The sequence below is a fragment of the Brienomyrus brachyistius genome, chromosome 2, assembly GCF_023856365.1.
Source record: "Brienomyrus brachyistius isolate T26 chromosome 2, BBRACH_0.4, whole genome shotgun sequence".
In the NCBI taxonomy this organism is placed as follows: domain Eukaryota; kingdom Metazoa; phylum Chordata; class Actinopteri; order Osteoglossiformes; family Mormyridae; genus Brienomyrus; species Brienomyrus brachyistius.
Genome location: NC_064534.1, coordinates 19,386,493 through 19,530,671, shown reverse-complemented (window position 1 = coordinate 19,530,671; position 144,179 = coordinate 19,386,493). Strand labels below are relative to the sequence as shown.

Genomic DNA, 144,179 nt, shown 5'->3' with positions numbered 1-144,179 from the left:
ATCGCAAACTAGGAGAAGAGACAGCCTGCGCTGCTCCTGCGGTGCTGCAGAGTATATCTATGCATGTCATTCCCGTTCGTTTACCGAGAAAGTAAGACAGTACGCAACGTCCTGTCTGACGCCAATTCACAACTCGATACAAAGATCACATGTGCCTATCATTATTGTAGGCCTAAAATATAAAGCAGAAAACGCGAAAATAGCAATACCTTTCATATACGTTCTGTTTCCAGATGTTTTTTCTATGATCAATACATGCACATACCAAAAATTTGCTTTTATATGCACAAATGTTTCGATATGCATTACATTTGCAAACTCTAACGACGCGTGTTTTGAAATAAATGGTAGTAATAATTCCATCTCCAGGAATCACCTGTGTAAAGTATAACGTGAGATTTCATTGACACAACGACATTGCTTTGTTCCACGATTTAAAACAAATACTCTAGCGCCACCTTGTAGCCATATGTGGTATTACAACTGCAGACGCACAGTAAATTGAGGGAACAATGCCCGACGCGACACCTTTCATAAACAGCTGAAACAGCGTGTTCAGTGTTTTGCCAAAATAAGCCACGTTGCTAAATAAGTCGCAAGGGCAAATACGACATTTAAAATGGTCACATTCCTTATTAAGCAAACCACATTGGTAATGAGAGTCAAGACGGATTGAATCCTTTTCACCAACTAGTACACAAAGATAATTTCTACATCGCTAGGTTTTAATAAATATGAAATACTGTTTTAATAAAGTGTGGTTTCTCACAATCTCATAAACAACAAACTATGCCTAATTTCAACAGTAACCGGAGAGATAGTAAGCTCAGGCAGAAACGTGCTGTTAAACGTGCCTCTGTTACAACAAAAATAGGTCACATGTATATAATCTGAAATTGGCTATTTTCTCCTGACGGAGAAAAGAGCAACCTTGTTAGATTCATCATCTATTTTACAAATGTATTGCTTTATTTATTGTTGCTAGGCGTATACATTTCCTATGGAATGCTGTAGTTATCATTCAATAGCAGCAAGTTTTTAAATTTGCATCATGGAAACCGTATACGTTTGTCTAATCGAGGTAACCGTAAAGCTTTTCTGATGGCTATGTGTCTTTTCATCAATATCCATTTAATAGTTTGTTTTCATTTAAAAACGACAATTAAGCCTGGCATGGCTTCTAGGGAGTGCCCCACCCATGTGACCTATGCTACGTGGGACAGACTCCAGGGCCTCCGCCCCCTGACCAGCATAGGCAGATAGAGGATGAATGGATCATGAAGATGTTACACGTAATCTGTAAAACCAGCGCCGTTATAATGTTAAAAGACGATACCTAATCATGAATTAAGCTGCGATGCTCATCAAGGTTTCATTGTAACTCGACGATCATTTGAAAACAAATGTATTGACTCGTATTGATTAATAAGAATTAGATTGCTAACGAATATTAATTTATTCGAAGTTAAATAATTGGTTGATAATTTGAATGCATTTTACGTTTACAAACGTACGTTTTCGGCAAGTTTCATCGGAGTCGTTTGCCTTCCATACTGACACAATAAGAAAACTTTAACTTCAATAATACAAGACAGAGATGGGAGGAGTAATCGTGAAATACTATAATAAGCCGAAATATGTCCCAGTTACATTGTCCTCCATAGAGTAGAAATATCTGGAACTCTAGGCTGTAAGTTTTAATATGACGCCCCCCGCCCAATGATGAACTGATACTGGAGAATATTTGCCTTCATCAAATGCCTTTTTGCTCTCGCTGCTATGGAAGCTATGTGCATGTAGTAAGAGTCCAAGTTCCCACCAAAGAGAGAATCATAAATTCATTCTTGGCCCATGTGATTTTATGTCAGTGGGATTGAATAGGTACAGTGTGTAATGTTTCATAGCACATGGGGCGTGTTACAGGTAAAGAATAGAATGGTAGTGAGTTGATTTGTATCAGCTACTGCATTACTGTGGTGTGCAATACGTCATGCATGTACCGTTCATTCAACATGCACTTTTTTTTAGTTCCTCGGTAAAGTACATTGTGGAGATACTGCAGTCAAACACTCCAGCCAGAAAATTTAAGCAAATAAACTATAAAGTGTCCGGGAGGATGTGCAAGTTGCTGCAGCGCCCATATTAACTGCTACCCTCATTTACAGTCAGTCATCGATAAATCTTATGTCTGTTCACCAATTAATATGTTTACTTGCAAATCACCTTGCAAACAGCAAATATGCCACATTTAATACCCGCAATGGAGAATGTAACATTGTATTATAATATTACAAATGCACATAAATAGTTCCATTGATTATCCAAAAGAAGAATGGCCATAAAAAAAAACAATGGATATCTTCCATTGTTCCTTGCGCTCTCTTAAAGGGAGAGATGTAAATTACATTTCCAGACTAAGATTATATTTTGCAGTTGCGTTAAAGGTTTTTAACGGATTGCACACTCCCAAATTGGAACATTATATGATTATGAATATCCATTCCGTGCTGGAAGAGTGCTGGTATTAATTTCCCTAGATAAATGATGAGTTCTGTTGCTGAGCACTTTGTGGAGAGATGGAAAAAAAAATAAAAACTCCACGGTACATGTTAATGTTCTTTTCTTTTGCCATTCACTTGATATATTCATTATGGCCAAAATAGATAATCTCAATCAATTCCCCTGGTGGGTCTTGCATTGTAATGAGGGAGATAATTGCTCAGCAGCCCACAGTACTTTCTGCTCTGTACTCAAGAAACCAGGGAAGAAGCGAAAGTGGAGCACACTATATATTTCTGCATGTCCACATGCACACACACACACACACACAGATACACACACATACACATGGACATATTTTTGGCTAAATCAGTATATCTAATAATCGATACAAATCTGTTTGATTTCTAAAAGAAAACATTACAACCACTAACAGTTTAGCTAAGTAATACATTTAAATGAGTACTATTTGTAAGCTATATCTTGTTTTAATCTGACGGGGAAAAAAGGAACACAGACCACGTTTATGCTTCATCTCCTCCGTTCACCGACAAACTAAAAACACTCTAATGTTTACCTGTAAAGCTTCACCACAAAAACAAACGGCATTCTAAAAATACACCTGAAGTTTTCTCTTTGTGCTCCAGCAGGCCGTTATGATTTAGGTGCAGTCATTAAGCTCCTTTTCCCTGAAGCTGCTTTTGCTGACCTTCTCCGTGAGGATAGGCAAACCGATTCAGACTGCATCGAACGTGACCTTCAACTGATTCATACAGTCCATCACAGCAGGGAAGTTTGCGCTGAACTGTGACACTCGATCAATCCGCCATCCCTGCCATACATTTTCCCTCAATACTTGTAATTTGAAACAATGAAGGATCACTAATACTATTATAATTGCCCTTTACTCCACGTGATTTAAACAGCTGTGTGTTGCTCAGCGGAGGCACAATATGTCGGCCTGATAATATAAGCAACACAAGTCAATTGTGGAGGCTGTGGATGTATGAAAACTAAGCGTATATGTAACATTCTTAGGCATTTAATCAGACCTGCAACTCATGTTTGTACATCTATAGGGCATTAAGGAATGCAGGGAAGCTATTTCACTGGAAAAGCAAGTGAAGAGCACACCTTTGAAATTATTACTGACAGTGGCTGCTTTGTGCGTATATGTGTGTGAGGAATGTCATGGCACATGGCATTAAATATTGAAGCGGTTTTCCCACAGACCCTAAGAAGCAGACAGCAGAGAGGTCCTTGGGTGATGCAACAAGATGCCTCTCATTTCTAGGACATGACAGAGTAAAATGTAAATGCATTCATGTACTGGGGCCGCATTTAACCAAGCTTATGATTGCATTTCCTGCCAGGAGTACAAGGGGCGTGTTCAGGCAGCAGAGGCAGGTAACAATGCAACCATGCTTCAAATACAAAACAACGGGCGTTCAATTACTTCAAAAATAAGAAATTGCAACAGATTCCCATCTAACCAACACAGATGCTAGAGTTTCAGCCCTTAACTCTATAGGAAATCGCATCATGAGTGCATGAATCTCCTTTATTGTAATAGGGCATTTTTTATTCCATTTATAAATCCCACTTGTGTACCTGCCAATCATTCGTCTCTTTGGAAAATCTATATATTCTGTTTGTAATTATCAATAATTACTAAGCACTTTTCTCCACTAGTACAACTAGCCCATCATTTAACCCATACAGAAGTGCATTTAAAAAAAAAAAACCTTCCTCACATTCATGAATGTTTCTTGAAGAGCATGAACTAATCTCACGTCGACCTGATCTGCTATATTATTTATTGCCACAATCAAAATGTGCACACAATGAAGAGTTTTTAAGAAGCAGAGAAATCATTATGTAATTAGTACTGTTAATGTTAATGATGCTTGATATTCAGATTTTTTTCCCGCAGTGTTTTAGTATAAAATATCTTTAACTGCAGTTCCTTGGATTTTAACCAAATTATACTGTAAACATTTTTATAATTAAAACAACCAAATATTTTTACATTACATATATTAAACTTGTAATGCTGAACTAATTTTTCTTATAAGATTTCATTCAGTTCTTATATAAAATAAAGGGGCGCATTAGAAAATAAATAATAAACAAGTACAAAAAACTTAACAGAATGGCAACTGGTTACTTCACAGATAACTAAAAGTACTACTAATGTAATCTGGCATTATAAACTGTTTCTTTCAACGTTAATAAATAATTACTTCAAGGTCGGCTTGCTGATTATTCCTTAAAATAAAAACGATTTACAAAAGCAAAAAGAGTCTTTTTTCCTATTTTAGAGATCCATATCTGAAATCCATGTTTGTCAGTTTTATTCACATAAAAATATATATTTTGACAAGAAAAGGTTACATTTTCCTTTATTTTTGTAATTTAAAAATGTATGATGTTTGACGATAGTAAAATTATGATACACAGATAGCATTTACATAGTAAGAATTTTTACATGCAGTCACACGATTAAAATACATGCCATCCATTAATTTATATCTGTTGCGCTTAAAATTCAAGTACATTAACTTGAATTTTAAGCGCAACAGATATAAATTAATGGATGGATGTAAAGTTGGATAAAATAATGGAAACCAAGCAGGCTGCGTTCAGTAAAATAAAGGAAAACTATTTAAAAATGAACGGATATACCTTAAGTTAGATGTCATGGCATTTGTCATCCATTGGAAACAAATTTCATATTAAGTTAATAAATGACTCGCATTTGAACTAGTCCAGCTATAGGTTATCATGATTTATTTATAACATAATAAGTAAACACGAGGTTTAATTACAACGTGTCTTTTACGGATGGTTAGTTTAAAACATTTTTTAGTTATATACCAAGTATTTCTCTGTCTTTATTAGTAAGTGAATATCGTACTTTTCATGCTCTGTAGATTGCAATAAAATATTAATGACAACAATTTTCAGTCAGTTACAGTGGCGAGACCTAAGGTGGTGTCTATAACTGTTGGTTTCAGAACACAAATTGCGTACCTTTAGCCTCAAATCAGTCATAATTATACTAGGTATTAGAACCACTATTATGAAATACAAAATGAACGTCAATTAATCCGTTTACAGTTTACAGAACTTAATGTGTAATTTCAGAAAATACGCGGTTATTCATTTCGTGTCGTCGATAGCAAATAACATAAAATGCCGCTTTACTGAACAAGTCTACTAAGTTAACAACATTTCCTTAAATTTACAATGTTCCAAATTTTACTGATTGCAATTAATGGTAACCTAGTATTAAATAAACGGTGCGATTCGCACCAACGTCAGGTGTTCTTTTAAAATCATGAGACCCAGCAAAATGATCATGCTGATCTATATTTCTGTACGTGTCAATGTGAGGAGTGCAGCTAAGCTACATCTGCTCCCCATTTCCTATTACCCGCTGTTATCTTTCTCATCTTATCCGGATTTATTAGTCACACTCAAAATCGTACTTCCCGGGATGGGTTAAACCGTGAAACATACCTATTACCCACACTTTCAAATTGCACAATGAAAACAAGGGTTTTAATGAAAGAAATGGACTACATGACAGCCTGCTGCCAATGAGGCCGATATTCTAAGATATCCAACACATAATACGTTAATACATTAATTCTTTGCAGGTTCTTTATATGCACACCGACTTAAACGGGTGTATCCATTTCTAAAACTTTGCCAAAAGAATGAAGGATTTTTTTTTCTCCAAAAACTGAAACATTACCACGATTGGTCTTCTCGTGAAGATCAAGTTTTGCCTTTTAATGATTAAGTTTCGCCGTAGCGCTGTCAGACAGGCTCGGGTGGCAGCGGAGCGCACGAGCCTGAGCGGAGCGCACGAGCCGGAGCGGAGCGCACGAGAGGTGCGCCGCGGCTGCACACTGCTGGCGCACCGCACACCGCAGACATGCACCTGCTTCTCAGACCTCCATCACTGCCTAAATTAACGCATATGGCTAATTATCAAACACCGTCCAAATTGCGACGGCGTGTCTTTCGCTTATCCTGTCAATCGGTGCAAATATGTTCTTAGATGAGGGGGAAAATGGCGTTTGTAAACCTACTTGGGTGAGTTCAGTGCCCATCAAGACGAGGAGGGTAAGACTCAGGAGCTTGCTTGCAGGCTGCATATCTCGCCTCCGATATGTGGACCAGCGCTGTCACATGCAGATCGGGGTTTCTTCCCTCCCTGTGGTCTTCTCTTCGTCGCAGACCCCCAGGTCTTTGTAGCAGTCCTTACCGCAGCCTTCAGTGCCCAGATAAAAGCGAGCAAGAAATCTGGCTTGCGGAGCTGTCACTTTGCATATTTATTGCATCCCAGTTTCCCGGTGTCAGAAAGCCGTCTCTTCCTCTCCCTAACAGGCGCTGTTTAGTTGGCCGAACATCTGCATGCGAGATCGACTGATCTAACCAAGGAATGATTATGATTTTGCCAGAAGTTTGCTTCTCGTCGAGGAAGAGACACACCAGCCAGAGGGAAATTTTGAGAAAGCAGGAGCTATGCACGGATCCGAAACAGGATGTGACATCAGCTAGGCGTGGGAAATTCAAGCATAAAAGAGAGGCGGAGAGATAAAAATGGGGGAGGGTGCAAACAAGGGGTTCGGGTTTGAATCTATCTTTTCAAATGACACATGACATATGACATATAATATGCAATACATCTCATATATGGAAAACCTCGTTGTTTATAAATATAGCTGATGCTCTTTACCAATGTTCCAGTGTGCGCAGCATCCATTGGTGTTGCTATGGAGACCAATTGCGTTTCTCTTCTGAAGCTGCGGCTTTGTTAAATGAAGAAATCAGCAGTGCTCCCGTAAACTTCACCTTAGTAAGGTAATATGTCAGGATATACCCATTAAATCTGGTCGCATTTCTAAGATACACCAGAATCTGTAAAAGATTTGTCAATGGAAGTGCAAGTTTATTTGGAATTAAAGTGATTAATACATAATCTGCTTTTGCGAATGTTTGTGAATGGTGTGCGACCCTGTGAGGGGTTGGCCGTGGCCCTCATCTCCTGGGTTATTTCCTGCCTTGTGCTGGAAGCTTCCACCTTAGGCTCCATAGCTGTGCGACCCCGATTAGGACAAGCAGTTATAAAAAATGCACGGATGAATAGATGGATAATCTAATTTCACAAAGGATATAATTTACAAACCGCTAATATATTACGTTTCTGAAACGAGTTTGTACTAGAAAGCAAATGTGTAGTTGAACCATCTCTAACCCATAACTATTGAGGACTGACTGACTGATTAATTTAATGGTTGAGTACTATCTTCTTTGTGTGTTCACTAATGCGCGTCTAATAATATACAACACATGAGACAAGAAACATTCTGGATCATACTCACAATCGCATGCTATGTGTAAATTATGTATAGAACATAAATAAAAAATAGTAAATAAAATTCAGCTTATGCTGCTTGCCAATGACAAGCCATCAATGTTCCCCCCCCACCTAACCTTACACTTCTCACCCGATCTGCCAATCCTTCCTACCGTTCATCTCCACAGAGAGAAACCTCAAGCTGATGCTTATCCGCCTTCGTCAAGCAGCTGCCACTTATCTGCCTCATCAAGGTCATGAAAAAACCTGTAGAGAGCCTCCAGAGCTCCAGCAGGTCAATCATGTATAGAACTTAAGCCCTAACCTCAACTTTTCTACCATCCCAGAAAACTCAAGTGACTGGAATGACTTAATGCCCTCTTCATCCCACTGGTGTACCTCACTACTAAATACGTGTGCACAAGTATGTACATATAAATATAAGTTGCTTAGTCTTCTTGATGTTTGGCACAAATTCCTCAAAAGCCTACCCTCAAGGAGTGTGCAGTGGAGGACAGTCTCAAAAAAGATGACAAGATAGAGTTGAGGTTGCCCCGATTTTTCAGACTGCTGCTATTACTCACAAGGTACAATACACGCTTAGCTTTGGGGCTTCAACCTGCTAATATTTTCTGAAAAGGCTTCAGACAGTCCTCGCCCCTAATGAGGCCACTGTTCTCTTATGGACGATTCAGGCAGTATAAGGATTTTTTAGCATTGGGACAGTCATCATTGTTGGCCTCGAAGAAGAATGTGGTTGGTGTGTATGTGTGGGGGGTTGGGGGTTTTCCTATTGGCTGATGTGGTTTCTGATCCTTGGACAGTAAATGACATTGGAATACCATAGATACTGTATGATGCTTCTGTCAAGTACCACAGACACCGGATCTGCACCACTGTTTATACTGACTTAGATGGATACCTTTCAGACAACGCTTGGTCAAGTTTACGATTCACGGATCAAGGAGGCACATCAATTCTTTCTCTTATTAATTTCTGCATTTTACATGCATTTTCGTTATCTGCAGTCATGCCTGGTGCATGTCTGCAGTACTTTCTAGTCCATAAATCCTTGGAGTAAAATTTGATGGTAATAAAGTACTTCTAACCCTAACCCTAGCAATGTACGATTTTTAAATACAACGATCTTAAATCCCATATGTATGGTAGTGTACATCATACACATGTTAAAATACAATGTACAGTCAATTCTGCACAGCGCAGCCCCCCCCAATGATAGCAATCCTATCCTATTGTTCAGTTTGTTTGTTTTTAATTTAATGGCAAATGGGTACGTGATATAAGGTGACAGCGGATGGATTAGTGCAGTGTTTTCCACTGGTCCTTGGGGGCCCACAGCCGGTCCACATTTTTACTCCCTCTGAGCTCCCTGCCAGGCAGTCCACAGTTTTGCTCCCTCCCAGCAAAAATGTGGAATATGCGAGGGTCCCGGAGGACCGGATTGGAAAACACTGGTTTAGTGAGCAGATAAATTCCTTGAGCTACATGCCACAGATGTCATTGTTGGGGATCCTCACAAGGCAAATTTCTGCTGAAGTGATACTCAGTGGAATCGACGAGGTTCAAAGTAAGTTAGGCAACAGTATCAGGAATGAGCCGACCGATTCCTTGAAGGCAGCGTGGTGTCCTTGCTGGCTCAACAATGAAACATGTGTGATGTCTTCTGGGACTCAGCATGTTCCTGCCTAGATGTTCTTGCCTGGGGATGCCTGCAGGGTGACTGTTTTGGTATGAAGATTTCTAAAGGAGAATGAGGCAGGTTGGTTTTTTAACATACGTGATTAAACAGAACATAAAAAATGGCGAGATAATTACCACAATAAGCATTCAATGTCTACTAATCATCTCGAATACTGACATTTTCCAATTTAAGCTTGAGATGCAAGGTAATCTGATAAACAAATACCACATGAGAAACATGTGCATTAATCCCAATTTCATGGCTTGGTTCCAATTATTGGGCTGTATCAGGTTTTTACGGTAACATTTCAACCAAAACCTTCTACTGAAACCCTTTTATTCTTCATCTGAAGTGGTTCAACTTCAATTAAAATTCATTAGAAATGTATAGCAAGGTAACAAAGTATGACATATTATTAAAATGCATTGTATTTTTGAAATCACGATAAAACAAATATATTATTGTTAATACGTGGTCATTTAGCCAACCCATCAGTGAAAAAGTCAACAATCATTTTACTGTTGCTCCATAAGAAAATTAGCACAGCTATGCACATTTATTAAATTCTCATTTATTCCATTGGCATAATGCATTTCAATAAAACTCAAATAACGAATAAATAGCATGCATAAATAAGAATAAATTTTAAATATGCTATGTTTCAAACTGGGTTTGTGACAGAAACATTTTCTCTATCCTATTTCTGCAGTTGCCGTAAGGCTAGCAATGTTTGTGGAAGTAGACCTTAGCTGTACAACTCTGGATTTCTGAAATTGCATTGCACCAATTAAATCTCCCTGTCTAAGCAGATATATGGTATAGTTTCATGTTTGGTAATTATTTCAGCAAACAACAGCATATCCAGGCAAAAACAAAGATCATAATTGTTTGGTCTTTTGAGTTACTGTTATTGCAAATATATAACAGTGGCAAATTTCTATAAAAAGTTACCCACAGGGCAACAAATATAATAAACCCAGCAGATAACAAGAATGTGGTCTGCTAAGGATTCTAACAGAAGGCAAATATCTGTAATATTTATAAAGGGAAAAGTTAAACATTTGAAGAAAGATTGCTTTTCGATACACAAATGTGCAAAGAAATTACATCTAATATGACTGAGAACAGAAATTTTGATTTAACTTTTAAGCTTGGCACTAATGTTTATATTTAGTATTTAATATGTGGTTTGTTTTCATAGTATTTTGTCCTGTTTAAACCAGTAAAATATGCACTGTATCTACTAAAGCATATGCTAGGTTCTACCAATGTAATATTAGATTGTTCATAAATATTTAGCATGGTGCAATAATCTATCTGTTGATAAAACAAGAGAGATGCAGGCACAAAATGAAACCAAAACACACACACACACACACACACACACACACACATATCTGAGATATTCATATTTTTGTGGATACTCTCTATTCATATCTATGGGAAAAACTCTAATCCTAACAATGACAACCTTAAACTCTACCCAGTCCTATATAATGGCATTTTTTAAATATATAAAACTGAGTGTCCCTTATGGGGACAGAAAAATTGTCTCACAACATCAAAGTAACCTGTTTTTATCACATTGTGATGAGACATTTGGTCCCCACAATGTAATATACACATGACATAACTTAACCCCCCCCCCGTCACAAACACACACACAAACACTTGTATTCCTGTCATAAAAATGACTGAAATGCACAGTTGCACATGGGAAGGTAAACACTTCAGCGCACAGTAATGGACCTTAGCTGAACCTTAAGCCCCCGACAGGCCCATTACAATGCTCTGTGTAACCAGAAAGTCAGAAAGATAAATTAATGTGAGAATTAAATTATATTCTGAACTTAATTTTACTTAGTCCTTTCAGCTGGAATTGCAATTTTCAGGGCAAAATAATTACACCCCGCAAAAGCCTGAATATAAAACTGAAGTTCTGACTTTGTAATTTGCATCGCAGATATAAAATGTTCCCCAATGAAGGCAAAGCGCCGACCTTATTTCATCCCAAACCATAAACTTCATATCTTACGTGATGCTTTCATTAATCTGCCCTTTTACAGTTGTAATTACTGCGCTTGCTACAGGGCGCTGCGTGGAAGAAAAATACTGTATGACCTTTCCTACATCTTCTTTCAGAGCTTGTTTTTAAAAAACCTATCGCAGATCAAAATTAATCAACTTCACTCTGTCAGTCTTTCATCTTCCTATTTCACTTTTTTTAAAATAAATGTCTCAGTAAAAATATTGATTCACTGAAATAGTCAGTGAGTACCTTCAGAAGTGTTCTTCTGGCAGGATTTGTGTGATTAAAAATAATAATTCCTGCTTATTTATGCGTCTGCATTAAGTATCCGGGATGATTTGGCCATGTTTTGATATTCCTGCCGTTTCCAGTTTAGTTGAAAAAAAAAATCTTGCAGCTTGCCTACAAGTAAATTGTGCTGTCGTGAGCACGGCATCCACAAATCAAAACATGCCTGGATCGTAACCAGACTGTAGCCATATGTGATATTCACCCTGAATGGCAAATGGGGCCCATTAGAATATGTGTGTAGCATACAGACTCAGACTGTTACCATTCTAAGGAAAATTTTCCTCAACAGAGGCAAAACCAGAGTGGCCGAACGGCTCCACACCTTTATGGCCTACAGAACACATCAAATTGTCTCTTTCTAAATGTTTCGTGAAGCAAAAATGTGTAGAAGGTGTATTAGGTTTGGACTAATTTACTGTCCCCTTTTCCTGTCCATCAATTTCCACCTGAAAACACACCAAAACCTGACTATAGCCTATGCAGGAGCTCTGGTTTTTTGCAGACTAGTGTGGTTTTCCTTCACTTCCATCCTTTCCCAGCTGGAGATGACAATTCTGTGTCCTCTGAGGCCGAAAAGGATTTTTCTAAATATAACTTCAAAACAGTCATTGTTCTGCTGCATGCTACAGTGCTGACCTAGACCGAAAGTAGAGTCATAACGAAGACCCATTTCATATGGGTGAAAATGTATAGTGCGATGTTGTGCCAGAGCTGAGCCCAGCTCCATCTTAATGAAAATCTATGCAGCGCGGAGACCCGTGGCTTCTCAGTGCGTCAGTAATGTGATCCATAGTGCCGGTACCCAATTCTGGAAGTCAGGTTTTTCTCCCATTCCTCACTCTGATATATTCTGCTCATTTTGGCAGAGAGCAGCACAGAATGACAGGAATAATCCTTGCTTGCCAACGACAACTCTATAAAGGCCTAATTTGAAGCGAGATGGCTCAGTCAGGAGAGTGCCAGTCCATCGAGTTGGTCCTAATGTGACGGTTATTTTCCTTTTATTTCTAAAGTAATGTAGTACCTCATTTCAGGGCTACCTTCAAAGGAAAGCATTTTCTGTCATCAGTGCTTTACACGCTTTTTTAGGATATCACTTTGTTTTCATGACGCTGCTTTCCCCTGACAAGAAAAAAATAAAGACTAATAGGAATGAAACAGCCATTGCTGAACCTCGATGTCTGGCAGAATAAAATCCAGGACCTCCTTTGACATAACTGGAGTTCCAGTCGCGATGCAAAATAATAGGTATGGCTTGTAATTGCAAAAGAGTCATACTGCCTGCCTGCAAATATTTATAAATTTATGCTAAGTTTCCGCCTGCAAGATCTCCATTAGCAGATTTCTGCTGCTTAAAGAGGATTGAGGATTCACCTTTGGGCACAGGCTCTCGACGCAGAGGAAGGTTGGGGATTAACCACCCAGATGCCAGAGAAGGCCGAGCAATACCCACCTCTGCAAGCACAGCCAGGCCTAATGACAACTTCAGCCTTAGGTGGGTCTCAGGTCCTGCATAAAGACAGAAAAGGGGGCTGCCACTTTGGAGGAAAAAATGCAAATGCGTTTGATGCGAGCTCCCTTTTCATGGGCATAGGCAGCCGCTTCACCAGCTATGGTCAAAATATAGGAGGTAAATAAGCAACAATTGTTTTCTTTTTAATGATATAGTTCATAAAAACCCAGTGATGTAATAACCCACCCTGATACAGTACTGCTGCATTTTCATTATTTTCTAGCTTAGAAAAAAGAGATCGTAATATTCCTAAAATACTGGCTTCTATTGCAATAGAAGAGTGTCACTGCTATTATTGTATTCCCCATCCCTCCTCCCCCGGGCTGCGCCTTACATTGCAGCTGTACCTGTGCCTTTCTGCGCTTGTCTCCATGTGTGAGGGCCGGTGCCACAGAACGAGACAGAGCCAAGGGCTGCAGGACAGGCAGCTACCAGTGGGCGCGCATGGGCGGGTGCGTGGGGCTGCTCGGCGCTTCGCTGACGCACGCCCCGTGTACCGCCAGCTGGTCAGCCACGGGGAGCAGCTTCCATATTTCTTCGAGTTCCTCTGAGCAACTTTTAAAATCTGGCAGTCGGCGAGCCTTCGGATATCCAAGAAAAACGTTCCCAAAAAAGGATGGAGTTAAAAGATGCCGCGCCCAATGGATCTACGCCAAGAACAAGGGATAGGCATATGGCTGGCTATTGTTCACTGGTACTGTTTGCTGATATCGTACATATGTGCGTTCAAAAGATAAAATTGGATTTAAAAGGTGTATTTCACAGGGACAGATATATGCATACTTAGGTACAGCATCAATTAAGTACCATGCATGGCTAGAGGGACAAAGGATGATTTGTTAAGATTAAGATTAAGATTAAAATGGACTTTATTGATTCCAGTGGTATATTCTGGTGCCTTCAGCAGCAAGAACACGGACGGAAATAGACTGCCAAACAGGCAAGGTGCAAAGACAGTGTATATAGTGCAAGGAAAGAAAATGTAGTGTAAATAAGTTTAAACAGTACACGGTACAATGTCCTAAGATTAGAAATATTCTGCTGCTACAGAAATAAGTTTCATGGAAGGCGAGAGCTACAGAAGCTGATAACAAATGTCGTTTTCTCGAGATAATGAGATAATTTTCACTGAATAGTTCCAAGGATAAACATGTTGTGATGCCACGGGGCAGTCATGCCTTACACAGCGCTGTCCTTATACACTATATTGCCGAAGGTATTGGGACACCCCTCCAAATCATTGAATTGAGGTGTTCCAATCACTTCCATAGCCGCAGGTCTATAAAATCAAGCACCTAGGTATGCAGGCTGCTTCTACAAACATTTGCGAAAGAGTGGGTCGCTCTCTGGATCTCATTCAAGCGTGGTACTATGAGAGGATGCTACCTGTGCAATAAGTCCATTTGTGAAATATCCTCACTACTAAATATTCCACGGTCAACTGTTAGTGGTATTATAAGAGAGTGGAAGCAATTGGGAACAACGGCAACTCAGCCACGAAGTGGATGGTCACGTAAAATCACAGAGTGGGTACAACGCATGCCCAAGTGTGCAGAAGGTGCCAACTGACCGCAGAGTCCATAGCTACAGACCTCTGAACTTCATGTGGCCTTCAGATTAACTCAAGAACAGTGTGTAGAGAACTTCATGAAATGGGTTTCCATGGCCGAGCAGCTGCATCCAAGCTGTACATCACCAAGTACAGTACAAAGCTTCAGATGCAGTGCCCGTAAAGCACAACGCAGTTTTGGGATGGCCCCTTCCTGTTCCAACATGTCTGCGCACCAGTGCACAAAGGAAGGTCCATAAGGACATTGATGAGCGAGTCTGGTGTGGAGGAACTTGACTGGCCTGCAGAGAGCTCTGACCTCATCCCGATAGAACATCTTTAGAATGAACTAGAGCGGAGACTGAGAGCCAGGCCTTCTTGTCCAACATCAGTGCCTGACCTCACAAATGCTCTCCTGGAAAAATGGTCAAAAATTCCAATAAACACACTCCTAAACCTTGTGGACAGCCTTTCCAGAAGAGTTGAAGATGTTATAGCTGCTTGAGGGTGGGCCAACTCCATATTAAAACATATATATTAAGAAGGGGATGTCATTAAAGGCAGGTGTCCCAATACTTTTCGCAATGTAGTGTATGTACTGTAACTGTGTAACGTAATGTGTGCATCTGTGTATTTAACATTGATATTAAGTCTTGGACCTTTATAGTGTTTTAGCATAAATTGCATGTCGAATCCTGTCTCTAACTATGGTCCTGGGAAATGCTATGTCATATCACTCTACACAACATGTGAAGATGATATTATAATGAAAACACTGAAATTTAATATAAACAAACTTTCACACCGACATTCAAGTCCTTTGGGATCGTTCCACTAAGCAAAATGTGCTGTATGCTTGACAGTGTTCCATCTATACAGTGGCAGACATCGAGAGCAACACTTAGATATCAGTGTAAACTGCAAATAAATTGCAAGTCATTTAATAGCACGTAGCTTACACTACCAGACTGCTAAATTAGCTCGTTATCTTGAGAAAATGAGCTTCGCTATCTCGAGATAATGAGATAAATTATATTGTTATCTTGAGATAGTGGCATTAAAAAAATAATTGTAAACACGGTTATTCTCGGCTTCCATAAAGGCAGTTCCAGAGCAGATGTTTTCTGTGCTAAAATTCGAAGCTTGATTGCCTCTCTCTGCATGACCAAACACAACTGACTTTCCACAACACTTCAGAACCTCACAGCGTTTCACAGATATGATGAAGTATATGTTTCAATTGTTTCCATAACATCAAAAATACATCTTTTTGACCACTGATTAATAGTAAATGTGTGGTTTTGAATTCCCCAGGGACCCCATCTGATTGCTTGAATCTCACATTGTCTGTTTACAAAGGGAAGGTGACAATCAGAGGTGAAGATTCCAGGTCCAGAGAGTACAAATCCAGACCACAATTTTATTTCAACCAACCAGTTCAGTACCATGTGACTATGACTCTTTATACTCAACTGGTTGGTAGAAACAAAATCTTGGTCTGAATTTGTACTCTCTGGAAATCGCCACCTCTGGTGACAATGGGCTTAAGTTCAAAGCTTAGGCAATAAATATCTTTCTGCAGTCGGTCTTAGACTCTAGGTGATAAGCATGAGCGAGAAGTTCTGATTTTTGTGTAAAATATTTCCCAAGGCTTTCGGGAAGAAAGGTCAGCGCTCTTTGATGTGCACCAGGGTACAGTCAAGTCCTTTGCTCTTAAAAGCACTGACAGAATTTCCACGCAGCCTGGCTGTTCAGTGTGGGAGGGCCCCGCAGCCACGGCGAGTGGGAAACACTGAGCAGCAGTGCTCGGTCTTGGAATCGAGCTTAATGATTCGGGTTTAATCATTTCCACCGCCTCTCAAGGCCATATCAATAAACTATCAGATCTTTGCCCTGTTTATTTCTCTCTCCCAGTTGGACTCCACAGGGCTGGGAAGAAGGAAGAAAAGCCGAAGGGCATGTGAGGAAAATAACACCCCTCTGGCAGCACATGCACACAAACTTATATGGTAACTTCAACACCGCCTGTCCGTTTGATGGATACCTTTTAGCTCGTTGGATATCCAGCAACATACATCACACACCAATGAGAAGCCTTAAAATGTTACCAAAATCTTTAAGCCTACCATGATGAATTAGTTCAAAGAAAGTCAGTCCAGTTTCCTGCCTCAGTCTGCTGAAAGGGTCAATAATTTGTTCTCCTGTAGTTGACTGAATCCTGTCAGAAAATTAATTGCTCTCTATAAACAAAATGTATAGCATATAAATGACTGAGCTCAGATGAATACCTTCCAACCAACTAATTTTAGAAGACTCTGTAATTATGTGTATGTGTGTACTGTATATATATATATATATATATATATATATATATATATATATATATATATATATATATATATATATATATATATATATATATATATATATATATATGGAACTTCAGAGTGAAAACAATTCTCCTTTCAAAGCCATTTGCCAAATAAAATTGTTGTATTTCTGTGTTTTATTCCACACACACAACAGAAATGACTATTTTCATCTTCATCGTGCCTTGGAATGACTCATTTGCATGAAACCCGTAATGACAAAGCCATCCTTTCAGATGATGCTAAAGAACTTTCCCACTACATGAAACTGTGCCATTCCGGGAGTGGGGGGGGGGGTGGGGGGGGGGGGTGGGGGTGGGGGGGGGGGACAAAACATCCGACATGCAAATTTCATCCAAAAGGCAGAGGAAATCATAAAGAGACCGCTTTCAATCAAGCAGATTTTTGTCTTGCGTTGGCTGTAATGTTCCTCTGTGAATACCTCATTACCTCATCATTAGACCTTGATTTCCAGGTTATTGTGCTGCATAAACCCATATGGTGCTGCTGTGCCTTTTCATGATGTGCTTTGCAGAGAATTGCTTTGCTCTCTCTTCCATGCCCTACAAACGGTAATCTTCCAGCAAACTCTTCTTTCTAAGTCCTTAGTATGGAACGTCACTCTTATGGGCGCTTTTATGTGGGCGGACTTTCTGCATTCTGTCAGGTCTTGATGGGCTGCCTGCGATGTTGGAGGATGTGATGTCTGTGGTAAATCAAATGTTAGTGCAGTTACTGGAACAATTTTCAAATAACAAAAATATTGCAATATATCAGCTGTATCTGAAACCCCCGCCTGATATTTGAAATAGCCTTATTTGCATATTTTATTACTTTGATTGTATCACTTACCTAAGATTCAGCGGAATAACTAGCTGAGCTTTTCTCTTCCTATGTACATTCTGGTATATATGATGTCTGTGTCCAGCTACCCTTAAAGGGAATTAATTATTAATTATCTAAATTATAACAATTGACTATCCATCCTTTTTCCAACTGTTTATGGAGGTATTTCAATCCCTTTGAAAATCGGTACAGTGGTCAATTTCTCAGTATAAAACTTATTTGAAAGCAGGTGGTATTTTCAACATTTTGGAATTTATACAATTTGGAAGCTTTCTGTAAATCATTAACATGGTTTAACCAAGTGGGGGCGGCATGGTTGTGCAGTGGTTAGCACTGTTCCTCCGGGTACTCCAGTTTCCCCCTACAGCTGATGCTAATTGGAGTTACTAAATTGCCCATATGAGTGCATGTGAGAGTGAATGGTGTGTGAGTGTGCCCTGTGATGGGCTGGCCCCCCATCCTGGGTTGTTCCCTGCCTCATGCCCATTGCTTCCGGGATAGGCTCCTGACCCCTTGTAACCCAGAAGGATAAGCGGTTTGGAAAATGGATGAATGGTTTAACCACATCTCTGTGGCTTCCCAAGGACTACTAGCCTCTATCCCATGCCAACATCCTGTTTACATTCCCAAAGTCAAATATTGTCGCTGTCTGTCGTAATCCATGGGTCCATTTTTTGATAACTGTGAATTTTTATTATAGACAGATTATGACACTCATTCCCCTCTGTCAACTAAAAGCATTTGAGATTTAATTGACCAAATAAATAAGTGAGGTCATCTATTGATGTTTGTACTAGTTAGCATTTGCCTTCATGATGCTTGTTTTTGTGGATTGCTTTATATTGATAATTTTAACAACTTAACATTCAACTAGCTAGATATCTAGATATCTAACATCATTAAATAATGTATACAATGCATACAAAAAACTATATAACAGCTGTCAGCAGTATAGAATTGTCATGGATGAATCTGATTTTCAGACTGTACTCACGTGAAATGAATTCATAGGTAGACTAGGCAGCATCTCTCTTCTGTAAAGCTAAAAATTCATCTTCGAAGCAGTAGTAGAATGAGGGAGTCTCCAGAAATGGAGAACAGAATCGCGCAGCACTTTAACACTTGCGCTGGGAACATTCAGGCCTGCTTTCTCCCATTACAATAATTGTTTGGTTTTTGACGTTGTGTTGAAAGGAAGGCTTCTGAATCACAGTGGGATAGGATGCCATCTGTGCGATGGTGGCGCAGGCGTGAGCTGGAGATCGAACAAGAAAGTGAAAAAAGTGTCGCAAGCTGAATCATATAGCCCACACATTGAATATCTTTGAAACAAAAGAGACCTGACGTCAGGGCAGGGAAATGCAGACGGACCAACTGCAGGGGCGCTGCTGGGCTCCAGGATTCATTAGTAACTCTCCACAATTAGGACGCTCCTTATCTAACCAGATCTGTTAACTGAATGGGCATGAAATAAATAAGCACCCCCCCACCAACACAGCTGTGTTGCACTTTTGCACAATTTGAGGTACATAAACATCAGTTTTACACTGTTAGACATTTGTATTAATTTATTGCTATATGATTTAAAATGTATTCAGTGACACTTGAATCTGTCATCTCTAATGCATTATAGATACCTTCAAAATCTATTATAATGGTTGGTATAAGAATCAAGGATGCTCTGCACGGAATTATGAAGGTGACATTAGCGCATCATGGACGAGCGCTTCATAAGGCAGTCATAATGCATAATAAACATGGCTATAATGTGTTATGCCTTTTTGTAAATAGTTATAACCATGTTTATAAGACTGATGAATGCTTATTATGAATGCTTTATAATGTGCTACTGTATGTTCATTGATTATTATAGACATGGAATTCATAGAAAGTGTTACCATCTATTCTTAATGATTGAATATAGTTAATAGCAATATAATGTTTACTGTCATGTGTATGCAAGTGTGTATGTGTGTACATGCACCAGGTGATGGACTGGCATCTGGTACCAGCTTTGTGTCCTATGCTGCCTGGGATGGGCTCCAGGCCCCCGTGACCCTGACCAGGATAAGTAGTTATAACCCTCCTATCTCCTCCCTAATGTGGCCCTTATGAGCCGCGCCCGTTGTTTGTTAAGCCCTCGTTAGCCTTTAGTTAGTTTAAGTACCTGTTTGTCTCGTCAGCCCTAGTACGGTAATTTATGTCACACTGTCCACTTGTCTGTGCCCTTCCTTGTACCAGTCTTCCTGTTTTTGACCCCTTGCAGTCTTGTTTGTTTTCCAGCCCTTGTTTAGTATCGATTTAACAAAGGCCCCTTTGTTCTACTTATTCCTGCTAGACGACTTATCCTGCTAGATGTCAATATTCACCCCCATAATGGACAGTGACCATAATGGATGTGAAATTATAACATAATGTAATATTTAGTATAACATACTACTACATTTTGTAGGTTTTAACTTAGTTTTGCTATATCATAGAGAGCATAATGTCTATATGAGCTCCGGCTCATTGTGACCCTACTTTGGATTTGCAAAATTGATTGGAATGTGTGAAAAAACAAATGATACATGCATCAAATCATTCATGAGCTCTATCTTAGAACATATCTCAGTTTAACAAGGTATTTTGTACACCTATGTGTTGAGAAAAATTAAGAAAAAATATATGAAGTGCCAGCGACCCAGTAGGATGAGCGGTTTGGAAAATGGATGGATGGATATATGAAGTGTATCTTTTGTGCAACTGTGAAAATGTCATTTACATGATGTCTGACATTGAGAAACTCTTCCAGATGCACATTTACTGATCGACATCCTCTGTGCGTTGATAACACAACCCACGAAATTTTACTTACATAATTACACACACACCGAATCCCACATCATCTACTCTCATCTGTTCTAATAGCAACCATTCTCCAAAGACACATTTCAAATTGTAGAATTGAGCATATATTAATATATTTAGCTATTCATATAGCTTCATTGGCTTTTCGTGCATACCTTCATCACGCCAATGAATGGTGCCAAAAATCTGCAGGCCAGGAAAAATATCCGGCATGGTCAGTTAAGCAAGTGATCACGACTTGCACTTTATTGGGACATATGCTGAAAGTTAGCTTTCTATTGGCCTGTAAAGAATCACTCTTATAGTATATTTGAATCCGTCAACAGCATGAATTATGTATTTACTAGGCAACCATAGCTAAAGCGTTAAAAGAGGCCTCTTAGAAGTATGTGCTAAGTGCATTAATCACACTGAGTATTACCATTTGTAATACACCCACACTTCTTATACAATTGTTTAAAGAAAAAAGGGAAGGAGTAAGCCTAACAGAAAATGGCTAGGACTGATAATCTTGGAAGTACTGAACACGCCGAAAATCAGCAATTGTATTCTGGTGTTGGGAGAAATTTACTACCTGGGTCATGAGGTGGATGCCATCTACATTCATGTCTTCGCTCGTCTGCCTCGCACAAATGCCTCAGATCGGAAGCCTTGCTTGAGCTCGCTGAACAATCATTACACATTCCTTTTAAGCCCAGCCACCCTGCTTGCTCCATCGCATAAATGTTTAAGAAGGCATGACTCTGACGGTTGTGTGCAAAGACAGGGGTGAGCAGAGTCTGCAAGAATGCTTCAGTCCCCATGAGGAGAGGTATTCAACGTAACTGAGAGCAATTTGATGACCAGGAGCTCTGCTAGTCAAACACTGCAATTAACCTATTCCCCTTTAAGAAGTCTTAAACGCTAACAGAAGGTGGTTGCTCTCAGAAGTGAATAAGCAGAGCTGCTAATCTCTCTTGCCGTTTTATTTTTGCCAAATCAGAGCCAAGGAGATATATTGGCTTTGGTGACCAAGGCCTCAGTCTCTGCGGCTCTTCCAAAAGCTATTAGATTGCTTTCAGTAGTTAGAGTGTCAACAGCTATTCTGTCCATTACTCTTCTCTGGAATACCCTGTCATCTCTTACCCTCAGTCAATCAGTGTGATGTCGCCAAGATGTCCAAGTTGATGTGGATAAATCTCAAGCGGACTGTCAGCTTTGTATCATAGCAACATATCTCTCCCCTGGCCGTCCCTGTTTCAGTGATTTTTTTTTTCTTCTTATGATTGCATTGTGCCACAACTGCCACAGGGTAATATACGCTGAGAAGGCAATCGCCAGGGCAACAGAAGGCCGTGTTTCAAAAGCCAACATACACATAACCTGAATATTCTATAATACGGCTCTTCTTTTAATGATAATGGGGGAAACGCATACAATGTCTGAAGTCTACACAAAACCATGAGGTTGTGATGCAATTTTTACACCAATGTGTCAATGTTTGAATAACTACAGCGTCGCACATAATTACAATTTATTGGGAGTCATGAGGAGTGGCATGGTGGTGCAGTGGTTAGCACTGTCGCATCACACCTCTGGGACCCGGGTTCGAATATCTGCCTGGGTCACGTGTGTGGAGTTTGCATGTTCTCCCCATGTCGTCGTTGGGTTTCCTCCGGGTACTCCAGTTTCCCCCCACGGTCCAAAAAACATGCTGAGGCTAATTGGAGTTACTAAATTGCCCATAGGTGTGCATGTGTGAGTGAATGGTGTGTGAGTGTGCCCTGCGATGGGCTGGCCCCCCATCCTGGGTTGTTCCCTGCCTCGTGCCCATTGCTTCCGGGATAGGCTCCGGACCCCCCGCGACCCAGTAGGATTGAGTTTGGAGGATGGATGGATGGATGGATGGGAGTCGTGAAGGTTCAACATTAATGGCTACCAGCTTTTGGCAAGGCCTCACAAATCGAACAACAGGCTGGAACCGCCATCGTGGGCTCACATCCCACAAGTCTTTGCTTCTCTTGTGAAGGAGTCATGCAACAATGGCATATCAATCAGCCTGGAGTCACTCCCACATGCACATGAGTTTAATGTCCCTCAAAACGCAGGGGTTAGGCATCCATCAGAAAACTCATTCGTGCCTTTCACTAGACTCTGATCAAGTTACAGGTAGCAGAGTTGCTGAGAGACCTCTTTATATACACTGAAATTTCATCAGAATTCATAAATTGCAAGGTATATGGAACACTGTTCTCTTTCTTTGAATTTAGTTTCATTTCATATTTTGCTCACTATTATCAAGTGCATTGTACATGCTGAAAAATGTCCAGTGAACTGAAAGTGGTGCAAGGACTCAAGAGAGGTGTTGTATTGTTCAGATTTAACAGAGCAGTAAATAGAGATAGCATTAAATTGCCAAACCAGCAAATTGCCACATCTTAAATTTGGGACTGTGCTAATTCTGAGGATGAGGATCTGATTTATGTTCAGATCTGATTTAAATTGTTTAAAGATATATTCACTACCGGTGCTTGGGAATGGAGCACACAATTCTGAATGAATATGTATTTTTCCATTGATGCTCTTTGTCCCGCTTGAATATCTTGTCGAGAAATCATCAAGCAGACTTTGGATGCTGACTGCCTGCTAATCCCAGCCACGTGCACGACATCTGAGACCCTGTTCCTCTGCACTCACTGCCTACTTTGGTACCCCGCCTGTTTTCTCACTGGGCCCATTCTATCAGCGGTCTTGGCTGTGAAGCACCAGTGACCAGTGTGCTCGCTAACACATTAACCAGTATTTCTCAAACCAGTCCTTAGGGATCCCAAGACTGTCCATGTTTTTGCTCCCTCCAGCTCCCAGAAGGAGCAGAAATGTGGGCTGTCTGGCAGGGAGCTGGGAGGGAACAAAAACATGGACCATTTGGGGTCCCTAAAGACCGGGTTGAGAAATACTGCACTAAAGGAACCTGGAATTAGATAAACAAAAAGGAGGGGAACTTTAACAGCATAAAAGAAAGGGAGAAGTCGTGTCATTTACTATGCAGGGGTCCCTGGCAGACTTCACCAAATCCCCGAAATACACAATAAAATGTGAAAGATTAAAATGCTGAGAGAATGTGACAGTAAAATAATGCAAACTCAAGACACTGTATATAGAAACAGCAGTAAAAGGAGAGAAGGAAAGTTTAGGAATGAAGATTAAAGATGATGTGGGCCGTTCTTCATCTGCCACTAGCAGTTGCTATGTAAACAACAAGCTTTAATTTTACTGTTACTATAGTACATATCAGGGATGTTTCTACTGTAGCTATTGAGAAAAACCTGGGTCTAAAGTCAAGTTTACCTGGAGTGTGACTTTTTGTGTTTGAAGAAAAATTGGCATCTGGGTTAAAATACTAGGGGCTTGGCTTAAAATACTCAGCGCTATATATCCGGGCTATGTACCTGGGCTATGTACCTGGGCTATGTATCCGGGCTATGTACCCGGGCTATGTAAATGGGCTAAGTACCTGGGCCATCAGACCTACTGTAACAACGCCCATGGTACTGATGGTATCAAAGAAATACGCTATTTCTACTTTTAAGAGTATTGAGATTATTGAATATTATCTTTGATTAAACCATAATTAAATTAACTGACATATAAAGGCTAAACCTGTGCTCAGGAGAATCCTTTTCTACGAATGCTTAGTAGGTGCAGCTGCCAACCAAAATTGCTGAAATAGCTACCAGCGTCAGGAAGTGCACTCAAATAAAAAACCCTATTTAGAGGAAAATGATTCTGTTGATAAGAAACAAATGAAAAAGGGTCAGACTGTTACATTTTCTCTTTTAATTATTCCAAAAGCCAATAGACAGACGTTTTGACAATATGTCTATATAATTGCTATCTGCTTTTGTAATAATTAAAAGAAAAAATATATTGGTCTGACCCTTTCTTTTTTGCTTCCTATATTAAAAGAAAGTTAATACTCTAAATAGTTTTCTTTGAGTGCGCACCCTGACACTGGTAGCTATTCCTTGGGAACTTGATACCTGTTGCTTGCATGTGTTCATACAGTCGAACTTCGTTACTACGTACAAGACGGGATATCAAAAACATGTGTTATAAGCATAGAACGTTTTAACCACTTAGTGCAAGATGGATGAAAGAACTCACGAAATATCCATGTAAATGATAAAACTTTAATAGAACATACCCTTAAATTTACTACAAAACAAACGAACACATTATTACTTGTTAAATAATTCGACAAAGCTCATTTGGATCCTTGAAATTTTCCTTAATTTACTCACAATTACTTTGTGCCGGCCGGCGATAAACGGCAACGAAAATACACAACGGCTGGTCAAAATGGATTTTTAAAATAAACATTCGTATCCAAATTGGCATTTGGCCTGAAAATATTAAGGAAATATTGGTCAAATTAAATCATAAAATCCTTTACTTACATTATTATTCTGAATTCACAATTACCGGCATTACCGGTATTTCACAAGGTTTAATAAACAAAGAATACGCACACAACACTTAACAAACCATTACTACGCAGTCCAGTAACGATCGGTCAAGGCAACTCATTTAACGCCAAGCAAGACAATAGACAAATGTGCATTGTCGGGCGAAGATCAGGTAGATACAGGTAGATGTAGCGACACAAGTTGTGGTGGGCGGGGAGAGCGCCTTACGTTGTAACGATGGTTAGTTTTCGTATTTTCACTAGAAATTTGGATGTTGAATCGAAGTTTACGCTGTAGGGTGTACGCTGTAAACAATGGCTGCTATTGGAATAATACATAGGCTAAAAACGGGAATTAGAAACCTGTACGTTGAAAAGGTGAAAACGTTGTATCCGGGGTACGTAGTAACGAGGTTCGACTGTACTAAGAAAAGCACAATCACAAGTATTCTAATTGGTCACATTGCCCTAACCTCGTCGTTTCCATAAAATACATCAATGGATGCAAATAGATTTTCACTAGGTCTCTTCTCCAGGGTACAATCAGCCCCATTCTGGAGTCTGTTACCTGGTTCTTGGTAACTTTGATTAGAAGGATATGTAGAAGGGCAGCAGTCTACGAAAAGGTAGAAATAAATCGTAGCTTGTAGCCCATCATCAGGCTAAATTATGGCTGTGATTATGAATCAGCATTGGGGATGACATAGGGGCATACGTAGTCACCTTCTCCTCCACAAGATGAATGTTTGTTGTACAGATAGCCTGTAGTCCTGTCTTTCAGTCTGAGAACAAGCCGCACCAGTCTTCTTCGGGTTCTGTAGATGAGAATCTAGATGAATTATTTCACATATTGAAATTGGCATAATATAAGTCTTTCTTGTAGTAAGGCAGACTTCCATCAGTCTTTGAAACAGGTCGGGGTAATTCCAGAGACCAAAAGACATTCTATAAAACCTGAATGACATGATTTTTGGGGTAACCGGATATGCTGGATGTACTTTAATTTCATTATTTAACTTTCAGCATTGGGGTTTCTTTAGCTCTTTTTGGGGATGTCTAGCTATATTTGTATAAATCAGCCTCTCCAGCATCTCTTCCGTTTCCACATTTGTCAGTTGTTCTTGCAAATGTCTTTTGGAAGCAAACTGCTAAATTTGTGATACGCTACTCGAGTATTGTGTTCTACTTTAAAAAATTAAGTTTAGGGTAATACTGTTTATATCCAAGCTTGGTGCTGATGTACTAAGCAATTTCCTTGCTCCAAAACTCTAAGGCACTGTATCCATATCATGACTCTATGGAACTGATTAGAACTAAATTCTATGCATCAAAAATATGCTTAAGATATTCCCCAAGGTTTAAATGAGTCTTTTTTTTTTCATTTTCGGTGTCTTGATATACATAAAACACTATTCCTGTTTCTCCTGATTTGATCTCTGTATCATTTTCCTTCAATAGTGAATTATAACTCAAATTATAAAACTAAACAGAACGGTTTAATTAACAAATTAATGCTTTTGGCTGTAGGCGAAAAAAAAAGAATCAACATACTGTGATGTACTATTTCGGAAAACATGGCTGTAAGTAGTTTGCATATTAAGCATAGTCTTCCCTTGTGGCACCCTTTCCTCTGCCAAGACGTTACCTCAGAAACTCGACCAATATTCTCATTTAACATTTCTTCCCAGTATCTATACTCTCTGTCACTTGCCCAGACACAACATAATCCAGTAGCGAATGGTTGGCCTGTCACTCATTGATTACTGGGTTCTTCACATCTGCCATAGTACATTTTCTCAGATGCCAGGAAAGATTTGAGTCAGCGTCTGGCCCAGAAGGAGCAGAATCCCTTTAATCCGGCGAGATGTGGCTTTTATCCTGTATTCATCTCTGGGAATAGGGAGCTGATTTCAGAAAGGTTAGCCTGATAGCTGGGCATTAAAAGCGTGCTTTGAAAGAGTTCCATCAAGTTTCCCTTGTTTGCTAGGCATCAGGTGGTGCTCCAGATTGGTTAGTGCTCCATAAATCCCACAATGCCTTTTCTTTAAGCCCTCTTCATTTACATATGGGGAAGCCCAGGGATGGTATAAGGGAGAAGATAAATGGCATTAGACACATCAGTAAAAATATGGCAAGAAGAGACCGCTCGGGTTTGTCTTTTGAACAATATTTATAAGCTATAATTTATTCTATAAGTGGGCTTTTTAACATTTAATTTCACACATTCTGTTTGCTGCCAGTTACACAGAATGTGTAACGCAGTGAGTGCTAACTGCACAGATACAGTGTGTGCAGGTTTTCCAGCATTCTGCAGAGCTGCAGCAACCCCTGCAGTGGGGAAGAAGGCTAAATCTGTTCAATTATGGGAAATAATTAGTTCAGTCAAGTCCTTAGACGGTTAGGGAGAAGTAAATCCTGCGCATACACAGTTCTATCATGGTGAGGATTGAGGACGCTTGTTCTACAACAAATGAATTAGCGATTGGGATTTAAAACAGGAAGCAGGATTCGGCTGACTGTGTTGGATGTAAACAATGAAATGTAAATGCAGTGGTTTTTTTCATGATTATTTTCTTAGAAATGGATGCAGTGAGAATGATGTGTGATGCATTTCCCTTATCCTCATCAGTCCATCAGTCGCACAACAATCCTCAAGGACTTTGAAAGTGCTGAAATGGCGCTTAAATGGCAAACACATGCATGCATTTTGCATGTGTTTGTGCAAACAGATTTTTTATATCCACATATTGAAGGGACATTCCCACAAAACAAACTCTTTTAGTCCAACTCATTATTTGTTTGCCAGTTTTGATTTGATTGAGTTTGATTGGTTTGGGGCTGCTTAAGGAAAGTAAAATTATAGCCAGTGGCAAGTTCTCACATATGCAAGCCTTTAGATATGTACAGTAAAGGTGTGTTTGTGTGTAATTAGCATGTGGTTTGCTTTAGATGTAGCTCTTGTTTCTTGTCGTCTTTTGTATGAATGAGATTTTTCGAAGGGGCTGATCTCATTATGATGTAAACAGACAGATCCCCACTTTTTATTGGCTTGTCTTTAAATAAGACATTTCCCATTTATTTTACCAATTACAGTAGATCAGTTTCAGTAATGTGATTATCCTTTTCCAAAAGTATGGAATCGAAGTCTTTTTCTACAATTAACAGAGAAGAATAATAGATTCAGTGTTTGCCAAGGATGTAATTATTCTTATGACACGGTTCATAATTACTTGCAGTGGTGGATTTCACAAAGTAAAGGAGTCCTTCAGGCCTCCAATGCACAACCATAGTCATACAATCAATGCATGAACTTATGACCAATCATATATTTTATATGAATGTGTGTAAGTGTGTGTGACTGTGTAAGATTACCAGACCATCTGGTTGTAGCAAACCACATATTTCATGAGTAAGATGTGCTCCATAAAAGTCACAGAATTTATCACAAATAATGGCAGAATTTGATAATCTATACCCAGAGAAAACATAGATGTGCCAAGTATGAAGTTTGTTTTTGGTTATACTCCTCTACTGGAGACCACTAGAGAATTGGTGAAATATTTACTGACGGAAAAAGTCCACAAGAGGATTATGAAAATCGAGATATACTCTTAAATTACTCTCGAGTCAGTGAACAGCGTCAAAACCAACAGAAATTCTTTGGAAACAAGCTAAGCAAAAGAATTTGACAACCATTCTTTTGGCATCAAAAAGGCTGTCAAGGCAAAAACAGGTTGCAAAATGGATGATGATGATGATGATGATGATGATGAGGATGAGCAGCCCTGAGGCCTCTATATTGCTACTGTACAACTCAAAAATCGATTTTTACAATCAGCCTGCAAAGTTCAGCGAATTAGGTGTTGTTTGTATAGACAGCTTCATTATGGTAGAAACAGAAATGAAAATGTATTTAGTGTAGTAAATGAATAAAATGTTAATAAGAACATAAGAAATTATTAAAAAAATGTCAGTTGCCCAAACATCCATCCATCCATCCATCCATCCATCCATCCATTTTCCAAACCGCTTATCCTACTGGGTCGCGGGGTTGCTCAGACACATTATTACACGTTACACATTAATTAAATTTCAAGGTGAGTTTAATAGCTTTTTTAAAATGTGCATTCATCTGGGCAGTGCAGGCAACACACTAAGTTTGCATGTAAGTCTCGAGATAAGCAAATGAATGTGTTGACATATAAAACTCCCTACCTTGCACCTGTAGCCTTCAGGATAGACTCTGGGCCCCCCATCGACCCTGAATGGGATAAGCAGTAACAGAAAATAGGTGGATGGATGGATGGATGGATGGATGGATAGATATATAAAACTATATAAAATTAAACTATATCAAATAAAATATCTGCAATGAGTTTCATGCCGTTTTTATGAGCCTTGCTATCATAAAAGTAGTTCTACAGTAAAGCTGTAGCTACATCTTTAAAAGTGGTACAGCTTCAACGGTAAAGCTGTACCTGTGTCTTTAAAGGTCCTGACAAAATGAAACGTTTTGCTCAGAAATCACTAAGCATAAAAAGCATTCGGCAGAAATGGAAGAGACATTATGCACAGTGTAAATAGCCTTTATATACGAGCCCGCTGGTAACATTCAAGCAGATAGCTTTAGAGGATCATAAAACATTCATTCCTAATTTCACCGCTCTTCTATCTCCAGAACCTATTACAGACCGTTATTTAATTCAGGACATCATAGCATGTCATCCGGGTATTTAAAAATGGGTTTTGACTCTCCAATCCCAAGTAATGGGTTTTAGGAGTACTGCTCAAACCAGTACTTTTACTGAGCATATGCTCAGCTATTTCATGCTGACTTTTGACAGCAAAAGCTTGTATGAATTAATTAGGCGTGCCAGAGTGTCACAGGAGTTATGTCTCTGTTCAGACTTCTCATTCAGTATGCGGGTGCTGGGGGGTGGGTTTTACAGTGTGGTGTGTGTGTCTCTGCTCAAACTCACACTGCTCACATTTATTGGTGCCCTAAAAATGTAACAGTTTTATTAATGTGGTGACATGACGTCAGTATATATGTAAGTATCCAATGTGCTCTCATGCTTCTGAGTGGAACATGTGTCTGAGGTACTTGCTCAATAATTAGAAAAAAGGATACTAACCTATTGCCCTTGTCACTTACTCTCTTAGGCCACACTGTGGGAGCATAAGCAAGTCTGATCAGTCCCAGTCTTATACAGGAACTGCTAAATTCTGCATGGTACAGTTCATCTGAACTGTGAGCCACAGACCCATTGGTGAGCTGCTGTTTTCTACATATTACATGTCATATGAACCATCAGTTATGGTCATTTACGTGAAATGCTAAATTCTATATAAACCGGCAGTCACTGTTATTTTCAACATATTACCGTTTATCTCAACCATATCCTAAACCACCATACTATCTATTATAACCAGGATGTATTTCACTGCTGCTGGAGTCTTATGAGTTAATGCATTAGAGATGCACACAATTTGCAGCTTCCTCTCATACCTAAGCTAAATTCAAGGTTGATAAAACTTTCATGTCATCATTGGTGCACCTGAGATTAATTACACTTTACAAAAAATAATTACAAGCATAATCCAGGATGTAAAGGTTTTTTGGCTTCTACATTATCTAAATAATTAGTATATTGTAATCCCAACCAGATTAAAAAATCTGCTCAATAAAGTTTGTTGAAATAGAATTGCATGAATATAGTGCATTGCATAGCTGTTCTAAATAACACATAAGTTATGCAACACAAAGATACCTTTCCACACAGGGAACCTATTATTTTACCAGAACATTAATTCAGATTGATCTAATGCTTTCTTATGTTATTTTTATTGACTATTGAATAGGTACATGCTATTAGGCTACTCACCTCAGATTGACTATATTTTTGTGCAAGCATAGTTATATAAGTAGAATTATGATATTAGTTTTATTGTTTATTAATATCATGTTACGATGAGTAGCTCACATGATAGTTGATCCTCAGATTTTGCCGCAGAAATGGCAGAATTTCTTTCTGATCCCTTTATGCACAAACACACATTGTTACAATGTCACAGTGTTCCGGACACCTCCCACCTCTCAGATGTGGGCATTGAGACCCACCCACCCCACAATCATGTCTGAGGTATTATTAGACCAAGACACTGCGAGTCCCACAAGCTCCCAGGTAGCGGCACATGGGCTTGATTTATTTTCATCTCTGTAAAATTAAATGAATGTCCTATTTTCAGAGGCACCGTTAGCCTGTGAAATCAGTGCTGCAGCGGCTGCAGGTAAAACGCCGCACATACTGTAGGATTCAGGCTTCTTTCTGCACTTTGGGGAAAAATCTGTTTCCTTATGCAGTGTTTTTTCTAAAAACATTTTTTAGTCATGTAACCTCTTCTGCAATGGAAGCATATTATTATATGTCACCTTGGGACCCCATCCTCACTACATTAGATGTATACATGCACTCTCTCTCTATCTCACCCATACACACACACACACACACACACACACACGCACACACAATAATGTGCAAGTCTTAAAACTTAAAGCTATAACATCATGTCTGTCGAAGTGTGTTTGAGGTTGCATTTCAAAACTTTGCAGCATTGATCGAATACATACATGTTTTTTTTTTTTACTCAAATAGCACCCCACCATATTTGGCTAATCAATACCTCATTGGGTTATCTTACTAATTAATTAATTGAGCTGGTCATGAAATGTTTGTCTCTGCCTGGGTCACATGTGTGCGGAGTTTGCATGTTCTCCCCATGTCCTCGTGGGGTTTCCTCCGGGTACTCCGGTTTCCCCCCACAGTCCAAAGACATGCTGAGGCTAATTGGAGTTACTAAATTGCCCATAGGTGTGTACAGTATGTGTGAGAGAATGGTGTGTGAGTGTGCCCTGCGATGGGCTGGCTCCCCATCCTGGGTTGTTCCCGGCCTGGTACGCATTGCCTCCGGGACAGGCTCAGTAGGATAAGCGGTTTGGAAGATGGATGGATGGATGAAATGTTTGTGCTCCTCTGTGATCCTAGGAGCTATGTTGTTGCGGGCAGTTGCCCTTGGTTAAGATATCCGAAGGCAAATTGGTCCTAGGCGAGCGGCCAGAGTAAGTGTGATTCAGAAAACCCCCGCGATGAACAATATAATGGACCATGTTATTCTGTCCAGATTGAGGAGACCGGAACCTCACCCTGAGCTGAAGCCTGGGCCGGGAGCTTAAAGGCGAGCGCCTGGAGCCTGGGCCTCCACCCAAGGGACCCAGTAAGGTATAACCTGAACAAGTAGCATGGGTCCACCCTCCTGGGTCAGGTGTTATGTAGATCGGGTGGCATTTGAAGGCAGGAGCCTCAACAGACCAATCGTCAGCTACAAAAACTGGCTCTTTGCACATGGAACATAACCTCCCTGGCAGGAAAGGAGCCTGAGCTGGTGTAGGAGAAAAGTGGTTTGTAAATGACCATAAATGTTAGTTGTGCCTTGTGCTTTACGCTTTGCATTAAATCATTAAATAGAGCCAATAGTGAGGGACTCTTGGGCACAACCTGGAAAAGGCCCCTGTCTGGGAGATCTTAGACTCACATCTCCAGCAGAACTATTCTTGCATCTCAAGGGAGTCAGGGGACATTGAGCCTAAATGGGCCATTTTCTGGGACTCCTTTGCTGAGGCAACTGTGTGCAGCTGTGGCTGCAGGGTGACTTGTGCTTGTTACGGTGGTAATCCCTGAACTTGTTGAAAGACTGTTACGCTGATGAAGGAGGCCTTTCAAGCTTGATTAGCTTGTGGGACTCCTGAAGCAGCTAACAGGTACCGGCAGGTCAAGCGGAAAGCGGCTTTGGCAGCTGCTGAAGCAAAAACTCAAGTGAGTCCGTGAGGCTATGGAGAAGGACTTTCGGTTAGCCACGAAAAGATTCTGTCAAAGCGTCAGGTGACTCAGGAAGGGGAAGCAGGGCTTCACTTATGTTCTTTACAGCAGGGAGGGGGAAGCAGGGCTTCACTTATGTTCTTTACAGCAGGGAGGGGGAAGCAGGGCTTCACTTATGTTCTTTACAGCAGGGAGGGGGAAGCAGGGCTTCACTTATGTTCTTTACAGCAGGGAGGGGGAAGCAGGGCTTCACTTATGTTCTTTACAGCAGGGAGGGGGAAGCAGGGCTTCACTTATGTTCTTTACAGCAGGGAGGGGGAAGCAGGGCTTCACTTATGTGCTTTACAGCAGGGAGGGGGAAGCAGGGCTTCACTTATGTTCTTTACAGCAGGGAGGGGGAAGCAGGGCTTCACTTATGTGCTTTACAGCAGGGAGGGGGAAGCAGGGCTTCACTTATGTGCTTTACAGCAGGGAGGGGGAAGCAGGGCTTCACTTATGTTCTTTACAGCAGGGAGGGGGAAGCAGGGCTTCACTTATGTTCTTTACAGCAGGGAGGGGGAAGCAGGGCTTCACTTATGTTCTTTACAGCAAGGATGGAAAGCTATTGAGCTGAAATAGGGATATACTGTAGTCAGGTGGTGGAAAGAATATGATGAGGACCTCCTGAATCCCACCAATCTGCCTTCCTTGGATGAAGTAGCGCTGGAAGACTGAGAGGGGAACTTGAGTAGTCAAAAATCTTTTCAGAAGTAAGTCTCCGGAGATGGATGAGATTCGCTGTGAGCTCCTGAAGGCTCTTAATGTTGTTAGTCTGTCATGGCTGACATGCTACTTCAACATTAAGTGGAGGTGGGAGACAGTGCCTTTGGATCGGCAGACTGGGATGGTGGTCCCAATCTGTAAGAAAGGGGACCGGAGGATGTGTTCCAACATGAGAGGGATCACACTCCTCAGTCTGCCAGGGAAGGTATTGGATAAGAGGGTCTGCCTGTTGGTCGTACCTTGGGTCCAGTAGGAACAATGTTAGTTTCATCCGGCTCTTCACCAGTGCCTAACCTCACAAATTCTCCTCTGAATGAATGGGCAGAAATTCCCACAGACATACTCCATAAACTTGTAGAAAGCTTTTCCAGAAGATTGGCAGCTGTGTTAGCTGCAAATGGGGGGATCATCTCCATATTCATACTTATGCATTTAGAATGGGATGTCATAATTTTCTGTAGGTATAATGGCCAGGTGTCCCAATACTTTTGTTCATATAGCATATGTAATTAATTTATTAATAAATGTCGTACCATCCGTCAACCCATCCAACAATCCATCTTCTATCTACTTGTCCTGGTCAGTGTTGCGGAGTATATTGCACCAGCATATTAAAAACACAAAAAACAAACGACTGCAGAATTCAGCAACTCAGTTTACACAGGCATCCATAGCCCTCATATTCCATAAAATGAATGGAAGAATAATTAAATCAATGCTTTAACAGGGTTAATTATTTGAGCAGAATATCTATGGTATTTCACATCATGATCAGATGTTGTGCTGTCGGACAGAGAATTCGCAGGATGTTCCGTGTTCTTATCCTCGTGAATGAAGTGCACAATTTGAACAGTCATTCGTTTTAAGTACATTGGTTTCAGTATAAGGCAGTATTACAGCATATTAGACTAGACAAATAAATATGAAAGACACGTCACTCAAATCAGTTATGCACTGGCCAGAAGCTGGTGTAATTAATGTAGCAATTAATGTATTTAAAAGTTATGTTTCTGAGCAACACGATCAAGAGTGGAAAGAAAGGGCAAATGATCACAAAAGTGTTTTTTTTCATTCATGCATTAAAGATTAAAAAGAGTAAAGATTGAAGCCTGGCACTACTTCTTAAACAGATCGTAACTAAACATCTGTTGAAACTAATCATTTAACACTGACAGATCGCTGAAATGTCCTGTTTTGTTTCCTCACTCAGCCTTGTACATAAAGGCAGGAGGGTAAATAAGCCAATTTGAAAGAAAAAAAACTGATTTTGATTTGGCTGGACATAAATAGCAGAGTCATGAGAGACATGAATGTAGACAAAGACAGGGAACAGTTCCCTGGCCTGCTGTCAGAATTGTGATCCATTTGAAATGTAATCAGAGAGCAGGTCTGGACTGTTGTTAAGGAGCCATAGTTGGGGCAACAGTGATAAATCTGGCGAGCTATAATTTATTGGAAATATCTCAGGTGGTTCTGTGAGGGATCAATGGATGGGACAGAGTGTCTGACATTGTTGGGGTGGGGGGGGCGGTTGATGTATATTGTGACATCGCAATGAGCACATATACAATAGTCACATCGTACAAGGGTGCGATTTAAGACAGATATTTCAAAAAATTTTAAATAATGAAGATTTAATCTTTTAAAATAAGACTAACATTGTTTAGGGTGCAGTTTCACAACTAAGCATGAGAAAGCATACGTCTCGCCCTCGGGATCTGCATGCTCAGCGACCTCAGTTACGTGACGATTCATAATGAAAGATATAGAAGGCGTTCTTCATTTGTCTTATTTGTTTCCAGTGTAGGATTATCATGACAGAGACAAGTCAAAGAGCAAAAGGGAAGGGGATGAGGGTCTGCTGATCATCCCCCCCCCATTTCCGACATCGGATGCCAGGACAGCCAGGGCTGGTCCTTACCAAGGGTACACCCATAATAATAATAATAATAATAATTATAATAATAATAATAATAATAATAATAATAATAACTTAGTTTAACTGCCACACACAAAGTTTAAATTTTTAGAATGACAATGCACATTTCAACATTTATAACTGTATATATGGGAATGCGGTACTGTAACATTGTAAGAGCTGTTCTCTGTCGCTGTTCTCTGTTTCTAGCTGTGAATTTTTATTTTTTTTTTTAACAAAAATTTTAACCCTTGAGTACCCGGAAAATTGTAATTCCATGTTGCAGTCATGGTCAATAGGGTCTTAATTTCAGAAGAAAAAAAAAAAAGCAAGTTGCCGATGGATGTTGCAGAGGTGATTTTTAGCAGAAGCTGTCCTGGCATCATCATTTCCAGGCTGTGACCTCAGCCTCTAAAAGAATGAGTGCGGTTAAGCTGAAGGTTAAAGAGCCTGATCTTCATTTATACACGTTTACAGTAACCCGAATTACACTGCAGCACCGCCTCGTACCGTCTGAGGTCATTATTATTTAAAGCCTCCCATCATTTGGCACGATTTTATTCACGGCGATTCCTCCTGAAGCTTTCGGCCATCTGGTGTGGGGGGCGGCGGGGACTCGAGAGGCAGCCGAGCGAGAGATCACACCTTGCTCACTCAAAGCAATCTCAGGTGACAGGAGTGCCGCCGTCACCGCGCCCGCCGTGAACGCAAATAAAGAAAGCAAGTCCAGAAATATTTAGGATCTGTACTCAAGATAAACAGCCCATTACTGCCACAAATACTCTGCCTTCGGATTTCAATCATGGTCTCTTGCCTCCACTTTGCCACCAATTCCCAAATTACTTTGCATTTAACACCCTGCATAGAAAAACCGTCATAATGTAAAGAAACGACGTCTATAGCCAAGCATTAATATTTGATACAAAGTGTAGCATAGGAAAACTGAATTATTTACACAGAGATATTGGATTAGGGTTTTCAAAAGAGAGTTGTTTTTCTGAGTTATAGTATTTAACCTTTGTAATGGGGGAGGAAGGGATTTATGGGAGGCATTTCCCACCTCCACCTGCCGCCCAGAGAACACGTCAACTACGGAAATTGATTTAGTGTCTCTGCTGTGCTGTCATATTCTCTGATGGCTCTTTTGTAACTTGCATTGCATACAATATGGTGAAAAGAAACATCAATAGTCAGAAACACTGTATATTTGCGCTGTACCAATTTAACCATATATTACTGTTAGCTAATAAATTGCTATATCTAAAAATATTAAAGTTTATTCATTTACGGGGTGTGTCTGGAGCCTATGCCAGGATGCACAGGGCATCATGCAGGGGGCATCCTGAATGGGATGGCGTCACACGGCACACAGCCACACTCTGTGGGTGATTTTGAGGCACCAGTCCACCTAACTGCATGTTCGTGGACTGCGAGAGGAAGACCACGCAGACTTAGGGAGCGCATGCCGCCTGCAGACACACAGCGCTGGCCCCCACATTTCGATATTCACTTTCAGCGCAATTCAACAGCAGTACAGCATCCTGATCTTCTAAAAGCATGTTGCCTCTAATTTAAAGCTATGGAGCTTTGGGGCTCTTTTGCATACACAAGACGAGGAGGGCATGTTAAAACAAAGAAATTTACTGCACAGAATTACAAAAAGCACTTGCAGCCTTGTCCCACTCGCAATCTGGAAGTCTGCATGCTTCCTTCATTATATGACATGTTGTTATCATTTATTTGGTTCTCACATGTCGTCACCCATTACAATTTACAAGATTTTTGTGTGAGGGAGGAAGCTTATTTTGTTTTGCTATATTTGACAGCAGTTTTGGGAGCCTGTTTTCTCTAGATTAAATGTAAATTTTCTAGATTAAATGTATTTTCGGGCAAAATGAGTTTCAGCGTATCATTTTATTTCATGCTGTAGCTCTATCCAAAGGCACAGTACAGAATATATTCAATGAACGATCTCTGTGGGCTAAAAACACATTTGTTTGTTTGCCGTCATTCTGAATTCCTGCCTCACACGCAATATTGATGGTGACATTTCTTGCTGTAGAAGTCTTTAAATGTGACGTTAGAAATGAAGAAAATATTAAGTGTATTAAAATCAGCATTAGCAAACATTATGTATGTCTCGTATACCCTAGTTTATACATAAGCCTCTTTTCCAGTGGTGACGTGTCAAATAAAATCAGTGTGATGAAAACACATCTCTACTCTGCCCTCGCTGTTGGATTAAGACAGTATCAGTGAAACGTTGTATGTCTTTGCTGCTAGTGTTGTCCTTACTATCTGCTTCTTGTGTGGCTTGTCATTTTACCCACAAAGAAACGTCCCAGACATCTTTGCTATTTAGCGTTTAGAGGGTCTCTGTGTAGAGGGTTTATGGGGACCTGCTGTGAAGTGGAAAAGCATTTCCTCACCTTGCGATTTAAACCGTCAGGGAATATACACAAAACTGAAGGTTTGATTAGGAAGAAATTAGCTGGAGCCCTTTGTGCAAAGGTGTTGGTTCCAAGAGGCCATGAGAGTCAGGTCACAGGTTTTTTCATCCTATGCCAAGCTTTGTCAGGCCACCAGTGGCCAGCGCCCTGCTGCGTGAACCATCTGGCCTATTCACGGGCAGGACAGTGGATGGGCTAACGCCTAGGTTTACCCCAAACCACCCATATTGCTGCCAGCGCTAAGCTCTGATGAAAGTGCTAGCTTCAGGGAGTAGTCTTCTCTACACCCATGGTGCAGGCAGCACAATGAGGGATATCTTGGGGGAAAACAAATGAAAGAACAAACAAACAAACAAATGAAGTGGGTTCATCATTCATTCATTCAAATAAAACTGAAATTAGGACAAATGGAGATCAATCAATCTATAAATTACTATAAATTACAAATTAGGATGAGCTGAACTAAAAAGGAGCAGAGCTAAACACCATCGGAGAAGGTGCAGCCTACAGGAGGAGAAGTGCAGATCTGCATCAAATGGAGTGGCTGCTGTTCTCTGTTACTAACAATAACGAGCGAGAAGTCAGCATGTCTCCATCTGTCACCAGTGGGATGAAGAACAGGAGGAGCAGAAGAGGGGTGAGAGAGAGAGAGAGCGAGAGAGAGAGAGAGAATAAGATGGGCACCCGATAGATGGCCAGTGAGAGGCAGTGTGAAATGAAAGCTGCATCGCCTTCAGACTGACTGCTTTCTGCATATTTGCAATAAGGAGTAGAGCAGGTAGAGGAAGCCTTTCGAGCCTCCAAGGAGGACCTGCAGAAACCAGGTGACTTGTCGACAATTCAGCTTGCATATCATAGATATATGATTTACATGCTACTATGGCTTGATATTAATGTAATCCCTGTACAGTATGGGCACTTGCCTTGTATGGGAGCCTTTTATGGAAATGGTGTCAGGAAAGGCACAATGTAAATAAGAATATAATTGAATATTGTAGTATAATGTACTGACCTACTTTTCTGCCCTTCTGCATTATACTAGGAAACAGGCCACATCCAGAAGCCTTATGCTTGCATATATCCTGTATTTATCACAGAAAAAAAACAATAATAACATCTGATGTACTTTCACATCAGTATATTGGAGCTTGTTGAGTCCTCCATACAATCCCTTGCCTTTATATCATTTTTAAGTGTAACTGAGATGTCAGTACCTAATGTACAGCAGGAGTTTGGCAGAAAAACAGCAATTGTAGAGGATAAGACCAGCCCCAATGAAGCAACAAATAAACGTTAAAAATTGTGCGAGGTTTTTATTTCCATCAGGTGCTCTAGGGGGCAGTGTAAGTCCAACGACGATACGTAAGCCAGCCTGGGGTTAAAGTGTGTACAGATTATGGGACACCATTACTTATCCACAGCTAGCAGCGAAGTTGTTGTGTTCACCAAACGTCTACTGTAGTGTGCACAGAATTATTCTGCATTTCCAGTCATAAATTAAATGGGCTTCACATTCCACCATGACCGAAACTTTGTAACGAGCGCTATGGGTAAAATCGTAAATGTGCGTATCTCCTGCCTAGCGTGGTCGCCCAGTGGGGAGTGCCGTTGTGTCCCCAAGCTTCATTCTGTGAGTGTGCAGTTAGGATGCTCTGTTTGTGTTGTGTGGGTCTGCTTTGGAAGCTCTGAGCCAGACACAGCCAGTACAGCGAATCTCCAAATTGCCCCAGAATGTCCGGTGCTGCCCGGAATGGGTCTCTTAGCCCCCAACCTAGTAATGGATGGACGGATGTTTTGTTCTGCTTTTAGTAGCAATTTTACTGGATTTATGACCTGTTATCTCAACTCGCACTACACAGGGCAATGCCTATAGGTTCTTTAACTTTTGCTTATTTTTTTGATATTTCCATTTGTGCAGTATTAGCCTGACAGTACCACCCCATAATCTTTAAGAAAATCTTTAAAAAAAGAAATGTATACATAAACTGGTCAACCATAAAATTATCCACCTGCCTAAATGTTGTGTAGGTCCCCTTCATGCTGCCAGAACAGCTAAATCCTGTCGTGACATGGACTCCATAAAACCTCCGAAGGTGTCCTGTGACATCTGGTACCAAGACATTAGCAGCATATCTTTATGAGTCCTGAAAATTGCATGTTTGTCTAGCACTGATGTTTGATTGGACTGTGATCTGGAGAATGTAGGCCGAGTCAATACCTTGAACTCTTTTTCATGTTCCTAAAAGCATTCCTGGACATTTTTTGTAATGTGAATGTGGCAGGGTACATTATCCTGCTAAAAGAGGAATCCATCGGGGAATACCGCTGACACGAAGGGGTGTACTTGGTCTGCAACAATGTTTAGGTGGGTGGTACAGTACATTTCAATGTAACATCCACGTGAATGCCAGGACCCAAGGATTCCTACTGTAGCAGAACATTGACCAAAGCATCAGTGTCTTAACCAGTGCATCATGGCGCCATCTCTTCTACAGGTAAACCACGCAGACGCACCCGCCCATCCACATGATGTAACAGAAAACACATTTCAGTAGACTAAGCCACCTTCTTTCATTGCTCCGTGGTCTAGTTCTGATAGTCACATGCCCACTGTAGAGGCTTTCAGCAGTGGACAGCGATCAGCATGGGTATTCTGACTGGTCTGCAGTTACGCAGTCCCAAACAGAGCAATTTGAGCTGGTCTCAGTCGGCGTGTCTCACTTGTATAGTCAAAATTTAGTAGAAAAGCACCACCCGAATAAGGGTGTAGCAGTGCGAGCGATGAATCTGTTTAACGACAATGCAATGTCCACATTTCCGCGAATTCAAAAAGGAGGCAAAACAGGCTGTCATTGGATAGGTTCCTTGTTAAACTCACACAAAAATAAAAAGATTCCAGTGAGCCAACAGATAGCAGTGATTCCGTTAGTTATAGTGAAAGTCGTCCTACAAAATAACCCTCCTCTTCTCCTCTCTCACGTGTCCCTCATACCATCCACGATTCTTTTCAAAGGTAAAGTGCAGGTTAATTTGTTTCATGTATTTTTACTTTATATCTTGTATTAATAATTTTTAAATTAATATTTTTGGGTTGTGGAACGAATCATTTGAGTTTCCATTATTTGTAATGTAGTGCGTACGTGGTTCACCACCCCAACATTCTCACATTTTTCAGAATGAAACTGCAAATACATACTGTATAAAGCTAATATACAACATTATAAATGTTCATGAAGTCAGCAATGTGTGGATGTACAGTATGTGACATAACAACAAGAGGAAATGTTATGGATTCATGCATGCATATAAAATTTAATGCTTTAAAAGACATACAAGATGCACACCTTGAAGGAGTAGAAGGAATTTAAAGTAAACTGAAATTTATTGACAGAAAAACAATATATCTATCCTTTCTTACACAGGTTTGACAGGATTCAAAAACACACATTCAAGGAAAACAAGAAAACCTTTATTGGCTAGACAGGTGTTTCTGATGGTTCAAAAAAAAATTACAAAAATTAACTTTATGCTAAAAGAGACCCATTGCACCAACAATTCATATTTAATTTATGTTTGCATTTATTTGATCAAAAATGGTTCAAGTCAAATTATTTTAAAAAGCAAAACAGTTATTCAAACTGCAAGAAAAGCGTGTGTGTGTTTGTGTGTGGTAAATCCTTGAAAGTAAAAAAGCAATACAGAGAGGAATATTTGATTTAGAAAGGCACTATGGCAGGGAAAGGTAATGGCAGGAGTATTGTAATATACGAGATGCAGCATGTACAGTCCTATCTCTGTGAGCACGCTTTTATTTGACAGGAGAATCCAGTCATGTGAACACGATGCTGTTTTAGCCTAAAAAATAAATAAAATGTAAAAAGAAACCTTCTTGTTTAAACATCTTTTGTGTCTTTTGATTGTCCCTGTTGAATTCAAGTTTCTTAAATGGAAAGAATGCAAAGCCAGAGAAAGACAAAGTGCGGGTTTCCTATTGCTTGCCCTACTGTTAACGTTTTTGGCATAGTCTGATTGCCTCAAAGCACAGAATCTTACAAACTGGGAAAGAAAGCTACACAGGTCACTGTAAATCATTGTACACATCGTGCCCAATGAAATCCCCAAAGACCATCAACCAATATAACCAATCCTAGTAATTCCCCCAATGTGAAGCACATTCTACAATCAATCTGTAATTATTACAATGAAATATCCCCGTTATTACAGATTTATCATCATTTTGGGGGGTTCTCATATATGATAAAAAGACAGGAATCATTCTGGTTCTGCACAGCAACGTGAGGGTATGCACAGAAAAGCAACCTCAAACAGAAAAATTATTTTTACTGAGGAAACCACAAGTTATTAACTGGGAGATTAATGGTAGACATCATCAGTGTTGTCCTGTATGTACACAATTATAAAATACACAGCACCAGAAATGGCAATAAAATAGCACCTATGGTATTGTTTATTGTAATAATGCGATTTTTCTCCCATTTATCATTACCAGTATTGTTGTGTATGTTTAAGGAGTCAAACAGGAAAAAAATAACCTTACCTTAAGCCTAACCTGAAAAGTACACAGCTCTACCAAAGTCTGCAATAGGCATTTTACAACAGAGCAGCGGAGACAAAGAGGGCTGTCATGGTAACCATTCTGCTTGTAAGTCAACACTCAGGTGATAGCACTGTGTTCAATTCCAACCTTTATTATAATTTAAATTACAAAAAGATGTGCTTCACTCCTGCATCAAGATGTCAGTGCTGGTTTCTTCCACTTCCAAATGCTCCCCTGTCCGAGTTGGTCTTTTGTTCAACAATTATCTCCATCCTTACCATATAAAGGTCACATGCATGTTTTGAAGCCATAATTATTAAACATTAACAAGGAAAAAATATACAAAACTTACAAATGCACACACACATACACATATACAAATGCACACACACACACAAACACACGCACAAAAATATATATTTATATTTATATATGTATAAGCACCATTCGGAGGAATGGGTAAACAATACGCACAAAATAAAGCTTCAAGGTTTAAAGAAAGGAAAGGAGAAAGCACGCTCAATGGCCATTGGAGCTGGCCATAGCAAGTCCCGCCTTCCCACAGGTGTAAGGTTTCTGATAGGGTGCTTCAGGGAAACGTGAAGAATATAATTGGAGCTACTCAGAGGTGTGCTGGGATCGGCACTGGGAAACTGGGAAAGTTTTATGGTTTAGGGAAGCGGGGGGTGTGGGGGGGTATGGACGAGGGGCAGGGTGACAGAAAAGGGAGTGACTCATCCGTGTTTTCAAAACCTGCATATGATGACAAAGCTACACTGAGGTTACGAGGTTGCTCTTTACGTTTAAATCTTATTTCCCTTGTTCTGAATCTTTACATTTTGGAGAAAGAATGGTGTGAACTGCGGTTTTACTTGTTTTTTTCTTCCTTTTTTTTTTGCTGCGTTCAGAAAGTCAGTACCTTGCTGCAGTGTTTCTGGAAACACCGTCTCAGCCCAGGAAGCAAACTGGTCCCACTTCAAATCCAAATTTCTGTGCGGCTTCACCGAAATCATTGAACATGATGTCGACGTACGGCAACTGCTCTACCTTGGGCGTGTCGATCTCAAGAACTGTTTTCTCATAGCCCTTCTTCAGCTGAAAAATAAGCATTAAAAAGAGAAGAACGGGGGGTAAATCTCTACAGTACGTCACTCTGTGCTACAGAAAGGTGCTGTCCATCTCAGCTATTATCGTGCATTATGGACATTCCAAAACAAGCCCCAAATAAATGCTCACTCATTCTTAGTTTCCCCTAGCTCACCTGACACACAGAGGACACAAATCTAACAAAACAGATCGCATGCTATCATTAGAGAACGTTTTGTCCTCTAACACAAATAAGGATAATTATACAGAGGAATATGCATTCATGAGCACATTGTAACAAAGAGACAGTGCTCATATATTAACTCATATCTCATACATTTTCATTCATTTATACAGAATATTTCAGCCATAAATGGTAAAGGAGGAGGGAAGTAGCATTGAAACCACTGTGAGTGGGCGATCTCAGGATCTCGCATGTCTTCCATGACATGGAATGCGTACCGCACAGCCGTCCAGCAGAGCGCGGATGTACGGGTTGTTGTCGTGTGACATCTCCTCGTCGTTGGAGCCCAGGAAGCGGACAGCCTTGTCGTAGCTGTCCTGCTCTGAGTCATGCCAGGCCACCGACTGGTAGCAGCTGTACGTGAGGTTCTGCCGGACCGAGGCACTGAGGAGCCGCAGGAAGGTCATCTGGACCACGCCAACGGGGCTGCCCTCGGAGTCCACGTAGGAGAGCTGCTCGGTGACATACAAGACAAGCGGTCTAGACAGGGCCTGGTCACCTTGCGTGCCTTTAGGGTACACAGATTCATATGACAACCTCCATCGGCGGTTATGGCAGCACAGAGTGGTTTTCCTTAGAATGACATCGTTATTCAACACATTTTGTATTATGTTAGTCAGGGTCTTCAGTCGTTACTGATGTTCGGTATTAATGCGTCTGTCCGCTAAAAGACACATTGCCAAGACACCACAAGGTGATATGGAAGGTGGCACTGACCCTCCTCTTCAAAGCAGCAGAGATGAATTACACTTATACTATAACTTACGTAAGTATAATCATGTACATTTCCACACCATCGCTATAAACTGTTAGGCAGTCTGGAGTACTGTGTTTAAAATGTATGTATATTGAATAATCAGGAGATGTAATGCATCCTCCAGCAAATTTATGGCTTCAAAGCAGACACCCAAACACACACACACACACACACACACACACACACACACACACACACACACACACACACACACACACACACACATATATATATATAGGGAGTATATACAAACACAAGTCATACAGCTGAAAGCACTATCAGTGTCTCCCCCAGAGTCTCTGTCTACCAGGAAGAGCAGCTAATAGAATAAAGGACCAGACCCTTTGACATCCTTTGTTAGGTGAGATGATTGGACCAGAGATGATTTTACTGACAATCACATGATCTCCAATGAGTGCCGAGGACATTCCTTCAGCTTCATCACGTTATCCTCCATTTAGTCTTGGGGAAAACCGTAATACGCTCGTGATGAAATTGACAGCCATACCAACCCATCAGTGCTCCATCAGTTCCACACGTTTGCTCTGCAGACAAACAGGACTGACTTGGTTTAAAGCGCATGCCATGTAGCGCAGGAAAGTATGAACTGAATAGGAAACCATAGCAGCCAAACGTGAGAGAACTGGACAGGCCTAGGACCGGCTAATGGCACAGTTCCACTTCAGTGAAAAATGCATTGTCAGAATTAATTACTAATATTACGAAAAGATTCAGCTAATCAATCGCATAATATAAATTTACCTATCCATCCATAAACCATCCATCTTCATACCTCTTCTTCTAATGAGGGTTACTGTGATACATTTTAATGGTAAAGTTACATAAATATAAGATGTTATATGGTAGGCTATATGCCTATTAAATAAATGGAATTGTGCACTGCATCTTTCAAAATGCTTCACAGAAAACCGTCTGCTGATTGGGATTGCAAAATTCTAGGAATTTTTTATAAATTCCCATATGTTCTTGGTAATTCCCATGGAACTTGGAATATTTCCAAAATTCCGCAGCTTAACTTCCCACGGAATGGAAAGTTTCTGGAAATTCACCGCCCCTTTGCAACCCCGCTACAGACAGCGGCCTGTCCAGCCTACCCAAGGTAAGCGTCTATAGGGCTCTGTCACCATTCATCCCCCATCCAGCCACCTCCACCATGGGCGACGTTACCTGTGGGTCTCAGGGACGGCTGAAGTGTGGCTGAAGACCGCGCAGCCCTTGCACTGTGGCTGAGTGCAGCTCCTACCATGCTATACCATGCATGCATTTCTCTGTTTACACTGCAGTTAAAACTTCAGGTTGTGTTTCATTACTGTAGTTTTCCGTCAACTTTGGACGAAGCGTTCAGGCATTCAGTCACCTTCAGGTGATCACCTTAACACTGACGAGAGGAAAGGCGTATATCCCACCTACAAGCAGAACTTTCCCAAAACGTTATATGGAAAAAAACAGACTCCCCATATCTGCATATGGATTTAACTGTCGCTGGGCATTTTTATAACAAACCTAAAGTCAATATTAGATGTGGGGTTTGGGAAATTGATTGATAATGTGAAGTGTTATAAAGCCAGGGACTCAATAGTCATTAAAACAACAAAGTAAGTCAGCCTCCAGGGCTTCGTGAACTACTAAAGTCTGTTCATGACCGTCAAGATCAATCTCTACCATTCTTTTTTCTTAATATTTTAAACGAATGAGGGATATCCTTGAACAAATGCTCAGTGCAAACTAATTTAACTGACAGGGAATAGGCAGCCATTTTGGTATATGCCATAATTACCACCCTAAGCCAAAAAATACAAATATCTCTCAAAGACAGGATTGGTCTTATAGGGAAGTAGCTTTGCTTGTTGGGTACACACCTTCCCCGTCAGTAACAGTGATACACCTCAGCTGCTGGGCTGCACGTGAGGCATCGCAGTGCATGGGCTTCCCGAACATGCGGGGTGTAGCCCCCGGGCAAGGCAGGCATGCGACTTACCAGGGACCCTCGCTTGTAACGACTATACCAGGTGCCTGGCGTGTCTTTGGGCCAACGGGCCATTTTACTCTGTAAAATATGAGAGCTGGTAAAAGATGGGAAGCAGGGGGGCTTACCAGTTTACCGCGTTTGAATTCACTGAACCAGGTGCCTGGATTCTCCTTTGGCCATGAAGTGAGTCTTGTCTATTGCATAGGGCAGGATAGAGAGGGAGAAAGATACATTAAAATCAACAGGAGGCCGGGTGCTGGGAGATGCAAGAAAAAAAAAAAAAAATATATATATCAGAACCATTTCTGAAGAATAACTGAGTCAGCACTAATCTGCAGAACAACCTACTTGTGTAAGAATCAAACAGAAACTCTCATCCATCTCATTGCAGTCGATGAATCAAAGCTTGTTTTTTAACCTAAGCTGATAATTCCGTCATACTTCAAAAGCTAAGATTTTCACCAACCAAATTACTTCTTGACACAGATACACTGCACACAGGTTCATCATAAGTGCACAGTGGATTATTCTCCACAAGCAACACCTGAAGGTCAGCCTGCATACCGCAATGGCCTTGTTCTGAAAGTTCATCCATTATTCAGACATACAAGTGTACAGTATCTTCCAACAGGCTGAATGACACCCACTCAAAAATGTCACAACAGACCTCATTATAGACCAAGATTCTGCGTTCTGTGTGCTAATGCTTCATGGCTATATGTAATTAAATGCTACAGCCTTCCTAGACAATCCCAATATCAAAATTCATTAATTGTACTGCCACTATGTCTTTTGTTAATGTCTTTACCTACTGGACATGGCCAAAGAAAATTAGTAATAGGTATTCACTAATATATTCCTTAGGCACCTTCATCCCTTTAATAGGTGAGTAACAATGTTCCGAAGTTGTAATGGTATTTTGGAGAAGAGAAAAATAACATCCTTGGATGCCTGCAGGGCTGAGGAGGATCAATACTGACTCTAATTGGTATTTTTTTTCCAACTCATAAACTCGTGTCGGAGAAGTGAGTGCTACAACAACTGATTTGAAACAATCACTATTGATGTACATGCTAGACGATATTTAATCATTGTAAGAATCAATGTAACTATTAAGTAATACAAACTTAAAAAATAAATAAATAAGAATCAATGAAGAACAAGAGCATAGTGCAGTACTTCCCAATCCGCTCCCTGAGGACTGGACTGGGAAACTGGTATAGTGAAATGCAGCTATGCCTGGCCCAGGCTAACTTACTCCTTCAGACTTCTTGTCTGGGTAGATGCAGCTCTCTCCCCCAGCAGTGAAGTTACAATACACCTTAAAGGAATCCCGTGAGCATCCTTGATTGGGGTCAATCCAGTATTCACCTGCAAGGACAAGAAACAACCAAGTTGCTTTACCTGGGTGCAGAAAGATAGAAGTACTGGTGGGGAAGTTCTCACACGTCCATGCAAAAGACAATATAGTGGTGAACAATTAGTAGAAAAAAAGTTTCTAAACAGATATTTACATATTTACTGGAAAATTGTGACTAAACAGACCCAGCTCAAACTTTTTCTTGGAACACCTGGGTCACTATGGAAACAGCTAGATGCTCACCATCAGAGAAATCAGGGTGACACAAGTGCAAATCCTTGCAGGTTCGGGCAGGGTTGTTCTGAGTGCCCAGTGGGTGTTTCATCTGCTCGATCTCCAGCTTTAGAGAATTCAGTGAGCCGAAGATCTCCTCCATGCCATCGTCATAGTCCTTGTAATTGGCATCGGAGTCCGGGTCATCCATGAGCTGGCTGGCATCAATGTTCCTCCTGCTCCTCTTGGGGCTAGAGTGGATTGGCAGCGGGTGGATGACATCACCAGGGGGACCCTGTGGAAAACAAACCACAACAATGTGCACTTACAACACCTTTCTTCATTTGTTTCTTTCAGAAAATCAAAATCACCTAGAATTTAAATCATACCACAACAGAAACACTGGCTTCCATACAGTACCAGTTAAGCAAGTGCCCCAAACATCCATTCACAGTCTGAACTGTTTTAGACTTACTGGAAGGCCTGGGGGTCCTGGGACACCTGTCTCACCCTTTGGACCAGTTTGACCCTGGGACAAGCAGAACAAGAAATGCTGTTACACCTGGTACTTTATAACACATTAAAGTTCATCAGAAGGGGCCTGTAAAATGAAGCTGGATTTACAGGTTAATTAGATAACTTGTTGGATTTAAGGTACCCTAGATTAAACTGCCTTTATCTTCACTCACTTACATTTAGCCCATATTACCTTAAATGCAGAGAAGCTATCCGTCTAAGCAAGAAATCCTGCTTTGTGATACCCACCCAAGATCTACTCCCCAAAGAATCTTCACAAACGACAGATTTAAGACGGAATTTAAGTACTTACAGACGAGCCCTTAGCACCTTTCGGACCAGGAGGACCCTATAAAGAAAAGAATCCCAGTGTAAGTGTGAGGAGTTCACCGACCAGGATTAGTATCGACCGTAACACAGGATTCATTATTACAGATGTCAAACCACCAATTGAATGAGATTTTGCTTCTGACACATTGTAAATGGGGAAGGAAATAACCAAACACACAAAGAAAAAACTAGTAAGTATCTCAAAAAGTAACTCAGGTCAGTACAAGTGTTTTCTCTCACAGGTATGTAGAGAATTCATGGGAATGAATGAAGACTTCTGCCACATCCTGTTATATCTCCACTTACTGGTATCCCTGGGGGTCCAGGGGGGCCGATGGGACCGGCGGGGCCCGCAATACCCTGATGAGGACACAATCACACGGTTTCAACAGGTTGCACATCTACCCACCCTAATTTTGTTATTTTAGTCTATACCAAGACAAATACATACAACACAGCTTTCATATGGAAGGCGATTTTGTTGCAGCATGTTCCTTACATTGTCGCCTTTGGGACCAGATGATCCTTGTGGTCCCGGATGCCCTCTGTCACCCTTTTCTCCCTGTTCTCCAGGAGGTCCAATCAGCCCTATCAGCCCAGGGTGTCCCTGAAGAAGAAAGCCCACATATGATGAGGTTCATCCACAAAAAATAACCAACAAACAAAAAAGCAGGGAAATAAAAGATAGTAGAATCATCTATCTCATCATTATGAAGATTTCTCAGCTAGGTAGTTAATTATGGGAGGTCTGTGAAGCACGTATGTTCTGTCCGATTTTGTGTGGCTTTCCTCCATGTACTACAATTTCCTTTCGCAGCAAATATTTGCAGATAGATGACTCGATGTCTGAAAATTGCCCATGGTGTGTGTGTGTGTTGGGTATATATCTGCCCTGTGCCCTATATTGCCTGGGATAGGTTCCAGCCCCCCTGTGACTCTGTGCTGTATTAGTAGTTGGAAGATGGATGGATTTCTTGATTTTTCTGATTCTGTCAACACTGGCTTAATGGCTTTGAAATTGGCACCAATCCTGGCTCATGTTGTACCCTTACCTTTTCTCCCTTAACACCAGTGTCACCCTTCAGGCCAGGTAATCCAGGTGGACCCTGAAAAAAGGCAGACAGGCAAAAAATCCTTCATTTGTACTCGCCATCTAATTATGTGCTACCAGGGAAAACGGACTTAGAATTCTCTGTACCATTGGTCCAGGGGGTCCATCTGGGCCAGGGGAACCCGGGAGGCCCTGTTCACCCTAGAGAAGTAAAAGAGAGACGTACGGTGACTGAAAATGCTGACAAAATATTGTGACACATTGTCCTATTATAAAGAAGTACCATCACCATATACAGAGAAATAAATGTTGATGTTGTGCTTACAACTGGGCCAGGGATTCCCCTAAGACCTTCTGAGCCGGGCTTGCCAGGTGCTCCTTGAGGCCCGACTGGGCCCGTCTTCCCTGGAGGACCTTCCAGACCAGACTCACCCTGTAAAGTGTACTTACATTAATACTTGCACATACATTACACTATATATACTGATAGGGGTCCTGACACTATGACCTCACCTTAGCTCCCCTTTCGCCCTGTCTTCCTTCAGGTCCAATAGGACCCGGTGGACCCTAAAGAGTAGCACAGAAATACAGTATAACATAGTAAAAATATAACAAGAAGAGACAGAAGGGAAATAGAGAATAGGAAGTACATAGTGCATTAGTTCACAACTCCAGGCTACGAAATTTGCAAGAGGGAGCCAATAAGAATATATCTAAGCACTTAACCTCTAAATAACTTACTCTCTTCCCAGGTGGGCCAGAAGGACCAGGCTCTCCAGTGGGCCCAGGAGATCCCTAAGACAGCAGAGAAAGACTAATCAGGCAACTGTAAACAGCATATAGGGCTAGTACATTACTCACAATTATTATGTTATAAACTAATGGGAGATCTTGAGGGAAGCTTACAGGTTGACCAGCTTCCCCATCATCTCCCTTGTCACCAGGTGGACCATCCAGACCCTGAAAATGGAAGTAGAAACGGTTGAGAAACCTACTATGATAAACATGGCCTTCTGCATTTCATAGATACAACTCTGCTAGACAGAGTAAAATTGGATTTTTCTGGAAATAACTTACAGCCTGGCCGGGCTCCCCGGGGGGACCTGGATCCCCAGGAATACCACTTGGACCCTAAAAGGGAAATTATGCAGTTGATTTAATTAGGCAACAACCTGACATTAGTGCTAGATTCAGTTTTAATTGATTTTTGTCCTTGACAGGATATTAAACATAAAGATGCAATCTCAATACATTTTAATGAAAGTTATTCATTATGTTAATTTTGTATTTATTCTTTGATATTGGTAACCCCAAAAACAATAAAATAAACATATGATGACAATAAAGCTAGTTATTTGGTTTATATATGCAGCGCATATGATATACGAGATGATATATGATATGATAATCTGATAGCTGGCTTATTTAGCATTGATGTCGGTCTGTACACACCGGGCTGCCCTTGGGACCGTCATCTCCAGGAGGACCTTTGGGACCAGGGGGCCCAGCAGCACCAGGAGGGCCAGATTCGCCCTTTTCACCTCGTTCACCTCTGGGACCCTGAGGAAATTCACAATTCAACATCGCAAAACTGACGAACACAGCTGCGATACACATAGGGCCACAACCTTCTCAGAAATATGCATATGTGATGATGCTTATGAGTAAAAATATGATATGTCATACATCTGGACACTACGGGAATGATCATTAACAGTTATTATTAGCATTAGCATTATTATCAGCATTATGTCAGAAGCTTTCAAAAGTACTGGTTATGTGTATGACCATGGTATCTGCTGCACAATGCTAGAGAACTCTAGCTAGTTAGTGACACGGGGTCTCGTTTCACGTACTGGTCCACCGAGATCTCCTGGAAGTCCTGGTTCTCCAGTTTCACCAGATTCACCCTAAATAAATTTGGACAAGGACAAAAACATATGTGATCACTACTAAACATTAACAAGATGACATTTTAAAAACTGCAGTTTAACAGCCATACAGTTAAATATAGCTCACGGGGATATGGTGGCCTCTTGAGATCCTTCTCACTTGCACACCAGCAGTGACCAGACTGTATGGAAATTAAGCTCCTTTTCCATACACGGTCAGTAATCCTCACACGTGTATGAAACCTGAGCTAGTTGGTTCCACATTTCAATTGAGCCCAAATTTTGGTTGTGTAAGCGCTGAGTGTTTGCATGTATAACATAATGAATCCCCTTCCACCCATACAATTGCAAAATTTAGCTTTCAGCAATTCTGAACAAATAATACAGTTAACTGGCCTTCTAAAAATTCTAACCCCTGCAATACAGCTGTGCAGATGTCTGAGGCTGCATGCATGCTGACTTTAAAATTAGGCCATAGCTTCAATTGCTGTAATAAGTGCTCTAAAGAAGTTGTGGACCCTGCGAGATCAGTTGCACTCAGCAAAATGACTAGATTTATGCAATAAAACAGAGATGTGTGGTGGGAGGAATTCCACTGGGAGAAGCTGATCTAATCAACCACCATACATTCACACATGAGAGCATACTGATAAGGGCAGACAGCAGGTAGAAATCAATACCCACTGTCCAATGCAGCCAAGTTGGTGCCACCTTTGTTACATTATTCATCTTAATATTTTTCATAATCTGCCAATTGGGCTTTATGCATCAGCGTTCCTTGACGAGTTTAGAGGATGTTGATTGGGTAAAAAAAAAAAAAGTGGGAATTCGTAAACAGGAAGTCAAGACTAATTAATTCAGTGCAACTCTGACTTAGGTGAATCCGCATTAAACTCATTTCACCGGCTGCATCTATTGCTGTTTGTCATACTGTTGTACATTTACTGTAATAAATAACCTTCTTTTTTTTTATTTGAACCCACTACAGACAGTCCCCACGTTACAAACAAGATCTGTTCCTTAAGTCTGGCTTTAAGTCGAATTTGTAGGTAAGGCAAAGGCAACAATAATACAGTACATAATAGTAACAATGCAGTAAGAATAAAAGTAACTATACTGTATAGTACTGTGCTGTACCTCGAGATAATGAATTGCTGAAGCTGAACAATGGTATCAGGAGCATGACAAAGTAGTACATGCGTTTGTTATTACATTGTATTTAACTGAAATATTTATGGGCTTTATGGCAGTCCGTTCGTAAGTATGAGTTGTCTGTAAGTCGTATGTTCTTAACCCAGGGGCCGCCTGTACTTACATATGAGAAAAGGATGGTTTGCCAACACCAGTACGCCTTATGTTTTTAAGAAGTAGACTGGTGAAATTCCGCAGACTACAACAGGAACCTGTGCTTCAGGGTTGTACTGTCCATTAATTATTAATATATGTTAAACCACTAAAAGCAGAAATATGCCCTTTTCAGTCATGTATTATGCTACGATGGTTTGGAGAAAGTAAAACTGCACCACATAACAGCACATGTGCAGTGCGACAAAAGACATGTTTTATTAAAGAGAGTACAGAGAAAAGAGCAAACCTTTTCTCCCACGGCGCCGGGGTTGCCAATGCCACCAGGTGGCCCCTGGGAGCCGTCTGCGCCGGGGGGTCCATGGGGGCCTCTGGGGCCAGGGGGGCCGGGGGGACCCTGAGGGAGAAAAGCAGGAGATCAAGTGTGAAGATAAGGACACACAAAACGGCATGATAAACCAACCCAAAGTAGAGGCTTTACCATCTGGCCAACGTCTCCGGTTTCACCCTTTTCACCAGTAGAACCAGGACGTCCCTGCATTTAAAATGTAGGGGAAGAAATCAGCAGTGGTGCCATGGAGTTATACAGTTATCCCTCCGCATCAACGGGAGATTGGTTCCAGTGCACCCCGCAGATACCAAAGTGGTGTATTTGCATATGCACAGCAGTCCCTATACTTTAAATCATCTCTAGATTACTTATAACACCTAATACATTATACATACTGTATAAATAGTGGTTATACTATTTTTGTGGGAATAATGACAAGAAAAAAAGCTATTTGACATTGGAACTCTGGATATTTTATTTTTTTGAATTTTTTCAATCTGCAGTTCGTTGAATCCGCAGATGCGGAACCAACTGTACATTTATATCTGCTTTGATACTGCCCCAGTATTTAGCATTAATACATTCTATTATAACTGGGTGTAAGAAATGCTAATTCTCTCTAATCCAGTCTGGATAATTTGGGCTAATCTCATCCCAATCTCACCTCCAGTCTGACACCTTAGCTTTACTGTACCTGGAGGCCGATTGGCCCAGGAGGTCCGTTGAACCCTCTGGGTCCTTCATCGCCTTTTTGCCCAAAGAGTCCCTGCTGTCCTCTGGGTCCAGGCTCCCCATCAGCTCCCTTTCACAACACAGTTGAGTTTGCATGGTGAAAAGGCTCTGAAGACCTTCTCAGTGGAAACATATGGCACCAAACCACCAAAATACACTCGTTTTCCTGTACTTTTATCAGCTATACAAATATAGCATGAGGAAGGCGCACTGATGATGCAGTATCTCTGATAACTAGCAGGAATGATATTTTAACATTAGTGTGGTTTTACTTAACTTTCCCATGAACATACTGGAAATCAATTCCACAAATATCAGCAATTCACTGTTACTGACATATATAGTAATGTTAAGGTCCAAGGATACAGCATAAGCAATACTTACAGCAGGACCAGGTTGTCCAATTGGACCTTGTGGACCGGTGGGACCAGGAGGACCCTGCAAGAAAAAACAAAATTTATGAATGCTCACTAGATTATGTTCAAAAACCTTCACTATACTTATATAGTGCTATGATCCAACAACAATGCTTATAAGGGCACTTTTCCACAGCACCAAGTACCATACTTTTGGTACAGTACTTTTGGTATGGTACTTTTGGTACAGTACTTTTGGTATGGTACTTTTGGTACAGTACTTTTGGTATGGTACTTTTGGTATGGTACTTTTGGTACAGTACTTTTGGTATGGTACTTTTGGTACAGTACTTTTGGTATGGTACTTTCTGTACTTTTTCTCTTCCATTGACTTCCAGTCGAGTGCCAGTACCAAAAGTTGCAGTACCAAAAGTGCCAAACCAGCTGGGGTACTTCTTTGGTACTTTAAAGTGGAACTTGAAACACTTTCTTGTCTCTGAAACGCAATACAATCACAATCTTGAAAAAAGATATGAGCTCGGAAAATGACTAATGAAGTAAAAAAAAAAAAAAACGTAAATAATCTGCTCAGAAGAATGGATATAAAAAAAAAGATCAGAATGGCATGACAAGAAATTTCAAGTTTTTCGTTTAATATACGAGGACAAAATGCATATAGCATGCCATCCTAACGATATAAATTTGTAAATATAGCAATGTGATTTCGTTGTAAAAACTATGGGGGTATTGATAAAGCAAAAAGGAGTTCATAAATTTCTCACAAACCCATCCAGGAGGAATATAAACAGCAAAGATGAAAATGATTATGAATGTCTTGGAGAATGTTGGATGTTGGTATTAATACGGCACATTCTCCAGTCCTATAATACACTACAGCCATTTTTCAAACTCAGTACAAAATTCCCTACTTCGTTTTGTGATGTCATTCAGCTGCGGTACCAGTTTTTAAGGCAGTGGAAAACCAACACCTTGAAGTACCGTACTTTTGGTAGTTTCTCAAAGTACCAAAAGTACGGTACCTGGTGTGATGGAAAAGCACCTGAATAGCTAATTTTAAAGAACATGGAGGGGAGGACAGCAAGGGGTAACATGACATGACTCACGTGTTCCCCTTTATCGCCTTTGCTGCCCTTCTGTCCTGGCTCACCAACCTCACCCTGAAGGAGTGAGAAACACAAAAATCTGTAAATCACATTAATTATAGACACCATCCTTCCAATTTAGGGCTTCAGTTACCAGATGTTCTCAATGGGTTTTGGTATTCAAGAGCCATAAAATCAGCAAGGAAATTTCTCCGTATGGGGTAAACTCTGTAGGGACTTGGCACATGTGTCAGCTATCCTGCCTCATCCTGTCTTCATCTTTTTGAAGTTTTTACACGTCTTCTGTGTAGTTTCTGCAGCTGTGATTTACATAACTGTCTGTTGCCATTAGGCTTTCAGAAGATCTCACACTAATACGATCACGGTTTTCAAGATACCTGTCCTCTTCAACAACATTAGCTACATGATGCCATTTTAAATGTGGTACTCTTCCCCAACATTAGCTACACTATTCTGAATGCAATACTCTTCCCGAATATTAGCTACAAGATTACTACTTTGAAGGCAGTTGTCTTCCACAACATTAGCTACAAGTTTACTATTTTAATTGTAGAATCTTCCCCATAGGCGAATAGGCTAAAATGTTCATTATATCAAAAAGTTTTATACAGGTAAATTTGTATAAGTAAACGAACAAATATACAAGCAAACAGCATGTACATATACAATTATTACAAATTATTTTTACACATTGAAATTGTGGCTTGTATTAGTCATATCAAATATAACTACAAAATAATATAATTTTATAAAAATTTACATGTTCAAATGACATTTTATTCTGACCAGTAGGGGGTGAAATTGCACCCTGTGAACTACTCTTCCCAAAATTCCCAAGTATATAGGAAATACACAAAGTTGCAAACTGCATCTACTGAGCAACATTTCTGGAATGCACGGTGATTTGTTTCTTATGACAAATGGCTGTATTAAAGGTCATATTAGCATATACATTGTTTACACAGTATTATGAGTGTCTCTCTTTTATAGAGTGGATCTCTTAGCCAGAGAAATGGGTTAGCCTATTTATATCTTACCTTATCGCCATCCTCTCCAGGAGGCCCCAGGGGGCCTGCAGGACCTGGAAGTCCAACCGGTCCTTGAATCCCATCTCTTCCAGCTGGTCCTTGAGGACCCTTCTCACCCTGTAACATGTATTGTAAAAGGAGGACACTGCTGTGGCTGACAGAAAGAGTATCTGGACGATCCTTTACAGAAAGCACAGCTGAATTTTAAGGCAATTTTAGATCGGACAGTCGTACCGGGGTACCCTTCTCTCCAGCTGGACCTGGGGGACCTTGAGGTCCTGGACGTCCTGGAAGGCCAGTGGGTCCGGCTGCACCAGCAGGCCCTCTTTCTCCAGGGGAGCCCTGTGGACAAACGAATGAGAACAGGTCCATAAAACACCGAAAGGACTCAATAAGCTATGTATTCCTCAGCAGGCACCAAGGCAAGCAGGCACAGTAAACATGCTTCTAGATGATTTGAATAAGGCTGACATTTTATGTAGGGCATGGCTTTTGTGATTATTAATTAATGCATACATAACCTGTGCATAATAATTAAAAAACACACTACAGATTATGCACATTTCAACATGATTTTACATATGAATAACTTTCACTGTTGACTGATACGTATTTCTGAGAATGTGTTGTTTTCCATCTAAACTACGCAAAGTTAATTAAACTGATAAGATATGTGAAGAAGAGAAATTTGCGTTTCAACGGTGCAAGCCGTTCAAACAATAGCAGGAATGAGATGCTTAAAGCAGATTGTTATAATCCAATAAACATCTCTTTAATATTCTGCATGTGATTAGAAATAGCTGGCAGTCTTTTTAAACACCGTTGGACTCAAATAAAACTTTATTTTAATTCAATCTGTTTCATAAAACTGCCCTTTGTAATACGATAATAACAACAGGCTTCCAGCAGTAACCTTCAAAAACCCCCTTGAGTAAGATTTATTTTCATCGCTGACTACAGCATAATAAACATGCTCTGTGCGAGAATAATTATTCTCCTGCTCTTATAATGTATCACCAAGCTTCTTAAATATTCTCTTTAAATATAAGGGCTGAAAAATTATATTAATAAAACCCAGAAGAATGAATATGTTTAGACCAATCTATTTCTGCATTGGTAAAATGGTAATAAGTAAATGAATAAATAAATAAAAACAATTAAATAAATAAATAAATAAAAATAATGATTTACAGGTTTTACAAAAGCCGTGTCTAAAAGAGAATCACTTCCATTCCCAGTGAAGGCCTGACCATTAGTTTCTGTGAAAAGCTTTAATTGGCTCTTACGGCTGGTCCCGGTGGTCCGTTGGGGCCCTCGTTCCCTTTCAAACCAGGAGATCCCTGCAAAAAGCAACACATTCGTGAAGAACCCATGCAGCACCAATTGATGCTTCATAGACATAATTATTTTAGGAAGCTGTCAAATGTTCCTCAATTTTTAATATAATATCATGCTATCCTATGGATCAGAGACTGAGTATTGCCAGAGTTTTACTTTTAATATCTTATTTTCTGGAATCTTAATGAAGGCATCAATGACAGCACGGATGCTTACCGTGGGCCCGGGTAGGCCTCGTTCTCCAGGGAAACCTCTCAAACCTGGGGGGCCGTCTTTCCCTGCTGGGCCAGCAGGACCTGGGTCACCCTGTAATGGCAAAGGTGCTTCTGTCTGTAAGCTCTGTGTACTGCTATATATGTTCAGGAAATGTGAAATATCCAAGAGAAAGTGCATGTAGAAATGTGTATGTAGGAAAGTGTGTCCCAAGGAGTAATGCTGGCGGATGAACTCGGGTGGATATGTGTAATAAGGACTGTTAGCGTAGGGCTAACACTTCAGCGTAATGAATGTCTTCACCTTGGCTCCCTCTTTTCCACCAGCTCCTGGAAGGCCTTGTTCTCCTGGGGGTCCAGGTGGTCCTGGGTGTCCTCGCTCCCCCATTGGCCCAGTCTCACCTGTGGGGCCCTGGGGGAAATAATATAAAATATCACAAGAATTCTTGCATGATGTCATTTTTCTCCCACTTAGCAGGTTGACTATTGTTTTGCAGGCAAGAAGCTTGTCACCTACTGTGTGTTAAAATCAAACAAGGTTTCATAACTACATGAACTACATACCCAAATATAAAGGCATTCTTAAAGATGTCAAGCTGTAATATGGCGCACAATGGCCGCATTAGCAGGTGCTCCATTCATTGAATGAGTGCTGCAGATCGTTTACAAATCAAGGGGACACCATTGGGCTGATTCCCCCTGTCTGTAGACCTGTCTGGCCTGGGAGATTGGTTTAGAAGAAGGTGTAGCCTTTCGACAACTCAGTGTGACTGCCCAGCCTAATGCACCACATCCTGGACACAGTGTAAGGCACAGCATGCCCTCTGGGTGTTTTTTTCCCCAGTAATATAGGACAAAGAGTCCTGCTTGGGTCTTTGCCTCTAAATTAACAGCTTATCCTCGAGTACATTTCTGTAATGATGTTTACTTAATAATTCTTCTTCATCCGACAGCAGTATAATGGCGACTATCAAGGGAATGTTGGATGCTGCCCCTTCCACCTTGGTCTGTGTGCCTGGCAACCAGAATCAAGGTGGCGCACTTGTCTGTGCGTAATGACCTGGATTAGCATTTGCAAAAGCTCTCCTGTGGAAGAGGTTGCTGACTGGGCATACATAATGTATGAAGTGTGGAGCGGTAATATATGTGAGGGTAATGTACCAGGCTTTCCACCGGCCATGCCGGAAGGCAAAGGACTTTATGCAGAGGCCTCCTGACGGCAGTACAAACAGTACCCAACTGCCTAATGGCTGCTGCCACCACCCAGGAAATAAAAACACCTCTGAAATATTTAAACGCAGTCCACAGCAACTGGTAAAACTGCACGCAGTGAAAACAAATGTTTAGCGTCTTTTAAGTCACTAATCTGTATGCAGCAAAGTCGACATGCTGTATAGCGCAAACAAAAACGATGCACATATTTTTTGCTCTGTTTGGACACTCCTGCTAATACTTATCATTCTAGAATACTCAACGTTAAGGAACAATTTTTAATTTAGGTTTAAACCTGGGGTGTTTATTGTATGTGGATTAACAAACGCCAAACAGGGGGTGTGCTTGCTGGGTGGAGATTGCAGAATGGCTGCTGCTGATATCTTGGACATTATTTTGTCATCCAACCAAGTCTGATAGTGTTCAAAAGATGGTAACGCACCTGTGGTCCCACAACACCTGGAGGTCCTGGAGGCCCCGTCTTGCCTTGGAAACCCTGTTGAGAAGATAACCAACGCTTACTATATATACAGTTATACACAGACTGCAGCCTTTGCATCATGCATCAGGCCAGAATATGGCAGATTAGGCAGTATTTGGTGTGTAACAGTACACAAGCACAGCGATCCCTCGACTAACAGTGATTCGGTTTAGGCTTTTCCACCACAATGGGCTTTGAGTTTCGATTTATAGGCTGATTTTTTCAACGTAACGATTTTTCAGTCAATGAATATACTTTGCTACATGACATGATTTTTTTTGACAGTACAGTTTCAAAAACCTACGTGCAGGATCATGGACCAATTCTCTTGGTTCAAAAGTTTCCAGCCAAAGAAACTGAATAAATCTGACAGGTGCACCATTTGTTAGCAAAACACACATTGGCTGCATGTAAATGCAGAGTGTAGGATGAACGTGTCTTCAAGCATTCAGTCCTTGTTCTACACTTGCATTGTCTTTACACATCTTGTTTCAGCCTTTGTCATTCATTTCAGTTTGTTGTTTATTACTTATATATATATTGTTTTTGCCTTCCTAAATGCTACTATACGTTTTCCCATTTCAAATAATGGAAACAGGTTATCAGACTGCGTTTTTTCGATTTATGGTGTTTCTTTCTGAAACTAATTAGTACCATAAATCGAGGGAAGGTGGTATTGGGAAAAAAGCCCCGGCACTCACTGTTTCGCCTCTCTGTCCAGGATGTCCTGGCAGTCCATCTTTTCCAGCTGGCCCCTACAGAGAACATTTGATGAGTAATATTGCTTACTGAACTAAATGCAAGAAAAACATGATATAACTCAAATCGAAGTACAGTCAAATCAACATGTCAAAAAAAAAATACATTTCTTCTTCAAGCTAGAAAATGGATTTCCCACTTACCGGGGGACCCTTTGGTCCTGGAAATCCTGTTGGACCTTGAGGTCCTGGCAGACCCTGGAAGATAAATCCCGGTCAGTGCTGAAAAGACATCACCAGCTCTACACTGATGCCTCTTTAGCATACAGTCAGACCTCGGACATTCGCGAGGTTTGGTTCCAGATTCCGTGGCAAATGAGGAGGATTCACGGATGTTTTGTAAAGTCACTAAAAATGGTAATATGTGCTTATTTCTATAGTTTAAACCCTAAATATGACCACAGTCATGCTCCCAAAGCATTTTAATTTCATGTAAAAGTTAGCTTATTACATTACCTTTAAAAAAAAAACAAATGTTTGATGTAACAATAGAGTACAGTATCTCCTAATGGATATTTGTCACACTAGCACATTTACAGTACAGTATACTAATGTTACCCCTACTAATTCATAGAAGACGGCATTGGCTGCCATTTTCTTTTGCATTCACAGTAAGGTCAAACGAGTACATGAACGGGACTGTAAACTTATTGACTGAAGTCATAAATGTAACCAAGGTACAATTCAATAAAATAAATAAAGGAAACATGTACTGTACGCACAGGGTACAGGTATTCAATCAATTAATAGTTACTTAAAGACGTACAGAAATAATAAGTTGTGTATGTGTGTGCTAACCACGAAAAAGCGAGAGAACAAACATACATACACACATTAATAATGTTTAATAAAAAACAGTAGAATGAGATTTTCGCGGATCTGTGAATTTGTGACTCCGGAAGCGCGAATGAACGAGGGCTGACTGTAATCAGAACCACCACTTCCCTTCATTCACATACCCTTTCACCTGGGGGGCCAGGAGGCCCGTCGGTTCCTGAGGTTCCCTGTCGAATAAAGTAGATATGAAGAAATGAATCAGTGAGAGAAGCATTAAAAGGGTGAGTCTGAAAGGTAGGGAAGAAGGTCACCTTTGGTCCAGGTTTTCCAGTTGGGCCCCTTGGGCCCCTTTCTCCACGTGGACCCTATGGCAGGCACATGGTCAGCGAGGTTCAAAGACATCACATTCTATAAGCTGCACACCATCTATGATACATTTCCAATAGAAAAGTAAAAGGAAACTCACAGTTGGCCCCCTCTGGCCACGGGGGCCTGGCTTTCCAGCTGTTCCCTGAGGGACGAAGCAGGAGAATTAGAAAGGGCACACGTCCCTCAGCTGTGACCGATGCCCAGGCAGATTAAAGTCTGACAAATCTGACAGAGCCATATGTCCAGCACAGGCGTGACTCAGCAGCAGAATTAAACTGGTGACAGACAGGTCATCAAATCCTGGCCACGCTATGGATCAGAGCACCCCCAATAAATCCTGGCTGACACTACGGTGACCTGTTCAAACTCACTACCCCCTTAATGTTTACAAAGACACCTCAGCCACCCTTCTGTTTAGCAAAGAAGCCAGTAAATATGAGGGAAAACAGGAATGAAGGACTTCCTAATGGAAAAGTCAGCTAAAATTCTGCTCTCTGAAAACAATTAAGCAGTCAGACCAAGGAATTAATACCACATTGTACCAATATAAATATTTTTTAGCATTTTTGACTGTGAATATCGTTAAAGCAGCCCATATGTAAAACTACAAATCATTTTTATGAATAAATTAATAGGGACTTTTTTTTTGTTTTTGACTATAATATACAGCATGGATCTATTTAAAAAAAGTGATTAACTGCATAAATCAATTAACTGATCAATTACAGCATTAACCAATAATGTAGTTGGAGGCAGGATTGATGTAATAATTGCTGAATTAGAATACAGACGTTCTGAAAAGGAAGGCATTGGGCAATGCATGGCGTAAACAGTGCTCCGGTCAGATATAGCTAAAGACTCAGGGCAAATGAACAGCATGGCTGTAGCCCCAAGCTATATTTGGTAGATGCTAAGGATTTTCTGTCTCACTTGCTTTGATTGTGCTATTTGGAATGACAGCTAATGAAGAAAGAAGTGCACTGCATTGAATTCAGATCTATTTCATATTGTCAGCACCTCCAATCTCAGTCTTCAAGTTTGATTTACTAAAGTGGGGCTCACTTTCATCAAGCCTTACAGCAAAGGATCTCTGATTTTTACAGTGGGAAGAAACACCCACAACATACCCGTGTTCCCTTTTCTCCATTGGCTCCTGCAAATCCTTGAAATCCTTGAGAGCCCTGATAATGACAAAAAAGAAGAGAAGATTTAATCCAAAGTTCATCAAAGTGGGATAGCGGATGAGTCTTGTGCAATGTGCTGTGCTTGAACGTGAGGCGGCCACCAAACTGCCTGAGAAAATCAGATCACTTTGATCAGGACAGTTCAAACAAGCCTTGTGCTGTTCAAAGACAGGCTCGATGAAGAAACACCAGAAGATTCTTCAAGGTTCCCCCGCCATGTTTAATCAAGATCTTTCAAAGTCCCGTGTCCCTTGTGGGACATGGAAGTTCAACACCAGGTTATTTTTACAGGAAAGTCAACCGGTAAGAGTTTAATAACTTACCTTTGAACCTTGTCTCCCCTGGTAACCTGGCAATCCTGGAATGCCAAGCTTTCCCTAAGAAGTGTTAAGGGAAAGTTAAGGGTAAGCAGAAAACCCATTTGCAGTTCTAATGCCTCAATATTCACATCTCTCTGTGTCTCTTAAGGTATTTAATTCAGTGCACGTTTCATTAAAAATCTACTCTAAAGTCAAAATCAGCACTGATGAGATATAAATTGTTAAGACTCATGTTTTTTAAGACTTATTTTTCATCACTTGAAGTGCTTTTAGGGTGGAGCCCCTAGCCATCACTTGAGGCTGAGTCAGATGCCCCCCGTTTGCTGAACGGGGTTATTTGCTATTTGGGAAGTCCCAAAAATCTCCCTTGAATATTATACCCCCCCCCCCCCCCCCCCAAAAAAAAAAAAAGAGACAGTGTAATACAAACTCAATTTTTTAAAAGGTTCTGTTTTTTGAAATGCTAAGCCTCCCCCATGCATATGTCAAACCAGCCATTCATTCTATACCCAGTCACTATACATCCAAGACGTACATCTTTATCCTTATTTGTGCTGGATTTTAGACAAGACAGCTTTTCTGGTGAATGAGACCCACTTATTTTAGAAGGTCTCTATATACGCCAGTCCCTAAGACGATGCAGCGCCTCGTCTTTTCTCCTTAAACATCATTTTCCCTTTTACTACGTTGTAGTAGATCCAGAATATGAAATATTCACATGCCTTCTCCCCAGACAGGCCGATGGGGCCAGCATCCCCAGGAAGACCAGAACGCCCTTTAGGACCCTCTGGACCATCCTCGCCTCTAGGTCCAGCAGCTCCTATCTCCCCCTGTTTGGAGAAACCCACGATAACTGCATAAGAAATACAGTATCAAATGAAAAGCAAATGACGCACTGCATCAGCAAGCGGCCCTGAATGCCTACTTACAGTACATGGGCGTTTCCTACCTCGGATTTACGTACAGCAGGAGAAAACGTTACTTTTCCTCCGTGAAATATACTTTCATATTCTAATTCACTCACCGTAAGTATCATATTTACTGCCATTCACAGTGTCTCAGAAATAAATTGGATAAAGCAATTTCCAGACCTGCCAGACACCACTGGATGAGTTACAACACACTTTATTGTCTCTGTTTTAAAATTCATTAATACTCTTCTTATTTTACTATCCAGTGCAAGGAACAGTCTTGTAAACCTGAATTAAAGTCACTCCATCACTGCATAGTCACTATGGCGACAGTATAAACTGCACCACTGACACCACCCCCCCATTTTAAGAGTTAAAATTGTCACAGAATATGTCATTGTCACTCCAGTGACAAGAACCTATACACTAGATAACTGCACAATAAAGGGATTTTTTCCACTCATAAATAAGCAAATTATTATATAAATGCGTGTGCTTACTTTAAGGGGAGGCTACAGAACGCCGCTTTAACATATTCACACTGACTTTCCCTTCTTCAGTTGTATAAAAGAGATCGCAGGTGTCTTGATTAAAGCCATCAGCACGAGTGGCCTTGTAAGGCAGCGCTGAATGATCTCCGATTTTACTGCTAATTGAATTCCTAATGAAGCCTGGCTAATGCTGGGTTTTGCCTCTCGCTTCCCTCCACTGAGTTACAATATTGTGATCTTCTGCACGCAGGGTTTGACTTTGAAAGCGGGGCTTGTCAGCAGTAATTGGAAAAGAGGGGACAATGCAGACAGTATGTTTTGAAGTGAAACGCGCCGGGACGGCCTGCGGAAGCTTGTGAAGTGCGATCACACGATGGCTCGGGGCGTCCCAAGACAGCCGGGGATTCCCGGCGTAGCCCTGCATGTCCTGCTAATCGTGTAGCGCGGGGCAAGCAAAATAAAGCATTTATGAAGTGAATTATTTTCAGCTCATCTCCACATTCTTTTGTTAATAAATTGAATATCTTACTCGGTCACCCTTGATGCCCATATCTCCTTTAAATCCAGGGAATCCTTCTTCTCCCTGAGACAAGAATCAGCCAACATATAAAACAGCCAAACGAGAACAGCCAAGAACTGAATCTGGCAGAGGAATGTATGTATATCCATACATCCTCAATGGAGATTCATTCTATCAGTATCAACATCTGGCAGTAAAAACTGAGAAATTATACTGATGTGCCTTAAAATAAAACAACTCAAAACTGAAATCAGTAGTTTATCAAAAATCAATCAAAAACTGAATTACTCGTAGTACACATCTAAAACGATGTTTTTTAAACTGTATTTATGTGCTATTGCTAAGTTCTTCTGGGGAATAGAACTCATAAGTCTTTAAAATAAAATTATAAAAACAAAAGTAGCCACCTTTTCTCCTTTAGTTCCCTTTAATCCACGAACACCATCAGCTCCCTAAAAGAGAAGAACTTGATCAAAGTAATTGTAAGATCGTTTAAACGGACCGCCGCATACATATCAAGTTATGAAATCCAACACGTGGAAAGTATTATATTACTGCCATCTAGTGGTACGTAAAAACATCACAAATATTTTATAATTGTTACTCAGATCTGTAGCGATAACAGCAAGGCATTCAGCCAAACATTACAGGTAGACACTTTCAGTAGAAGATTGTTTTTCTTTACATTTCTTATCTCTAAACCAGAACAAGTAGCAGACATGAGTGGTAGAGAAGTGTTTTGTTGCTTAAGGAGAAACAGTATTAGCAGAAGAGTATTAGCAGAACAGAGCACAGTGAAACCACCTTATTGTCCGGAAACCCTGAAATCTACACTAGGAATATTTTAAATTGCTACTGTGCTCGACTGTATTGAAACAACCACTGTACTGAAACAGTCAGAAAATCCATGTTGAAATTACGGCTCAGGTAGGCAATGTTATGTGTAGCAATTAGTGCAGATGCAGGGCTGGATGAAGAGGCCTACAACATACACGATCATTAACTAGTCAATACAACAAATACTCCACGATATGGCAGGCGGTCATGGTCATAGCAAAGTGACCCACAGCCTGTTTTTAGCTTTCTAAAAACAAACAGGCCAAGATAATGCTGCATCGAAAGGCATGTGCTATTAGCACGCTGTTGACAAGACAGAAAGCTGATCCCATCTCTCAAACATAATCTGACACCTGACCTTGTAGGATCACAGATACAGGCTCAATCGGAAACCTTGCATGGGCCTGCTAACTTTGTCTCTGCGATCGGGGTTGGAAGTGACTGATTACCCATAATCCAATGCAAACAATTCCCTGCGACTACCCTGAAGCGGAACTCACCTTTACACCTCTGGGTCCGGGATAGCCAATCGGACCTTGTGCACCATTGGGACCCTAGCATTGCAAGACAGAAAATGAGAAAATGTAAAACACACTGAACAGTTTTACAAGATAATATTACTATAATTCATAAAATATGAAAAGGACGAGTTACCATGTTTCCCTTTTCGCCATTTGGTCCTTCCTTTCCTGGATGACCCTGTTATTAAAGGATAGCATGATATAATATTATAATAGCTTTCTCTGACATACGGCACCCTGTAAGAGCAATCAATGCTGTGTACAAATGAGCAATTAAAATAAAGTGTCCCCCCTCCCCCAGACAACCGTGAGGGATGCGATGACCCACATGTGTGTGCACATTTAAAGGTGTTTTCAAAACATAGCGTATGTCGAGTGGGATCATCTGTCATGCTGGGCACACAGACTGGCACAAAGTATGAGTGGAGATGGCTGTGGTTAGGGGTGGCCATATTGCCCTCCGAACAGATGGAACCCAGGCCCTTTGAGCAATTTCGATGATGAACTTACTGGAGGGCCGTCCGCTCCTGGAACTCCCGGTAGGCCCGACTTGCCAGTGGGACCCTGCATAAGGAAGACATTGGCCATCACGCTTTTATCAGGGACAGGCAAACAAGTACCTCTGAAGGGAGTTAAAAACCGGGACCTACAGCAAAGTGGCCTCTGGTACACATATGAAAAGTGCCACCTGCTGGATGGAAATTCACGCTGGGGTGCAAAAAATGAACGAGATCCATTATATATTTTAAGCCCTGAAAATGTAAATACCAACCCCAAAGATCAAGGGTTGCAAAATATTGCCACACACCACGGCTGAGTATGTAAGTACATGTCATCTCAGAATAAGTCATAAAATCAATCCTCTTCATCCCATACTGTACATCAATATTTGTATACTTGTACTGCCCTATTACAGCAGTTACTATAAGCTTAACATCCTCAGAAACTACGTGTAATATTCTAAAGTAATAATACTGTAACACACTTTAATACTGTTATCTTAAAAAAAAAAACAAAATGAACTGCTAGAATTCCAGCATTTATGTAATACATAACTTATTTTTTATTGACAATCAGTCACTTTACTGATTTTACACAGGCCTCTGGGGGGGACGGGGGGGGGGGTAAATGTCACATTTTATGGCCCATTTACGAGTTCCTCAGATCTTGGAGCAGCTCGTTGGGACTGAGTGGTGATCCTGAGAGGCACCCGCTTGCCCTTTGCCCTGAGGACACTGGGGACACATGGTGGGACCAAGAAGGCCGGACTTGGTCTGGGCAAAGCCCTCGCACCCACCAGTGAAGCACAGGGACCTGCCACTGCTGTTAAATAATGTTATCACTCTGGGAAACATGTGACCATCCTATTGAATTAATTCACATCCTCCAGGCAGCAAATTCACACTTCCTGTTATGTTTAATGAACTTGTGAAATAATAACAACGCTGGTGCCCCAGCAATATGTCCGTGGGCAAAGACGTGGGTAACACCTCAGCCCCGATGCTGCCTTTTCCAACCAACATGGAGTAACAGAGTCACACCAATTTTAACTGCTAGCTCTTCCATGGCCCAGTGTTTCCTAGCACACTGCAGATCTATTATGGTGACTGCATCTTTGGTAGTGCAGAATTATCACAGGAGTGTGTCAGAATGGGTTCTTTGCGGAACGGATTTGCAAACACCTTTCAACTATCTGGATCGATATCATAGCAGTGAGAAAACACACTTGGCTGTGAGCTTGAGTATATGATCGATAGGCTTGGTGGCCAGGACCTTCTCCAGGCTGTGACATTTCCACAGTCAGACTATAATGAGCACTCTATTGAAGACAAAAGTGACTGTGGTGTATAATGTGAGACGTGTAGGACTACCTTATCTCCAGGAGCTCCAATGGGTCCTTGAGGTCCTGGAAGACCCTGTAAACAACATAAAGTTGACTTTCAAAGTCATGTCAGGGGTAAATGCTGCCAGCAGTTGAGACATGATACAAGCACAACTGTGCCTTTATGAACTCATAATAACAGGGTATTTTAAATAGCAAGGATTTTAGTTAGTTAGTTATATGAATGAATTGATCTAAGTATATTGGTTTGGTGCCCCACATTCATTGTTTACACAGGTTGGTACTGGAGGGTAAAACACCGGTGGCTACAAGGATCAAGATTGCAAAGGACATAGATTTACAAATGTCACGTTCTGTTTTAGTTCAAAGGGAAGGGTTATGGTTAGAGCTGGAGTTCATCCATCCCAACTTTTCAAAACTCGGCAGAAACATTCAAAAGCACTAATTTTCTTCATGGGGCAATGCCCCAAACACCATGGGCCCCCATCAGCCCCACACTCTTCCTTTCATTAGCTGAGACCTCCTAGTAAATCCAGATTGGTCGTGTCCTTTTTTCCCAGCTCGTCATTTAGCAGTCTGTCTGCAACCCACCTGAGCTCCTGGATTTCCCTGCTGTCCTGGGGGACCAGGTTCACCTTGTGGCCCCTGCAGAGATGCACAGAAAAAGTCACGCACACCAGTTTCGCGCGCTGAATGTGAATTTCTGCCCTTTCCCTTGTACATCCTCACAATAGCCACCTGCTGTCAATAACAAAATGCACCAAGACCCACAGGTCTCAGCTGTCTAAAGCACAGCCACTGGTTTTGCACATTAACTGAATGGCCCTACACTGATTTATATCAGATTTCCAAATTGTATAATCATGGGCAAATGAGCTGTGTCTGCCTGCTACTTGGCAGCACACACTCCACTCTTAGGAAATAAAAATCCACTAACAGCCGCTGGAGTTTGTAGGGAGATGAGGCGCGAACTCAGGCCAATAGCAATTTAAATGTGTGCCTTTTGGACTGAGAGAGATACCAAGGACCATCGCTGGGATAATTGTTCCTTCTTGTGGAAAACATTCCCATCAGCATGGACACAAGCGGGAGGAGCCTAAGTGTCTAAAGATAACTGAAAATCAATCGCTTGGCAATTTAGGAGGAGAATTGCTGAGGAGATACGCCTCCCCCAATCCGTCCTAGCAGGGAAAAGCCTCCAGCACGCAGACAGCATCATTAAATCAGAAAGGCTGTCATTAGGACCATGGGCTCTTTGGGAAGAACTGATGGCATTACAGAAGGAAGGCCTATGAAATGTGATTTGAAGAAACACATATATCACTCTCCGAATTCCTAAAGGAGACATTTTCAGGGTTTTACCAATGGAAAGGCTTAGTGCCATACTTAAGGGCAACATGATGAGCTTCACAGGCAGCCACTGATTGATCACTTGCCTAGAGAACTATTGAGATTGTGGTTAGAGGTAAAGGCAGTTTTCGAAGTGGAAATAAGGTAGGTTAATAAGTGATGTAACATAGCGATGTACAATATCTGGACTGTGCAGTGAACTGTGAGGGGTTTTTTGGGTTTTGCTTGAGCCAATGACGTGTGACTGGTACTCACCATGCCCCCTTTGGGTCCGGGTTGGCCGTCCATTCCAGTCACACCCTGAAACAGAACACGGGGTGTGAGGTATCACTAAATTACTGGAACATTACCATTATGATTAGAGAGGCATCTACCAGTAAGCTCTACGGTAATAATCAACAGATCAAGCAGTAACTGGGTGTGGCATGTACGTTCCAGACTGAGCCTATGCATGAAAGAGTGCAAGCTTGACACTTACAGTAGAACCAGGAGCTCCCTGGGGTCCTTTTGGGCCCAGCAATCCACGGGGTCCCTACAGAGAAGAGGGCAGGAAGGATGACAGGAAATGATGTATTATATCTAAGTCACCTTTTACTAAATGAATCGACTTATGATCATTGTTATTGCTGACCATGTTATAGTGGAGTAACAACAATAGGTCGTATATTATATAATACAGATTATATAGTGAGACTTAATTTCTGTACTCTCTTGTTCTTTTGTTAGAGATAAGGTAGCAAGTTTGAATAACGGTACAACGCCTGACTAGATTAATTCATAGATATGAACTAATATTATAAAGTAAATTCAGCAACATTTCCTGGTCTTGGTGGTAAATATAGGGTAGCAACATTAAATCTGTATAAATCTCAAGCAATGGTGACAGAAGTTTCAGACATAGAAATTCAGACATAGACGACAAAGATAAGGTCCCTGTGTATCACTTCAGCCTTAGTATTGTTTTAAAAATGAGGCAAGAGATATGAATTTATCATATTTCATTTATGTTGTTTATATCAGAACAAAGAAAAGAGAAATGCTTCATTGTCGTTTTGGGACCTTTTAACTGTAAGTCATCACTAGAAAAAAAATCCTACCAAGTCTGCGAGTTCCCAAACCTGAAAAAACAAACTAAATTGCCTTGAATTTCCGAGATGTCTGGGCGGAAGCGGCGATGCCCTTCCCCAGTTTGTCGCTGGGCCTCCGGGGGAAATGCTGACCGTCGCAATGTCAGCTTTCATTTACAGAAAGCAGATGAAGTTCCAGAAGCTTCTCACACATGAAAACGATAAGCGAAAGCCCCAATCGAACTGCAATCCCTACTGCCAGGCCCCAGCGGAACAAAAACCTTTGTGGATGCTCCATTTGTAAGCAAATCTCTTCCTGCTTGAACAGCTGCAACAAATGCTAACAGTCCATCGTGCTTCTATATTATTATACTATTAAAGTAATAAATGGAATGACCTACTGTCAACGAGAGTTATTCACAAAGCACAACCAGTCATCAGTCTGCATGACTGCAGCATTTTTGTATCTCTTTTTACGTTTTCACCAGCCTTTAAGTGAGTACTGAAAAGTACATCTTTTTTATTACCTAAAATTAATTAAAAACTCTGTTTCATTCCAAGTCATTTCATTATAGACCTTTTGCTGATTTCAGATTACGGCCACTGCATTCAGTCACTGTCTTGCTGTTCTATATTGCTGTCGCATCCAACCAGAAAGCTGTCCCTAAAACAGTGTGGCATTTAGAGAATGACACTTACTGGTTCACCGGGCAGCCCCCTGAGTCCGATCTCTCCATCGTCGCCCTATTAGCACATAACAAACAAAAAAGTCAGGCAACACTTGACCTTAAAGGCCGAAAGGCATAAAATGTACTAGGGCCAGTTCAAAGACGCCATATTCTACAGGACGTAGGACAGAAAGTGCACATCGGTTTTCTTCCCGGATGATTCAGCCCAATCCTGCATCGAGCTTGATTGTGGATAAAGGTCTCCCCATGTTCAATGATGCAATCATATAAGGGTTTATGGGTAAAAAAAAAATGTGTGCTACTGCTGGTAGTAGTAAACTTGTATGTTGGGGATGCTACAGAGTAAGCAGATGAGGAACCACGGCTGACCCAAGCTCTGTGCCCTATCAACAGTAATAAAGAATCAGGGAAAACAATGGTTGTGGCAGGTAGGACTGAGCCAGGAGTTAAAGGAGAAGATTATTAGTGAGTCATATCCAAAAACATGCAGGGTCATGAAGCCAGGAGGGAAAATGTACTCTTACCCTCTCACCGTCTTCTCCTGATGGACCAGGAGGCCCCGATGGTCCTGAATCACCCTACAGGGTCAAACAGAGACATGGGAGGGAAGGACAGGTCACTCATGCACAGAGTCACATGCACACAAACACACACGCACACACACAAGTTTGTATCCATATCTTTGTGTGGAATATCCATTAATTTCTGTGGTGAAATCCCTGATCCCAACTATTACAAGCCTGCCCAACCCTAACTAAAAGTAAAACAAACCTTTTTTTAGGTTTTTGACTGCAGTCAAATATTTTTTACCAAATCGAGTGTCCCCTTGTTAAGGTCCCCATAACATCTAAATAACAGATGACATTTGGTCCCCACAAGGCAAAAAAAAAAAAAAAAAAAAAATATATATATATATATATATAAACCCACACACATGCACACACACCAGGGCTACATCTTACACCACAAAGAAAGACCCAACTGTTAACTGGAGTAAAATACAGGGCTGGGGTAGCTGGACAAAACCAGGGCACTGAAGTCACGCCCAGACCAGGCTTTTCCTTCCCACGAACTTAGCACCACGTGGCTGTGTTTAGGCCGTGGCTGCGATCCACATGGCCGGTGCCCGCCGAGAGAGCGCCAAGGCCCCACGGTGCTAACACTCAAAGCTGACGTCGACACCGGCAGCCTGAGCTCGCTCCTCGCGGCAGGCACCCTCGCGCTCCTGCCAGCTGACGACCGCGGCGGGACCTCCAGAAGCTGAGCTCAGGCCCTGGATCCCACCCCGCTGGAAACACCAGAACTCTCAGCGAACGGGTCCGAAAGCAGCCGGCCAGTGGCGTGGCGGCTGGGAGCAACGACTAACACCTAGTCAACTTTTCCATTTAAACTGAAGACCAAACAGAAACACAGTGAGGAAAGACACCCGGACTGTTGTTAAAGTGCTATATAAATAAAGCTCACTTGACTTGCCTTTTGTGTGAATTTCAGCAAACGGATGGCAAGTTGTCAGTAGGCAGGGGCATGATGGATAAATCATAAACACATGCTAACAAGTATCAGTCATCATTTCCCCTTTAATATCCTACTTAACAGTGTCAGTCACCTTCTGCCATTATGTGACGTTCGGAGCAGACCGACATAGCACACTTACTCTGTGTCCCTTTTCCCCAGGAAGTCCAGCCAATCCGTCAAAGCCTCTCTCACCCTGTCATAAAAAGGGAAAGGGGGAATTTCAGGTGTGGTGACCAGACTGGAGAGCTGCGAGAAGGTCTCTGCACCGCAGGGAACGATGTCCTCAGAGGGAACGCAGGAGTGTGCGTCTGAGTTAACTGTGAGACGTCAAGATGTCGTTTTCTGGCTGGGTTAGATGCTGGTCCTGTTGGCTCCCAGAGACTCATATTTGTCTGTAAATCTGTGAGAGGCATGAGTGTCCATGCAGGGACCAAGGGCTACCGTGCTGCTTTGTAGACATTTGAGATTCCTGGAGGTTTAAGCACCTTTGGTCCTGTTTGTCCGGGCATGCCCCTGGCTCCATCCGCTCCAGAACGTCCCTGAGTTCACAAAGTAACAAAGAAGCCCACGTCAAACTCACAAACACAAGACAGACGCATGCCCATAGCCAGAAATACAGCTCTACAGACAGGTCCCTCTCAGGAGACAAACCTGTAATTCTACTGTGTTGGGCATCCACAGACCAGTACTGGGTTGTCTGCATAATGCATGGAAAACAATAATACTATGAGGAAAATGGAAAACTCTTTTCAAAGCCGCTAAAGTGTCGGGCTCCTTAACAGTCAGTGCCACCAAGTCCCTGTTTCCCATTTCACACCAGATGTTCCAATCTCAAGGTACTTTCAGAGCTTTTACAGCATTAATACTCCTATCCAAGTCTCCGTAGTGCATTGACTTTGGAAAATGAATATATCAACGTATTATGTAGAAACTCCAAAACTTTTTAATGCTATGGAGTAAAAGGAAGAAGCCGACACTGTGTTTACAGCTCCCCGAAGGAGAAGGAACTGCTATCGATTTCCACACACAACTGGTCATTATGATGTCCTTGGACATGTCCTGTTGCTTTCCCAATCAATTTCTAACTAAAAACTAAGGACTGGGCTTTGTGCCGATTCAGTGAAGGAAACGAGTCATGTGAAAGTGACGTCCTTTGGAGCAATTGTGCATTGCATTGTTTAGCAAGGTAAATGAACACATCTTATACACTAGCAACTTACATGGCTTTAAATAATAAATACCATGCAGACCTTCATGCTACATTCCCATTGCCGTTCACTTTTCTCCTACATGCTGTATATCAGTGTCTATCAACCCAGTCCTCAGAGACACCCAGATGGTCCACGTATTTGTTCCCTCCCACCTCCCAGCCAATCAGAGTCACCAAACACCTGGAACAGGCGAGTTGGAGGCTGGGAGGAAGTGAAAATATGGACTGTCTGGGGTTCACCAAGGACTGTGTAGAGAAAGACTACTGTGCAGATGTACACTGAAAACATTTTGCTCTATAGCTTATCGCTGCCTAGTATTTAACAAAATACGACGTCGTATTGCTGTTAGTGACCCCCAAACAGAGTCTCTCTCGTTTATATTCAGCTTCTCCTCCGGTTATTACAGGGTTATGTTCCTTAGACCTGTCTTAAAGTGAAAATACTGCAGAAATGCATTTGAATACAGTACGCCTAATTTAACAAACATAAGAGCCTAGCCCAGCCTACCTTAACAACATTAGAACACTTATACTGACAATTAAAAGTTTTTGTGCAGCAGATTTTTTTACATTTTCCAATTTGTTTCATAAACTGCAGATTCTTGTTAAGCATTAGAAAGTAAATGAAAACATTAGTCAAATAAAACAAATTTTCTTTCATAACATGGAAAGAGTATGTAACAGTGCATGTCTGACATCCTACTATCAGCTTCTGTGGTGATGGCGTAGTCAAGTTCTAGGCTGTCCTTAAACTTTAAATGCACTGTTTCATTCCAGGAAAAAGAGCGGCATTTAATGTCCCTTGTAGAAAGAATGCCGCTCGAACGTTTGCAGCTGTTATAACTGCTTGTGGAGGTTACCTTAATGAATCAACAGTGTTACATTTTCTCGATATTAAAGGTATTCAGATAGTGAACTTACTGAAAATTTGTTTGTTAGCAAACTACGTTGAGTATATTTTTAGAAAATGTTAAGTAATATGCAAAAGTAGGAAATCTCAGTGTGTGTGAAAACCTTTGACTGGTAGTATACTGTACATTAGCCTACAGTTGGGCAAATCCATTAACACAAAGCGTGTTGTGTAATAAAATGTTGAATATCTCGTGTAAATTATTGAATACTGTCCTGAAAATGAAAACCATTTTCCCATCAATAAATCAAAATATCGTAAGCCGAGGGGGTGTCTGCAGCTATATCCTTCATCCTCCCCCACATTATCACACCCGCGACATTTCCATCATTGACGTCCTTACTCACCCGCCGGCCTGGCTTCCCTGTGGGGCCCATAGACCCATGTGGGCCACGATGTCCCTGGAGCAAAAAGCAGAGAAATTCCAGGGATAAGAAAAGCACGTGCGCATTATTAATGCCGCATTAATACAGACTGGAGTTACAGAGCACTCAAGATACATTAACGCACTGCAAAAACATCGCCACAGGACTAACGAGGGTTTTCCTGGCGGCATTGCTGCCATTTTATTCTTTTCAACCGAACAGCAGAAACTTCTAAGTGGCATAAATAAGAAAGATTGCACATGGCGGCCTATGAGATGGGCTATAAAAGAAACAGACGGCGAGTGAAATCACAGAGAACCGACATGCAACATGATGCCATAGTTTACCTGCGGGCCGGAATCACCAGGGTCTCCTTTATGACCGTTAACGCCGGGGGGACCCTGAAAAAGCCAATAGAAACAGCACTAATTAACCACATACAGCCGAGATCTACAGCTTATAGATACAGCCAACATCTACGTTTGGGAGGTGCTTAAGAATGACCAAGGCATAAACTTCTCGGCTGCTTCATTAGTTAACGATCAGACAGATATATGAATAAGGACTCATGTAATTTTATTTTGGCAAACAAACCAAGGCCTCCCAATAGGTGTGTCAGTAAACAAGTGCACATGTACGATTCAGACACAGTATCACGTACCAGAGGTCCTGGTCTTCCAGTCAGACCCATTGGGCCGGTAGGACCCCGCATAGCCAGCTGGGAAGCAGAACAAGCCAGTTAGAGGGCGGCGACTCACAGTAGAGCATCTGATTCCCTTACAGACTGACTGGATGCTTTGGGTCCAAAGGAGTGTACGTGCATGATCGCAATGATGGAAATCTACTCCTCTGTCCATGTGAGCGTTCATCTCTGATTGGGCAGCTAGCTGTCTATGGAGTACTGCGTCCAAAAAAAACATGTTTTTATGACTAATGCATATTTCGATTCTTATGTGGGGATGCGTACACCTGCGTCTAGCGCGTGTGTGTGTGTGTGTGTCCATGGGACATGAGTGCTCCATATGGCTCTGTCTGGCCCTCCAAACTCACCCTGGCCTGCTGCATAATGGCTTGCATCTGAGATTCCTGTGCTGACATGGCAGGTCCCTTCTGACCAGCGTCCCCGCCAGCGCTGAAGCGGAACTGCGGAGGAGGAGGAGGAGGAGGAGGAGGAGGAGGGAGAGGAAGAGGGAGAGGAGCTCAGGGACGTGACCAAGACTGAAGCAACGACAGAACAGAAGAACACACAACTGCTCATTAGGGATAAGAACTCCCACATATATCTCTCGTGTTCTTCTGTGTCCCTCCAGTTGTAAAAACAAAAGCCAACGCAGACACGCCTCTGTAGTCTCCTTCTTTCTCACAGGTTGGGATCCAGCTGTATCGATTCCGCTCGTCAGCTTGCCACTGCCCATCTTATCTCAGTTAGCTTCATGGGCAGATAAGCTTCAGAGAGTGAAGGACACATGCCAGGGAAGGGGACCACCCCCGCGACGTGGACCATGCCGCCCCTTTTTGGCCTTTTTCACAAATCACAAATGGAAGAAGGCAGTTTTTCGGAATGATACTGGAGTAGAGCAACAACTGATCTGCTGTCAAAAGTCACTTCTTAGATGATAAAGGGTATCATGTATAGCTTAGAAGAACACTGTGGTAGTCCTTCCATTTAAAGCAGGCAGAAATGATTCCTCACACTTTTTAGACTGACATATTTCCATGCAACTTATCTTCAAGGTGTTCAGTGCCACCTGCTGGCTACAATAAAATACTGCATCAAATGTATTTTCCATGAAATTTTGGCTAACATAAAGCTCAAAAAGCCCATTATGGGTCCACCCCGACCCCCTTGGGACCTGCACAGCTTCATTCATACTCTTGGGCAGAGGCGTAGGGACAGGACAGGTAAGGCAATCATTGACTTGGGGCCCCAAGCTGGGACGGGGCCCCCGAGGACTAACGATTATAACTACAAATCTGCTTTATTTGTGCTTTCACAGTAAAATTAAAATAAAGGAATTGTGTTAAACAAATTCTCTATTATTAATTTAGACTTCACGCTAAAATAACGGTCATAAATTTTACCATGCTGGGCGGGATGCACTGGAGGAACCCATGGAGTGTTTCGCCCCCCCAGTGTCCCTAGGATCGCCTCTTCTCTTGGTGTCGCACTTACTGAGGAGCACCTAGCCACCGGCAGACAGGAACACCTGCACAGCTCTGCTCCAGAAACGCATTCCTGCATGCTTATTCGAACCCCGCACAGGGGACATGCCACGCTATAAAGCTGACCCCATGCTGTAAACCTTTGCTTTCCAGGGTAAAACGTCTCGGGCTGGAGCCTGTGTTGCGTCTCACCACAGCTTGTTCTTCATGAATCTCATATCTGATCGGCCCAAAGCAAGCCACAGGAAACTACTGACATTTTCTCAGCGGGAAAGTCGTAGACTTCCCCGAATGTCCATTCATCCTGAGCAACTTGAACAAATGTTCCCTAAGTCAGGTCACATGGGAAAGGCCACAGGCGGAGAGAAAGTGGGAAACGCCTCTCAGGCTCCACACACTTTATGTGGCCAATTGGGAGAGAGACAGGAAATGTGATGTTACCGTCTGTGATTGATTAAATGCTTAGTAACCATTCTGTATTGATATACAATAATGTCATGTACAAATATTCCTCTTTCAGTAAAAATTCCAAATGCAGGATACTTTTCATGTAGATTTGGGTAGGGAGATCTACAGCCTCAAATGGGAAGCATTTACATTAATATTTTAATATTATCAGGTTCCAAGATCCTGCATAGCTATAAGCTTGTGAAATTAAACATCTGGTTAAACTTAGAAATTACCATACATTTTTTTACTATTATACATTTTTTTTTTCTTGTAAACCCAGCCTGACGTGTTGTTTCTGCTTCCAAAATAATGGAAATATGCCAGTACATAAGAATTGTTTTTCTCACTCTTTTTTACTGTTCATTACCACTGAGTGGCAGCATTTTGCAGAAATATTTTGAATTTCACATGACATCGGGGTTATAAAATCGTACTAGAAAAACATTTGTTTCAGTGATGTAACATGTACAGCATTAAGGACCCGCCAGCCTTGATACACATATGGGGATCAGTAACAGGACATCAGAGGAGAAACACACACTGGCGGGTTATCCAAAGATGAGGCATGCACTGAGGGCAAAACATATTTTTGCTTAATTATTTGCAGCTTTAGAACAAAGCAAAAAAAAAGTGAGATAGTATAACAAGCCAAATATTCATGTTAGAAATCATTATCTTCTTTCCGAAGTTTCACAGAAAGATAAAAGGCAATTGTTCTCATGTACTTACAGGCAGCATCAGGACAGTCCCTGGGGGTCCTGGCAGGCCATCAGCTCCAGGAATCCCTGGGCGGCCGAGGGGGCCCTGTGAGCGAGCAAAATTATCACGTCAACACTGCGGAATGAAGCTCAGAGAGTCATAAATGGCATAATCACGCGGTCAGCATGGACACAATCACAAAACATTCTGCTTCCTGAAATCCATGTAAGCTGATTGCTTAATTGTTGTAAGAAAGAGAAGCAGAGATGATCTTTAATAATAATAATAATAATAATAATAATAACTTATCCCCTTGGGGGAATTGTCTTTATGCCTCCCTGAACTTGCTCTTTGCAGAGTAAGCTGTCTGTGAAGGGCAGTCACCTGTTTGGGCACCCAGGTAGCTGGGCATTAAGGGTCTTATTCAAGGACCCACAGATGTGCTGAGGCTGGGTTTGAACCAGCAGCTTTATGATTACAGGCACACAGGCGTAGCCCACTAAGCCACATGCTGCCTTTTAGTGCAATAATTTGCTCATGAAAAAAAGAGGATGTTCCTAGACTAGATATGACTGAACATTGTGAATGTACAGCTCCTCCCACTCTGAAGATCGCCAGTGATTAGAATATTCTGTTTGATCAGTGACACATCAAGAACAACTATGATTCCTCATGTCGTCAACTAATCTCTCTCCTTGTGGGACTGATTGACCATTGAACTTTTTTCACGTAATGATTCCTGACACTCTAAGATCCCCCCCAGTGATCAGTGGCGCTGAAAATGAGCTACATCATCTTTCATGATCTCTGACAGAGTGTGGGGTCAATCTAATTTTAACAATCAGCAATGCTGTAAGTACTGAGCAAACCTTCTTTTAATGAGCGCAGATGATTAATATGAGATCAGATATTTCTAATGTTCTGTGACAGTAAGAAGCTTTTCCTTCCCTAATGATTAACTACACCAAGTTCTCTAATTATCCCTGACAATTAGACTGTCCTTCCCTTGATTTGGTGATAACTACCACTTAGAGTGAGCTAAAGACTAACATAGGAAGCGAAATCTTCACTGACACAGTCAATGAAGAAATCAGTAACACATTTAATGTTCGCTAACACGGTAAAAGAACAGAACACAACACAGAGAATATACTCACTTGCGCATCATAAATCAATGAAAAGACCCTGGGCAGATCAGTGGCTGCTTTAGGCCCAGAGAAATGTAGGCTAATTATATTAAACAAAAGACCAGGATGCAATAAAGAGCAAGGGAGGAACCAGGGTCCTCAGCGAGGACTGTCTCCAGCTTAAGACTGGGTTCCGGTCCAACAGGTCGTATGCTGAAATGGACGTTGGTCGGAATGGGATAATCACATTGAATTTTAGGTGTGAGAGTGAGACTTGGAGATACGTGTGAGGCTGGGATGGTCGTGCTGTGGTACAGTAACTGATAACTATCATAAGGCATGCAGTATCTACTATGTAGAGTAGTGCTGCCCGGCATACAGCCTCCAAAAATTTAATTTAATATACATTTATTTTTAAAAAGTTGCAGGCAGTCAGTCTGGCCCTGTTTACCAAATGAGTCTCATCTAAAGATGCGACTCACGTCACAAGCTGGCAGGACACAGATTACAGTCTGGACGCAATCTTCTCATTCCCACAGTCCAGGACGAGCAGGAAGAGCTAAGTAATGGAAGGGGTGATGACGCGGGCTGAGCAAGCGAGATGTCCTGTGACCTGTGACTAACGGGCCCTTCATGTGGGCTGTGGGGCCGATCTAACCCTCTCTTTCTGGGCATTCCATTCAGGCTGTTCACACAGCCTGCAGGAAGCTCACAGGCTCCCAGTACTCAAGGAACAATGAGATAGCACACTGAGGGCTCTGGCTTAGACGGACTATGAGGACTGTCCGCGGCTGTACGTACCCTCTCTCCGGAGTCTCCGGCAGGGCCAGGGGGGCCAGGTAGTCCTGGGTGGCCAGGCAAACCCTGCGGATGACATCACACGGCATCACTAACGAATGACACATCACATGGGGAGGGGCCCATCACACATTTGAGGAACACAAGGGGGCGTCGGCTCCAGGCGGGACACTCCCACCCTCCATCAGAGCTTCAGTATCAGTATAGTATCAGTATAGTATCAGTATAGCTCTCTCTACTCTCTACTGTTCTGTGTAGATCTTGGCAAAGGTGATCGACTTCTTATTTTTTTCATTACAAGTATTATAGAGATAGATAACTGCACGAGAAAGAGTATGTCACTCTGCAAGGGCTTGAAAAAGTCGCTCTCGCATCCTGACATGACATCTCGGCCGTTCCTCTGACTTAATAAAAGTCGACGCCAAATAATTCAGGGCTACGTCTTACAAAGTACATTCAAATATTTATGTAAGCGAAAAAATAAACAGAGCATGCATTAGGGCCCTGTCCGGTTTGCACAGTCATGTTGCGAACTGCATCCAATAATGGTCTGGGCTGAAGACAGCAAGTCTAAGAAAACCAGGGGAGGGGGCTGATGTGTGGAGACTAGCCAGACTGAGCTGTTAAGTGGACAAGAAAAAGTGAGTGGGAGAAAGAAAGAGAGAGTGAAAGGGATGGAGGCGGATACTTACAGTGGGGCCTTCGGGACCAGCTGGGCCTTCGAGCAGCATTCCCTGCAACGCATCCAAACAGATGCCATTCAGGCCCATAATGAGAGCGACTCATGTGACCCACAAGAAGGACCAGCCAGAGCACAGGATCACATTACAGGCTCTGGCAGCAGAAAGGAGCGCCCACAAGCAGCAGGGGCCAGCGGCGTGGCCTTGGGGCCTCTTCGGGGGGCCCGACGATCCGTTCGCGCGATTTAACCTGAAGCTTTATTCCCCTTGGCAGGAATTCCGGTTCTGTTCATCGCATCTTTGTGGAGACGAAATTCTAAACCGCATGGTGAGGCGTCCCTGAAAGCCAGAGTGAACGTGTGTCTGCGCCGCTCTCACACTGTGCTGTCCGGGGCGGCTGTGCGATCGCAGGAGTGAATGCGCGTCTGCGCAGGGCGGATGTGGCTGGGAGCAGGGTCTCTCTCGCCATGGCTGCCATGGCCACTCCGCTGGTCCCGCCATATTTGCAAGGACAGCCGAACAGGGAATCCCTCAGGAGCTCTGACACCCATGTAATCAGCCTTTCTTTACCCATCCATCCATCCATACATCCATTTTCTGTACCCACTTGTCCTATTCAGGGTTTCAGGGGGGTCCGGAGCCTATCCCAGAAGCTATACGCACAAGGTAGGCAATAACGCAGGATGGGGTGCCATCTCATCGCAAGGCACACTGATCTTTCACCACATACAAGAAAATATTACCTGTTCCCTGGGGAATGTTGTTTTCTGGAACAAGCAGCCACGCTTGCCAGGATGCTTTTTGCTTATGGGCTGTGAGCATTAACTTCTGAACTGCAGAGTTACAGGCTCATTAAGTTCAGTCTGCTATATTACTGGCTGTGTTCACACTTAATGTTCGTTTCACTGCCCTTTGGTTGTGTTTCGTTACAGCTAATTTGGGACGACACATTTAATTTCCTGGTGAAATCTCTATGGAAAAAAAAGACGATTCTTTTCCTGTTAACAGTCGTCCTCACAAAGAGACAAATATGCAAATAATACATAAGTAATAATTCTTTTACTCAGACCAGATGAGGTGAACATCCAGTTTTGCTGGCCTATTGCAGGCGGGACACGAGAGGCTGGACACAGCAGTGAGCAGGACGTAATGGAGGACTTCTGAAGGTTAGGACAGTGGTCCGTCAGCACAGTTATGCACATTCAGTCATCGCCTACTGTGTAATTACATGCCCCCTTAGCATGCACTCCTCTTACTCCACGGTGATCTTCTGACCCTCGAGGGACAAGAGACTTGTCTAGTCGTCCATAACAGATACTGTCAGTCTGCAGCCCTCTGCTAATGGGCTCCGCAGATCTGAAACGCATCCATGAACAAGCCACTTCTGCGTTTTCAAAGTCCCGCATTGTTTCGGTCTACATGAAGTATGTTTCAAAGTCCTTCAGCCAAGAACTCTGACAGATATTTCCGTTCCGCACCACATGGGGCAGCAGCTGTGAACTATGTGGCCGTGTTGCCATACATATGCGGGTACTGGGGGGGGGGGGTGAGGCCCCTGATGGCAGCCTCATAATAGCATGGAAATCAATACTCACGGGCTCAATGATGGCTGGCTCTCCTTTCTGCCCCTTCTCGCCCCTGGCGCCGTCGACCTGCAGGAAAAGAAACCCAGCCTTATGTCGCCATCGTACTGACTGTCCACACGCCCCGGGCCCCCCGGCTGCCAGTCCACCGTGTTGGGGGGCTGGTTAGGCCCAGCACCACCTCCACTGCAGCAGAATGGTAGCAGACGGTAGATGTATTATGGTTCTTTAATGATAATAGAGAGCAGAGCCCCGTCCCGGGATTAAAACGCCTTACCACTTCATAGAACTCATCCTTTTCTGCAGGCAGCTGCTTCTCCGTGTCAGTGTCAGCATCCGTGTAATGCCCGTAATAGCTGTAGTCCTCCTCCTTGAAATTATCTACGTTGTACGTGTACTCTGTCTCTTCAGTGCCACCCTGACCACCCGCTGCACCAGCAGAGCTGCCTCCAGTTCCAGCTGCGCCGCCCGCTGCACCAGCAGAGCTGCCTCCAGTTCCAGCTGCGCCGCCCGCTGCACCAGCAGAGCTGCCTCCAGTTCCAGCTGCTCCGCCCGCTGCACCAGCAGAGCTGCCTCCCGTTCCAGCTGCTCCGCCCGCTGCACCAGCAGAGCTGCCTCCAGTTCCAGCTGCTCCGCCCGCTGCACCAGCTGCCCCGCCACCTATTTGGGATCCTCCTGCTCCAGCTCCTGCTCCTGTTCCAGCTCCTGATCCTGCTCCAGTCGATACACCCACACCACTTGCAGATCCGCTAGAAACGACCGTGGACCCGCTGGACACGACCGTGGACCCGCTGGACACAACCGTGGACCCGCTGGACACGACCGTGGATCCACCCGCTGTACCAGCCGACCCCCCCGCGGAGCTGGATGAGCTGCTCCCAGTGCCTGTGGAGCTGTGATCCATACCGGTGTGCCCATCAGTGTATTCCTCTGAGCCGTACTGATATCCGTAATCCAGAGTGCCATATTCCTCAGTGTCATGGTCCTCATAATTTACAACCTTAAAGAAGAAATAAAACCCCATGGATGAACAAAGACATACTTGGATGCAGCCTGTTATCACAGTTTATGTCACAATAACTACAGTGGCTGGAACGCATTATGTTCACTGTGTCATCAATGCCAGTGAGAGGACCACCCAAGAAGCCAGTTCCATCTAATAACCCAAATATATTAACAATACTTTTCATATTTATGAAGTTACAACAATCTGGAAGCAAAATAGGCATTAAAAATGCACAAGATATGCAAAACCACACTTACCTCGGTCATGTTATGTGTGACAACTGTTTCAATTTTGTCCAGGCTTGGCACAGGACTCAGATCGACCTCTCTTCTGAATCCCAGCCCCAGGTCGACGTCTGTCCGTGTCTCGGTGCCCGGCCCGCCACTGACCACATGTGCATGGGATCCAGGGACCAAATCAGTTTCCTCATAGGTCTCATAATTATATGCAGCCCCGTCGTAACTGTCTGTGGGATAGACTTTCGTGGTGATGTCCTCCACCGTCTCCGTCCTCGCCGTAGACATCACCTGACCATGGAAAGGAAGTTCTCGGCATTTCACTAGTGTGACGTTTACATAACTCTTTCAGTATGATAATATGTTAATCTCTAGATGCAAAACTCAAAACATTTAAATGAACAGAGGAAGTGTATTATAATAATAATAATAACAACAATAATAATAATAATGATAATAATAATTATTATTATTATAGAATTTATCCTCGCAAATAATAAAGTATATTTGGCCATCCATATATGCATATGTCTATCAATGACTGTTTTTATTAAAGTAAAGTAAAGTTGAGTAATGAATATTTCATTCTGGTTCAGTGACAAAGTTACCTGGTCTTGATCGGTGTCATAGTAAGAGTACCCATAGTCATAGTTGTCTTCCCCAAGAGGCTGAGCATAGATAAAGGGCAAACAATCAGTTGTAGCCCAGCACTTGCTGGCCAGTTTAACTCAGTTGTAAGAGAAAGTTTAACGGTTCATTCATAATGCATTAACAAAAACATACATGCTGCTTATGAATGTTCTATGAATGCATTGTAAACATTATGAAGTTGCACTGACTGTATACCTTAACCTTAACATCTATAATTATATATTATTGTATGACTATACCGTTATAATGTTTGTCATTTTCATATATTATATGATTATATGGTTATAATGTTTGTCATTATCATATAATATTTGTTAGTAATGTATATTAAAGCTGTTAAGGTATGTTAGGATGTTAAGGTATACAGTACTTTTATGTTGCTTATGAATGTTCTTTGAATGTATTATAAATGCGTTGTGACGTTGCACTGAATGTTCTATGAATGCATTAGGAATGCAGTATGAAGCTGAGTTTAATGTAAAGAATTACCTTAAATGGTTATAAAGAAATCCTGTAATATAATACACACTATTACGTTAAAATGAACAGTATATTTTTAAAATATAATCGATTTATAATCGGTATTCCAGGTGGATTTTCAATGTGATTCTCTGAAATTTATCCCAGACCAGACAGCAACGAGCTTTAAGGAATTTTGCGGCAATGAAAAGCAAGCGAGGAGCGCATTTGGATGTTGTTTATCTTTTGGTCATGCAGATGTCTTCTCTCGAAGCGTCTTCGCTCTACTATGACCCTGACTGCTTGCAGAAAGAGAATATCCTGCTGGGATAATGAGCGCAGCTGCAGGACACAGACGGAAGAGGACTTTACTCGGCCCAGACAAGTCCGGACTGGAAACATCCTGAACTGTTTATAACAAAAAATATAACCCAAAAGCCCCTCTCGCTCACACAGCAGCATGGTGACAGGAAAGGTGGTCAGATCACTGTGTTATATACTACAAAATCAAGATGGATGTCTATCAACATGTGTCAAGTAAACCACATTTAAGATTGCAGATACACTAATTCTTAAATTTTTTATATACCCATTGAGTTAGATGTAACTGAATATAATTTAAAATCTTCAAATGAATTAGAAAATATGTATTCCTTTTTTCTGTTATAAGATGTATACGATATTATATCTAGATTTAGTCTTGAGTAATTTTTATTGCATATTGTCACTGATCCATAGCAGAAGCTAGCATCCAGGGGCTATGTAAATATTATTAATGAGGGGGGGGAACCGGAGTACCCAGAGGAAACCCCATGACGACATGGGGAGAACATGCAAACTCCACACACATGTGACTCAGGCAAGACTCGAACCCAGGTCCCAGAGATGTGAGGCAACAGTGCTAACCACTGCACCACCACGCCGCCCTTAATGAACGAACTTCCATTCTGAAAATAGCACTATTCTTTAAAACACAGGGCTTGCGTTCCATTTTAGTCCCTGATCACTTACAGTAATCTTTCTCCTATTTTGAAAATAGCGTGTCACTCTGCAATGAAAGAATCTTCATTTTCATTTCAGGCCGATTCACCAGGTGGTCAAGCCGCTTCAGTCTGTCTTGGCCTAAAACACCTGTAACTGCCCGCTTAAACCCAGAAGAACGTCATTGGCTGGAAGCACAGCTCCGATTAATGCTAAACTGCACTCCTAAGAGGAATGTGAAACAAAAAGCAGCTGGAAAGAGGAATGCGTGTCGTAGAGGGAGAAATGAAACCAGCTCAGGAAAAAAATGTGGGGCCTCCTCTTACATAGTCATATGGATCCGGGTCCTGGTTCTGGGTGGATTCAGGAACCGGCACCTCGCAGTCAGGGCTGTAGTGCTCACAATAGTCATAGGCCACCCGGTGGTCAGCAGCGATCATCAACTGCTGGATATCTCCCTGCAAAACAAAACACCAATGGACTGCAGTGAACTTGTCAAGTTTTAAACGGCTATGGTGCTTTCATCCTCTACTCCAAATCTACGAAATAAATCCTTATACAGAGATGAACTTATGTAGCAAGCGTAATGGTTCCTCTAATTATGGATTCATATTAGCCCTTAATACAATAGACAGTTATTGACAATATACATTAATATTGATGCAACTTGAAAGCAACTCCAAACATCTGGTACTGGAATCTGTAAGTAAAGGATGGAGAAGATCTATGACTCTACAAAGGACCACAACTCAAGGAAATGGATAAAGTAATAATTATGGGGGGGGGGGGGTTAATTCACAACAGATGGGAATGAGGAAATCTTGAGTCATAAAGGATGTTGTGTATGTTCTGTTATACATCGTTTGCACAGCCCAGAAAGACCACATACCCATAATGCAAAGAGGTAAACATGTCAAGTGCTGTAGATTAAGCAGTTTGCAAGTCATTCAAACCCCAAAAACAATCGGTAACGCTTTACATTAACTGCACCTTCATAATGCTTTTATATTGCATTCATAAAACGTTCAGCACACCTTCATAATGTATTCATTAAGTCTTCATAAAACATTCATAAACATCATGTAATATATATTAATAAACATATAATAATAACAAACAGTGTAATTGTATAATCATACAATGTTGGTTATTAATGTATATTAAGGCTGTTAAGGGATGTTAGGATGTTAAAGTGTATTTGCATGCTTCTTATGAATGTTCTATGAATGCATAATGAAAGCGTTACCAGACAATCTATCAATATTGACAGAGAAGTGCAATTTCCTGTGTAGTTTCTAGTATATTTTAAAATGCACTTCATGTTCCGTCTCTGGGATTTATCGCCGTTTTTCACAGGAATATGACCACTGATGGGAGGCAGGACAGCTAAGAGACACAGAAGCGCACAACTCAAAGTGTAAACATTCTGGTTCAGGGCGAATAGTAAGGAAAAATACTGCAGGAAATGAGCTGCAGCTGCTGATAACCCCAAACCTCTGCTTCCTAAAAGCCATTAACTCTTTTCTTTCAAAAACTATAAATCTGAAGATTTAAGCAGTTATGCCAGAAGTACATTTACACGCACGGTTTATGTCGTGGTTTTGTTTTTATTGCTTTCTAAATTTCAGGCTCGCAACACAGAGAGAGAACTTAAGTATCGCAACCCATTCCTTTCTTCCCACAGAGAAACTGTAAAGACACTGTGCTCTTGAATCCAGGAGGAATTTAGGTGGAAGTTTATTAAATCCATCTGCCAAGGGCTCAAACTTATTTTTACAAATATGTAATTACTCAAGGGCTACAAAACAAAAATGCTAATTTTATTGAAAATTCTTTCTTGCTTGAGTTTCTGAATGACTCCTTTTTTCTTCATTCGTTTGAAAAAAATTAATTACAAACAGCCAATATTTTCTTCTACACAACAATTGTGAGAAACTGCAAAAGTACCCGCAGCAGCTAAGAAGTAAACGATCAGTTAAAGGGTGCAAATAACACGAGGTTTAGTGAGACTTCTAAATCAACGTGACACTCCCAAAACACAAGGTCTGGAAATTCAATTACCCTGCTTTTCGCACTGCACGTCTTTCACGGGAGAACTGACTGAAAAATCAGCCCAGAGACACACTTTCCGGCCTCTGGTATTTCTTAGTGTTTAATGCAAACCAAACGGCAGCATCGCTGAGCCAGACACACCGGATCAGTGGAGAAGTCAGAAGGCCATCTCTGCGTGTCCCAGCAGAACAGCGTGGAGAATCGGAAGCATCACGCTTATTTGGAGTGAGACGGAGTGAAGCAAAGAAATCCATCTGAGGTCATGAAGTTTAGCTGGATTTAGGGCCGAATTTAACAGCGATTATGAGCTGGGATAAGGTCACAAATCCTCCTTCTTTTGATGGTAAATGCATTAGCACTGATACCCAACGTTTCTTTAATGATCTGCACATTTTTATAAGATGAAAATGTTCCTGCCATCTTGCAGAGTGTGTGTGTGTGTGGGGTTAGGGTTGGGGGGGGGGGGGGGGGGGAGGGTGGAACCTGTACCATCATCCCAGGCACCCCAGGGCATAAGGCAGGGGGCACGCTGCACAGCATGACAGTCCATTTCAGGGCAGACACAATGACCAAGTTAAAAATGATAGTTGCTGGACTATGCCAGGGTACTCACACGACACATGTGGGAACATGTAAAGTGCAGACACAGAACTCAGGGTAGGAGTCTAACCCCCAACCGTGGAGGTGTGAGGCAACAGTGAGACCCACTGAGCCGCCCCAAGTAGCATTATTCTCAGTGCTTAATCTGTAAATCAGAAGGTGCTGGAACGTGAAGTTCATACGAGAGCAGAGGGGCAAAGGGGCTGGAGCGGATTCCAGAAAACGTCCAGCACATGGCGCTGAAAACATCCTGTATATTTTTAAAAATCGAAGCTAATAAAGATGTGAAATTGTGTGAAAAGTGATGCGTAAAATTAAAATAAACATCTATTTTATTTCGTTTATTGTTCTTCTTTTCTTAACCAGAGAGGTGCCAGATCTGCACAAATAAGTTCCGGAACTACATATATAACGTTTAGTTTAAGCAGGCCTGCACCAGCTAATTAAAACTTGGCAGAAACATCATATTTTACACCACAGGTCCCCAGTGACCCTGGTCTTAACAACAGTAAGCGTTCCGAAATATAACAATGAAGGACACCAGGTGCCAGATGTGGTTTTTTTTGTAGATGGGTACCAAGTTCAGTCGTGTTCATTAGTATAAAATATGCCTGTCTCCCCCACTGATGACTCACACATCCAGCTGCAAAACCTCTGACTTCTGGTTAAGTGCTTTGATGCCTACAGATTGTATGTAAGATTATGCATTTTTTCTTTACTTGAACTAAAGATAATAAAAGTTTGAAAACAAGCTATTTTTTAATCTACTTCTGAGCACCTGTTCAACAAAAGAGCTGCGGTTTCCCAGTATTTCATACTGACTATGTAATACTTCTTCCTGCTAGATTCCTGCTCACATTTGTCTGGTATCAGCAAAAACTCAGATATCTAACAGTCTTCCAGAAACTTCCCCTGAAGCTGACAGTGAAACAGCCGCTCCGACTTTCCCCAAGAACTGCGCTAACGACCAACATCTGCTGTTTCTTCCCTTTCAGTATAAACAGATCCCATCCATGTCCTCCCCGACTGCCGCACCCAAACACTTCGCACACAGACAGCAGTAAACTGACATTGTGCCGTTTAGACATGTAGGTGCCCCGATATATTGCCTGATACTTGACCTGTCCAAACCGTCCATGCCTACATACAGTACAGTACCACTATGCAGGGACGCAGCACCCATGAGGGACGTGTGCCCCCCAATATTTAATTTGGCTTCATTCATCCCCCCAAGTAATAGTATTTAAAATACTAAGTTGTGCCCCCCGATATCGCTCCTATTCCCCCTCTCCACACAGGCACAAACTCCCTCCTATACCATTGCCACCTCGATAATCCTAACAGCAAGTGGCTAACAGCAAATTCTCTCCAATACAATGCAAACTGTAGACTCTGTGTGACTCAAAAACATATGGGCTACTCTACAGAAACCTTCCCGCCTGAAAAACAGCACAAAAAGTCTCCCGGTTTGACAGCAGCTAACAACAGTGTGAAAAATGCTATTAACACAGGTGTGAAACGTCTGCCGATAACTCCCTGGTTGCACTAGAGCGCTCCCCACAGGCTAGGCTGTAGGCAGGCACACTTCCCAGAGTCTTGGTGCTGGGGCGAGTGTTGCTAATGGTTAGGGGCCATCCGGGAATCCCGCACTGCAGCCACACCAGCATCACCATACCGACGAGTCACTGTTTGGATCCATCAATCTCAGCAAGGCACAAGGGTCCTCTTTTAGAGAGGGACCTAAGGCGGGGCATTCTCTGCCCATCCTGCGCTTAAAACAAAACAGGAGGCCTTTGAGAAGGCGAGCAAGAGAGAGGCGAATGAAAGAGCACATTGTCTCGTCAAAGCCATGTGTCATGTCTTAGGCGGTGAGTCAGCCGCCAGCGATGCAGTGCTCCCTCAGGCCTCCGGGGGGACGTACTAACTTAGACCTCGCAGTCGGAGATTGTTTTTATTAGCGGTGTCCTACTTTCCAGTGGCGGCCCTCAGAATGAGGTCCAGACGCGGGGAGCCGGATGCTCAGCCAGCGCCCTGAAAGGCGGCACGTTTGGCACCCTGCACCCCCGAGGCGTCCCGGGGCACGAGCTCAGACTGCAGGAGTCGCGCCAGCTTCTGCAGCCCTCATCCCGCTGCGACCCACAGAGACGGCGGCAGCTGGCTGCCTGTCTTCCTCCCTTCCTCACATAACCCCGAAGGCGGAGGTGTGCTGGATCGGGGTCTCAGACGATCAGCTGCATCACATACAGTGTCCACTGCACAGCTGGCAGTGCGGCACCACCCTGATTACCGCCCCATCCGGACTCCTTCCGTCTTTGCGGGCTTTTTTCAATGGATGTACACCTGTTATATTAAAATATGTATAATTTACTTGGAAGCATGGAAAAAAATTAAGGGACCACAGCACAATTTTTTGTTTCACTCATTTCTGAATTTATGGGTGCTCGTCTGAATCATTAACATATTTTTTTCAAACTGTAGCCTGGCTCTTCCCTGCTTCTCATTGACGAAGTGCTTCTTCCTTACTTTATGGGACTTCATTCCTGCTTTTGGAGCCCAATACAAACTGTCCTAGCAGTGCACTTCACACCTGCCCTTAATGTTTCCCATTCCTTTTGAAGGTCACTTGATGTCATCCTCCGATTCATGAGAAACTGTCAGATAAGTTAACAGTCATCTCTCATGTTAGAAAGTCGCTTCCGCCCTTTACCCGGCTGGTTTCTGGTCGTTTCCAGTGTCTCCTGCTTCATCTTCCTGCTGTATACTGCTGTCTTACAAATTTTGAACCTTGAAGCAGCCTGCTGCTCAGCGTAGCCTTCCACCAACTATGATTAAACCAGGATTTAAAAATGCAGATTTCTTTAAAACTAAAGAGTGGTCTCTTCGCTTTTTCGGCTGTATGTTCTTTCGTTTCTGCCAAGCACATTAGCCATAATTCATGTATGATACACTGCAGTAGTACTTTAAAGGTGCTCAGTTAATCCACTAGAATTATGGTTTGTGTTCCACTAGTATCACAACTCTAATGACGATATACTCCTCTTATACATAACTCTGTACCAGCGGTGAAATATCTCATTCACCGGCAGTGGTGGTCACAGCTTCATAGATACACCTGCCATCATACTTGCATCCTCCTCACGTTCCTGCAAGCCTTGGAGGACAGCAAAGTTTGAGCTGTGGCACCGCACCGGGACGGAGCTAAAGAGGACGTCTTCCTCTTTCTCCTGGATCTCACAGCTTATTCCAGACGTCTCCCCTGAACCCAAATGACGAAAACATGTGCGACCAGAGCCCCATGCGCTGAGGCCAGGTCCAGTTAGCAAAGCATGCAGATGTCAGGTCTTGGCAGCCTGCAGCCAGCAGTGTTCAATGCAGAATGGTCATGCTCAGCTTCCTCCAGCCCCCAGGAACCCGGCTGGTCCAGCAGCAAAGCCGACTGGCATCGTAAAGAGTAAGGAGGACCCTCAGCCAGAAGCTCAGTCAATTGTGCAACATTTCTGGCTTGACAGAGATTCACAATGAGATGGATGCAACCAATTAATTTAAAATTAGCATTACGGGGTTTATTATTGTTGCTAGTATTATTACTTTATTTATTTTATTTAATTTTACATGTACACCACATACTCATCATAGTACATGGCAAGAAAGGGGCATAGACTGGGGCACAGAGAAGCCTCTAGCTGAGGAGGCCGGCGAGCCAGGCAGCCTTGCGGCAGTGTGCTGCATTAGATGAGGATTTTCCCTTTCAGCCTTGGACCTGGTCCCAGACATCAGACATCCCCCCTCTACACGCAGGCACATATCGGTCATATCACATTCTCACTCTTTTCTTTCCATCGCTCTAATAGAGCTCATATCAGGAAAAAGATGGATAACAGGCGTTGGATGTTGATCTTGGCAAAGCCCAAGACAAGAAATATTAAATGGGATTTTTAACACTGAAGGGCTGCTTAATGTAAGGCTACTAGGGGCCTTTCCCCTGTTTTTTTTTTCTTTCCACTGCCACACCAAAGCCCCCCCTCCGCTCCCCCTAACCCCCCCCCACCGACCTGGACTGGGTCCCCCCACTAACAACATTCTGCATAATATCATGCGGCACGCCGGGCTGCTCCAAGCCTTACGTCAGTGTCTGCTGGGAGAGAATTTCACTCTTTCCAGAGGCCCGGACCAAGACGCTGGTCACCTCCACCTCCCTCACCTTTGGGGCAACCTGGCTATGCTAACACACACCAGCTGTGCTTCTTAGTCATGGGGTTTCACTGCAGAAGCAGCCCTCAAGGCCGCAGTCTTTCCCGCCATAACACATCGGCGACCGCATGAGGCTACATCATTAGGAGATCAGCTCACGATAACTCCAAACAGTGACTCACGCTCCAATCAACAGCCCCTGTGTGGAACCATTCCGTCGTTCTCTTTAAATGCTTCAATGCTTCAGTTCCGAGAATAATGACCCAATGAGTACCACTGTACCATGGTCAAGATTAAATCTGAGAAATACTAAAACGCATTTAGCCGTCTTCCAGTTCCTTAGTCATGCTGTCATTTTCACAGCCCCTGCTGCATTCGATGGCGCTGAGGGGTCTGTAGAACACTGACGACATTAATTATCTGTGGAACACTGACGACATTAATTATCTGTGGAACATTAAGACAACAGTGCATTTGCTGTCTATTAATTAGACAGATATGCTATTATGGAAGAGATTTTCTCCAGTCCTGGGGCCTGCAGAACACATATCCATTGCAGTGTAAACTGCCACTATGCATGTGTACGGGATATGTGTTTATTTGACATGAAAAATGTAAATATTACATGAAATTTCAATAAGAAGCCATCTATTTTCTGAAACTGCTTGTTCTAGTCAGGATTGTGTGGAGGGGGGGGGGGGGACCTTCGATGCAGGGAAGGGAACAACCCAGTATGGAGCACCAACCATCTCAGGGCACACTCACATGCATACCGATGAGCAATTTTAGTACTACAAGTAGCATCAGCATAATTTTGAACTGTGGAAACCTGGAGGAAACCCCACAATGACATGGGAAGAACAAGCAAATTCCGCACACATGTAACCATGGTGGAGACATGAACCCTGGTCCCAGAGGTGTGAGACAACAGTGCTAACCAGAATAGTCACATGTCTGTGAGCCCCTCTGATAAGGTCCTTAACTCCCAGCTCCCTGGATGCCACATGATAGCTGCCCCTTTCCTGGAAGCCCCAAGCTTCATAGACAGCAAGACTTGGCCAACGGATTTCCCCACCCCTGGGGGCTAATACAGTACGACTCTTCTATAAGGGGAAAGACCTACTATTACTGTAGTATAAAACAGCACGGCACACTGCTAAGGGTAGTGGGCACCCAGACAAGAAAGACGGTGCCCTGCCCGTATCCTGCAGACGCATAAGTGCACTACAAGACACATCCATTCAGAGATTAACTCCTGTCTTTGTTTCCATTCATCTTGGTGTTCTCTCCCATCTCCAAATTGCCTAGGATTTTTGTTGGCAGAGGATAAACAGAATAAAATCGCAGTGTTATGGAGATCCACTCATGCATTGGACATGAACTGACTGCCAGCGTACACTCGCTTCCAAGCAGTAAGCTCGGTACAATGCACACCAAATCCATTAAAAACCGCAACATTTTATCTTACAACAGAGCATAAAAATACAGTAGAACTATAAGCATCAGAGTCATTAACCTCGGAAGGATATACAGTACAGGGCAGAGATGCAACATGGACTAACCACAGATATTTCAAGCTCTTCTTATCACAGAGCAAACCATTACAGTGCTTCTCAGCTGTTCAGTTCAATTCATGATTCTTTTCACATATGAAGATACTGGGTAAACCATAGGGGCATGAGATATTTCTATCCTCTTCTTTTTTCCTCTTTGATGATATGTACACAACTTCTTCAGTGCCTCTAATGCTGTCCTGTCTATTCATAAATATCACTGTACAAGCAAGAGTGAGCGTTAAGATCCATCCTCAAATTTCATTTCATCAGCATCATCATCAATCACTGATACTCGCCGTCACGATAAGTGTCACGTCTTTCTTGTGAGGAGCCCAGGTTTTGGCATTTAACGCCATTGAAATGTGATATTTAGCTTTTACTTTTACACACCTTCAAAAGCGGCTCTCAAGGCTACAGCTACAAATTCAGCGGCAGCAGCAGGTAAGAAGGGATTGAATGACCAAAGATTTAAAGCCTCCAAAAACTGCGTGTCAGCCCATGAAATTCGCATGAGCCAAGTTGCTTTGAAGTGTTCTGCTGTATTGAGCAATGCCTCATATTTAAATTTAAGTAATTAAAAAAAAAAATCAATCCCAGGACACTGCCGAAACCAAAAAGACAAGGCTAGTAAATCACATTGGTTCTCAGCTCAGTTAGGCTCCTTTTAGAATCTTTCATCTGATTGGGCAATGAGCCCCAAGCAGTAGTCCAGGAAAAAGGGCCTCAGATTCATTAATAACTGAAGGAGCTGGGATTGGGTGGGAGGAAGTACTGAGAACATAAAGTGGAAACTATGTGGAATATTCTGCAGTTTTGACCAGCTTCCTCCCGGCCTCCAACAAGCAGCCGCAGCGCCGCAGAGCCTGACGATTTCCAGAGCACATATACTTGCTCCTACTGTGGTTGGTTCCCTTATAAGGATTCGCCAAATAAGGTCAACGGCACGAGACCCCTGTCCTTCTGGCCGTCACAAAGGTCTGCCTCTGTTTACTCTTCATGCTCTGACTGAAAACCACTAACGAGCAGTGCTGCCAGAGAACCTTCACGAAGGTCTAAGAGTGAGCATCAAAGCAGAGGCTTTTGCTCACACATGCGCTACTGAAATGTCTGCGGTTTGGAAAATGGCTCCTGAATGGAAGGGGCACCAACTAAACAAGCTGAAGGTGATGAGAGCTTGGGGGAATGTACTGGTTTAAGTGCTGATCACTGGCATAGAGACAGATTGGATGGGAGAGATTGAGTCCCTACTCTGGCAGTTTATTTGTTTAATGACCTCACACCAGTTAAAAAGATGTTTAAAATAAGAAGTGGTTAAAGATACATGCAGTGCCAGTAACTGGGAAACAGTTGACAGCTCAAACAGCCGCTTGAGTCTGATTGCACAGCGTTATTCCATGAACCAGGGACAAACCTAACAGGAGCTTCTTTCTTTGTATTGATTTTTTTTTGTGCCAAATCCAAAAATGCTTGTAATCTGTTTATGACACTGTTTGCATACATGAGTCTAATTCTACAAATCCTAAATATACACCCACACATATATTTTTAATGAAAACTAGGCATGCACCAAAATTTAAGAAGGATCTAATTACTGCAGGTAGTGTGGGTAGAAACGTAAAGATAGTGGAGAACTCAAGGCCACAAGCTGCACTCCAGATGTGTATGTATGCTGACAGCCTCCCCTGCTCTCCCGGTGAGAGGGACTATTAGCAGAGAAAGCCACAAACTTCACCCCTGCGCATAATTAAAATGCTTTGACAGGTACAAACACCCTGTTGCTATTGACTGGATAGTACTGGAGCTGAACTGACTGATCGAGCTCAGGATTGCCTTTTTTGGTCTCTGTGTCTCCACACGGAGGACCTCGGAATGAAAATACTGATATTTACTCTTTGGAATATCTTCAGTCATTCTCCAAATATCACGTTAAAGGACAAGCTGAGGTCAAACCTGTTTCCCTGAGCTGGTAGCAGCCCCATGTATCAGCTCTTCCCCGTGGCAAATCCCTGAATGTGCGCTCGAAGCAATGCCACGCGAGTCAACCGGAAGGAATCCCTCTCAGTGGACGTCTTTCCACTGTAAGCCTTGACATGTTCAAAGAATGTTCTTCCGTACGGAAAATTGCGGAAATGGCTGATTTTGCAAGTATGCAAAGAGACAGCTGCCACAAGCAATATCCTCTTCCTACATGTTTTTGCACAGATAAAGCCAGAAACTGGAAATGATTCGCTCGTGCAAGAAATGTCTGATTGCTTTCAACCAGCTGGAAAATATCTGGGGAAAAGAATGTTATTGGGCACAGAAGTCTGCAAATATACTTTGATAGCCATACTGCATTTACAGAAGAAAAGCGGGATAATCAGCCTACCTCAAACACTTCTTCATCGAGTATCCTGGTTCCAAAAACGACAATGCCTTTGGTGTCGATGATCGGGTGAGGACTTCTGCTCAGGGTCTTGGTTATCTTCTTCTTACAGTCCAAAACCATAGTGATGGTTTGCCTGTGTACACTAATCGCCACTCGGTGCCACCTGAGGGAAGAAACCGGAAGGGGTTATCTCCAAAAGTAGAAGGAAAGTGCTCGGCTAGCGTTACATGCACTTATTTGGTATATGCTCCCATCTAAAGCTATGTACAATTGAAAAAAACAAAGTTAACCAGTTCCTGGATTAAGGACCTTGCCATGAAATCACTACGACAAACACAGGATTTGAACCAGCAACCTTCTGAGCACGGGCATACAGCTGCAACCATAATCCGCAGAGCCAAACACCAGCCCCCAAGTTCTGACATTTAAACATCTTCAAAACCATTTGATTCCTCCTAAATGAGGAAAAAGAGCAGCTCTATCAACAATCTGTAGTTCCAGAAAAAAACACATAAAATGCTCCCTGGAACCCCCCGGAAGAACCACACAATTTGTTCATTTAGTGTGAGGTGGAATCACTTCAGGAAGAGCGAGAGCAGAGCGGAGCGGCAGGCTTACTTTCCGTCGGCCAGGTTGACTCCTTGGAATAGGGGGTAGTCCTCTGGCCCAGGTTTGCCCATGTGGTCTTCATACAGGAAGACGGGCGAGCGGCCCACCTCCATTCCAAGCTGCTGGATGCCCTGCGAATTGTAGACGGACAGGAGGAATGCCTGGCTGTTCTTCTTTGGCTTCACCGTCATCAAGATTGAAAAGTCTTCAGGAAATGCAGCCGCTGAAAGTAGTGGGGAGAGATACAGCTTAGAGTGATGCTCATTCATCCATTTCCAGTTGCCCATCGTTAAATAAGATGGAGCGTAACTGAGACACAGTCACTGTAAGCATCAAACATTATCAAGCATTAAGGCCTCTTCCATGGATGTGGAATATATATCCATGGAAATGCTCAAAGATCTGAGTTAAATACAGTTCTGAAACAGATCCTGACCACTGCACAGAGCACAGAAGGATTAAGTATGTCACCAGCTTTCTTGAATGAAAATGAACTATTTATTTCCTTTTTTTTCTCTTCAGGAAAATTTCTGACGGCATTCCCTTACGAGGATGCTGAGGGAAGGGCAACATGAGCAGCTAGGTAATGACAGCATTCCCTCCAATTTTCCGTTGTCTGACAGTGCCTGAAGTGTTTCCACTGCGACAGCCCTTTCAAAAATAGACTTGTAAAAGGGTGAAATCCCTCTCCCAGAGGCTTTCTCTCTGTCAGAAACCGCGGGGGTGTTGTAACATTCTCTTTTTTCCTGGAAAATATCTGCTGGCTTGTTCTTTAAATATTGAATGTGCTTAATAGTCCACAGCGCTACAGCTCCACAGCTTGAGGTCATTTTAAACACTGTCCATACCCTTAAGCAGTTTAGGCTTTAGCAGTTGAGATACTCTGACACATAAGATATTAAGAAAAACCATTTTATATTATATTTGATTCCAGTAATGCTATTTTGGTTACACTTTATCTGACGGGGCACAAACAATGTAGTTTTATACTATTACCTGTGTATTAAATAACCACAAACTAAGTCTTATTTACATACTGATCTCACATTAATGTGTCATTAATGAATCATGACGCCTGTTTTATCTCAAGCAGTTACAATATTTGTTACTATATCTGTTAGTCCTGTAAACCTTTGTGAACTACTGAAGGAACTACTGAAGGAACAACTCGGGAATAACACATGTGAAATACTGATTTGTTCAATACAAGTTTGTTCATTAATGAATCGCGACCTTTATCTCAAGTAGCAACCATATTTGTTCATGATTTGTTCATAATTTGTGCTTCAGTAGTAACTGAGTCAATACTAAGTATTTGAGCCCCGTCAAGTATAGAATTACCAGTATTTCTTTCATTTCTCTGACTGAAAACCACAGAATTTTTATCGCATGCACCCAGCCTCCAAATGACTAACTTTCTTTGTGCGAATTAGACATAAATATCGTAGCTTTGTGTGGCTGTAATTCTTACTTTAGATTGTGTCGTTACCCGCACAATGTGCAGGGTAGCTGCATAAGGGACACACAAGCCCTCGTTTTAACCCATGACCTCTGACATAAGCTCTTTGTGTGGTCTGACCTCTTCAACAGTTGGTAAATCATTCACACCCCCCGGCAGCCACGTCATTAGCCAAGAGCATTGTGGGATATTCTAAGCAAAGCCCCCCCCCGCCATCCCACCATGCACCCAGGAATGCTGCACTTTAGGGATCACAGATTTCCAAAAGTTGCTCGCCAGCCTGAGGGAACACAATGTCACAGTACGGGGGGGGTGGGGCGGCAATGCATGTCTGGAGCTACGCAATTTCAGCAGACCGACAGGGGAGGATGGAATGAATGAGAAGTCCCTTGGGGGGGGGGGGGGGGGGGCTATTCTCATCAATCTTCAGTTTTCTGAATAGTTTTACTTCCATATAGTTCACATTGCCTGCAGAGTAAGTAATGTGTGAACAAAGCCAGGGCAGTCTGGATCCCAAGAAACCATTTGGGATATTTCATGCTCGCTGTAGTCAATGCACATCGCTGTAAAATCTTTGTAAATCTTTGGCAGCTATACTACAACACGTTCAGAGAGGCTGTGTGTTTCACATATTCAAGTTATTCAAATGACTCTGCTCTGCAACCAGGACTGCAATGAGATTAAAAATCGACCCTGGACTTTTGCCCATATAGACTCACCATACATACATATGGTGAATATTGCCTATTGCCGGGTGGGAGGTTGTTCCTCCACAATGTTTTTTTCTGGATGGGGGTGGGGGTAGGGGTGAAGGGCCAGATGGCCAGTCGACCCCTGTCAATGACATTATTTGAGCTGGTTCTTGGCTACCCCCCATTTCACCGCGTTTCCGCTGCCTCTGTCAGCGTAGTGACTGAACTGCACAGTGAAGCTAATAGACAGTGTCCCCTGAATCAGGCTTATGGTTGGGCTTTACCCCATAGACTCCAAATGCCCAGGGCCAGCTCTGCCTGTTCAGGAGGGGGAGGGGGGGGAGGTAAGGAGCACGCACTGATACCTCAGCACCACACTATTCCAAATGGACCAGTGTGATTTATTTTTTTCCCAGTGGCTGGAGTGCCAATCCTGCCTATTCAGGGGTCTCAGGCAAAGCATTTCTTGAGAGTCCTCCCTACCAGAAAAATTCATGATCTTGTTATTTCCTCTAAAACGCAGGGAATTCAAAGCCCTGAGGCAGCTGTCTGTCTTGCCTACAGCTACAGCTGGACATAATTTGTTTTTTTTTCCATGACTTTGTCTCGGCCCCAGTGCCAACCAGGCCCCAGGCTGCTGCCTACTCTGCCGATGCCAGGATCTGGCTCAGCAAATACCGCCAGTTCCTGAGCTTTGAAGGTGGGCGATTAAAGGTGTTTAACATCTGACACGATTCTGTTGAGCCCCCCCGCTGTTATTACAGATGCTATCAGGGGTCTCTGAGGAATGCGGCCCGCCCACTGCTGTCTGGCGGCTGGGCTGCTCGCTGGTTACGCGCCTAGAGTGAGACTGTGCTCTTAATGTCAAAACGGATCTGTCGCTCAGCGGAACAGCGACTGACCTGATATTCCCTCTGACTGGGCAAAGTAACAATCACCATTGGCAACAAACTCCCTTACAAATTTTAGATAATAAAGGACAAACTGAGATTTAACGGGTGAAACATGGACAAAGACATAAGGCCAGATAGACGTTTACATCAGTACTATTGAAATGGGCCGAAATAAAAGAGTGAAGAACTGTAATCACAGTAAAGACGTTTCAGAGGAAGTCATGAGTTTTCTGGAAGATTCCAGATGACCCTAACTACTATTCCAAAACTCCTCTCTGAAGCCTCGCTGCGCCTGCTGCAATAAGAGCAGTGTTTTTTCCCCCACTTTTTTGATCCATTTCATCCACTTATGATGCAAATGGGAAAGAATCCATTGTCTCATATTCAGGTTACAGCATAATTCTAGTGTTGCTACTGTCTATGTAATGACATTGGATTTGGCCAGAAACAGCAGTCAAAAATATATAAAAACCAAAAAAACTGGAGAGAATAATAGACGTTATGGAGAATTTAGCAGCAGCTCTTAACTTTAATTACACCATCATGTTTAACTTGACAATACTGAACTTTACTCTGCTCTATATAAACGCAACTCAGAGTAGGCAGATTATCAAATAAACTTATTTAGATAATGAACAGATTTAAGATTTCAATAACAAATGTTTTACTCATACTGTCTTTTTCAACTTTTGATAAAACAATTCCAAATAAGCCTCTATCATTCGCCCGGTAATTCAGAAAAATTATAACTATTAATACAAATGAAATAAGTTTACCTATAAGCTTGTGTGTCATTACTTTATTCATAAGTTAAAATGTTCTTTAAGGTTGAATGACTAACTATTCCCAAGGCTAGATTACTTACACATGGGTTGAGTAACTTCTAATTTCCATGTAACAGACACAATTTGATTCATGTCATTATGACTAAACACTTCACATGGCTTATAAACCCACAACCTTTTCTTTACTTGTTCATGATACGTCAAATATAACTCAAGTATACTTTCCCTTTTCCCTTTTTGATAGCCTGATTTTTATTGGTTTGTTTCTTATCTAACATCTTTTTATTTCAAACAGTTTGCTAGACCAAAAAGCTATGGTCTTCAAATAATTACTGTCAAGTCAGGTATTTTCTGTAACAGTAACTGATGTTTTTTATTGATCACCGTCTGGGAATTCTCTTTTCCCCTCCACCAGGAGGGCAGCCACCTGTTGCAGCTCCCAGGGAGTTGGGGGTTAAGGGCCTTGCTTAAGGACCCGGCAGAAGTGACAAGGCCAAGCTTGAACCAGCAACCTTCTGACCACAGGCACAGAGGCTTAGCCCACTGAGACACACTCTGCCCCAAATGTAGGCTCCTAATCTGCCCCTAATCTGAATATTACAAAATGGACCATCTACTCCAGTTTAGGAAGCAGGGATGTCCCATTTCTAATTACATCCCTGAATCTGGGCAGCACAAAGTGCCATTAGATGGGAAAAAACAGGGTCACGGTGAATGATTGTAAAGAATGAGCTCTGAGGAGGCTGAGGATGCCACATGCATCTGCTTGTGAATGGCAGCAAGTCATATTTGCAAGTTGGGGGTATTTGTTCAGCTCAAAGCCCAATTGCTGTGGAAATAACTAATGATGTGGGTCTGCAGGTTAAAGTAACTGTGAGAAGAGGCCATCTCTGCTTAGCTTGGGCAAGGCTGGTGTGAGTCTCTCCACAAGCTGGAGGCCTCCTCCTTCATGACCACGTTAAATAATCAGGAATCAGAAGCTAGGAGAGACATTAGAAGATGCTAGAGGGAAAAAAGGAGCTTCTGGATTTGAGGCGTTTCTGTGTGCTGCTGAAAGACTCTTTAGTGCTCTGGGGGCAAGACTCGAGATATGACTCCCAAAGACCTGCTGCGGTTGGAGACCTTTTACATTCCTGCCAGGCATTTACAGTGGCAACCTATGATTTCACTGGGGATTTCAGGGAGAATCAAAAATCATATTGTTATATAATCCTGGCTTCTACTCAGTGCTGTATTCTCCTATGCTGAACTTCGCTATTTTCCATGCCCACCTCCAATCTCCCAGTTCCTCCTGCCTCATATCTATCTTCATATATATTACTCGCATAATTAGAGAATAATCCTGAAACTACAGAAGCATATCATTAAAATACTCTGCGTACATTCCGCCAATAGAAAGAACATACCTTTGCTTCAGTGTGTGACTTTCAGATACTAAAAATGTACTTGAGAAATCTGCAAAACTTGTAATTCTGTCACTGACATGATTAATGAATGATAATGTGATTTTAGGCGCAAAGAAAAGAAAATAAGTTAAGATAGAGCCCCTTCGAGGTGATTTTGTTGACTTTGGCTATCCCGAAACCACAGTGCATGCATCAACCTCTTAAAGAGGTCAAATTTCTAACATCTGGGGTAAAGTAGAGTTTTTCAATGAAAAGGCACTGAAGGGATGCTTCTTAACATTCTTGTTTGTTTTTTCAAGGGAGCTCTTGTGTTAATAAGTGAAACATTTTGGCTGCCCTAGTTTTGCATGGGATAACTACATACAAGGGTGTTGAAACAATCAAGCAAAGCACAGTCTCAGTGGTGTCAGCGGTCCTGCAAAATAGAGAATATCAGAAAGAGTGGGAAAGAAGGAGTGAAAGAATGGAAGAAATGAGAGGATGTAATCCTGGGCTGCTATAATCATCTTTTCTTTGTATTTTACTCATGATCCATACTGGAGTTTTAAGGCAGGACTGTGTTGTGACCTTGTCAGATCCTACAAGTGTGTATCACTACACACTTCAACCCGAATGTGAATTTAAATTTGCCTAACACCCAGACATCCAAAAAGCAGACTTTCCATACAATAATTGTTATACAAACATTACCCAAATATACTTATGTAGAATATTTACTGAAACAAAATATGACTAGATTCATTCTTCAATATATTTCAGTTCCAGAGCCCTGCAGTGTGTTGATTACATGAGGTGCATTATAGTAAGAGAACCACATAGAACCTTAACCTGCAAAATCAGCGTACAATGCACTGCCATCGGGGTACAAAACGACAGGACGAATGGAGCAGAGATGCGGGGAGGAGTGCGGTATGGATACTCACCAGGGTAAAGCTGCTTGGTGGGTGCACTAAGCTGAGCCTCTTTGGATACTCTATAAGCCACATCTGGTCCTTTGGAGGACTTCCTGTGCGTGCAGAAACCTGTCACTTTTGTTACGCCTTCTGGTAAACTGTGAAAGTCTAATATCTTCAAGAGATCTGCCGGTTCCGCTGTGGAGAGAGAGGGTTGGGGAGGGGTGCGACAAAAACGAGATACGTTATACTCAGAATAAATGACACAGCCACTCAAAAGGGCCGAAACGTAAAGAAGACAAGTTATACTCAGAAAAAATGACACGGCCACTCAAATTGGCAGAAACCGAGCAAAAAAATGCTAGTTACTCCAGCTGAGGTCACCTTATCCAGTGCAAACCCAATGTGTCATCATGGTCTATAGCACAGGAGGTTCTTATGATGCTTGCAAACTTTTTCCGAACCATTCTGAAGAGTCTGACTGTTCTCCTCAATGCCTTCTTTTCAGCCATGGCCTGTGCCGCCCACGGTCACAAAGCAGTGGTCACAAAGCAGTGGTCACAAAGCAGTGGTCACAAAGCAGTGGTCACAAAGATACAATTAGCTAAGCTGTCGACACGACCTACAGCTTGCCACAGAGTCCGGCTATTCCATTCCAAGGCAAGTGGTTTTTCTCAAGTTCCCATTTTTCTAGTTGGGTGCAAATGCCTAGGCTGCGCTTAGAGCACGCTCAGTCCACCGCAGCATGACAGCATGCGGCGGATCACCAATGCAGCTAACAGGAACTCACTCTCAGGCTGTACATTCATGAATCAAATATCATTTATTCATCGTCTAAAGTCATTTGCACGCACTAGCATGGATGTTTCTCTTATTAATTTATTTGAACTGAGATAGAAGGCTACATTACAATCCCAATTCTGCACACAAGTGTACAGATCACAATGACACATGTGCAGTACACACAAATGTACTGTACTTACACATATAGTACACACTGACACATGCACACTATACACTTACATGTGTACAGTACACAAACATACAGCATGTACACATGTACAGTACGCACTAAGACATACTCACTCATATGTGTACAGCACACATGCATGCAGTACACACACATATGTACAGCACACACACAAGCAGTATACACACGTACAGTATACATTCATATGTACAGTAAACACACATGCAGTATACACATATGTCCATTATAAACTCATATGTATACAGCACACAGATATGTACAGTATACACTCACATGTGTACAGCACACACATGCAGAACAGTATGCACTGACAACTGTACTGCACACACATGCAGTATACATACATGTACAGTATAAACTCACATGTGTACAGCACACAAATATGTGCAGTATACACTCACAAGTGTACTGCACACACATGCAGTACAGTATGCACTGACAAGCATACAGCACACAAATATGTGCAGTATACACTCACAAGTGTACTGCATACACATGCAGTACAGTATGCACTGACAAGCATACAGTACACAAATACGTACAGTATACACTCACATGTGTACAGCACACACATGCAGTACAGTATGCACTGACAAGCATACAGCACACAAATACGTACAGTATACACTCACATGTGTACAGCACACACATGCAGTACAGTATGCACTGACAAGCATATAGCATACAAATATGTACAGTATACACTCACATGTGTACAGCACACACATGCAGTACAGTATGCACTGACAAGCATACAGCACACAAATATGTACAGTATACACTCACAGGTGTACAGCACACACACATGTACAGTATAAACTCACATGCAGCATACACTGGTGTACAGTATACACTCACAAGTATACAGCACATACACATGCAGTACACACTCACAGGTGTACATTATACATTCAGACATATACAGTACGCACAGGCAAATGCAATGGCATACATATATATTGCCTTGACGCTTCCCTCTGCCCTAATGTAATGTTGGCAGGAGGTCCTGTGATGTAGGTCAGTGAGGGGGCCGGCCACAAGAGAGCCTGTCTGTCTTTCTCTCAAACAACAGCAGCCAACAGCACCAGAAAGGTTCCTGTGTTTGGTCAGTGCTGTGATTGTGACCCACACACACAGGTTTGTAATTATATCTTTGTGGGGACTCTCCATTCATTTCTATGGGGAAAACTCTAATCCAAACGTGACGATCTTAACCCGTACCCAGCCCTAACCTTAACCATAAGTAATCAAACTAAATATGAGACTTTTCGACATTTTTAGTTTTTTGATTGTTTTCGCAAATTTTTGTGGGGACCTGAAAAATGGTCCCCACAGTGTCCAAATAACAGGTTTTTATCATATTATGGGGGAAATTTGGCCCATAACCCCCAATCACCCATAACCCCCAAAAACAGTCAGGCCTTGCTTTCTAAAAAAAAATGCATGTCACTTCGGATAATAGGGTTTGCTAAATAAATGCACTTCCTGCACATAAGAAATGACAGAGATACCTTTCATACGTCAGCTAAAAAATCCAACACTTTGCAGTACCAATCGACAACAGGAATCCGGTGTCGGTCCCAAAAGCTGCCACTCAAATCAGAGAGGGCACCTCAGCTCCTGGGGAGTCTCTCTCAAAGCAGGAGCTTCAGTCTGAGTATGTGGTCATCTTTAAAGACCTCAGAAGTAGGAAAGCAGGATTACCTCCAACCATCCATTTTCCAAACCACTTATCCTTCTGGGTCATGGGGGATCCGGAGCAATGGGCACAAGGCAGGGAATAACCCAGGATGGGGGGCCAGCCCATCACAGGGCACACTCACACACCATTCACTCACACATGCACACCAATGGGCAATTTTAGTAACTCCAATTAGCCTCAGCATGTCTTGGGACTGTGGAGGGAAACCGGAGTACCTGGAGGAACATGGGGAGAACATGCAAAACCCACACACAAGTAACCCAGGTGGAGACTTGAATCCTGGTTCCAGAGGTGTGAGACAACAGTGCTAACCACTGCACCACCATGCCGCCCCATTAAGATTACCAATGTGTCTAAATTAGCAAATGACCATTACGCATCTGCCCATACATCCAACCTGCAGCCACTTATCCAAGCCAGGGTTACCTATCCCAGGCAGCACAGGGTACAAGTCTGGGCTGCACCCTGGATGGGAGACCTTCACAGTAAATGCCGACTTAAATATTAACTTATGCAAGCTAACAATGGTAAGTTCTCTGATAGATGAAACTTCAATCAACTGAAATTAGTGGCCTGTTTAATTCTCCTCGGCAATACCTACTCACATGAAAAACATGTGAGTAAAAAACATTTGCTTTAATTTATAAATCTTCCAAGCAAGGTAATTACTCAGGCAGCTGAAGATATACAAACTGTTATGACATCGCTGAACCGCTTGAGTAACAGCTGAAAATGTGCCTATTAAATGACATGCAGTGGCAAGTAGATTGATTTCTCCCTGTTCATGCATTTCAAACAGCTGAAAGAGCTCATCAGCCAAAATGACTCCGTAATGATTTTGTTGACGGGGCCTAGCCGGGGGAGGGGGACACATGCGTGTACATGTGCAGCGAAAGCTTTTTATTGTTTTGTTTTGTTTGATAAACTGAAGTTCATTTGACTATCTGTACATGTGCTGGCCGAGTGCCAAGGAAGGCTGATGTATTTTGGCAGATTGGCTAGTTTAGACAGGAAGGCTAGCTTTTTATATTAATTAAGGCAGGAAGCTAAACTCCATACCCCGTGGACTGTGGCTATCCCCTACCCACAATGCCCACTGGGGGGGGCAGACAGCCTGAGGTGAAGTGACTCCACCGCTACCAACAGGGTGACAGCAGCCCGTCCTAATAAAGGTTTTATTTCCGTGCCTCACAGTTGGGGAGGGCCGGCAGCTAGGTGTCCTGATGTCTTACTCCTAATAACAAGCATGTGCATGACAGACAAACCGCTCGGCGCATTCCAAAAGCCGGTTCGTTTCCTGAGAACATTGAGTAACAGGCCTGTTGGCCCTTCTGCTCACATACGGTCCCAAGGGCACCGCTAGAGATTCCGGGCCCCATATCACATTGGACTTCCAATCCAGACCAATCCAATTATGCTCCAAATATTTTAGGGGCCTCCTGTTACTCAGGGGCCCTTTGAATCATCCTTATCCCTCCACAGCACCCCTGCGTAGTCCTAATAGATCAGGCCAGAGGCTGCCTCTGACAGACCACTCTCACATGCAGTCGCGTCTCGCGCTGCCAGTCCTCTGTGACACGATACGAAACCGTCCAGCATCATCTCAGTCGTTAACGACGTCAAAGGATGAGGTAACAGTCCGCGTGAGGGGAAGCATACGAGTAGTGGGCCCTGTATGCTTCTGGCATTCCCAGCCTGTATTTATAATAACATCTGGTCTGTGAGTACACACTGGAGTATTAAAGCTTGTCGGCAGGAAGCGGAGCACCTGAGCCAGGAACATCCATCAGGGAATAGAGCTGTTTCGCTTTCAGAACAGCGGGCGCCAAACCCACGCCTCCTCATCTGATCAGCGTGATGTACCTCCGTCCCCACATATAAACACCGCAAGCCTCCTTACTCAGATTACACAGCTTCCTTAATGAGCTGAAGAAGGCAATGCCAGGGAAACACTTCAGACGAACGATTTCCATTGCAGAATCGGGAGCGATGCGAAACGAAATCTGCAAAATCAACTTAATTAAAGTGAGGTACGACCGAAACGAAACTCGATCATGTTTATAAGCCTCTACACTTCAGTTATAACCAGTTCTGGTGATCCGAAGCTCAGTATTATTATCTGAAGACTACAGGTGAACCATCTGCTTTTAATATGCACGAGCACTATCATAGGAACCCAGGGAGAAATGCAGAAAAGCCTGCAGAATTACACAACAGCAACTCGTGTCTTTGTTTGTTTTGATCCAGGGAAACAAATGATTGATTTTAAAGGTTCTGGCATACCACGAGCCCATCTGGAGCCTCGCTGGCTTGGGGGGGGGGTGCGGAGGGGCTCTTTTGTTCTCCCTCCTTTCCTGTGCTGGCCCACCGCGGTCCCACCAGTGACAGCGCCTTGCCGCTTGCCAGCTGCGACTGCCAGTGCTCGCCCCCGACCACAGCGAGGCACCCGCGTTCGGACTGGCGCCGAAACATTTCCGAGGCCAGAGGGGATCCTGCCTGCATGTGCCAAGCCGGCCGTCGGGTCGTCGAGGCGTCAAGTACATGACGTGTCCCAGCCAGAGCCCCAAACGACATGCAGTTGGTCTCCAGGCACCTGTGTCCAGTCGCTTCTCGCTGTTTTATTCTGCCTATTTTTCAAAAAATTTCTTTTCCACATTCTTACTGCAATAAGAACCGGTTGCTGTTACTCAAACTGCCAGCAGAATGTAAATGACATTGCTATGGATGTTTCCACATGCAGTAAACACACACAGCTCTTAAGTGTGGTATATAGTCCCCTAAATTTAATAATTTAAAATAAATGATCCCCAGAATTCACTATGAAGTTGATTTGTAATAATTCGTAACAAAGGAATTCCCAGAGTATTACAGTATAACTGTTCTCTTTCTCTCTCTGCTACACACCCTGTCCAAGATTACCGGCTAGAAGATGGATGGATGAATGCATGCATGGATGGATGGATGGATATTCTCTCTTAAAGGAAGTTCCAGTGCAGAAAAACAGAGCTATCTTTGACACCTACACAGCTAAGCACTGCAGCAGGTGGCCTGTCATCTGGGATTTGCAGCGTCTTGTCGGATGTAAACATTCAACCACATGCCCTCCCACTCATCCTTCTCACCTTCCCCTGGCTAATCTGCACAACATCAAAGGAAGTAGAATCTTAATTTTGTTTTGCCAGATGCCGATGGGATACCAGCCACAATGGGGTACCAGCCACAATGGGGTACCAGCCACAATGGGATATGAGCCACAATGGGATACCAGCGACAATGGGGTACAAGAAACAATGGGGTACCAGTCACAATGGGATATGAGCCACAATGGGATACCAGCGACAATGGGGTACAAGAAACAATGGGGTACCAGTCACAATGGGATATGAGCCACAATGGGATATGAGCCACAATGGGATACCAGCGACAATGGGGTACCAGCCACAGTGGGATATGAGCCACAATGGGATACCAGCGATAATGGGGTACAAGAAACAATGGGGTACCAGTCACAATGGGATATGAGCCAGAATGGGATACCAGCGACAACGGGGTACCAGCCACAGTGGGATATGACCCAGAATGGGATACCAGTGACAACGGGGTACAAGAAACAATGGGGTACCAGTCACAATGGGATATGAGCCACAATGGGATACCAGCGACAATGGGGTACAAGAAACAATGGGGTACCAGTCACAATGGGATATGAGCCACAATTGGATATGAGCCACAATGGGATACCAGCGACAATGGGGTACCAGCCACAGTGGGATATGAGCCACAATGGGATACCAGCGATAATGGGGTACAAGAAACAATGGGGTACCAGTCACAATGGGATATGAGCCAGAATGGGATACCAGCGACAATGGGGTACCAGCCACAGTGGGATATGAGCCAGAATGGGATACCAGCGACAACGGGGTACCAGCCACAATGGGGTACCAGTCACAATGGGATATGAGCCAGAATGGGATACCAGCGACAACGGGGTACCAGCCACAATGGGGTACCAGTCACAATGGGATATGAGCCACAATGGGGTACCAGCCACAATGGTATACCAGCGACAATAGGATACCAGCCACAATGGTATACCAGCGACAATGGGGTACCCGCCACAATGGGATATCAGCGACAATGGGATACCAGCCACAATGGCATACCAGTGACAAATCGTACTGTCCAGGGCCCCCCCATTCAGCTCAGACAAGGAGAATATACTGGACAGGATTAACATTCTTCCTCCCCGCTTTTCCTTTTTTCACCAGCCTCTTTCCTTGGTGGATAAGTGACTTCATACTGAGGTCAAAGTATTTCCTAGGAAGACTGACTGGTTGCCAGAGGTCTGCTAATGAGGGCACCTGTAAATGTAGATCTTTTTGTCTCCACAGATATGTCCACTGAGAAGCAGAATTGCTGTGATTTTGCCAATGACCGTTTCTTTGTGAACACAGTGACACCTGACACTGCCATACAGCACTGTAGACACGCCCTTCTGCCTGACTCTTGCTCTTTTCTCTGCAGGCCATGTTCATGATCACACGCTGAAAAACGTATCCTTTACCAGCTACAATGGGCCCTGCTCTGTGCATTTGCATGTTCATTTTTCAGTCCTCAGCAAGAACATTGCTCCTGGAATGAAGGTCTAAGCCCACCTGTGTGACACACATGTCTTGATGCATGACACCCCTATCAGATAGTCACACAGACAGTCACCAAAGGGCATGTCACCTAAGTCCACTATTGTATGGGGGGGGGAAGTGCTTAGTTGTCATTGTTGACACACCATAACACACAACAACAAAGAGGGTCCTCTGCATTTCACCCACAGTAGGGCTCAGCTAATACAGCAGCCGGGAAGCAGTGCTTGGGGGCGGTACCTTGCTTAGGGTAACTCAGTGGTACTTTGCTGGTCGGGGATTCGAACCAGCAATCATTCGATGTCAAGTGTACATCCCTAAACATTAGGCCATCACTGGCTCAATTTGGTACCACCGCCACAAAACCAAGTATCAAACATCCATCCATCCATCTTCCAAACCGCTTATCCTACTGGGTCGCGGGGGGTCTGGACCCTATCCCAGAAGCTATGGGCACGAGGCAGGGAACAACCCAGGATGGGGGGCCAGCCCAACGCAGGGCACATTCACACACCATGCATGCAATTTAGCAAGTCCCATTAGCCTCAGCATGTTTTTGGACTGTGGGGGGAAACCGGAGTACCCGGAGGAAACCCCACGATGACATGGGGAGAACATGCAAACTCCACACACATGTGACCCAAGCGGAGACTCGAACCCGGGTCCCAGAGGTGTGAGGCAACAGTGCTAACCACTGCACCATCATGCCGCCCAAGTATCAAACAACTAAGTCAAGATTTAGGACAAATTAAACGAGAGTATTTCCAGCCTTCAGAATCCCCCCCCATTTTAAGTATAAACAGCTGTACAGCTGTTTTACCTATAGATCTACATTTACGCAAACATGTAGACTCTCCTGTAAGCAAATTTGCTCAATTCACTTGTGTAAATTATCAAATTGGACATTGCATACGATTCTGTGTTGTTTATGATGCTGAGATTCTGACACATACATTCAATATGCAGACTTCTTTAGGAGTGTTATAAAAAATGTAACAAATCAAACACTGCTACTAAAAGATGTGCTGCTCTGCTCAGTGTATATTTATTAGCATATACAGGGCATAAAAGCAGGTGGATCTCAAAATGCCAACTTATCCTCTGACACACACTTGGGAAAGCATATTGTATTAAGTTCTGGGAGTATTTCTTGTGCTAAGTGAACAGCAAAATATAGCCAGATGTTAATACACACCCTAGCACTCCATCAAACGCACACACATATATGGCTCTGCTCTTCTCCTTTGCCTCCCTTTATGGTCTCTCCAAAGTCTCCAAAACAGTGTAAGGGTCCAAAACGAAACACGGTCCAAAATCTTCGGCCAATGGAATGCCGCGCCATTCCAATCCACCCAAAGGTATCCGGCCAACGTCTCGCATCTCCCCAGAACCCACACAGCATCAGAGTACAGAAGCAGCACAGGTGACCGGAAGTTGAAGATATCTGAGAAGAAGCCTGGCATCATGCATCAGCGTCTTCCTGCCCCAGGTCTCGGCACGGAGATCGCACCTCTTCGCCTCTAACCCTACAGAGCGGGACACTGGCAAGTCTACGAACATCTGAGTTCCATTACGTCTAACTGCTCCTGTGCGTTGTTCTCCTGAGTTTCTTCCAGAGCCAGATTGAGGTTTCGGCATTTGTGCGACCCAGACACTCAGACTCTACTGAGCATCCAAACCACAGGGAAGACATGGAACGCATGGCCAAGTAGCCAGGCCACTGGAACCTATTAGCGGTACATTACTGCACAACCCAGGCATAACTGCCATGCAGAACTGAATCTCGCTGAGCCCAGCCTCACATATACGCATCATATGAATGAACAGATTTGGTTGTCTTTCAATGAGGCCCCGTGAAATGCAGATATCTCTGCTACACACAGCATTATACAGGATTTAAAAGCCATCTGTTGGCAATGAAATGAATGCAATCTGTCTGGTTTTAACCACCAGCTCTTGGCCTTGACCGTGCTCTTGACATTGTTTTTATCAGTAAATTTAACAAGACAGTACCACACAATCAAAACATAATCCCATGTAGGGATAATCCAGAGGACAAATGTCATGTTCTCCCAGTATGAACTGGAACACCCACTGTTTTGTTGGATGCACTGACAACAGAACTTGGCAGTCAGTAAAACTGCATACAACTTAACATCAAAATTGAAAGTCAAAATGCCCTAAAACTAGTATAATCATGAGTAACCATCCTTATGCAAGAATGGATAGAACAGAATACAGTCTGGACGGGACAGCGTTCACATGCAGATGCAAAACCACATGACAACTGTGTTACTTTGGTCTGCAGGGGGAAACTAGCTTATGCAGAGAGAAATCAGAGCTCTTTCTCACACACATGCACACAGATGGATACAGATGTACTGAGGATCAAGGCGCCAACTGTATTATTGTGCGTAAAGAGATAAAAAATAAATAAATAAATAAATAGAGAGCCAATTGCATGCTATTCCCCCAATGGACAGCTAAGGGGCTGAATCTGGCATCAATGGAAAGGAGCCTGGGAATGAAGCAACAGCACTGTGAGCGTATGACAGTGTGTATGCTGAACACCACCTATCCTGACTTATCAAGTAAATAAATACAATGCAAACAGTTTTTAGAGAAGAAAAAAATGAAATAGTCCTGAAATACACCCTGTCCTTAATTTACCCAGAGTAATTCGACACAGTTTATTCTTTAATAAGGCTATAAATAATTTACAAACAGCCCAACAAAATGTTTCAGCTCTTTACAATGTGGGTTTCAACTTTCATTTCATCTTGCCTCTGTAAACCAAAGCAACACGCATCAGGAAGTTTCCTGCCAGGCGGTAGTGGACTGTAGACGGTAATCGCTGAGAATATCTTCACCAATAAAAGGACAGGAACTTCCCCTGTCCTGCCTTACTTTTAGGACAATTGCATTGAAGTGGCCCAACTGACCTTCACATCCCATGGGATGAACAGCTGCACCTATAATGCCCATTCATGAGCTCGATACCACTGGACATTTGGTAGCAATTCCACTTAAGACCCTGGTGAAACAATATAAGAGCACTTCTTTGCCAAGAATGTGAACCAACCTTATATGAAAATATGGTATAATTTATATATAATCATGTAGGGACGAGTCTCTTGGGAACTGGGAAGGTTGTGTCACACTTACTCACAGACCAATAAACATACTGTCTGACTTACATGTACATAACAAATTAACAATCTCTTCAGAACAAGGGAGCTTTATGACAGAACCACCTCAGAAGTGGCCCAAGTTCAGTCTGCCCACACTGCTGAGATAATGAAGTGGTTTTGTATTAGAGCTGAGCTAGCAGACTCTGACCTCAGCCCCACTTTATATCGCTTTAAAGCAGAGCTCTAATCGTTTCACTATTGAGTAAAAATAGAAACATTCCAACAGAAACGTGGTTTCTGGACGGTTCCATAACAACGTTGTGCAATCCTTAATCTTTATTTAAACGCTTTTGCCTTAAGATTGGGGCTGGAGCTGAGAATGGAACAACTGATTCATCGGTTGGTTCTTCCCTCAAGATGATACCCCTCAGTATTGCACATCCTAACCACTCCTGGTTTCATAAATCCTAAGCACTGAGGTGGGCATGGGGGGGGCGCTGAGGAGTGAAGATCTAGGTGAATTTCCTCACGGACCAACAGGAGTGTACAGTTTAAATACATCTCCGGTCTGACCAACAGGGATTTAGGATCTAGACACAATCCTTATACCTCTTCCCTTGTGTTTCAAATGTGTTTCAAACCATATGATAGTCCAGTATATTGGTCTCGCCTTTTCTGCTTATTTTGTTCTAGACTATTATTTATGTCCCAATAGTCTTTACTCCCCAGATGCAAAGCATTTCATAAACAGTAAAGATGTTGTTCATGTGCGTTTAAACATATATTCAAAGATAATTCAAAGTACAATTAAAAAAAAGGTTCAAGAAAAATAACTAGCCTAGCCCGTTTTGCAGATTCCACAGAACCATTTCACAATATGCAGAACTGCTTTGTTGGAGTCGTCTACTTTATAAATACGTGTTAGCAGTGGGGTTCCCTGAGCTGCCAGCCAGTTCACACTGCAAAAGGCCACACGCAGACACACACACAGCACATTTATCACTGACAAAGCCCTAAATACTCTGTATTGCTCTGTGCCTTATTTAGCTTCCCTTTGGCCCAAGGATCATATTTCTACAAATGAGCTCATCTCCCTCGCAGAGCTTTCAGTTCTAACTACATTCACATGCACCATCCGAAAATGGCAAAACAAACCATCACATCTGTCACATTCTATCAGTTTTACTCTCAGCTCCTTATGACACAGCAGTACTGTTTTATAGCTTAAATAGCAATGCCTGTATGTGGCATGTATTCTTTCACTCAGTTTCTATGTGTCTGACAGTCAGTGGGTGTCTTTTGAGTGCTGAGTCAGGCCTTAGTGTTATTAAGGCTAGGGGAATTACCTGTGATCTCTATTTATGAAGGTCTCACTCCTCACTCTTGATTTAGATTGTTACAAATAACTCTTATAAGAGCTAATTTGTTCATTTACACGGTTAATTAGTACATCACAAAAAAACATGCATATACAACAATGTAAATTTATTAAGTCAGTTGGAATGTCATTCTCTTGCCTGTATATGGACTTAAGCTCTGAGTGGTTTCTTACCATGGCGGTATAGTATTCGAGCCAATGCGTCAATGCAAACCAGTCCGCAAGGGGTGTTTATTTAGTCCCTGTGGGATGCCACATGGCTCAGATACCTTCACCAAACTGACACATTACCAAGCGGGGTAGAAAAGACAACCCAAAATCCCGACGCAATGCAGCGCCCTGAAAGAGCAACTTCACGTCTTCTCACTAAGCATGAGAATGTGCATCCACTGCTAGGAACCATGACGACCATGGTCACATCTCATGAAAAACACGTTCAAGGTCAGGAAGGAAGAATGTGCGTTCACCTCAACAATAGTCCTTTGAGTCTTTTTTGATTTATAGGTAGGTGAGGGGTCTAATTCCACAGACATTCTCTGATGGATATGAAAAAGAAAAGCCTCCTGACCTCAGGTGAGGACTTACAGGCAACTCAGAGACCCATGATGAAACCTCAGGTCAAGGCTGAGGACCTTTCAAGCCTTAATTCAGACCACTGACTCCAAGAAATGACTTAGCCACTGAAGGAGGAATCTGTGGAATTTTCAACAAGCCCTGCCTTGACTTAATCCATTACCTCGTGCCAACAGGAACATTGTCACGTGTGTGATAAGCGTATGTTGCACATCGGCACCAAACAAAGCAGGGACTGAGCCAGCGGCTTCGAGCTGGGGTGGGGGGGGGGGGGGTGCAGGAGATTAAGCTGTGTGCTCTAAGAGCATCTTTGGGCTATTTTATTATCCATGACACAAAGTGTTCCTTTATGGCAGTACAAAAAGGAACAATATAAATCTTAGGACTTGAAAAGGAAAGGTGTGAGATAAAGGCTGTCATCTGAAGGATTATAGCTCATTTGAAATGACTCTGACCATCAGATCTCACATGCTGACCTCAGCTATAATAATGCCACCAATCACAGTGTAAAATTATACACTCTGGAGTCCCTGCATCTCTCAAGAGCCTGACTCACTTAGACTCCTTCCCTTATGCCAGTGACTCCCAATGCAGTACTCGGGGACCCCAAAAGTGTGGACTGTGTGACAGGGAGCTCAGAGGGAGGTCTGGGCCTGAGGACTGTGGCCCGGCTGTGGGTCTCCGAGGACTGTACTGGAAAACACTGCCTTTTGCTATAGAGATAAGGATACAAAATTGCCTTTTCACTATAATGCACTGGCTGAAACAGAATTGCAGTTTCAACTTTTCCTGTTAGCAGATACATGACGTGATACAAGAGTCTATCTCACTGCCCAATTCCCGAAGCCTGTTCAAACTAGACTCTAGGAGTGTGAGCGATTAAAAAACCCAACCATAAATCAACAGAGAACCTGCAATTAATAACAGCAATGGCGATGATGTTCCAGTGCTGTTTCTTGCACTTGCCAAAAATATGTCTTTGAAATTACGATCGTGTTGTTCTGCTGTTAAACAACATTGCTGGATGCATACGAAGAGCTGGTTTCCTGCCTTTGGAGGAGACATAAAGGATCTCAACCGTCAAATTGACATATTTATACATACATAAACAATACATGTGTATATATTGTACTTATAAATGGGGTATTCAAACGTATAACCAAACATATAAACAAATATTGTCTATAATATATAAACAAATTTTGACTATAAATATTGCCTGAGGAACTCATGAGAGTCATGAGAGACTGTACTGGCTTGTTATTGTTTTTTGCAGTTTTTTACCATTAAATAAAAGCCTCACCATCAGTTAATCGCATCTACCAAGAAAGCCAAACCAAAAACACCAGCCAAACACGGCCATGACCAGAGTCAAGATGTGAATGAAATCACTCTGTACTTTGCCTTTAACCGTAGCCACCGTGTTTCAGCCAGTTTGTAAAGGAGAGCCTTCTAGAGCTGGAAACATTCCTATATCTGGATTTAGCATTAACTTTTGATCAGGAACCTTCAGAAACAGCCAAGTTCAAGCACAAATAGAAGAAATCCATTAATCCTTTGGAAAATTAATTAAGAGGGCATGCTATCTTCCAAGCCTTTCTTAATCAAAAAAAGAAACAAAACTATATTTTAATTTGAAATTAAATAGCATTTTATTTTACAATCCATGCTCTGCCAGAAGACAAAAAAAACATCTGGACTGAGGTTCCTCTGGAACAAACACACAGCACAATGGCACATATCAGATCCAGATGTGTATGAAATGAGACTGTGGCATAGAGGATGGCCAGTGCCTCTTTGGGTTATGTTTCCCTGCTAAAAAAAAAAAAGGGAAAGTGGATAATTGACCATCCTATCAAATTCCTCCAAATGCACTGATGCTAAGCCTATCAGAGAGACCGTCCCCTCCTATACAAGGTATTCAAAGAATGTTTTCCAAGTATATCTGACGAAAGGATATGGTCTGGCATTGAATTCTCCAGTGCGTCAGAGCATTTCTGTTAGAAAAGGACACTACCGGGTTGTGTTGTCTCTTTTATTTACAACATTTGAATAGTAATCCATAAAACCACACTAAAAGCCATAAAATATTCGTTAGCTATGTCATAGATATCAGCTATGCAAACTAAACTGACCCGGGCCAACTCTGATCCTGGCCAAGAGGATACATACAAAGCAAGTACTGTGAGACTCTGCTCCCTTACTGATGTGCGATGTGAGGAAGACATCGCAGAGAAGGGTTTACGTTACACTGGGGAAGCGAGAACTACGAGCATCTCTGCCTGATTTCTGCAACTCATCAAAAGCTGCATTCATTTTACACTGCATGCCAATAAACAGCAGTCATGGGGGAGAAGCATGGCGTCGCATTTTATCAGCATACTGAATGTTCCAAGCAGTACCCCCCCCCACCCCCCCACACTGATTTCATCATGGCATTTACCTTATATAGCTATACAATCAAGCATGTTATCCTGTACCAGATCTTAAGGGGAATGGATATTTTGTCAAATCGGTCCCTCTGCACCTTTAAATTAAATTCCGGGAATTCTTCCTTGCAATAGAAGCCATGCTGTTGTTGCAGGCATGAATACGCTCTAATGTCCTGCATGCAGGTGGCTGCTCAACCCTCTTTGACATCAGCACCGCTCAGCACTGCTGGGAAAGTCAGACCTGGGTAGAGATACTGATGACGTTAGAGCTTCACTTTGCAGTGACTCTGAAACAGACCAGGTGTCATCCCCTAGGGACTGCTACTCTTACTATCCGCTCTACAGGAAGATAAAAAGAGAAAGCGCCCCCTCTTGCTAGCCCTGAGTATTGCATGTGTGCCATCCATTAAATACCCAGTAAAGTGTTGTCTATTTTACCAATCAATAATTCTGAATTGAAGAGGATTGGTAACCCACTGACCACACAACCTTACACAACTCCAGTATTTACCAGTTGAAATGTAATTACTTCTATAACAAATGTATGTTTAGCTCAATTGACTTACAGCAAAGAGTTATCTATCATTTGCAAAATAAAAATGACCATGACACAGAATATTCATAATATTGGTATATAAATCTTTATAAGGGAAATCTATAAATATCATCTACATAGTTACCTAATCAAAGCTGTTTATATGACTCAGGTTTCTGACATGTTTTTCATGTAGAATCATCAAATAATTTCCCTACACATTCTGGCTTCCTGCCAGTCAATTTAAACAAATTCCATGAATGATATATAACAGTAGTTTCTACTCAGAAGGACCATCATATAATTCTGACATATCTAATTTCACGTCCAGTTGCACACACTTTACAAACAAAACAAGAATTATATCATGAGAATACCTCCGAAATACCTCCAGTCAGATACATACTGTGCTTGATTTTTGTCAACCCCTCAATTCTAGATTTCCGTTTTTATTAAAAATTAAACTTATTGTTTAATGTTTCTTGCCAGTGCCAACAGGCAACCAGAAATGCAAGATATTTAGCCAAGTGCATGCTTAGGCTTATCTATCTATCTGTCTATCTATCTATCTATCTATCTATCCATCCATCCATCCATCCATCTATTAATGTACCTATGTTCTTCCTCGTTTTGTTATGCTCTGGGCAGAAGAAGCCATATGGGCTGAAGGGATTTTGGTCTGAAAAAGGAAATTGCTTTATATTTCTCAATAATTAATGTCAAATCACTTAACAGTACATATCTCTGAAAGACAGAAGATAATTCCTTTTGAATTAACTGTCAATAAAACTTCTGTGTTTTCAGGAGTTCTTCAGTTCTTGGTTGGGACAGTGTAATGCATTTAAGCACTTAACCACAAGCGTATAACCACACTATGTTCTCTTTAAACATTAGATATCTATACTACAAAGCATCCTCGCAAGACAGTGACCACTTCCCTGTATAATCTGCCCACACAGTACATGTTCAGATGTCTGAATTCAAGTAGTAGTCAGGGGTCATTGATTACAAGTGGCGATTTTCCCCAATAATTCCTTCCAAAATATCCAGCCGCATTCAAGGAGTTTGAAGTTTTGAGAGATCCGTCTGGAGGTCCATTTCACTTTTACCTTTCGTCTGGCCACCAGACATTAAAATGCCAAGTTCTGACCAGCAGCTACCAATTTCAACAACTGCAGCAAAAAGAAGCTCTCTTCCAAGACAAAAGCATACAGGAGAATCCAAAACATCTCATTTCCAGGTAAGAGATCCTGAAGATGCTCTTGTTAATGGGACACTTACATTTCAGCAAAATTATATGGTGCACATTACATGCATATAAATTGCCGGAACTAAGGCAAAAGTGCTCAAAAACGCAGTAAAATTAAGTACATAAGAAGATGTGATAACGTGTATTCATCTCGGATAAAGTTCCGAAGTACCAAAATGACATTTCTTTAGCATGCCATCTAATTTATCTAGCTCAGTAGCTGATATAAAACAGAAGGGATCTAATCTTTTATTGAATTATTACTTTAAAAATCCCGTATTATTAACTGTATTAATAACCGTATTATTTATATTTGACGGGACTAGATTCTCTATGAACAATCGGTACCATCGGTGGCGCAGGATTCTTAATTTCTGTGCGTTCATGAAACTAAAATGGAAACGGGACTATTATTGCACCCAAGAAAATAAACAAACGCATAATGAACCTAAATGAAAATCTATGTATAGTTTCATCTATTGTTTAGACATTAAACACAACAAATCAGGTTGAACCGAAATACCTCCAGTCAGATACATACTCTTTGTTAATGAACTTAGAAAAGCTCAATTTGATCTGCTTTAAGGCCAAAGTTTTCATTTATTGTTATTTTATTGTTCTTAAAAAGATAACAATGTACAACGTAGCCTACACAAAGTAATGCATCTGCAAAATCGAAAAAGGCAACTTAAAACTAGTTGCCTCGGGGTACGCTGGTACTAGGTAGTAGGATTTGCACCATGAACAGACACGGGACCAGAAAAGAGGAATATACTTTTGCTGCTATTGGACATTGCATTTTAAAAACAAAGTTTAGAAGATCGTCAAGTCGTTGATCTTACGGAACCACTTACCTGAGCTGACTTGCAAAGTTACAGAAAGAATGGCTATTAATAAAATTACATATAGGTCTTTCCACCGTTTTATTTTCCATCTTATATGGGTATCCATGACCACCGATAATGTCCCCGGCGGTGATAACGTATACTTAAAGTAAGGAGACAACTTCAGATGATGAAAGAATTCGCAACCAAAATCCAAAAACGGGGGGAAATATTATTTGGATGCAGCCATAAGTTTGCAGCCTGGATTCCGTTACTGCGTCAGTTCATGGATGGGACACCCTTTTCTGCACTCGCCCTCTCTTCTTCTGGCTGTGATCATAAGTGATGTCCCTTCCCCGTCTCCGCAACTGGAGGCTCCTGCAAATAATAGGGGGAAAAGTTTTGTGGAGATTAGAAAGCTGCCAAGAAAGCGGGGCCAATCAGAGCAGCCGACACGGCACGGAGGCGTTTCTCATTGGATGGCGCCCGTGGAAGCGAAAAGTTTGCTGGAAGTTCTCAGCCTCCGCGACTGCTCCTCCTCACCTCCCCGTCCCCTACCCACACCGGTCCTTATTAGAAAGCTGCCGGTAAAACCCGTCTCTACCCCGGCCAGTCACGTTAATGTTCCTCGAAAGAGGCGTTACGACTGGCAGAAGCGCCAAGTTCGTATCAAGAGTATTGTTAAGCGCATATCATATTACGTTTCACATGCCTTTGGAGCTAAATAAAGACCTAGATTTTCGCATTTACTAAAAATAACGAGATAAAGATGCAAAACGAATATAAGCATATTTATGCAAATAAAAAGACTGAAGCGCGACCTCTGATTTGCTTACATTTTTGCAACTTAATTATTAAGTTATATAACCGTAATCTAGGTATATTAGGCTTCCATTGCCATTGTAAATTTTTATGATAAAGATTTCAATGCAGAAGACACACGTTCCACTGCCCATCCTTCTATCTCCTTATCAGTTATGATGAGCCACTCTGTACAGCCCGCAGACTCTACAATACTATGGAGACAATGGAGGGTAACCGTGTACAGCTAACAACCCCACAATGAGCTAATAATTAAAAGTAAACGCAGTTTAAATGTACATGTTTTTTAAAAAGGACCTTAAGGGTTTGCTGCGAAGACCAAAAAGTGCTCAATCCACTCCACCGCAGTTGTAATGACTCCCCCAGCTCCTGCTCACACCAGAAGGAGGTTCAGCCGTAACACATGACGAAAAGGGCTAGAGCAGAGAAAACATCCCAAGTGCCAATCCCTCATTACCTCCACATGGAAGTTACTGAAGGCTCCGAAGACTGGAAACTGCTTTAATAGCGTTTGCTTCCTGCACGTGCTCCCGTGCTTTCCACTACCGTGAAAAAAGACCCTTACTAAGCTCAGAAAAGTTTTGTGCAAAAACAATCTTTTGCGTAGAAGAAAGCATTTATAAAAAAAAACAAATGGAGGATAATGTACGCAACCAAACTTGTAAATGACAAAGAGTAATAAATAAAGGTTTTGGGCACATAAATGTTATCACGTAAACTCTACACCACCGCCTTCTGGCAGACTCCATTTGGAAAATCAAACAAACGCGGATTCCGGCGTATGTAACATTATTCTTCTAGTAAGATGGTGAAATATAGAAAAGTTTAATGGAAACTGGATTAGACGTTGGATACATATTGACACGATGTATTAATTTTTACATTTACTCGGCACATTTTTCAATGTATCCTGACCCAGTACCTTTTTTTTTTCAAAACCAAGTTAATAATAATCAGCAAACATTATAATCAGATGCGTTGTAATTCATTCATGACATTAAATGATAGATACTTTTTGTCATACACTAATATAGTTATTTTTCGGCAGATGATTTTACAAAATCCTACAAATCCCTACAGTCTTACAAGTCCTCAATTCTCAGGAAATATTTTCACTTAATATAATGATTTTGTTTTTTAATCAAGAAAAACCTACTAAAGGCACTACGTGTGACATTGCATAGATCATACAATCTGTCCAGGACTTTCATGAGCGTCAGGGGAAGCCATCTCGGGAAGGGAGGGGGGAGGGGGGGGGGCGGGGGGAATCACAGGGTGGAGACAAATATCCCAAAGAGAGGAATGTGGAGCAGTCCCGGCTTCCTGGAGGGAGGAATCTACAATTGCATTCTGAACAGCAGCTTGAACACACAGCCCCTGCTGGTACCTTACAAAGAGAACACAGCCATGTTGTCAACAAACCCGCCAGTGACACCATTCCTGTTGACAATGTTGCTTAGGATATTACAGGAGTTCACTACCATAGAATGTCGGAATTTCAGTAGGACCTTTGACGGCTTGTCTTCTGTGGTGGCTTATTTGCTGCAATAGAACACTGAAATGTATGTGACACGTGCAACAAAGCCCCCTCCCCCCAAAAAAAAAAAAAGTTATCAGTGACGTTGATATGTCATGATCAGGAAATCACTAAAAAAAGACCAAGCCTCACTCTAAATATACACGGTCTGGACCCTGTCAGAGTGACGTCAAAAAGATCATCTTCATCATCCCATCATCCCCAGGGAGACTGGAAGGCAGAATTCAGGGACAACAGGAGGATAAACACTTTAAAATGCTGCCTTCATAGAAAACATGTGAAAATGCATCATTAAATCTTTATTATTGTTACTACTAATACTGCTACTGCTACTAGCGGTAGCAGTTGTAACATTTTATGTGATTTAGCCCGGATTTTGCCTCCATCTCAGATTCAGGTCCGGAGTTAAATTCAGACAGTGATCAAAAGTGCAGCAGACCTATTATTGAAGGAGAAACATTTCGATAAGGTTCTGCTTAGAACAAGTACTACGTGACCGTAGTAAAAGCAGAGGATGTATGCAGGACTGCGGTCACAATAACATAATGGAAGTTGACTTCACAAATACTAATACATTTACATCACACCCTACCCTTTATTTTATTTTAGGTACTCTGTTTATTAACCAGTAATAACAAATATAGGTTCTTGGTGAAGAATGAGCTTTGCTTCATTCAAAAAACAATATTCATGTATGTGGATGAAATGAGCCGGAAACCGAACCAGAAAACCGCACTGAAAGTATGTCATTGTAGCTGAAAACATAGATCCATGTGTGGCCCAGTTATACATATTTATTCATAAAATAGATGCTAAAATATCATCCTGTCCAAGATGCCCCCTGCCTAGTGTTGCCCAGGACAGGTGCAAGGCTGACCGACACAATCAACTTCATAAGCTTTGGGAAGATGATGAACGAATGAATGGATTTTAATATTTTTAACCCTTGCAATTGTTTTTCATTTTTCAAATAGAAGTGCTGTTTTATAAAATTGAGACAAGCTTGCATAAATGAAGGCAAGGCTGTATGGATTGATAAAGTCAGCAGTGTTTATTTAATTTGTATATTAAATCGTTTAAATCAATCACCTCCATATGAGGAGTTACATTACATCACTGCTGATGTTAAAAACAAAGATTTTAATTACCTCCTTACTTTAGGTGTTGTAGCATAGGATAACATTGATTACACAGATTCACACATTAAATTTAAAATTAAATAAAATTTTAATTTCTTACAAGAACTTATAAGAACTCCATATATAACTCCATATATATATATGTGTGTGTGTATATATATATATATATATATATATATATATATACTGAACAAAAATATAAACGCAACACTCTTGTTTCTGCTCCCATTTTTCATGAGATGGACTTAAAGACCTACAATTCATTCCAGATACACAATATTACCATTTCTCTCAAACATTTCTCACAAATCAGTCTAAATGTGTGATAGTGAGCACTTCTGCTTTGCTGAGATAATCCATCCCACCTCACAGGTGTGCCACATCAAGATGCTGATCTGACATCATGGGTAGTGCACAGGTGTACCTTATACTGCCCACAATAAAAGGCCACCCTGGAATGTGCAGTTTTTTGCTTTATTGGGGGTCTGGGGACTCAGAACCGGTCAGTATCTGGTGTGACCACCATTTGCCTCATGCAATGCAACACATCTTCTTCGCATAGAGTTTATCAGATTGTCAATTGTGGCCTGTGGAATGTTGGTCCACTCCTCTTCAATGGCTGTGCGAAGTTGTTGGATATTAGTGGGAACTGGTACACGCTGTCGTATACGCCGGTCAAGCACATCCCAAACATGCTCAACGGGTGACATGTCCGGTGAGTATGCTGGCCATGCAAGAACTGGGACATTTTCAGCTTCCAAGAACTGTGTACAGATCCTTGCAACATGGGGCCGTGCATTATCTGTCTGAGTGGCTGGTCTCAGACGATCTTGGAGGTGAACCTGCTGGATGTGGAGGTCCTGGGCTGGTGTGGTTACACGTGGTCTGCGGTTGTGAGGCCGGTTGGATGTACTGCCATATTCTCTGAAACGCCTTTGGAGACGGCTTATGGTTGAGAAATGAACATTCAATGCACGAGCAACAGATCTGGTTGACATTCCTGCTGTCAGCATGCCAATTGCACGCTCCCTCAATGCTTGTGGCATCTGTGGCATTTTGCTGTGAGACAAAACTGCACATTCCAGGGTGGCCTTTTATTGTGGGCAGTATAAGGTACACCTGTGCACTACCCATGATGTCAGATCAGCATCTTGATGTGGCACACCTGTGAGGTGGGATGGATTATCTCAGCAAAGCAGAAGTGCTCACTATCACACATTTAGACTGATTTGTGAGAAATGTTTGAGAGAAATGGTAATATTGTGTATCTGGAATGAATTGTAGATCTTTAAGTCCATCTCATGAAAAATGGGAGCAAAAACAAAAGTGTTGCGTTTATATTTTTGTTCAGTGTATATATAAACACTCCAGTGATCTCAATCAATCAGTGCGGTTTTATTCCAGCTGTGGTACCCTCTAGTTAGCTCTTAAGTACTGATTTCTTTCATTGAGAACCACCTTCGTGTCACTCTGTTGTGGCAAAGTTAATTTTCCTGTTTCTTCACACAATACAGCTTAATGAGGAAAATCTGTTTGGCATTAATATTACTTTTTAAGACTTCAATCCGTTGTTGTCACTTAAAATCCTCCAGCTATCAAAATGTTTAATAAAGGTATTACATTTGTATGGATTCATATAAGCCGATACTGATATTTCTTTAGTTTTCTGATGATTCATGTCAGTGACAATATTGACCAGAAAATGATTGAAATTTCCAGGGTTTTTACCAAACAGAGTTATGTGTACGAGAACAGAGGTAAACACAGCAGAGTTTGGGGAGTCGCGTTAGTTCGATGCTCTGTGAAGTTAATCTTGTGAGACCCTGACTTGATATCGCACTTGTTTCATTGCTAGCAGTGTAAATATTATTTTGGGCACCAATGAGCATTTCCATTGACATTCATCCAGTAATTATTTCTTGGGGGGTAATTTCGGCTCCAGCCTTTGTAAAATCTTTAGATTCATGTTATTCCTGCTCCTTGTAATAAATGTAATGGTGTGTTTGGGTGTGGGTTCAATAAAAACTCAATATCACACAAATCATAGTCTGCACAGGCAGCGATGAAGGATTCCTCCTTTCTGCCACATTTGAATAAGAACTCATTTCACATAGGCCTAAAGGTTTACAAAAGTTTTAAAATCTTTTTTGGGGAATATGGGTCTGAATGAAATATGTGAATTGAATGACTAAGATGTGCATCCCCATACTTTTATCCATGTAGTATACAGTATGTTTGTTATTAATGAATAATAGTACTGAACAGTTAAAACTCTGCTTACCTTGTTTACTACTTTAAATCCAAGAGAGTGATAAATTATTCATTTTTACCGGAATTACTGATTGCCTGTAGTTATGCATCATAACGGAGCATAAGGAACCACAATCAACTTGCAGAACAAGAGGGACTTTATTAGGGACTGAACTCACAAATACAAAATTGACTACGAGGGATCAAACAACGGCAGGACGGTAAGCAAGACTAAGCATGGCTAAAACAGATACATCTAGGGGAGCATATGGGCTAGAAACAGGGTATACCACGAAGAGTAACAGCACAACCCCTATGGGCCATGCTATATCTACAAATGCACAGCCCTAACAATACTCATAACACTACAACCTCCAAAATGACCAACACAAGAACAGGGCAAGGGCAGGCACATATAAAGAATGATTACAAGGATTAAACAAGGGAGAGGTATAGATTATTAACAATTAAAAAGCACTACGGATACAAACACTCAGATGAGAAACATAGGTAACAAGGAGTAACTACGAAACTAGACACAGGCAAGGATAAGTCAGAACAAAGGTGCAAAATTAGAAATCAAAAGTACAATATCCACTATAGAGGGATATAGCATATAGTCTCTAGCCAACCTCAAACCCACAATGGTAAGGAATTCTTGAGTACTTGATCACACGCTCAGCCCATTCAGCCAAGTGATGGCCCAGGGAGCAGAGGGAAACACAAGGGATAGCGAAGGTGCTAAATGGAGGAATGAACATAGTGAACAGCAACCCCTACTGGCCAAATAGGGAAACTGGCTGAACAAAGCAGGAATCGCACCTAACAGAAATGACTTATAATGATGGCTCATAACCTGAAATGTTTCATTTTATTAGGTGATATTGTCTTATTTATACTTTCTTATCCATCCGAAATGATAGAAAAATTCTTAGAATGTCAGATATTTCTCTGGTGATCTGCTCTACAAAAACCTTTGCCAACTGTACCATAACACAAGACCAGGACAGAAGATTCCAAGCAAGCAGGTTTATTAGGGATGAGGCAGAGAGGAGTCAGAAGGTGTTGCGGGGTTGTAACTATAATCCGTCCCTATAAAGTGGCAGAAGCCGTAGTCGAGAGGAGGAGATCCGAGGGTCGAAGAGCCGAGGAACTAGTCAGAGGACGTAGACACACAAAGAAGGGAAATCCACGAGGGGTGTCACGGGGAGGGCGGAAGGGAAGGAGGGCAGGCAGGAGGCGCGGGTGACTCGGGGAAGGCCAGACAGACGGAGCACAGCTGGGGAAAGAACAGATAGTCAAGTTGCCTGGTAGTGGCATGCCAACAATACCTCACAATGACCAGCTGCCAGTGCGAGACATAAATAGGGAGTCCTACTAATTATCTCTTAGCGAGAACAGTTGCGGTCGTCACCGTCACCAGGTGGGCGTGACACCAACCATTTGATTTTTATTAAGGTTGTTTTACGTATTAATATATTATGAATATGTATTAATAATATCTTAATAACTAATGAACATTATATAGTACTTTTGATTCCGGCGGTCGATTCCAATTCCTATTTAATAAAATAAATTCAATGTTAAAATATTTCATTGGTGATTTTGTTAGTGAAACAAGTCAGCGACTCAGCTGGATTCTCCAAATGCCCCAGCAGCCGGGATTTTGAAGCTCAGTTACACGCAATGATACAATCTGGAACTATCCAGACACGTGGATGACGGACCCTGGATTCTGAGCACCTCAGCATCCCCTGATCAGCCTCACAAAGCAAAATGCTCAATCACATCTACACCAACAATGCAAACAATTCAAGCATGTTGTTACAAACAGGTGGGTTGTACAAGTATTGTACCACACAGTCTGAAGCTGGAAAAGTAAATAGGGAACTATAAAAAGCATTACTTCAACTGAGAAAGTTATCTGACTGTATTTGACCCAGAATTGCAATGACATACCAAGAGTGTCGCCATGTGATATTCCAGAATATATTGTGGAATCCCGAAATACTTTTGGAATGGACACTGCAACACCCTAAAGTTATGATATACTAAAAGTTTAATCTTGTATCCACATGGAAAGAGTGATTATGCCACATTATCCGGACACATGTGAACATTGAGTAATAGGCTCTGTTTTATAATGGCAGGCTGCTGTAATATTAAAACCACCTGCCTTTTTAAATCATACGTTACATCATTCAAGAGCTGCGCACAGAGGAGCTGTCATTAAACAAAACGTCCATAGAATTTAACTTTGGACTTGGATTCTGAAATAGTCTCTGAGAGTAAAAGGAGTAAGAGCTGATATCTGACCGCCTCATTTCGACTTTCCATTCCACAGTCTGAGTCATATCAAAGAACCACCCCCAATCCCCTCCATCACTACCCAAAATTCCATAGCCTCATTGCACTCGTTTCCCTTCCCGCCTTCAACCAAAAAGGGAAAATCGAAATGCTAGGGGTTGCCGTCGGTGGAATGCTGCTGGTTTCCAAGGATGGCACATTTAAATCATGTCCCACAACCCCCCGCATTTTCCTGACATTCAACGCCCCCTATCTAACATATCCTTCTCGCTGCTGTCTGCATGCCAGATGTCCCACAGAGCTAGAGCTGCTTTTCCAATGAGGCGTTTGATCTCCCTGAAGCAGAAGAGACTCCCTGCCCCTCTCATGGGTTAAAGGTCACCGGTAGTGACTCACAGCCAGGTCTTTCCCTTCTCTTTAGTTAAAGTGACGATTCAAATCTTCTTCTCACATCTCATAGCCTGCTTTCCTCTCTCTTTATCTCTGTCTCTCTCTCTCTCTGTCTGTCTCTCTCTTTCTCTCTCTCTCTATAGCCCCTTTTAATTTTCAGAATCCCTATAGTCGGTCAGTCGCATTCCCAAAAATAAAATGCTGTTTCGTTCTCACTGGAGGACTCTGAAGTCCCTCCCCCATTTTTGCAGACATGTGGAGTCCAGCTTGTTCTCCTGGCTCTCATCTCATGCTTTCTCCGCATCCATGCAAGTTGATGTCATAAATTAAACATTGCAGACATGTTGTTATAATAAACACCAAACGAAATGCTTATCTAAATGTCCATATAGGAATACCGACTATATGACTAGAGACGCTTTAGGGCACACAGATCCATGTATTCTAATATGAATAGAGTAGCATTTCTCAGGTGGCTATGCTATTAGGCTGGTGTTTATTTGCTGTCACTTAAAGAAACATGGCATTGAATATTAAATTTGCTGGTGATAGTATTTCTCAGATTTTAATGCCACAATGTACTGATGAATTTCAAACCTGAAGTAATTTTGCTCAAATTACAGATTAAATGTATATCTATGATACAAGTGCTAATTCAAAAATTGTAATATAAAGATGATAGGTGATACAAAATTTTAAGCTTATACAAAATTACTTTACAACTGATTGAAAACACCCAGTTTTATTGTTACTTTGGCAAATCTTTCAGTCTTTAATGAAATCTCTCAATTATTCTCTATCCAGTTCTCTAGCATATCTAGAGTGATTAGTCACAATGCATTATATTGAACCCTACTGTATATTATACTGGGCTAATATTCAACTCTCTGGGACAATTTTCAGAAGCACAAATGTGATTAAAACCAAAAAATCTTGGCTGACATGAGACATGCATTCATGTTGAGATGGTAATGTGGAACATTCACCCATTCCTCCCCCATCTTCATTCTTGTTCTCCTGGTGAGGGTAGCTGTTCTTGTGAAATCAGAAACCATTTTTGAGATGGGGGGGTACTTACATTCATGCTCCATCAAGCCTAGTCTGGAAGTTTCATTTCCCTATCGCTGAACAAGATGCCACGGCTCGAAGGACACTTTGAGTTAACTTACAAACTATCTGTCCTTGTTAAGGAAGCACTGAATCATGTCAATTTTCGTAGTGCCTCAGACTTCATAACTTCACGGTAACCTCTGTCACTTGACAACACATGGAACCTATGTACTGTCCAACTATGAGGCAAGCCTACTGATTCATCACAGAAAAATCACGGTGCTCTATACTAAGCCAGGAAACACTTAGATGGGGTAACCAGCTCCCCTCCCCCCCCCATAACCACCACTCCTGACATCCCCCTACCCCCCCCACCTAATAGCCAATATTACTTTAAGAGGCCATGGAGTTCATGACTTGGGGAAACATTGAGAATGTCTTAATATGAAATGCAGGTGTGTTTCTCTGGATGATTAAGTTCTTCAGCACAACTCTTGAAACATTATTCCAAGTGTGTCGGTATTCATTCCTTTCACACCACTTACCATCCATTTCCTATACCCGCTTGTCCTATTCAGGATCATGGCTCCAGAGCCTATCCTGAAAGCTATGGATGTAAGGCAGGGAATCAGACAGGATGGGTTGCCAACACATCAGAGGGCACACACACCATTCACACCTTCGGACGATTCGGTAACTCCAATTAGCCTCAGCATGTTTTTGCACTGTGGTTGTATAAGCAGAGTACCCAGAGGAAACCCCGCAACAACATGGGGAGAACATGCAAACTCCACACACACAGCCAGAGCAGAGACTCAAACATCGGTCCCAGAGGTATGAGGCAACAGTGCTAACCACTGCACCACTGCGCCTGCCCTCATACTACTTACATTACATTCTATTTATTTATCAGACACTTTTATACAGCGCAACATAGATATTTGAGAAAGCAAGTTTAGCCAGTTTCTGGAGCAACTGGAGTTTAATGGCCTTGATCACGGGCCAGTCAGTGAAATCACTCTGCTTACTACTTACAAAGAAGTAAATTCTGACCAAAGTATAACTTACTTTTGAAGTGCAGCTGTATATTCCCCAGTTAGAGTCTCCAAATGTTCTAAAATGCTTTTCAATTTCTAATGCTTCACTGGGCGTGCAGCAGACTGCTGACCTCAAAGAAAGAAAGTGACATTCAGCCATTAAAATGTCAACTCAGTCTTCCCAGTCTTCCCAGTCTTCCCAGTCTTCCCTGCTCCTCTGATATGTCAACAGTCCAGTTTACAAGAGAAACTTGTCAGATGTGGTGTGTCACACACTCTTAGCATAGCTTGGCATCCTCTTAATAGAACCTCTAACGAAGCTACTAAATATAATAAATTGAATAGAACTGTAAAATATGTTCTTCCACCACAGAGAGAATACAAGTATCTTTGTCCACATACATTTTTCCTCATTAAAATAAACACAGATGCATTCATTGTCACCTTGGTGGGAGTTTTAAATAGCTGCGTGGGATGATGAATATGTTCTCAAAGTCTTTGGGGGTGGGGCAGGGGGATGATGGAAAACTCATTAAGTTTGTACATCAATGGAATCTTCGTTAAAACACAGCCACTGGGCAGCCATCATCTTAAATATGCAGACAACCACAGAATGGCGAGTGATTGCAAACGTGTCCTTCCCAGAAGGCCCCCCCTTTTGTTGGAATCACAGTCCCTGTTGGAACCCTCCAGGGGGGATGGCTTTCCCAGAAATCTGTGGAAATTCCACGTGGGGAGGGTAACCTGCTTGCCTGATGCATGCCTGTGACTCACATCACGCATCACATTTCTCACTCCGCTAGATTAAGCATTCCCTAACAGAACCAAAAAAACGCCACTTCATCACTATACTAACATTTAAGCAATCGCAACTGCTGACATTTTATGTGCGACAATAGTTTTAGTAACGTTTTATCCAAAGAGGGATAAAATTGCATTGCCTGGAATATTTATAATATAATGTATATACACTAGCACTGTATATTTTCCTATCCCTTCTTGAAACTAGAGCCATTTTTCTAAGAAAGGTCATTTTAAATAGACACTCAATGAGGAAGTGTAAGGAACATTTAATAAAAACATTTATACAGGCACCAATACTGCACTGAGTGAGAAAGATGCAAAACATTCAGAAAGGCAGATTTAGACAGAAAGAAATCCTGTCCGTGCCAGACAGCTTGGAGTTCTTACTACAGCTTTTTAGATAAACTATTCGTTATAAGAAAGAGTTTGGGGTAAGACTCATCAAAAAGCACGGCACATGCACAGAAAGCAGTACTGGGCATCTCGAATGCAGACTTCAAAGCACTGAGACGGCATAGATGTGATATGCTCAGCCGGACTACCAACGTCCATTTAAATGTTGACTAAGGAAGAGCAATGTCACCACCCTCAAAAATGTGACTTTCATATACTCTGTACAGAGTGCTACAATTCTCAGCTGGTTTGCCATGGCCCACTCCCAGAATTTTATAGGATTTAGTCGAGATTTTTCCTCCATTTCAGTTTCAGGGCTCCAGTTAAGACGTATTATTCAAGGAGAAACATTTTGAAAAGGTTCTGCTTAGAACAAGTACTACGTGACCATAGTAAAGAGGATTTATACTGGACTGAGAACAGTGGTGCCTGCAGCAGTAGGCCTGTATGCACTGTGCATACCCTTGGCATTTAGACTTATTATTTTGCTAATGTTATATGATTTTTTAACCTCATGTCTGAAACAGAAACATAAAAGGAGATGTAGGGCCAATGCTGGGTAAAATATGAATCATGAATAGGATTTTTTTCACTCAGAAGATCATGATTTTCTCACAGTATCTGAGCAATATATTTCTCTATTTATTATTATGTGCTAGATATTAGAATTAGGTGATCAGTGTTGACACACCACAACACACAGTGGACAACAATGAAATGTGTCCTCTGTGTTTAACCCATATGGGACATAGCAGGGGGCAGCTAATTCAGCGCCCGGGGAGCAGTGCTTGGTGGTGGTACCTTGCTCAGCGTACCTCAGTGGTACCTTGCAGGTCAGAGATTTGAACCAGCAATCTTTCAACTACAATTTCACTTCCCTGACCATTAGATCACCACTGCCCATTGTCTTTATGGTGATGAAACAAACAATAGGGACGCAATAATACATCCATTGACAGTATTACCGACTAATATTTAAACTTTATTAGTATTCAAAGCTAGAACTAGAGACACAACTATTGAAATAATGGAGATGAGAGCACTGGACGATCAGCTGTTTTCCGTAGTGGAGGATGCAGGATTTTGTTGGTTCATTCACCACTTACTGAATAGGAGGTCTCAGTACGCAACATGTTTATAACTCATTATGAAATCTGGCCGTAGGTCTTTCATTTTCCACGGACTAAAAACGATGCAATGTTTTTCTGCTAACAAGATTCAACACCATACTGCAGGCACAAATACTATATACTGAAAAACACAGATTGCATGTTTACCTTGCAGTCTACCCTTTATATTACGTAATCTATATTCTTTATTGACCAATAATAATAATAATAGGAACCTTCTGAATTAGAGTTTGAATGCAGATTCTGGGATAGTTATGGAACATAGATGTATACATATAGACTTCTGCACGGAAACGAAATAACATCCTTGTTTCATTAGTGCATACGATGATTAACGTTTTATGGGTATTGTTTTTAAATATACCACATACTGTATATTTCCATGACATGGTTGCACACACCAGTCTCAGGATTTTACAACAGGATGTTCTACCTTATAATGAGCTTATACCATATATATTTGTCCTGCTGGCCGTCATTTTAAAACTATTATAATTTATGATTCTTTCACACCCAACAGCAACATGATTTAGTTCTTACATTCAGTTTACGAGTGTTAAGACAGAAAAGCACCTTCAATCCTTGTTAATTGGTAATGAAACAGTCTTTTCTCATGATCTAAAATAAGTAGGCGGTATTGCCTCACACTTTGACGTTACTTCCTGCCATGGCCTGTAGAGATTGAGCAGTCAACCAAGGTTTGCCAGAGATTCTTCCTAAATACATGCATTTTAGGTCAAATGGTATCTCTCAAAAGCCCTGGTGTGACAGACTTTCATCCGGTCTGGTCGGTCCCTTTGCCTTGGGCGTAAAGACCATAAAACAAAATTCAAGCACACTTTGGTCTTTAAAATCCAGTGGCTGAAAATTCCCAGCCAGTCTACTTAGTCACAACTGACGGAAGAAATTAGCATCAGTACAAGCCGTATGGAAAGTCTGAGCCTATGAATACTTTGTCGTGGTGCCATGGTCTGACTTGTAATGGATAGACGTGGAAATCCTGTGTTGTGAAGCGCAGCCCATTGAGTCAAATCCCTAGATTACTATTACAGACTTCCATGGGTTTTACAGTATCAGAAAACAATGATGACTGCAACTGCAGTTACATGACAAAACATTAAGAAGAAATACATGCTACAATGTTACAAAGTTCCCCAACATATTACAAGAGAGGAAACTAAACAGAGACATAAAGAAGCAAGGCCATGGACATCCAGTTACTGGAGGGGCACTGCATGCTGGTCTTCCCTGCACTGTAATGGTAAATGGACTGCATTTATATAGCGCTTTTCTTCTCCTACGAGTACTCAAAGCGCTTTACATTTCATGCCTCACATTCACACACTGGTGGCGGAGGCTGCCATGCAAGGTGCCAACCTGCTCACCGGGAGCAATTTGGGGTTCAGTGTCTTGCTCAAGGACACTTTGATGGGGTCAGGAGGAACCAGGGCTCGAACCTGCAACCTTCCAGTGGCCGAACGAGAGCACTACCTCCTGTGCCACCATCTTCCACATCCCCAAGCTTGCTCTGACTTTTAAATGTGTCTGTGCATCTCATGCAGAGCAAATTGGGATAGGCAATGGGGATCAAAATAATATCACTATTCTATTCTATTCTATTCTATTCTAAATGTTGTTCTTTATATAAAAACATTCTTCCAGGCTAATGTGAAGAATTCATTCAGAATCCATAAAATAAGCAACACTTACCTTCCTTCTTTTACAATTTATATCTATAGAAGTTTGCCCATTCGGTGGTTTTCATGACTTGTGAATTTATATGGCAGCATGTTCCTGGACTAGCCTTACTTTTCTAGAACATGTTAGCCTATCAAAAAGAGTTGTGTTCGGCATCATCTCTTCACATGGAAACCCTCTTTACGCTCCTCTTCCGCTCATAAAGTTGAGGGTGATGTGGTATGAGTAATGGATAAGCTAAAGGTTAACTCAGCTTCAAAAGCGAAAGCCATTTGACAAAGGTACTGATAAAGGGGAGGCTGGAAAATCCTCACATACGGTCACTATCCTGGAATGTTGAGGTCATGTCTAAAATGGCCACTTTACCCCTTAACTGTGACCTCTTCACGTGAATCATTCAGCAGAAAGTCAGCGTTTTGATTTAGGTATGTAATATCCAATTCTTCATGGAAGACCACACAGTCATATGTTAAAGAACTTAGCAGAGTCCACACTCCACTGCAAATTCAGATGTTCTTATAAATTTTCTTTCTTTTTGGTTAAGTTTAAGAGGACCAGTATTGATTGCACACAATATAAAAATCTTTTAATTTCTTTAAAATAATTTCAAATTACATTTAAAGCAGAGCAATTACTGTTGTATTTCAAATAGTGTCAGACAGCAAAAAAAGTTCTCAGTTTATTTGTATGGACAGGCCTCCTAAAACCATTACAATATACAGCAGTTGGTTGGACTGTCTTTAATAATATTTGACTATTTCCCCATGATCGATGGCTTAATGGTAAATGGAATCGTACTACAGCACGGATCCCACAACAAAATAATTTTGGGGTCCCATGGAGGATGTTCAGTGTGTGGCCTGTGCGGTTACCATTCTTTGCATGAACAGACACCATTACCAAAATCAAAGGAAAAGTAATTGACTTGAATTACAGTCAGATAATTTTGCACATCAATGACTTTATTAATTAACATCCACTATTGCATTAAAACATCCACTATTGCATTAAAGTAGCAATTAGTAATAGTGGATACCATGTAGGGGGCGGCATGGTGGTGCAGTGGTTAGCACTGTTGCTTCACACTTGTGGGACCCGGGTTCGAGTCTCCACCTGGGTTACATGCGTATGGAGGTTGCATGTTATCCCCATGTCGTCGTGGGGTTTCCTCCGGGTACTCCGGTTTCCCCCCACGGACCCCCCCATGACCCAGTAGGATAAGCGGTTTGGAAAATGGATGGATGGATACCATGTATTTAAGGAGAATTCTGTTCACTCAACAAAACAGAAATATGTATAATGTAAGTTGCTGCGATAAATACCTTAGGTAACTGATAGATGCAGATAGAACAAAAACTGACTGAATAGCGCAAAATTCACAGAGGAAATGTACTGAAATCTACATTTCAGCTTCCAATTTTTGGGTCAGTCTTATAGCCATGCGCCCATCTCATTGCCCCCATCCAAACCCGACGTGTTTAAACATGGTGCAAGTATGTGCATTTTGCGAATACCGTAGTAAGATTCTTTAGGCATTGACAACGATGGCTGTAGGTTACCAAGACTCCCCATCCTGGCATTCAGCTGGTATTTTAATGTGCCATTTTATGACCGTGCAGCTGTGCTGAGGACTGATGTAGCGTCGTCCTTTGCCCTGGAATTAAAGCCCCTTGTCTTGTCAAGCCCAAATCCCAGCCAAGCACAGATATACGGTTTCTTTTATAGTCTCGCGAACATATTCATCATGGACTATATATCCATGGCTACGTAATATGTTGACGTGGAAGGGTCCAGCGGGAGGGTGGGCATGCACGGTGCACTGAGAATTCCCTCTGTCAGCATTTACAAGACTATTTTGCTTAATGTTTCCACCTGCATGTAAGATTTTCACACATTTAACACAGATATTTTTGCAAAATTTGAAAATAGTGAATGCTGGTAAAAATGGACTTGTGATGAGATGCCTGCAAAGAGGCAGGTGACAGAGGTAAGGGAAACCCATGAATTGGGCAGCTTTGTGGGGTGGCTGCATTTCTAGCAGCAGTGGATACTGGTTGTGTCGATAACTTAAAGGTTGTCACCAGTAGTTGTTTTTTTTTCCAGATATTTACGTTGATCTCTGAGCTGCTTGAACATTTCTCTACCTAGCAACTGCATTTACACCTTTTTAAAGCTATTTGTAACATTTTGTATTTTGTTATATATTCTATTATTTAATATTGGTATTTTAACTTGTTCTTACTTTCTATCCTGGAGCAACTGTAACCACATAATTTGCTCAGGGATTAATAAAGTATTCTGAATCTGAATCTGAATCTGAATCTGAATACCTCCTCACTGCAAAGGAAAGTCAAACTTTGGCAAAGTTTCTTAAGTTAGATCACTGTGCATGATCTTCATGTGCACCCCAAGGATTAGAGTGCAGTCAACTGTTTTCAATAGTCTAAGTTGTTTGATAGTGGCATGTAAAGAACGGTGCAAACATAAACAGCGATAGCTTAATTTTGACTAGCAATTTTCTTAAAGCTGTGACAATTAGGATAATGAAAATGACTTCTACTTGTCTTGTTTTATGAACTTGATATTGATTACTGTTGGTTTCTTCTGCACATGAGGCATATTCATCAGCCGGTAGCATTTTGTTTGGCTTTGTTGACATACCTACCACACAAACATGAATGGTAACTGAAACTACCCTCATGTTGCCCAAAGCTGGTTACTCGCCTTTTTAAGAATGGGGCCGTGTAGGACACTACCGTACCTTTGTGAATGAAGTGAGCTGATCACTGCCTGACTGCACTGAAACACAATGCTTATATTAAGCAGTGCAAAACCAATGACAGCTGCATAAAAAGATTAAAATAACTGCAGGCCATTTTGCTTTTTATCTGCTGCAATCTGATAACACTGGACGTCATTGCTAACCTCGACGCTAACAGTTCAAATACAGACATAAGCGTGAATCATATCATACACATTGTTTCATTTAAGGAGAAAAGTTTTTGACATGAACAAGGAAGTGTGTAGTTTAAAGTGGAGTAGAGTGGAGGTTTACTTCCAGACCTATTAAAGATTATGATGAGCGTTAACTTGAGGATTATCCTGGTAAGCAAATTCAATCTCATATTTACAGCTAAGGCACATTTCTGTGGTAACGGTTGGCCTGCTTGTGAAATGGATATTAAACTAAAACAATGATAACTAGAAAGACTCTATTTCTTTGTCTTTTGTATATATAGCAAAGTAACAGTTTGCATGCAGGAAATGTTTTAAATTTGGTCCCCGGAGAATCAAACAATATATCAAAATTATATACACTTATTGGACAGCACACTCATGACCACCCAACATGATGCTGAGAAAATGTAAACAACATAGCAGATACAGCTTCTCTCTCACTCAGTTCTACTCCTCTGCAACTTTGTGGGTTGCAACACTTTAAGTTTTCTTTAAAAAAAAAAAAAAACTTTTTTTTATCTTTTTTCCTCATGTGAGTCTGGGGAAGTGCTGCATTACCATTCTGGAGGACAAGCATATTTCTGGAAGGTTTTTTCTTAATTCGTGAAGATGTAACATGCATTAACTTCTTTTGGTAACTATGGTTACACAGACTACAATAATAAAACACACATGCATTCTTTTCACATCAGAGAAAATTTATGGATATTACTCTGACCAATAGATTGTTGTTTTTCCCAGCAAAAAAACTAAAACAAAGTTTGAAATCTAACTACATACAAATGTCATATTTCAAATTTTACTTTTTCATCCATCCAAAAGGATTTTTATGATATACTTTTTATCAAAAGTATAGGGAAAAGGTATTCGATAATGCTTCATTAATCAGTGTAAATTTCATCCAAAAAATAAAGAACTTTATATTGGTGCATACAGTTGTAAATAGAATAAAAACAATATTCACAGAGACCATCTCCTTTTCCATGAAAGATTCTTCAAGCCTGGCCATGTTCAGATTTCCCTAATGAGTCATAGTTAACCTAATCTTTTTTTATCAGCATGGAGAACTCTCTAAATTAGGAATGTTCCCTTGCTTTGTATCCTAGGTTCCCTGCAATATATTCCTTAATAGAGAAGTGGTTGGAAGATGGAACAAGCTAATTCAGTTCTGGTTCTATACAGTATATTCAAAATATGTGTTGAAAACAAGCGTGTGTTCACACATGGAAACACCTTTCTGTTTCGAGAAAAGGTGAAAGAAATATATATCTTGTTGTACACTTAAACATCTGTTTACTTGGTAGTCAAAGCCAGAACTGGGCGTCAGGCTCCTATTGCTGCCCTGTGAAACATCACTAATCAATCCCTTTGGCCTCAGTTTGATCCCTGTCCATAAATATGGAAAAGTGATAGAGACGGGCAGAAACAGCAGAGGTCTATTCAGTCAGCTCCTGATGCTGCTCTTGCTGGATGGGAAAGCAGACGGGGGTGTGGCTGAGACGGAAAGAAGCAGCTGATCGCCTCAGACCATTTCGTAGCTCTCTTGTAAACCGGCTGCAGGGCACATTCTTTCCATTGTGGTCTCATCACATATTCACTAGTTCAAGCATTTTTTCCCCTGCATTTTCTTATGAGTGAAACTGCGGTTTAAAATATAATAAAGAGCAAAAAAAGCTGTCATTTCAGTCGGGCTTGTTTCATAAACCCATAAGATTGTCTATATTTATGTGAGTGCAAACCACTCAAAGATACGGACAGGTGTGGTGGGAAGTCAAAGGTCCTATGGTGTGTGTTGAGTCCATGGAGAAGTTGCCAAGATCAGCGCATAAACAGACGTCCTTTTTAGTCTGTGCTGTTTGTGACACCAGTGGACCAGACTTCTTAAGAGCCTGAACACTGCAAAATCCTGATTGGTCAGAAAGTAGAATACGAGAAACTGGAGTTGGGAAAGACAAGGGAACAGTGTAGTCAGTAGTGAGGTAAAGGAAATGAGCTTTAAACCAGGGGAAACAGAGTGGTAATACTGGACTGGTTAATTATTACACTTTTCTGTGCATGTAAAACTGTATACTCTTAGCCAAGTAAAACGTACTTGCCAAGTATCGAGAAATTATACAGTAGGTCTAGCTACAAGAGGTTTTTGCAAAGGTTTTAATTGCATCGCATTACTCTGATGTATTGTTTAAATAAAAAAAAACATCACTTGTGTTTACAGTTGGGAAGAACGAATGGGACATTTTCCATCATCAGCTGTGTTTTCGTTATAAAACGTTAAGTGATGTTGTAATCCTACTGACATCTTAAACCAATCAGCTCAGTGCATGAACACAACACTCCATGAGCAATGGCTGCTCATCCCTGGGAAGCAGCATGTTCTCCCCTGAAAGGCAATTTGGCAAAACCCAGGGAACAAGTGTGCCCACATTTTGTTTGAATAAAATCACTCTAAAAGCACACTCTACCTTGATTTAGTTTGGACATTGCTTTAATGGTGTGTTGTGTCTGAAGGTTTTGTGCTGTGAATGGACACATGCATAGTGCCCGATAAAGCAGCAGAAATGGATAAACATTTGTAAGAGAAGCATCTTTCACACTCATCATGCTGTAGCGGCAGTGGGAGTAGGTCACACAGCAACTCCTAACACCACCAGAGACTGGATAAATATCTGCAGATGGATTGATCCTGTGATGTGTTGTATTGCTCTGCATGTATTTGTGTGTGTGTGTGTGTGTGTGTGTGTGTGTGTGTGTGTGTGTGTGTGTGTGTGTGTGTGTGTGTGTGTGGATCGTATGTACAGTATATATTACATTGTAGGGACCAAATCTCCTAACATTGTGACAAAAACCTGTTATTTTGACCTTGTGGGGACATTTCAGGTCCCCCAAACGCCCACAAGGGGAGACTCAATTTTATAAAACAAAAAAAAAAAAAACTGTGATTACAATCAAAAAACTAAAAATTTGTGTTTTGTTTGGTTAGTTATAGTTAACGTTAGGCTGGATAGAGGTTAAGGTTGTCATTAATGGTTTTTCCTGAGATATGAATACAATCAATCAATCAATCAATCAAGAGGTTTATTTGTTACACACACGTACAACATGTAGTGAATACACATACAAACATGTGTGTGTGTGTGTCACCATTGGCTGTTCCTGTAAGGCTTAGGAGCAGGTGGCAAGGGCTTCTGCGAGTCTGTGTATGACCATTACGGTGTAAATGTGTTGTGGGCAGGTACTTTTCTTGACCATAGTTCTAAACGTATAGCTGCTAAATTAAGGCTTATGCTTGTTGTAACAATTCAAAATTACACAAATTCTTGAAATGACATATTAATAAATGAACTGTGATCATCAATAGTTCTGAATTTAGTGGATGAATATGAAAAATCATTCTGCCAGCAATATGTACAACTCTCATCTAAGCAAATAGCAGCAATGAGGCAACATTATTTCTCCTCTACAATATATCTACAGAGGCACATGAGTACAGACTGTTCTTGCAGTGATTCTCCTAAATGCGCATTGTTGCATTCTAGAGGAGCTTGGTCCATCTCCAGTTTAATGCAGGAATCTGTAATACAGCATACAACGTCAGGAAAACCAGTCACGTCAGATGGTATCACTGACGATATGGGGCACTGGAATGACGGGTAAATAACAATTACGTAAATAATAATTCACATACATGTCAAACCTTTATATTATTTAAACTGTCAGCTACCAGCTTGTTCATGGTGCATTTCACACAAGCACTCAGCCATTCGCTAATGCTAAACAAGCTTCTTAAGACTTTTGGAGACGCTTAGTAGATGTTATCTGTTTCCCGCTTTTGGCCAGCACATACATTACTGCAAGAATGGGTGCATGCCACGTGTGGGCCTCCAGCGAATGTTTCTACACTTCTGTTCCTACCGCTCCCATTCACTGAACCCTGCCACTGTTAGTTTTGGGTCTACATCAGATAGGGCTTCGAGTGGACTTCCACAGCTGTGGTTTGTGGCCACCTCCAGTATACGTAGCAGAACTGTTAATATACCCAGTTCTGGATGCATTGTGGCAATTTTTGCAATCAAGTAATGTTTGTTGGCCCCAACACATTTGCCTCCACCAACTCTAAGTATGATGTTAAGGACATTTTAATCGTTCCATTTCAAGCTGATAATCAACCATGTGATTTTAATTTTAATTGACATTTCAATGTATATAAAGTGAACGAAACAACAAGAAGACACTGTGTAGACTGTATAGGGATGATAGTTTCGGTGACATGAAGATTTAAACATGCTGGTTTGTAGATGTCCACGTATTCTGATCACTCTGTACCGGAATCGCTCTGCATGACTCAGAGTTCCAACCACTGGATATTTTGGGGATGAGGACAGTGACTACCAAGAAGACTAAGTAATAGTGGTTAGAAGTAAGTAAATATCAGGCCAGCGTTTGCACTAGGGGCATGTCTAACCCTGTGTGAGACCGGTGTGCTACCTCAGTGGACCCTGTCTGCTTGGTTTGCAGATCCACTGTTTGACATTCATTGGAGGCTCTGGCTGCTCTGGGGGAAAGGAGCATGTTTTCAATAAGCATGTCAGCTGGTGATGAAGCAGCAACATTGCTCTAACACTCTGCACATGTCCCATCTCTCTTCC

At 41.9% G+C, this 144,179-nt stretch overlaps 2 protein-coding genes across 3 annotated transcripts in view; both read right to left on the bottom strand.

Moving 5' to 3' along the window:
* olfm1a (olfactomedin 1a) overlaps positions 1-7,069 on the bottom strand; it is a 21,131-nt gene extending 14,062 nt beyond the window's left edge. Inside the window, exon 1 of the mRNA XM_049001290.1 lies at positions 6,600-7,069. Coding sequence (XP_048857247.1) covers positions 6,600-6,665 — 66 coding nt within the window. The 5' untranslated portion in view covers positions 6,666-7,069. The remainder of the gene's footprint in view (positions 1-6,599) is intronic.
* Positions 7,070-41,755: 34,686 nt separating this feature from the next.
* On the bottom strand, positions 41,756-122,396 carry LOC125712952 (collagen alpha-1(V) chain-like). 2 transcript variants are annotated; one of them, XM_048983593.1, is made up of 66 exons: positions 122,049-122,396; positions 104,591-104,758; positions 98,442-98,655; positions 97,824-97,986; positions 87,383-87,514; positions 85,574-85,633; positions 84,987-85,256; positions 84,001-84,723; positions 83,736-83,792; positions 82,153-82,194; positions 81,464-81,526; positions 79,566-79,640; positions 77,274-77,366; positions 76,885-76,941; positions 76,571-76,624; positions 76,206-76,259; positions 74,224-74,277; positions 73,878-73,931; positions 72,748-72,801; positions 72,234-72,278; positions 70,946-70,999; positions 70,723-70,767; positions 69,709-69,762; positions 69,146-69,190; positions 67,785-67,838; positions 67,408-67,452; positions 67,254-67,307; positions 66,324-66,368; positions 65,926-65,979; positions 64,717-64,824; positions 63,998-64,051; positions 63,618-63,671; positions 62,588-62,632; positions 62,433-62,486; positions 62,304-62,348; positions 61,489-61,542; positions 61,288-61,341; positions 60,548-60,601; positions 59,198-59,305; positions 58,898-58,987; positions 58,630-58,683; positions 57,578-57,685; positions 57,353-57,460; positions 56,316-56,369; positions 55,220-55,273; positions 54,798-54,905; positions 54,254-54,307; positions 54,062-54,169; positions 52,432-52,485; positions 52,028-52,135; positions 51,653-51,706; positions 51,482-51,535; positions 51,317-51,370; positions 51,089-51,142; positions 50,901-51,008; positions 50,723-50,776; positions 50,577-50,630; positions 50,024-50,131; positions 49,831-49,884; positions 49,508-49,543; positions 49,154-49,207; positions 48,709-48,973; positions 48,364-48,476; positions 47,231-47,299; positions 44,577-44,810; positions 41,756-44,123 (listed from the first exon to the last, which is right to left on the bottom strand). In XM_048983593.1, the coding sequence occupies exons 1-66, from the start codon at positions 122,143-122,145 to the stop codon at positions 43,977-43,979; spliced, it is 6,021 nt and encodes a 2,006-aa protein (XP_048839550.1). In that variant the 5' UTR covers positions 122,146-122,396; the 3' UTR covers positions 41,756-43,976. The 2 variants fall into 2 exon arrangements, with proteins under 2 accessions (XP_048839550.1, XP_048839558.1); XM_048983601.1 differs by lacking the exon at positions 47,231-47,299 and adding an exon at positions 47,115-47,183.
* Between the last annotated feature and the right edge of the window lie 21,783 nt (positions 122,397-144,179).

Excerpts from the sequence above, each read along its gene's own strand:
- LOC125712952 (XM_048983593.1), bottom strand. The coding sequence starts at position 122,145 with ATGGATACCCATATAAGATGGAAAATAAAACGGTGGAAAGACCTATAT. Across the intron at positions 87,515-97,823 it reads TCGATGAAGAAGTGTTTGAG|GGAGATATCCAGCAGTTGAT; the intron begins GTAGGCTGATTA and ends TTTGTTTTGCAG. Across the intron at positions 54,170-54,253 it reads CCGGAGACGTTGGCCAGATG|GGTCCCCCCGGCCCCCCTGG; the intron begins GTAAAGCCTCTA and ends TTTCTCCCTCAG.